The sequence below is a fragment of the Anas platyrhynchos genome, chromosome 11, assembly GCF_047663525.1.
Source record: "Anas platyrhynchos isolate ZD024472 breed Pekin duck chromosome 11, IASCAAS_PekinDuck_T2T, whole genome shotgun sequence".
Taxonomy (NCBI): Eukaryota; Metazoa; Chordata; class Aves; order Anseriformes; family Anatidae; genus Anas; species Anas platyrhynchos.
This window is the reverse complement of record NC_092597.1, coordinates 19,837,645-19,981,823: the sequence shown is the minus strand read 5'-3', so window position 1 is coordinate 19,981,823 and position 144,179 is coordinate 19,837,645. Positions and strand designations below refer to the sequence as shown.

Sequence of the window (144,179 nt, the reverse complement as noted above, 5' to 3'; positions counted from 1 at the left end):
TGGTTCAGAAAGATGGAAATTTACACTCCAGAAAATAGCTGAGCATTAATGACATTCACCCTATATAGAAGCATATATCTTATAGGAAACTGCATTGGTTATGCTTGAGAAATCTTTCTAGGACAGTCATTGCCCTGAGACTTATGCATCTGCATAAAGTCTACTACATTAGAAACTGAACAGAATGGCCCGTCTCTCCCACGGTCTTAAGTTAACACTTTTCCTTTTGTCTGGGGCACCCTTTTCTAAACTTGAAATCCAATTGGCCAACAATTAAAGCCAATTAGCACGTGAGGAAAATAAACCACAGATCCCACTTCTATGTATTTCATGGGCTGTTAGAAAGCCTAGTTAGCTCAAGGCATTAGCATAGTTCAGGATCGGTCGAGGCACACAGCACAGACTAGTTGGCTTAAAGTATTAGAGGACTGCGATAGCGGGCTGGCTGAGCAGCAGTGTTATTCTGGGCTCACAGCTGCCAAACATTCTTGACAGGAGATGAGGCAGATGTCCAAGGACAATCAAAGAGAGAAGAAAGTTTAAGCCAACGTTTGCCTATCTCATATTCTCTACTTGATCCTCTCCTCAAAGACAAGGCACAGCTGTTGCACTTCAAGGTCTATCTGGCTGAACCCAGCAGCTCCTCCTTTTCCCCCTCCTGGCCTGCCTGAGCTTTCTCTGTGTTGGACTTTGGCAACCTACCAGACCTCATTAACTCCTAACAGGACGATTCGTGACGCTAAATGGGTCTTATTTAATCTTTTTGCATGTGTGTGAGTATCTGAGGACAATTCTGCTGCATACTAATTGCATGAAAATGTGGCGGATTATAGTTATGTGAGCATTGCCCACCAGTCTACAAGGGATCACCCCAGGCCACAAGAACAAGCACTGTAACATTAACAAGGTGATTTTTCACAGCTGCGATGGCAAAGGTGATACAAAAACAGCAGACAAAAGTGTTTCACAGACAAAGGCATCAAGAGGCTCGGTCATTTTGCTCTCACTGATGAATAAAAATACAAGAACTGTTGTGATAATGAACACGGTGAATGATGGCAGGTGTATTAGTAAGAACAGAAGTGCCATATCTATAGCTCCCAGCCCTACACAACAATTTATCCCACTCGCAGCCTGCTCTCTGCAGCCCTGTTTTCTGCCTGATGTTTGGATTTGGGTACAGACTGAGCGGTAGGCCAGATTTTGTGATACTCATGTCAACTTCTGCTTTCCTTTTTCTGAGTTCCACAGCAACTCCTCTCACACAACAAGCATGGGGCAAGTGTCTACTATGTGGCCATATGAGATGGGGATGTCTCAAACTTAATCCCATAATAGCCAGGTGATAAAGGAAGGACCAGGCTAAATAGCTTTCAAATGTCTTCTACTTAAAGAAATATATTGCACTCCAGGACCCCCCAAATTGAATGTCACTGACCTACAGGAACAGGCTGGGACACAAGAAACTTGGGCTCTGCCTCTCCTTAGCCTTCAGCAAATCATTTACTTTCTCATGGTTTATCCTGGGCCAGTGCATGGGAATAATAACAGTTAGCTGTGTTTCGAAAGCACTGTGAGACTGTCAGAGGAAAGGAATTGGCTAACTTCAAAGTAGTGCTATTATTAACTGCATACAGAGCTGTGGAAAAGATGTAACTGGCCAGTTTAATTCAAGTAGCCAGCTGAGTTTCCTGGGCCAAAAATATGGGGAGTTTGTTTTAGATTTTCCAAATGAGAAACAAAGCGTGTTTCTCAAAGACAGATACCTTCATGCTTTACGTTTTTTGAATTTTTTACATATGGAGAATTTTTGCACAGGCAGAGTAGCAACCATGTGCAAATAGCAGCTGAGATTTGGGCATGTGTTATTTTGTTCCCCAAAGTACATCTGCAATGAGTCTGAATGAGCAATCCTACAATAACAAATGTTTCTAAGTCTATAATGGAGCAATTCTCCCTGTCCCTCAAATGCAGTAAAGAATCTCAATTCTGGACATCCAGCAGTTTCAGAAAACATGTGTTACTTACCTATTATTCACTGTACTTAGCGTTATTCTGCCCTTTACACATTGATTTGTTTCATTCATCCTTTATAGTCTGTTTTCAGCATTAGGAACCATACCTGCAGGCACGCAGCAGACGCACTGAGGCCACCACATGCTGGAAGCTTAGAAGTGCTGTTGTGATACATCCCAGCAATATAATAACTCCTCGCCATGAGCTGCAGGCACATGGCTGCAATGGTTGAATCATGGTGGCTGGAGGAGCTACCACCCAACAGCTGAGCCACAGCAGCCGTGCGCACTTTCTTAAAGCACCACCTCTTGTGAGCTAACGCGTTTTCTTTGACCATGAAAGCAGTTCCCACGCCTCATCTGGCAGGCAGTAACTGGTTAAACTGTGGTAAATGGATCACTTTCAATTGTGTGACTATATCCATAACATAATCTGGGATTTCAAAGGAGCCTTGGGCAATCAGCATCTCCCACTGCTTTATAGTGGGCTTTGCATGTCTCCGTCCCTTAGGATTTTGGTTATAATTCCTAGAATAAAATAATGTCAAAAACTATTTTGACTGTCCCCTAAATGTAATAAAAATATATCCCTGAAGAGTCATCAGTGCCCGGTCTCTGTGTGCCAAATTTAATTTTCTGTGTTGGGAGGAGGGGAATGAAAACAAACAACCCCTTAAACAATGACATTGGGATCTGAATGTGCTGTGCCTCCCAAGCCATCCAAAATCAAACACAAAAGGATGCAAAGCATTCCCAAATGCCTTCCCTTCACTTCTCTTCTCACAGCAACTCTGATGGACTAAAGCCTTTGGCTGAGAACAAGCTCATGACCGCAGCAGTAATTCAGCCACTCTTTCTCTCTCCAGCAGCCCCTTTCTGTCTGCCTCCAACCTCTATGCTTGCAGCAGTTTGAATTTTTGGTGGCTGGATGTCTTCGAGAGAGCATCTTCTGCCTCTTTAGCATGGAGCTGGTGGGCTATTTTGAGCGCATCATGAATTCAATGGACAAATAGGAGAGCCTGTGTGAAGAAAGCCCCTGTTTGTCACTTTTTGGGTGCCAGGGAGTGCTGCAGTTTGCCGTGATACAGCAGAGAGGATGTTGGATATTAGTGCAACCCACCCAGGAGGCATCTGGTGCTTCTGCATGATCAGAGTCTCAGGAAAAAAAAAAATGCATTGGGAAACATCATGAATCCAGGGCTTGATGGAAGCAATGTGCATGCAACCTTGCCAGACAGGCTGGAGGAATTGGGGTGCAACATTTGTGCTCGACTTTCAGCTGGCCAAGGGAAGGCAAGCTTCACAGTTACTGCCACACTCTGTTCAAGGTGAGGGGGGATTTGGCAGCTGAAGCCCCATCCTCTCACCCTCATTAAAAACCCCATTCATTACATGTGATTTAGTGCTATGAGACACATTAGAAAGCAGGCTCTAACTAGCACTTGAAAAGTTACTTTGGTCTATGCTGAAGATATTTAGGTACCTAAGCTGCTTAGGATAGATTTTTCAAAAATGCCAAGATGATTCATTCCTATTAATTTCAATAAGAGGCAGTTAAATGGTGCATTTATTTGTCAGTGCCTAACTGCTTAAAAATTGGATGGTGCTGATTGCAAAGATTTAGGAGCCCTGGCTCCTCACTGGAGCCAAAATCCTGCAAAGCAACCATCATTTTTTGCTATCCAAAACTCCCTGCATTTTTGGGGTCATTTCCTGTGTCTATCCAGGTCTGTGCTCTCTTACTGCTGTTTCCACTTTAAAGGCGGCTGTATTTCAGTGCCTGGGGAGGGATTGGCTGCACACATATGGCCAGACCACACTTAAGGCCTTTAAAATGTATAAGAAAGGGTGAAGCTGAAGTCACCCTGCAGCTTGACGCCCACCATCCCTGGACACAGCTGTGAATCCCCATTAGTCTTTGCAGTATAAGGGTCATGCGAAGGCGTGCTGGTTTTGGTGACGTGCAGTTTGAAGAAGTAAACATGAAATACTGCCTCTTTTTACACTCTGACTGAGTTTCTGGAGTTACACCAATTGCTATATATTGTTATATATTTCCCGGTGCTTCTGAGGCTGTGATTTCAGGGCACAAGCAGACATCTAGCGTGCAGGGACGGCACTAGAAAGGGCAGAGCTCTGCATGCTTCACGTGGCAAAACGGAAAGGATGGAAAGCAATCTCGGCAGGAAAGCAGAGGTTTTGGGCTACGGCTGTCTCTCTAGAGAGTGTCCCAGGGCTGGCAGCCAGCAGCCGGGTGGCAGGCTGTCTCAGGTGTCTCTCTGCTCTGCAGAGACCACAGGGGAAGGCAGCCAAGGGTGGATCAGACCTGCATTCGGTTGCACGGAGTCGCTCAAGCAGAGCAAAACACAAGGCAAATCTTTCTTCCAGGCCCCAGCTGAGTTTGCCCTGACACTACCCCACCTTGTCAGAGGGAGGGAAGGGTCTGGTTACTACGAGCACTTTTTGTTCATTAAACTTGAGCTGCAAGAACTAATTTGCCTTTTGGGCAAGCTTGCTGAATACAAAGCCGCGCCTTGTCCTGTCGGGCGCAGGCAGCGCTGCCAGCGCTTCGGCATCGGAGGACGCAGTGGCATGGCCTTAGCTGGCAGGCAAAGCTAGGCCTTGCTTTGCGTGACCTGGTGTGGGGGTTTTGCTTTGACACGTGGCAGCACATTTGGATTGCTATCACCTCCCTCACCTGACTGCTGCTGGCAGTCAGGTCGCAACGAAGCACCTCGTGTTTTATTGGGAAAATCCTGCTGCTGCTTTCAAGGGGTAGGCCTCTGGGTGAGCCTTCCTCACAGAGCCCCCTACCATTGCTTTCACTTACCACGAGGGTCCAACCCTAATCCCTTTAGCCAGTGAGGCTGACCTCAGGCAGCTCAGGCCTGTGAAACCCAGATGGTAACAGCTCTGAGGACAAAATATCTCCCTGCCCCGTGGAGAAAGAGCAAAGGGAAGTTTACAAAAGGCCCATATGTGGCTGAGCCATTTTAAGCAGCTCAGGTACAGACACACCTCTTCCTTATCCAGAAACCTCCTCAGGGAAGGAAAAAAAGACATATGTTTGGCCTCTGCAGCAAGCTCTTATCTTGGCAGGAAAAAGCTATTGATGTTCATGTTTCACATTTCTGGCGCCCAAAACAGGTTCTGATGTTTAAAACGAGGCAGCGGTGGAACCTGTTTTAAATATGTAACAGTCTCAGAAAGGAGCAGTCTAATCACTTCATTATCCAACATAGCAGAAAATGGTTTGAAACCCAAACTTGGGAGAGGGGGGCTTGGAGGAACCTTCCACAACAAGACATTGCCAGCATTAACCCTGGTATTTATTGCTCATTTTAACTATGGTGCACAGCAAGCATTTTCTCAGCCTTGCATTGCAAGAATATATAATTCATATGCTTAATATTTAGCCTCAGCTCTCCTTGCATATGTTACAGTGCTGGAGACTGTTTGTGTGTTTGCTATATATCAGTTGACACCTCTGTAAAATCTTTATATTGAATGCCTTTGGCAACTATATGCCAAATAATAGCATTACCATTTGTAATTTTCTTAGCTGCAGCTTTCCTGTAAGCTTTGCTCTATGCATTACAAGTAGGAAGGATTTAAAGAGCTTTATTGGTTCTCAAGTCTTCCTAATGACCTTTCCTTGCTTTTGTAAGTCAAAATAACTTTTTTTTTTTTTTCTTTTCTGTTCTCCTTGTGCATTTTCAAGTAAAACTGCAAGAGCTCCTAAGCAAATAAGTAAGAGAGTCAGATAATCACTGTCTCTGCCCCCACAGAAACTCTTTCTTCCTCCTCCTCCTCTCTCGCTTCCCGCCTAGAGTCCTCTGGTGTCACCCTCAGATTTTGTTGACTCTTGTCTTGCAGATGCTTTTCTTCCCTTGCTCTCATCTTCAGCTCTGCTCATTATACTAGCAATGCTGGCAAAAGAAATAGAAGAGCCCCTGGTGAAAGATCGGGGCCGAGCTGTGCTAAGCGCTGTACAAATAACACAAAGGCTGTCCTTGCTTCGGGACTCGCAGTGTAGGATTTAGACAATATGCCACTGGGGAATAAATCAATAAATGGGAAGGAGAGAGTGTTTAAGAAGGAGATATGTTTATACCTGTTAATGATTATGTGGAGTTTCAATAGCCCCGTTATTTGCTTCTTTTATAAATTCTGAGGGTTTTCACCTAAAACCTCTCAATACTTTCCTGAATCATAGTCTTTTGTTTTGCCTGTCCTGGACGTCATCTTGTCCAGGTTGGGCTCTGAACTTTTCCCAATCAGCACTGCATGTTATTCTTGTTTAGTTAGCACCAGGTACATTTACAGGGTTGTATATTTGCTTAATAAAAATAAATAACCAGCAGAAGTTCCAAGCTCAGAATTACTTCAGACACAGCATTTTCCTTATTGCTTTGTCTTGTGGAAAACAAAGTACATTTTATCCTACGTTTATCATGTAGCTTATGTGGTACTTTTCATTTTGATGTATGGCACACTTTCTAATGTGTCTCCCCTCATGTCTCTTTATTACTAAAGTGTTCCGGTGGAAAAGTATATTACAAACAAATAAATAACTTTCAACTACTGTCACTAGACTAGCAAGTGAGCCACAGGCACAGGCTAGTTGGGTCCATTCATTACAAAGCCTTTTTCAGGACTTTCTATCTTTTTGCTTTGCTTTGTTTTAATGAATAGCTCTCATAGCTTCATCCTAGCAAATTTTACTTTCTGGCTCTTGTTCTCATATATCCGTCCAAAGGGATGTTTGAGCTGGTTCAATATCAGAAGGAAAAGCAAAACTCAGTTTATTTCCCCCTTCCCTCCCCCCAAAAAAAACTCCCCAAAATGAAAAGTTGGAACAGGGAGGGGAAGAGAAAGGAGAAAGAGCAGAGAGGAAGCAGATGGGATCTGAGCTCTTGGGTTAAACCTCTGCTAGTTTTTGGAAGAGGGATGGGGACGGTGACAACTGCTGATGAAATGAGCCACTGCTTTCACCCCATGATAGCTGCCAGCCCAGTCACCAGCATCTCCCTGGGTCACGGCAGCAGCAAGAGTGGCTTCCTAGGGCTCTGAAGGCAAAACAGCCAGCAGTCATGGTTCAGGCTGGTACCTTCACCCAGGCTTGGTCTGTACCTAGCTGCTGCTGCAGAAGCCCAGGCTCAACCTAGGTTTTGAAACCAGATAAGAGATGAGAGTTTGGAAGTAGAGGGAGTAGTGGAGAGTCGTTTGATGGTCATGGGGAGTTGGACTTGCCTGTGTTGGCCATTGATAGCTACTAGTGAGGAGACCAATGAGAATGAGTTTAAATGCATGAAGCTTTCTTTGTCCAGTTAGGAAAGAGTGAAAGGCAAAAGCATAGCTTTCAAATAGCAATGTGGGAAGCACCTGCAAGCCTTCATTAGTCCCACAAACCTGTTGTTAGTAATGTAATAAAGGAGCGTGGGCAGGAGGGTGCAGGCTGCCAGCACTGTAGCAAACACAAGCAAGCTCTGTGTTCAATAAGTGACGGGTCCCTCCCCACCCCCTGCCCTCCTCTATCACCTTGCCTTTCTAAAGCATCAAGTGCGCCCGGGGTTGTTTTACGTGGGCTGGGTTGTACATGCAAAACTTTGCGACAAGCCCATTAAAAGTGTGTTAAATTACAATGCTCCTGTTTAGGCTCTCTCACCGAGACGTGGACACTAATTTATGGCAGCTGCTGGATGATAAACCTAGAGATGGAAGGAAGAACCCACACAAAGGGAAATGGAGAGAATTGCATGGTAATTCCTTCAGGCAGGCCTGAAGCCTGGGAATATTCCTTTGTTTGTTTTGAAGCACTTTCTATGAAAATACAGTTATAAAAGAATTCTTTTAGCTATATCCTTTCTGCTCCCTGCCCCAGCCTGATTGTGTGAAAAAGCAACTTTGCCATAAACAGATTTTACTATATCAGAGTCAAATTTTACTACATCATTATAGGAGTGTTCCACTGGGTAATATGACTGGCCGCCCTATCAGAGGACTAGTGCTAATGCTGCAGTGAAAACATGCCATCACACTTCCCCAATAAAAACTTTTATTGTATCCCAGTGCACATTAAAAACAACACTAACTGCATTAATACATTGTAATTTACTTTTGTGTTATGGAGCAAATGACAAACCTAGTGCTAATGAGGTCATATTTTCCATTACCCCAATGCATACTCTTGGTTAATCCAGTCCTTGGAGATTTCCATTTGGGACTCAGACACTGGTGTGTGCACATGCACTCATGGACACACAGACACACACAGTGTGCGTTTGCTGGTAAAGGATGCTTCCATTGTCACTTTGCCAATTGTGGTGCTTTAATGTGATTTTATTTTAAACTGCCACTTTCGAAACATTTTTTTTTTTTATTGCCGTGACATTTGTGTTTAGTTCACAAAGCCTTCCTTAACCAAAAAAATATACACGCATTCCCATCACCAGTGTCGTCTCTTACTTGTGAAGCCTCTTTCACACTGTGGTGAACAGAAATGCAATTCTTCTGTGCTGCAGAAGATGAGGCTGAAAGGATTCTTTAGGGATTGCTTATATTTCAAGTGCAATTATTTAAGAAGCTGTAAGCTTTCCATTTTATTTTGTCATGAGCTGAATGTTAGAAGAAAACTCATTTCTCAGGAGATATGGATGATTCTTTATTTCTAAACTTCCTGTGGTGTTTTCTTAATGATGCTATTAAATGATTAAGCTTTGCTTTTATAAATTAAATCACCAAAATGAAATCATTAAGGCACTCTCAGTTTTATTAAGCATAGTTATTTGCCATCATGTGTAAATTCACTTAAGTAATCATCTACACTATCTCCTTTAAAATTGTGTTGGCAGCACCACAGGGAGGTCAGTTCAGAGTGGTGGTTGGTGATACCTGTCTCTTCTCATTTCAGCCGGCTTAAAATAGGCTAATGAGAACAAGGGATGTGTTTGTACCAGCCAGGCAAACCAAAGCCTTAGTGCAGGGAAGATCGCACAGCCTAGCCCTGCCATTTAATTCAGGGGCTTTCTGCAGCCAGGGCTGTGCACAGGAGCAGCCTCTTCCAGCCCAGGTGACACAACTGGGAGCTCCGCCGGCTTGCATTAGTTAGCAAATTGCTTTGTCTTTATTTTCCTTCCAGCCCCGTCTCTTTCTCTCCATATCTCTCCTCTGCTCTCTGCTATTTGTTCTTGCCACATTTGAGTCTCCACTCTGCTGATGAATTAGGCTGCTGCTCAGGGAGAAAATTGATCTTCACTCTTACAGAAGTTGCAAGACAAGTTATGCTTAGTTCAGGCAGTGGTATTTTGCTGGTCCTTGCTATGATAAGGAATGGATGGTACTAGGTATATGGATGTGAACTGCAGCTGTGGAACCTAAAGCAGAGCCTCTTGTTGATATTTATGTTTAAAGCCATTCCCTTTAGCTCTTAAAAACATTATACATTTTTATTAATGTCTTATCGAGAATGTTTTCTGTTTTTGAAAGACTACAGTGTGAAAGGGTAGTTTTTTAGTGATTCAGAAACTAGTTTCAGATTAGCGAAAAACAGTATACTTGTGTTATCTCAGATTGTAACCTCTGCGTGTTGTAAAGCTGGAAGTGGTGAGGCAGCCTCGTGTGATAATGCAAGTATCTTACTTCTTGTTTGGATACGTGTCTGAGGTGGGAATTATCCCTAACAAAGCACCTGAGGGAGGTGTGCTTTGCCCTGCTGCAACGGGTTAACTAAGTTGTCCTCTCCGAGCTGCGAAGGGCCAGATTCCTGCCCTGGCTTCACATCGAGCAGGTTTTGCTGATGGCTGTCACTTCTCCTGACACTGGAGACGATGGAGATAACGGGGAGGCTCAGTAATTGAGTTTGGCATGTGGTCAGGAGCTGCACAGTTGCAGGGACAACATGCCTCTGGAGCAATCAAACTCCTCAACCATGGGCAGTCTCCTGTGTCCTCTCTCTCTTAATTTTCTCTTTCTTTCTTTCTTTCTTTCTTTCTTTCTTTCTTTCTTTCTTTCTTTCTTTCTTTCTTTCTTTCTTTCTTTCTTTCTTTCTTTCTTTCTTTCTTTCTTTCTTTCTTTCTTTCTTTCTTTCTTTCTTTCTTTCTTTCTTTCTTTCTTTCTTTCTTTCTTTCTTTCTTTCTTTCTTTCTTTCTTTCTTTCTTTCTTTCTTTCTTTCTTTCTTTCTTTCTTTCTTTCTTTCTTTTCTTTCTTTTTCTTTCCTTCTTTCTTTCTTTCTTTCCTTCTTTCCTTCTTTCCTTCTTTCCTTCTTTTCTTTCCTTCTTTCCTTCTTTCCTTCTTTCCTTCTTTCCTTCTTTCCTTCTTTCCTTCTTCCTTCCTTCCTTCCTTCCTTCTTTCCTTCCTTCCTTCCTTCCTTCCTTCCTTCCTTCCTTCCTTCCTTCCAAACTGAAACTGCAAAGTATAAAAACAGGGAATAATCAATAGTAGCTTATTTTTTCCTCCTGTCACAAGCACTGTTTACTGCTGTTTGGTTTCAAACTTCAGCTAGTAAATATTCCCAAACTCAGCTCTGTCTTGTCACTTTACCAGCTTGCTGGCAAATAAATGAATAAATGAATACTTCCTATTATCAATTTATAATATTTTCAGAAAACTATGAGTAACCGTGATCCCCTGGAATCATTCCTGAGCTGATTGCATCCATTTGCTTAGATTTTGAATGGCAGAAGGCTTAACAAAAAATAATAATAATAATAAAAAGGAATTTCAGAATAAAAATTCATTCTGAAAAAAATGTTTCAAACCTATGGAGTGCAGCTTCTTGTATCCTCAGATTATTTGTTGTGGCTTTCTTCTCCAAGAAAATAGTTTGGCATACAAGATTACTTGGCATTGAGAAACCTGATTATTTTTGTTTAAAATGCTGAATTATTTTATTATTTCTGATAACGAAATTTTGGGTGAAATATAATTGTAATGTGCATCATCAGCCTAAGCATCTTCAGCTGAAGACTCCTGCCTGTTTTTATTCTGAAAAGTGCTTATTTACTTAGACTTCTTTGGAACATAAACATCCAGAAGCAGAGAAATAATTCTCAGATGATGGTAATGTTAATGAAAAACAATTTGCATTATATATACACACATGTATGTATATATATTTATTTGGTACTTATATGCTGTTAACATATATCTGCTACAACTTTAAAATACTCTTGAAATATATGAAGTGCTTTTAAATTTGATCTGGAAGCATATTAAAACAAATGAAAGTCAGCAGTAAATCTGGGACAATATTATTGAAAACCTGATGCAGATATCTATGTTGTTTGCAGAGAGGCCTTTTTGTCAGACTTAGAATAGTTTTGGCTGAATTTTCAATGAAAGAGTTTAAACTGTAGGAACAATAAATTTTTTGACTTGACAGAAAACATTGTTATATAGACAAATAACTGGCATGCCAGTAAATAAATGGAGTGTATTTTCCAAGCATCAATAGATGCCTGGGCAAAAGCCATTTTAACAGGAACAGATTTTTTTGTGTGTACAGTGGCTCCTGTGTAGTGTTTGGAAAATGTACCCATATGTCTACTCACAAATAATGTTCACCTGTAAGGAAATGCACACCAGGTTTATGGATGCTATTGAGTATTCCCAGTCTACCACTATGAATAATGATGCTTACATGCCCTCAAACATGAAAAATGCTCATCTGAATGCACTGAAGTAGCCTGACATACAGATTGTTGACATTATTTTTTAAAGAAGTATTCACAGTTGGAGGCAGCAGCATTATCCTTGCCATGCGCCAGTGGAAAAAGGGTTTGGGAACTTAGCTGAGAACCAGCTATTGATGTTAGCTAATCCGGGGAGTTTGCTCCAAAGTATTCAGTGGAGAGCAGCAAGGCTGAAGATTTGGATTCCCCAGGGTGGGCAATCATTCACTGCTCATGAGCCAGAGACTGCAGGGCCTTAGGCAAATAACTTTGCTGCCTGTTGCCCCTTTTTCCCCATTTGTAATAGCTGACTAGGTATAATTATGTATCTGTTGCTTTAGAAGATAAATTAGTTCATATTTGCAAAGCAGGGGGAAGAAAAAAAAAAAAAAGTGGATTACCTCTGGTCTTTTCATTCTTCTTTTTCCTAACTGCCCACTGAAATTGTTTCCCTTTGCCAAAAGAATAAGAAAAGAAAGCCGATGTTTTTTCCTGCCTTGCAGTGCTCTGCTCCTGAGCATTAAAACGCCATTGACCTTTTCAGCCAGGCTGAGTGGGGCAGGCCAGTGACACAGGAGAGATGGGGGCCAGTTCTGCGATGGCTATAACAGGTAGCGATTTGGCTTGTTGAGCCCGCACCCAAATTTTGTCTGCAAATTTGAGCCCTGAATCACATGTTGCTAGGCGGATACTATTTTCAAACATTTAAGGCAAGCTTTTGAGTGTAATGTGCACTTCTCTCCTTCAACATTTAAAGACTGCAGCAGTGGGAGAGGCATGCGGCATATCTGTAAAAGCCTGAAAGCTGATGAAATCTCAGTTAGATCTGTTATCTCCCAATGCTTTAAAGGTCTTCAGCTGGGAGATTAAAGAACAAGGTTACTGTGACAATTTGTTTACACGCAGGGAGAGATTAAGATCTCGTTGAAAAGGAATAAAAATAACATCATCTTGAGCTGTCACAGCATGAGACCCATTGTAATCAACACTGGTCTGATTTCAGGGATAATTTAAGACCAATTTATTATCTTAATTAAAAAAAAAGAAGAAGAGAGAATTCAGTGTTTCAGATGCCAGTTGGGCTGCTGTATCTACACTTTACACAGAAACTTTAGAGGTGTTCTGAAAGCAAAGCCAAAATCAGATGATACAAACATTTTAGTCTGGCTTAATAAACTTCAGCTTAATTATACAGCTAACCACAGAAAAACAACCCCAAAATTCCCAAACCCACTCAGAAAATGAGCACAGAAAATGTTGTTTCTAAAGTCCATTTTAACCCTATATCTCAAGCAGGTGAAAATGAAATAAATACGTGTGCTTTGATTATATTTCATGCATATAATTAAATTGTTCAGTTGCAATAACAGTAAGATCATGCTGAATATTCCTCATATTTGCTGTTCTTGAAATTTAAACTGCCTGAGCTTCCGGTATTCAAATAAGAGCACAAGCAATTTAGAGTTCAGAGAAGGGCTTCCCGTGTTTCACGGGATGTTTAAAATGGAGTTTAAATATATATATATATATATAAAAAAAGGAATCAATTTGCCTGGCCAGTTTTTGTGGTGCTTTTGCACTTCTTTTTACCAAACATTGAAATGGCTATTTCCATCTTGCGTGCTTGTAAAATGCATTTTAAATGTGTTTCTCATGATCATTCACCCTTGCAAGCTGATGATCCAAGTTGCTGTATGCTCATCCAGCTGGTGGAAGAATATCAGGTGACTCATACGACAGTGCTTTTGGCACAAATACCAAATTTTAAAAGCAACTAGGGGAAAAAAAGGAAATTCACCACAAGTGCATCTTTTAAATAGAATTTGAAACAAATCTGGCAAACTGGAAGAGTGTTTTCAGACATCTCCCTCAGAGAAAAAGGTGGGATGGGGCAGATGAATTACTCACTGCAATTTGCCTAGTTCTCCTGTCTCCTCCTCAGGTCTAATTCACTGGACCACCCTTGGAGATTTTGTGTTCAACTTTGAACCATTCCAAACCTCTGAAACAGAGTCAAACATGGGTTTTGTAAGCTGAATCCACCGGCACCACTGCCAGAAGAAGGGTTAGTCAGTGAACTCTCCCCTATACATAAAATGAGAAGGACTTGACCTGGTTCTGGGTGGGAATCTGCTGGACCCCAGTGCTCCAAGGCAGGCAGACTGACCCGGCTTCTTCCAAATGTTTTATAGCATCCTCATGCAAACTACTTCAGTATTTCACTGCCCATAACTTTAAGAAGTTTCAGCTAGGGAATCATTTGAATGACTAACCACAGGTCTCTACTGTCATTTTAAATGTCTTATTGCATCTTGCCAGGCCTACAGCCCCATCACAAAGATGCAAATCTTGCATAGGTCCCTTATCATATCTGTCAGCCTGTCTTGGATACCCCTAGCACTAACCTTTTAGATATAGGTACCTGAGCTTTTCCCCTGACCTGAATCCTTGGCCTGAAGTAAACTCTCCTTTCTAGTATAGCCAGTATGGCTGAGGAGGGTAGATTATTTTCTTCTTTCATCTTTTGCATTTCTGAAGACCCTCAGTTGAAACAAGTGTGTTCTTTCACAGGGCAGATTCCCTGGAGCTCTGATCTTCCTGCTCGCCCTCCAAACCCAGCCCCAGCCAGCTCTGCATGGGCTGGAGGTCATTCAGGAGTCCTGCAGGCAATACCCCTGCTCACACATGCTAATATGATGTTTGCCTTTTCCACAACATCGTGACAGTGTTCCCTCCTCTTTGACCTGAGATCTGCTCGTCTCTTCATGTCCTTGTTGAAGAATCACTAGCTTGCCCGGCTTTTCCTGTCTTCATGTACCTTGCTCCTGCCCAGATTGGACTCCAAACTTACCCTTTGGGAGTGGTACCTTATTTATTTCCAGACCATTTTTTCCCATTTATCAAGATCTCTTTTGAATTGTTCTCCTTCCTTTCAGTGAGCTGCCGACCCTCCCTGGCTCAGTGTGCTCTGAACATTTAATGCTTATATTCTTTATTTCACTGGCTTTAACAATCTCGTTGAACAGGGCCAGTCCCAGGACAAACCCCAGGGGAGCTCACTCAGCATCGCTTTCCATTTTGACTGCTGATAACTTACCTCAGCAATCCTCACAGTACAGATATACTTTTCTACATGGTCCTTTTATTCGTTTGCCCCACTCAGAGAGATCTCCCCTGGAGGTTTGGGGGGTGGTGTAGAGGCACGGATTTCAAAGCAATATGTCATTTTACCCCAGCAGAGGATCTGACTGTTTATTTCCCCTCGCCCATTGAACTTCTTTGTCCTGTTGCCCCGCATATAAAGGCAATATGAATAACCCTGAGCCATGTGAGGCTGTGGAGGGGGAGGTTACTGTGACTCACACTACCATGCTTTTTTGTTCCCCCTTTGGTGCTGTATTGCCTAGTGCGTGTCCTCACTCCTGGCTCTCACCACAAAAGGCAGCAACAATCAACCAAACCTCCGAATGAGTAATCTGCTCACAAAGAGCCTTTTGAGTGCACAAAGTAGTTGCAGGGAGGAAACGTCCCACTGGGGAACCAGGTGGACAGCAAACATTCGCTTTCCATTACAAATGAGTTCAAGGGAAATGGAGTCACCCCAGCATGGGATGCCAAATCCGTGTCCAAAGCTACTTCCCACCATCCAAGCCAAACATGCTTCCCTTTCTCTCCCTCCCCATCTCCCCTCCTTGTTTACAAACACGTTTACAAGTACTTGATAGGTGACCTTATTTACTTAGTAACCTGTGGATTCATTTATCTTGAAATTAGCAGGTAATGAACTGGAAACCCTCAACAACCCTCCCACTAATTAACATGATAATAAGATTGTTTTGCTACAGAGGTACAATTAGCATGTATGAGCTAGAGGGGGAGAAAGATCAATAAAATGTCTGAAGGGTACTAGGAACCAGTCTCAAGAAGAGAACAAAAGAAGAGAGCTTTATGGGGTTACAACAGCAGCAACAACTTCCAGGCCTGTCCCTTTACAGATAGCAAGAGCAGTGGTCTTCTTTCCACTAAGCTGCCTGCAGGCAGGCTGGGAAGACCTACCTGTGTCATATACTGCTCCTTGCCATTCAGACTAGATTAAGGATACATGAAAAGGATTGTAGACAATATGTTTGAAAATGGGGAAAAAAAAAAAAAAAGTTTTGAAAAAAAGAAACACCAGCAAAACACCAGAACATACATAAGATGTCTCTCCTTAAAAATAGTGCATGTGTTAGGAGGTGAAAGGGGATGGTGTAGAGACCACCATCCCATAATCATGCAAGAACTTCAGCACGCATGTTGAGAACCACCCCCAACCCCTTTGCTGCCTAATTGCAGAATCATGCCTTTACATATGGAGAAGTAACAAGAAAAAGTTGCACGACAGTTTCAAGAGGGGCTCTTTGCTAAGACAAAACGGGTTTGGCGGAAGGGAGCTAGGGAGAACTCCTTTGCGAGAGTGGTGTGCAGATGAAGAGAGCTAGCTCTGCCAGCCAGGTATGGCCCTCTCCTCCAAATCCCTGGTCAGGTGGAGGGAAGCTGCTCCAAAAAGAGAGCATTTCTCCATAGGAAAAAGAACATGAAGGAAAAGGGAGAGTTTTTTTGTTTGTTTGTTGGTTTTGTTTTGTTTTTCCAAACATGACGTTGTATTTAGTGGACTAATGGGGAATGAAGAGTATGGGGCTACAGACCTGTTAGCCTGTCTGTGTCCTTCTGTGGGTAAATGCACAGCTAATTATTAAAAATTAAGTATTATTCTAGCACTGGGTGCACTGTCTGATGCACCAAATTGAAGGGCCAGCAAACTGTAGTACTGCCCTTTTATGCAGATATTGCTGGATAAAAGAACTCTGGCCTTCAGTTTGGAAGAGTTCAGCTTAAATCCCTGTATGTCTCAGTGAAGCTCACTAGGATTCTTTATTTTTCATAAGCCCCTGTAAATATCGGCTCCTCCACACAAAGCCATTTTGCCCTGGATGACTTGGGAAATGAGATCATTCACAGTTGCTTGACGTAAATGGTGGGTGCTGAAGGCTTGAATCTGGCCCCGAGCTCTTTCCCTCACATCTGGCTTAACCCCACATCTGTCCTCCCCATCTGTACTGACGCCTTCTGTCACCTCCGAAACTTTACATTGTGCAGCGCATTTCAGCACAGCCCCTGCCAAGGAATTTGGGATTGCCGTGCCTCTGGAGTGCAGGCTTCAGGTAGCACTGACAACTCCTGTGAGCGTTTCACCACAAGTCTGATTTTCGCATGAATGTTATTCATCAGTCATTTGAGTTCACAGAATATTGTCTCCTGGCATTCTTTGGAGTGCGAAAGAGGAAGGAAAACTATTAATTACTTTTGATTGACGTTTTCCATTTGTGTGTGTGTGTGCAGGGGGGGGTTGTTGTGCATTTTTTTAATAGAACCTCAGGTTTCAATTGGGTAAACTGACACCTTGCAATCTGATCTGACAGCCCTGCTTTGTGTGGGAGTTTGTACGACTCCAAAATTTCAGCTGTGAGACTTTCTGCGTGAGCAGTCGTTTTATTAGAAGTTTTGACACCTCTCCTAGCAGGGATCAGTGCCCGCTGTGTGAACGGAAACACCAAAAAGAGCATTGTGTGATGCAGAGTGGGAAGGAAAGAAAAGAAGTTCTGTAGCAAATAACCGAAATTAGCTCAGACAGAGTTCTTTGGAGACCTTACCTCACAACAATAACAGTGGGACACTGGAGGTCATCCCACTGTAATTACTGTCACGGGTTCACGTTATCGTTTAAAAATCACAGATGCCCACACAGTTTTGTTGCATTTTGTTTCTCCCCCCTGAACCTGCCTGGTTTGTGTTATTTTGGACTTGACTGTTTATGATTTTCTCTCACAAGAGGATGGCAGCAGCTTGAGTTTCTTCCACCTTTTTAGCTTGAAATTTGCCAACAGTTTGTTGGTGCTGGGCTCTGGAGCTGTTGAGGCTGACTGCAGTAAGCAACGTGAGACAGATATTTGACTCCAGAAGGGAAGAAGTGCACTGGGACTACACCTTGTAGGACTGATCCAGTCCTTTCCCTAATGCACAGCCACACCCTGCACACCCCAGTGGATTTTTTTCTGTTTGGCTCCAGTAGCTAAAAGGGTTTTTTGTTGGATGGGAATGGCACGTGAGTAAGTTATTTTTGAAATTTCCTGTCTTTCCACCATGTTTCCATCCAAATCCTTCTAGTAACTGGGGGGGCTTCCTGCACAGATTTTGGTTCAGGGAGTTGGAAAACAAAACCTCATCAATTGTAGAAGCTGGACTAAAGGTTTTGTGGGGATAAAGCATTTTTTTCTGATCCTTCTCACCTGCCCTCAGCTAGGTTGATAAATACCTGTGAAGCATTTGCTAGGAAAGTTCATTGTAATGAGCAATCCTTCTGGCCTAGATTTGTATCTTCCTTGAGAATAGGTGTAATTTTAGATCTGCTTTGCAAGCTTTTTTTTTTTTTTTTTTCCCTTTTCCCCCTTTTCTTTCCAATACTGCTCCGTACAATAGGAATCTTGTCCCATGGTGTGAAGCCCCTGCAGAGTTATAAAATTGTGTCACCTTCCCTGCCTCCCTTATAAGTTACTCTATGTGACACTATTAAAAAGAAAAACCACAGGATCTCCTGGGATCAAAACAATGTCCTGTTGTTATCTTAACACCACTCCATTTGGCTTTTTTGGCTTTTACCTTTCATTTCCTACAGCTCTGTGCAAGCAGAGCTTGCCTTGCATTGTGCTTCATTCCATGCATGCATTTTCTCAGAGAAGATGCTTTTATTTCTGAAGGATATGCTGGGTGGCCAGAGGTTTCAGATTTCTTCAGCAGGGATTCATCTCTTCCAGGAAGGGGGAGGTTGGAGTGAACAGGCCAACTAAGAAACTTTCATCTCTGTGCAAGAAGGGAGGAGAGACTTAGATGCTCATCACTTCCTCAGATGAAGATTTAAGCTCAAGAATTAACTAATAAACTCCCTATCCCGTGGGAGCTGAGACAGTGTGTGTGGGGGAGGGAACAGGCTCAACATGTGCGAGTTTCCCACTTTGAGCAGGAGTTTTGGTGGCCTGGAAAATGTAATGTGTTTTTCCTTCAGACTCTCTGGAGTGTGACTCATAAGCCTCTGCAGCTCAGACAGTTTTGCAGAACAAGCTACCAGCAACCTCTTTGTCCTTCGTGTGGTATTACTGAATAAGCTCACGGTAACTCATGCCTTGGAGCAACTTAGCATCGGAAGTAAGATGTTGCAATTGGTGCTTTCATACTCATTTCACATTTGTTAACAGGAGCAGAAGTTACCTACGTAAGAACAAGTTTATCACCGTGTAAAGGCTCAGGTCTAGAAAACATCGACAGGTAGTGCACCCTTAAATCTATTTGAATATGTGATGTGTCCAGTTGCATTTTCTATGTTACACATTTCTGCAATGTGATTTTATTTCTAACTTGAAGATCCTGCTATTAGATATTATTATAACTTGAGGATAAAACTCTTCATAATGCTACCTTGCAGTTACTGTTTTTGACCCAAAAGCCCACAGAGTGCCTGGCAAATGCTAAATGGTTTTATCAGAGACCCTAGTTGTCATTAATTATAGTTATAGCCAATTTACACATATGCTAAGTGAGGGTTTCAGCAGTTTGTACTAGGTCATGCAGTGTGTACAGTATGTGGAGTAAAACAGAGAGAGACAGAGGCCAGTTTTGTCTGGCAGGATGTCCAGGTGTCCTGGGAACTGATGCCAGCTCTCCTTACAGGCTGAAAGGATTATTGGGCTGGAGAAGAAGCATTGCACCCCTTGAAGGTCTTTTCAGTAACGACAAAAACATCTTAGTATCTGACAGAGGCTGTATAAAGCTAACTGGTCTTAATTGCAATATCACAGCAGCAGTGCATAGCTGTGATGCACTGCCAAACCACTGGTCTGTCCAGGAACTTATGTGGCCCTGTTCACCTCCATATGAGAACACTTTTTTTTGTTTTTTTTTTTTTTTTTTGTTGGTCTTTACTGAACTTTTAAACAGCAAAGGCTGTTTACTCACAGTTGTACAGAAAATGAAGTGGCTAAGGAGAGGAACCTGAGCCAGAACTACAGCATCCCCTTCCAGGACTCTATCCTTTAAATATGTCCCTTGCAGTCTTAACTTTTTTTTTAACAATTAATGTTCAGAAGTCTCTTAATAAATTAATTATGTACTTAATTAGGTAATATGAAAAAGCGACGATTTGAAGAAATAGCATTGCAGGCAATCTCACATCTTCTTCCTAGAGACAGCTTTAGCTTTTCCAGTGTCCACTTCCAGCACAGGGGTACGCTGCAGCCAATGGGCAGCTCCTGGCTCTTGGCTTGCAGACCACTGCATTAGAGGTGAGCAGAGTCTGGGTCTTTGCTTCTACACAAAGACTTCTTGTGATATGCATTTCTGCCATCATCTTTTTTACCTTTGTGTGACATTTCTGATTGTTTTGAGGTTGGTTTTTATTTTTTTGGTTTGTTTGTTTATTTTAATTAAACATGACTAAACAATGATTCTCTGGGTGGGAATCATTCTTCCTAATAACCACAGTGTGCATACTAACTATACTAAAAATAAATCTTGTCTCTGACTAGTTAAAAATTGCAGTGATTTGTTGATGCTTTTTACCTGTCACTAGTAAGATATAAATATAAATAAGTAGAATTACATTTAAAATATCCATCACTTCACATATGGAGAGTGGCAATGAGTGGGCTGTAATAATAAAATATACTTTATAAGTGTCATAATCATTCAGACACCAGGAACTCATAAGCCACAGATCTGACATTCAGATGATGAATTGTGATTTTGTTTTAAAAGCCAGACATGTCAACTCCATGTGCATATTGGGAATTGTAGTTCAAGTGACCTCTGCTAAAACACTGACCTTAACAATAACTTTGTTTTACATTTCCCAGAAACTTTTTAAGTAGGTGTGATACTTTCCAAATGCAGTTGTTGCACTAATAGTAATGTAAAGTCATTTAAAATATTTTGACACCTTTGTTGTGGTCATATATTATATGACACAGAAAATGAGATTCAGTGAATGGCTTAAAATTAATTCTATTTTGGGGTCTTGGTAACATCATAAAGCCCTTGAGATTCACCTGTGTGATATATGATATCACTGGATAAGATAATATTCTTCTAAAACTCTACAGCTCATCCATTCTTGCATGCAATAAATAAATACATTAAATATACATACGGAGGAGTGTTAGTACTGGTATATATGAAAGAGGATTAGATAACACTCAAGGGAGGCTCCATGGACTGTAGGGATCTTAAATCTGATGGAGGAAGGTTGATTCAGTGGACTTCAGAGACCTGGATTCTGCTCCCCTCTCTGCTGCAAGTTCCTCTTGTGTGACCTTGGACATGCTGTTTAAAACCAAATCTAAAAAGTATTTAGGCTCCTGATTCCTGTCAGGATGCCTTGCTCATGCTGATTTTGGTAGAAATTTAAGATTTGAAAAGGAACTGGGCACTAAAATCCCTTGAAAGATCAGGGCTATGTTTCTTTGGGCAGCAGTTCCCTGCTTCCAGGATGGAGATAATATTATTTCACAGGGACATTGCTTGGGTGAGTTCATGAAAGACAGTAAGTGCCTTACTGCACTGTGCATGGTCCTGGGAGCTGTACAGATGTGTGAAGTCCTGTCTCTGATTCCCTAGGAGTAGCTGCGTACACTATATAGATATAATTATAGTCATATCAAATGAAAACACAATTAAGTTCCAGAATTGAAGCTGATTGGCATAACAAAGCTGAGATTTACTGCTTCCTTTACCAGGCCAGCACAGGTTCTAACACAAATCATGCCTCTTAGCCTTCAATTTGATAAACTTTCAGCTATTTTGACATGTAGAGCCAACTGCAGCCTACTCCATCCTGACAAAAAGAGCCTAACAAATGGATTTTCAGTCACCCACTGAACAGAGCTAGATGACAGATCTACATGAAATCCTTTTTGGAGGGAAGGCAGCCTTTTAACTTGATTGATGAAATTATATCTAAATCTGGTAGATTTGGGACTTCAAAGGCATTTTTGCCTACTTAGGGCATCCCAGATGAAGGGAGTATGCTATTTGTACCAAACTCCCATGCTCAAGTGGTTTGCAAATTGACCCCTTTGTAATAGGTTAAAGGTTCCGTGCTAGATAACGGTGGTTCATTTTGATTAATTATGTCAGGGAATTAATGTATGATTACTAACTTTTAGCAGACCCTGCTCTTTCTGACCTCGAGCTGCTTGTTTGTGTGGCTGGTTGTAATTTTCGACCAATGGGTTACGAGAGGTCACTGTGTGGTCAGCATATTTTAAACAAAGAAAAGGGAGGTGGGGAAGGGGGAGCAGAGAAACAGCAATCACAGATCAGAGTGGATGGACTACAGTTTACTGGCCTGACAGGGGAGATTTGTTAAGTGTTTTAACAGTAGATTTTTATACATTTACCATTTCCAATAAAATATTCTTCTGAAGAGCTAAGAGAGTGGCCTGGAAAGATGTTGGGAGGATAATTTAACAGTTGAATGTTAAGCCCATAAATTGCACTTCATACTGGTTTCAATAGCAGAGAACCTTGTTAAAAAATAAATTGGGTAGTGTTCTGTTTAGGACTTGGATTGGCTGAAAGCAAGGATGAAAGCTTCTTATTAAGCCAATGCTTGGGAAATGCTGCTTACAGATTTCTTAACCAATCACCAAATATTTAGCAAATGTTGATAAAACAAGGTTTCTTGGGCTTTTAGTTCCATTTCTTATTTAAAACTCTTGGGTGGTATGTGAAGCCATCCAAGAATTTCTAAAGTCTTGAAAGGGCAATATGTGAGGTCCAATCCTCTAAAAACCTATGCACACTAGATTAATTGTATTTGTTGTGTTCAATATCATAATCAATAGAATTGTTCATGCCAAAAGTGAAGACTGTGCTTAGGTCGTTATGGGACAATAGCTATCCTACAAAAATCAGACTACTGGGTAGGTGAAAGGAGTAGGAACTAGAAGTCCTAAATCCCTCCATCCTTGCACATCCTTGTTGTTTGATTCTGGTAGAGAACTTGAGACAGAGGCTTCTAAGCACATACTTTTAAAGCAGCTAAGGTAGGACCTGAGTTTTAGAGATGTTCCATATTTCCAAAGCCATTAGAACCAAGGACACTTATCTCTTCTGAAAATAAAGTGGTATTTACTATTGGGTCTAAACATACATCGACTTAAGTAACCAACTGCAAATGTACAAAACAAATTGCTATTATCTTTCCTGGGCCTCCCTCTTCCTTTAAAAAATGTGTCTAAAATATCTACCTTGTTTATAGGGGCATTGAGAGGCTTAGTTCATTAATGTTTGCACAGTGCTTTATGGCCCTTAGATGAAAGGCACTACTGATGCTTAAAGAATGATTATTATTATAATACTTATTCTAAGAACAATAGGCACATTTGTTTTATTTTCCACTGAGCCCCTTCAAACTCCAGGGTGTCCAATTAAGCTGTAATCAGAATAAGGGCTAGGACTTTGCTGAAACTTTTCCAGCTTGCTTTAGATACCCTATTTTTGCTTTACTTTTGGTCGTACGTTTTTACCTACCCAATGAACATGGAACTTTTTTCTTTGCATTGGATCCCCTTAATTTGGTTGTTCCTTGCAAAAACATGCTCTTGACAAACTATCTGTTGCATTTGAAGTGTGAATGCTAAGACAGAGATTTGCAAGAGGAGAAACGGGTGCTATCTGAACAAAAATATGTGGTGTTATTAGGGTCAGGAAGGGACACTTGAAGGTAAAATGATCTGAAATTAGCAGAGGGAGAGAAAGAATTGGAAGGGAGAAAGAGATAGGAAAGGAAAATGCATTGAATATGATGAGAAGACTGCATATGGAGACAGAGACGGTGACAGCAGTGGTGCCAAAGAAACAGAGAAGATAAAGGAAAGAAAAGAAGAAGTATTTGGAGTGTGTATATATATATACACACACGTACGTACACTTCTGTTATGGTTTGCTAAAATTGCCTGGCTCTTTTGAAAAGTCACCTCATACAGCAGGAAGATAAGCAAAGAGATTTAAGATTTGTTTAAGCAGCACTGGGGAAAGCAAATCTCAGATAGGACTGAAGGCTGAGCTCTTATAATCAGTTGGCACACTGCTGATCATTGCTGATTGCCCTGCAGCTTTTCTAGGCCAACCCACAATAAGCGTAATTCAAACAAGAGTCTTCTGCCACTTAGTGAAGGAAAGACTTGTGTCAGGCTGACAATTTCTTAGGCCAGCGTCCCACTCACAGAAGGAGCTAGGAACTGATATTTCAGGCAGAAGTAACCTACAGAGCATCCTGACCCCACTCGGCGAGTGACAACCAGAAATTCAGTTTCCTAGTCCCTGCTTTGACTATTAGGCACAATTGCCTCTTAAGCTCTTTATTTAATGGAAAGTCTGACGGCTGCTGTCAGAGCATGAATGTCAGTATTATTTACTTATTTAGTCATTTCACAGTAGTGTTAGGGATCTCATGCAGGTCATTGTACATGCATTTAATAAATGGCAATCCTGCCTCAAATGATTTACAATCAAAGCTGTTGATTCCGGAAAGTACTTGCACATACATGCTCTTCAAGTAATCACAAAAGCACATGCTAACTTGCTTTACATCAGTTGAAAACTTCCTTAATGCTATCTCTTCAGAATTTGGGTCCAAGCTGAAAATGTAACAAGCTGTGGTAAAATGGAGTTGTAGGGGAAGAAAGTATTTTAGGATGTGCTAGCAGTGTTATGATGCTTTCATCTGGATTTTATAATCTGATTGTCTGTCTATCTATCTATTTCTAATAACTTTTAAACTTGATGGACAGTATCGACCACATTTGGCAGAAGGATAAACAGTGCTAGAGTAAAAATAGGCTCATGGGCACAAGCACAAAGTACATGGTTTGAATAATCCCCACAATGCTTCTAGCTCTTGAGTTTGCATGGCATCTAGTGGGCTGAAGTTGTTCATTCTGAAAGTAGTGAGGTAAAACAACACAGACACAACTGTGTTTTTAGCCACATGAGAATCTACCCCACAGAAAACTCAAAAAAGTAGGTTTTAGAAGTTCCACTTCTCAGGGGACCACTGGCTTTTATTTTTCAAGCATAAGAGAGTGGATTTCTGAGCCCTTTGAAGACAAAGTGAATTTGCCATTGCTTCCAGTGGAGCTAGGACCATGGCCCGCTACACAGCCTGTAGGGACAGAAAATATTTGTTTCCTTGTTAGTATGGAAAATGAGAGCAAATTAGGAGCAACAGGCTTTGGGGCTGGTGAAGAGTGCATCAGGCACTGGTTGCTTTTTACATGTCTGTACATCAGAGACTTGCATTTTCATGCTTTTGTGCGTGCCCAGGTTTTGGGTGCTTGCACATGCTCTGATTAAAGAACAACTTTGAATAATGTTATTTAATTTAATGATCTTAATAAGCGCATGGTGGGGAGTGTCTTTACTGTATAGACACAAACAATGATACATGCTTCAACATGAAACACAATTAGGGTGTGCAGTGAAATAAAGGGGTGAGGGGGGAAGGGGACATTTTTTTTTTTTTTTAAATGAGAACAGAGGTGACTTCCAACAAAACTTCAAAACCAGCTTGGCTAACAATGAACATAGCCCCATTCTTTTTAATCATCAACAAAATCTATCACACATGTTCTTTCAAGTAAAGTTTATTAGAAAGAAATTGCTACTAGAGAACCACATGTGAGCTCTGACTTGGCAAGGTCAGGCCAGGGCAATAAACCCTTGAACTTTACAAATATGCAAAGCTGACATAAATAACAAATTAAACCCAGCCAGGTGTAGAGCTGCAGCAAGCTGCTTGCCAGAAAGATTCAAACTCTGGCCAGCGTGACCTCTGTTAGCTTGTGTGGAAAGCGGGGGCTTATCTCCTCGGCTTGTTGTCCTTTAGGGTTCATACCTGTGGGTTCGGGTCACCTTCTTCTCCTCATTAGCTTAGAAAAATTATATCGCTTCATTAGAGGTGTTTGTTCAGCTTCTGAGTGTCCTCAGGCACTTGGATGTGTTGCTGGGTGCGTACTGGTTTTGTGAGGCTGCCGACTGCCCTGGGCACAAGCAGTGTTTCACCCTAGGTCTCTCGGCTCTTTGAAGGATCAGCCCAGGATCAATCAGCAAGGGGAAGGTGGAGATGGCTCTGTTGGAAGATTTGGTGAGACAGGATGGGGGAGAGAGGAGCAGGGTCTTTGCCTGCAGTACAGACTGACATACACCCCAAAGTCTGGAAATCAGTAAACATGAACATGCCCTGAGCTGGCTGTCAGAGCCTGTGAGCTCTCCGAGAGCAGTGCTTGTGTAGCTCACAGAATTGCACATCTCCCGAGTGCTATTTGGGATCGAGCTCCAAGAGGTGCCTTAGGAAAAGGAGCCAATCCTTCCACCAATTTTAGCCATATCTATTGCAAATTCTGTGTGTAATCAGGGCTTCGTTAGAGGTATAATTCTCACTGCAATCAATCACTGTATCATTCTGAGCCTCACTGCCAGATTTCCAGAGGCATTCAGCTGCAGATACACCATCTCAGTGGGATTTTCAAATGTCTCTTAAGCGCATTAAGCACCTAACTTCCACTGAATGCTCAAGGGGTTTTTAAAATCCCACTATGTGTCTCTCTACATCTTGCCCTTAAACAAGTGCTTAATTTTAAGTGCAGGTAGTTTCATTGATGTGTATAGTACTACTTGTGTGGTTAAAGTTAAACATGTGCTTAAATATGCTGTTAAACTATGGCTGTAATGGGTGGGGGAGGATTTGGATGCAAACATTAAGTGCATTAAATATAAACGTTTTACTGGAGCACCTTAATTTTTGGATACTGATTTGAGGCAGCAACAGTAAAAGAGAAATGTGTCTCTCTACTTGAATATTGAGGAAATTTGTTCTGAGAATCCCAAAAACAGAATAAGACAGCACACTGGGACATGGTGTTCTACACAATTCCTTTACAAGTGTAGCCAGACTTTACAATATCTTTGCCATGAGAATTGCTTTGACATTTTTTTTAAATGCAAAGCCAAACTTCTTAGAAAAACACTTACCCTGAGAGGCAATACTCTGTAGTGACTACTGAGCTGTCGTGTCATTTTGAGCAACACGTTTCACCTCTCTGTGCTTCTATTTTCCCTCCCACTGTCTTTACTATTTATATTATAAGAACTCTGGGGCAGGGACAGTCTCTGTGTTTACATAGCTCTCTCTCTAATGGTGGTATCTCTCTGCTGGGACCACTCAGTGCTGTCGTTAGTAAAATCTAGCGACACTCTTGCACAGACTAGGGAAAAACCGTAGAACTAAGCGATGGAAAAAAACCCTCTTTCTTATTTATTTCAAGTTTTAGTTTTGTGCCTGAGTCACAGGTTAAGACTCTTCAACACGTGAGGTTTATGTATACTTGTTAAAGACATCTGTCCTGATAAATGGGTCGGATGCTTTTTATAGAGTTCTCCACTGGGTCCACTCCATCATAATGCAGCTTCAACACAGGCCTCCACAGAGCTTCAAGAGAAAAATCCAGGAAGGAGAAAGTGAAGGGAGATTGGGTGAGTTTACACTATGTGTTAAGTGGAAGAGCTGCAAAGAGGTTGGGAGACTTGTCATGACATGCAATTAAAGGCTCCTCTGGGAGTGTCTGTATAAACTCTACACATAGCAGAAAGAAAACAGACAGCTGACAGTTGTACTGTGAAGTCTTAGAAGAATATACAGTGTTCATTGCTGACACTCAAAGGCAATTTTGCCTAGTTCTGTAAAGTCTAAATGCTTTTATTTAGAACTAGGGACAATTCTTGTCAAAAAAAACCAACAAAAAAAAAACACGTGATTTTCTGTTCTAGCTGTTACAAGTTATCTTCTTGCAACCTCTTTTGAACTGAACCTGACACACACTTTGTTTTAGTTATGTTTTCATTTGATGAAGGCCATTTCTAGTGGCATTCAATTTTTATTTATTTATTTATTTATTTTTACCTTCAGTAGTAATTTTGGCTACAGCGTGTGACACATATCCCATCTTCCCAGGTTCCTATTTGGAGCATATCCTGTGATTCCTCTGTATACGTGTATGTGTGTTTGTGACACGTCCAGAAGTGCAGATAAGAAGGGACAAGTTCAACTGGACTTTGAGCCCCTGGGAGTAAAGGAATGGAAGGACCCAGTCCTTAAATACCTTGAGAACACTGCTGGTGGCTGAGGCTGCTGGTTGGGAAAGGCAGGATTAGAGGAAAACTCTGATCCATTAGCTCCTTCAGCCCTTTTTCCTTCAGACTGTTGAGAAGCCTGAATGAGGATCCGAGTTGGCTTGAGGTTATGTAGATTTGCATACTTAAAGGTGTCAGAGGTCCAAGCCTCTATCAATTGCATTCAAAAGAAAAGATCTAACATCTGATTCTTTTAGTGACCTAGGTGAGGTACCCAAGCAACAGGCTACGGGCTGTGTTGGTTAAAGCCCACATTTACCATGACACTTCAGTGGGTCAGCATTGCAAGGTGGCTTCTGTTTACTCGATGAAGATCTCCGTTCCGTGTCAGGGAGTCTGTTGTTTCTCTTAGCTCTGTAGTTACCAGAACAAAAGGGAGGAATTTGCTAGGTCAAAGAAGTAGAGAGAAAAATCATCCTTTCTTTGACTTGTTTTGTCATTCCATGTGCAGTTTGAAAAAAAAAAAAAAAGAAATAAAAAAAAAAGGAAGCAAGATGTAGAGAACTTGAGCATTTTACATTGTCATAAACATTGCTATAGAATATACTGGCTATTTATTTTTAGGATGGTGTGACTTCACTATACAAAGACCTCCAATGTCCTATAGAAGGAACTCAAATAGATTTTTTTTTTTCTTCTAGATATAGGGGAATAGAAAATGAGAAGAAAACAACTTGGAATCCACTAGAGAATGTAGAGTGCAAATTTAATTTATATGGGAAGAGTGGTGATGGGAAATATAGAAAACTCTAAGTTTTGATGGTTGGACCAGGCTCAGAGCCTAAAGGCATATATCACTGAAGAGTATTAAATATTTAAAAGAAGGTTTATTTAGAGTCCTCAAAACTGACAGGATCTTAAATAGAAGATCATATGGCAAGAAAGCTCAACATCATTCTTGTCAGGGTGAATTAACTATGGAGTATAGCCCTGTATAAATAAGCAGCCATGGAAATTCCCAGCTTCATTTAAAGTCCTGAAAAACAAAGTCAACTCCACTCTGAAGACAAACGAATAAGACCAGGGTGGGAAGACAGGGTAGACTCAAGTTCTCTGAACAATTTTATCAGTACAAATTTCTCAGGTAACTCCTCAATTGCTTACTTTAGCAACAGAATAAAGAAGAATTGTATTTCAAAGGTCTATTGTTTATTGCCCAGTACAACTGGCATTGGCAGAAATGAATGACATTTATAATGCATTTCATGATACAATTTTTCAGTTAAAGCTTTCCCTTTTAGGTGTTTCTTTGGGCTTCTGGGGAAGTGCTCCTCCTCAGGGGAGGAAGTTGCTATTATTATTGTACGGAGATTGAGCTGGGCTTTACCTGAGAGACTCATTGACAGCGTTCATCTGTATCTTTCTCTTTTAATCCTTCTCACCACTGCATCCCCTTCTGCCTCAAAAAAAACAAAAACAAAAACAAAAAACAAAAAAAAAAAAAAACAAAAAAAAAAACAAAAAAAACACAAAACAAAGAAACAAACAAACAAACAAACAAAAACACACAGAAAATGTCTCCCAGTGCTTAGACTGTTGAAATGTGTGACAATCCAGAAACTAGTTTGGCCTAGTATATTATGATGAATATCAGTGTGTTGGTCATGCTCATGTAAAGGGCATGGGAATCCCTCACAGATATGATAGACCCTTTAAATAAGCCTTAGACAAGAGCAACAGCCATGTTCTTGCTGCGCTACAGTGATGTGGGCCTCCTCTTGCCTTACTTGTACATCACCGCTTGTCTTGGGAAGGTTTTAAGGAAATTTCGTTCTGCCAAAAAGTCTCCTTCCTAAGCTATTACGGAGAGCTGCCAACATGGTATTTGTACCACTGTGGAACCCTTTCTCCAGAAGGTCAGTGGGGGAGTGTAATCAGTTTAGAACTGGATGTTGTAACTTACTTGAATGAAAGATTTTTCTAAAGGTGACATTAAGATGAAATATTTAAGATAAACCAGAAGATTTGACTGGAAATTCACAATGTCCCTCTGAAACAGTCCACACTGATTTACTGATCTTCCATTTTCAATTTATGAGCTGAGACCAGAGTATACCACTGGAGGATGAGAATAGAGTAGTCATATTAGAGCCAGCTCATATATCCTACAGACAGACTTTGGAAGAATTAGAAAGTATAATAAAGTGCTTGTCCCTTTAAGACACTGCCTGGCTTCTTGCCAATTTACATCCTGGAGCATTAGATATTTTAAAAGCCCTTAAAACTGTCTCTGTCTTTCTCTCTCTCTTTTTTTCTTTTTCTTTTTTTCCCAACACTGTCTGAGGTTTTCACCTTTTAACAATGAAGAAACAATGGTTGAAGCATCCTTTGCTTTACAGCTTTCTCCCCCTACAGCTTACTGAGGGATGAATTCTGTTCCCTATCACATTATTTTAAATATGAGATAACTCTTGAAGGCAGAGCAACTGGTTTATATGGCAGGTAAAAGAGAGAGGAAAACGTATCCTGTTTTAAAAAGCAAATTCTTGGTTTTATATAAGAGCAGTAACATTGGGATACACAAAGTCACCCAGGTACTTTTCAAGAACAGAAATACTGTCAGGGCATTCCAGTGACCTTTCGTCTCCAATGTTTTCAACTAACGGTCACCATACAGGGCAAAAAGCCAACTCTGCAATCACCATGGGACCTGACTGGAGCTTTGGATGTCCCCATAGAGGGCAGCCACATCTTTGGTGAGCTCAGTGGCCCATGGGTCAAAGGCACAAGCACCAGTGCCAGCCCAACTGCAGTGCCCTGTGTAATGCATGTGATGCAGTTACTCCTTTCAAGGAGAGGCAGAGGGCTTTAAAGATATGACAGTCATTCTAGAAATATTTCTAAAGTGAAATGTGTTCCAAAGCAGCCTCTCTGTGAATGGCTTAAATGCCAGAGTTGGGGTTTTATGTGAAGATATTCCCCCAGAAAATTTTTGAAGGGTTTGATTTTGGCTGAGCTTTGCAAACATAGTTTGCAAGCTGGAAGGAATTTGGGGAAAGAGGAAAGATGGTCAGGGGGGAAAAATAAACAAAAAGAAAAATAATAGGCCATCAACCTGGGGTCATTTTCTGAACAATACAGAGTTGAGAAAGGACTCAGGGATCCTTTTGTATGATAGCAGCCTAATGAAAACTTTCAATTCACTCTGCAGTTTGTCTGCTCTTCCTTCGGACCTGACTTTTTCTCTGGTTGCGAGTCAGGCAGAGATCCCTTCCAGTTTTAGGCAGCAATTTCTTCTCATGCAGTGGGGAGATTAAGCCTGCTGAAAGCTCTCTTTAAGGGAGGATTCTATGTTCCTTTCCTCTCTTCCTGGAGATCATAAGATAATGCATCTGGAACAACATTAGCTCATCCAGGTCTGTGGTTTTATTTTTGATAATCAAATCCCAGCAATCTCATTCTCCATCTGCCTGAGCATATTTTTGGGTAAGGGGTACATATCAACTAGCACACATGGCTGTGGTCAGATATTGTGAGATCTTCTAAACATGAACAGAAAATTTCCGCCCTCTAAGTTATATCTAAACATTCCTTTTTCTCTTGTGCTGTATTTTCTTTCTGCAGCTGAGAGAGTTATGGTAGTTCAGGCCAACAGAACATGTTTATTTCTCCTTTGGTAGTGTTTACTCAGCAGACTCCCAAACTTGGGTTCAGACTACATTTACTTTCAAATGAGAAATATTTTGATGGCTTCAGCCTTATTCGATATAGTGCAGTGTCTATTTGTGTCAAGAGCTAGCATTAAGTCATTGTCTGTCTGGATTAAGTGTTAAGGGTACAAAGAAGAGTCTGTGGACATCTTGTTAGGAGACAGCTGGCCAAAGGAAAGTAGGCTTCCTTCTGAGTCTCAGCAACATCTGCATTCCTAAACAACAAGAGTATTTCTTACAAAACCAAGTGGGTTTTCTGTCAAGTTTAGCCTAGAAGTGAGATAATTATAGGAAAAAAGCTGAAACACATCTTAGGAGCTTTTAGGAGCTTATGACACTTTGTTTGGCCTTTTGTGAAAGCCATTAGTCATTTATCCCCTTTCAGCAGCAGAGCACTGGCGTACAACATCTGTGCTTTGCTTCACCTTAGAGCTTCCTCAGGATCACTGCAGCAGAGATGGAGTAGGTCTTCATGCTACTAACAGTAGCTTCCTATCTGGGGTGTAGGGTAGAGGTCTTGAGACCTTATCTGGCTCACACTGTCTCACGGCATTTTGTATTTGCTTGGGGAGGATGCCATATTTTTAGTGAATTATCCAGAAGTCATTTTCTTATAAAGTTAAGTATATAATGTTAAATCTTTCTCATCTTACAGCATCTCTAATTATTACTCAGATATCTAATAAACAAAGCCATAAAGAACAGTAATTTCAATTATATAAATTAGAAAGTAGAATAAGATTTGTGCTATCTATTTGATCAGTCATGATGCTCCAGTCTTTAACCTGATCTGAAGCTCTTTGTCAATAGGATTTTTTTTTTTTTTTTTTTTTTTTTGTAAAATAGGACATCTTATTCTGAAAACCTTTCAAGGTTGGTCAGTACCACAGAAGATGGTCTCAATACATCTTTCATGCTGTCCAAATGTCTACAATCATATTTATGCTTAAAAGAGCTCTCAGAGAGTATTTATTTCACATGAAACTGAATTTTGTTAATGTTCAAGAATTGCATCAAAAAAACCCAGTGTATTCTTTAGTAACTCAAATGAATTTTGATTTTATATTTTTATCTCTATGAAATATTGTTTCTTTCATTTCAAATTTTGTTCCAAATGAACAGCCTTTAACAAATTCATTTTCAGAAGTTGCCTGGATTCACTGTGTTAAAATATTTTAGATTCTTCTTTTGTTCAACCATTTTTTCTACGTCAGATGAATACATCCATGATGATAAACAGACTGGGGAGGGATCTGAACAAATTGCCCTGCATTTTAGCCCTCAATTATACAAGGTGATCTTATGAAAACAAAAAGTGAAGTCTTGAAGGGTCTCTGAATAGCACCAGGAAATAATTTGTGCCAGATTGTTCTTTGTTAGTACTGAAGAGAGACTCCTAGAAGCTGGTTAATACAGAGAGTTCACCTATATCTCTTACCCTTAAAAAATGAGTTTATTTAGGTTTTCCAAACTAATTAAAACAGTCAGGTGAGATAGGAGCCTAAATTCCAGTGAAAGTTGATGAAGAATAAAACAGTTGAAAATGTTCTGTTGGTGTGCTGAATCCTGACTATGTAGCAACATCAGCCAAGCAAATAAAAGGTCTTCCAAGTCCATTATCATTCAGAGGGTGAACTGAGAGGAAGCGGAGTGGCTCCATGACAATTCATCTGATAGTCTGAATGTCAAAATAACTGCTTCATAAACTACAGGAAGATGTGTGTCAGGGCCTTTGCCATCTCAGATCTGTAGAAGAATGGAAAGATACCATTGTAAGTTATCATAATAATATTTTTCATTCACAAAGATTTTCAGCAAGCAAAATGAAAAATGGAAAGTGGTCAAACCTTTGCAAATAAAGACTAATGATGTAATTAATCCATTTAAAGCCACCCACCCAGCTGAGGTTAGATGTCTGTCAAGTTCTCTCTTCTCTTGGTGAAGGCACCAGGCTTCTGTTGGGGTGGCCATATCAGCTCAGGTACCTGCAAAGCTGAGTTACTGTGCAAACTGTTACATATTACCAAGGAGTAGCAAAAATGGTTAAAAATTGAATCTGTAAATGAAGTGTTTTTTTCTTCATCATTTACTTCTTGCATAAGTCACAGTGCAGGTTATACAAGTTTCATTTGTTTCTGGACTAGCATCATCACCCTGCAGCCCAGCTGGCTCCCACACATGGAGGTAGTGACTGGAATAGTGATCTCTGGATATTCCTTGAGAGAAGCGTTTGCAAACAGTTGTAGGCTGCCACTTGATCATATAGGCTGCTAGCAAATATTTACAGCTAACAAAGAGATTCACAGGATGCAGGACTGATTCACAAACATTTTTTTGGCACATGAAAAAAGAGCCAAATACTAAGTGAGTAATATTTGAAGGGAATAATTGGAACTGAACTGTAGGCAAGCTACATCTAAAAACCACATCTTCTCAATCAGTGTCTTTGGAAGTGTGGAAGGTGCTCAGTATTACCTGCACCAACACAAGTCCTATATAATTTAAAAACAAGTGAAACAAAACTGATGAATAATTTAAATGATTCAAGCAGGTCAGAATATAAGAAAGTGAATTTGATTTTTTTTCAAGATGAGGATTGCACAATATTTCTCCAGAGGTTCTCAAGTAGGACACAAGATCCCAAGGAATGAATTAATGCAGGGGGAGTTGCTCTTTTCCTTTCTCATATGTAAGGATACTCCTCCATCAACATGGTTCCTACTCTGCTACTTCATTCTTGCCTCAGGGGAAGGACATTATTTACTAAATCATGTTTTGGGTTTTAAATAGGAGTTTTACATTGAAATACATATCTAAACCAATCCAGCAGAACTTGTGAGATCTGACAGGAGCAAAGGGGAGGCAGTGGTAGACCAGAATGACTGCCCTCAAAAAACAGGAGATAAATATTACAACTGAAAAGAAACCTCACTTCCTGCATTTGTGGGCTTTGTTAATATATAACATGCACATATTATAACTACTTGGTGACAGCTTCAAACCCCTCTCCGGCTTCAGGATTCTGTTCCCTATTTTTAATCATAATTTAGGTGTGAGGGTTAGGATTAACAGCAGGCAAACATTAACCATAGCCATTGGACCTCAGTGAGCCTACCAAAATTGGAGAGTGGGTTAGCCAAGAGAGTAGTCACTGGGGAAAAATGAAACTCAGATGTATTGAAAATGTAAAGGAAAATTGCAAGCAGCAGAGTGAAGGAATTTGATTGGGCAAAAAAGGGAACCTTTACAGCTTTTGATAGAAAAGGTGAAATTCAGTGAGAAAAAGCAATAGAAAGGAGGAATAGGAGAAAAGCAGAAAATAATGATATGTCAAAAAGAAGTTTACCCTCTGCAAAGAGGGGTCTGAACCCATGCAACAAGGAAAGAATTCACATTACCTCCTTTTGGCTTTGGTGACTTGCACTGTGGCAGTAGAATAACACTCAGGGGTACTTGGGAAAGCTACATTGATATGGTGTGGATAGGTCCAGAAGATGACTAAGTGGGGTGAACAGGAGGAATGTGGGAGAGCTGTGTGTTTTTGTTAAAGAAAAGAAATTATTGCTGCTTTGCCAGGTGGGTTGAGGCAGAAATCTCATACCTCTGAAAGTAATACCAGATCCCAAGGGCTGGCTACATGGAAATCTCCTCTATCCACAGCATTCATTAGGCCATTTGCCTCTATAAAGATCAGACAAATTTATGTTGAGCTAGGTCACATGAGGCCAAAACCTCACCTGCTTCAGGCTTTCAGGACTGTACTTTAATGACAATTTAGGATCTAATGGAAGGCCAGGAAAAGGGTCATTTTATATCTTGAATATACTAGTACCTAACACTGAAATGATGTAATATACCTGATTGCACGTTATGTATAAATCAGGATAGCTCTTAGGAGGACCATATGTTCTCCATGCCAAGGGAGATTTACACAGATTCCGGTGACTACCTGCCTGGGTTAAGGCAGTGCAACTCTTTCTCCCTTCCCGAGGAGCTTGGATGCAGTGCTACAGTCAAGCTGGCCTTAAAAAAACAACCAACAATAACAACAATGACAAAAAAGCCCCAAAGCCAATGAGCCTGTAGCCAGGCATTGCTGCCATAAAGCTTGGCACTGGCATTCTTTAGGAGCGGGGGGAGTTGCTGTGTTCCCCTGGAATGCGGTGAATGGCTTGTAAATTAGAATCCCTAATGAAACCGCACTGGTGTCCAACTGCAGCAATCATCTGGTTAAAATCAGGCAGTAATTCCACTAATTTTACTGCCCTTCTCCCAGCCCTCAACGCCTCATTTAGGAAAAAATGTTTATGTTCCCCTCAAAACACCTGCGTTTTAACTTGGGTCCCCAAAGCAATTATTTTTATTTTATTTTATTTTTAAGACTTTCTGTTGTGAAATGCAGCATCCCTCTCTATTTCTGAACTAAAGCACATGAATGCCCTGGGATTCCCAATCTTCAGACATGTTTAACTAGCCCAGTTTTTCTTGCACACTTCACAAGCTTCACCATCCTATATATTTTCTGCCCACAGCTGCTGTCCAGAAGTGTTTAGGATATATTTTCTTCCCTTCTCAGTAAATGATGAAATAAAACTACGTAGAGCTGTTTACATTGTGACTAAGGAAGTTAAGGTTGATGGAGGTGATAGTGACTGACACTTATCCAATTTCAGGCTTTCCAAAACGTCTGTGGCTCTTATCATGATTTAGTCTCTACCAGACCTTGTAGACATTAAACAGCAAGAATGAGCACTATTCTCACTCGGAAAAAGAAACATTATATAGTGGATGCTGGAACACTACCATGATGTGCTGTGAGATCTTACCATCTGCTATTCCATTAGGGTGAGTTATTCATTTTGTCTCCTTGGTTTCACGTTCATTTAAAGCTTTGATAGATTATGACTAAAGATCTCCTTCAAAAGTTGTAAGCAGATATCCCCAGCCTGCGATGATACCATTTCTTGAAGCAGAGGCATGTGAGACAGGGGAAGTGGGTTTCTCATAAACAGTCAAACATCTTCCTTTCTCTTCAGTTTTCACAATCCCGAAATATTTTGCCTCATAGCTAATTCTGGGAGAAAAAAAAAAAAAGAAAAGGGGAGGGGGGGAAGGGGAACATACCCAATACCCAGCCACCTGAGAATATCTCCATCCAGTGTACTGAATTGCTATGGTATTTTTAAACAGAGCAGATCTCTAGCCAGTCCAAGATGTGCCAATGTAGGGATATAGGTCATCTGTTAAAGGCTCTTTATGATACAATACAGCCATACCCAGTAAGCATAACTGGAGGTAGGATCAAATTCTCACCCTGTTCCACTTTGGATAATAGAGAGAATCAAGACTATGCAAACTATTGTAGCTATCCATATGTTTTTATTTTTATTTTTATTTTTTCCCAGCTATAACTGGGCAGAATGGCAATTTGCCCAACTAAGAAAATTTTAGGGAAGTCACTAATTTGTTGAAGATAGAAATTAAGCTTTCTTTAGCTAGCAATCAAAAAACTGGCCAAAGCAATTTTGAGGAAGGAGCAATTTTTGAGCTCAGGGCAGAGATAAAGCTGTACCTTGAATCATTCCACTCAAAAGTGTGGTAGACGATTTCTCAACTCCTACTTCTTTGCCTTCACACCACTGTGGCATGCTCTCACTGTTAGTAGGCCTGGACTGAAACATGCCTAAAGAAGCATGGAGGTTTACTGAGTCATTTGGGGAATGGCAAAATCTTTGATGTCCTCCCAGTAGAGAACAGGAAGGTATTTAGAAATCTTTGCCGCCCACAAAACCGTAAAACTGCTCTCTTCCTTGTGCTGCAACTGGTTAGGTAATCTAGTTATTCTACATGGAAAAATATTGAAGTGGGAAGACAGTGTTCTGGTTGCATCCATGAGCTGATGGAGACCCAGGAATGCAGCATCCTACAAGTATGCAGAGAAGCTGGGCCACCCCTCAGGGATGGACCTCGCCCTTTTCTTGCTGAGTTGTAGGGTAAGAGCAGAAGCTGGTTCTATACACTGAGGGCTCAAGTCCACAAAGAGATGAGGGAAGGAGAGCAACTCCTTGACACCCCTGGTCACAAAAGGAGATTAAGGAAAAGAGAGAGGCCCATTGCCAACACCAAGAAACACTGTGTTGTGAGGGATGCAGTAATGAGGCAAACCTGATCCATGCTTCCTCTCAAACTTCAAACAAGAAAATTCCTCAGAGATAATAGGTCCCAAATCAAAATATGGTCAGGTATGGAACATGTGGTCACCACAGTATCCCAGAGGGGTGCAAGAGGTGAAAGCTTGCAAAAGCAACTGGGCTTCTTCCTGCTCTTTCTTTCTTTCTTTCTTTCTTTCTTTCTTTCTTTCTTTCTTTCTTTCTTTCTTTCTTTCTTTCTTTCTTTCTTTCTTTCTTTCTTTCTTTCTTTCTTTCTTTCTTTCTTTCTTTCTTTCTTTCTTTCTTTCTTTCTTTCTTTCTTTCTTTCTTTCTTTCTTTCTTTCTTTCTTTCTTTCTTTCTTTCTTTCTTTCTTTCTTTCTTTCTTTCTTTCTTTCTTTCTTTCTTTCTTTCTTTCTTTCTTTCTTTCTTTCTTTCTTTCTTTCTTTCTTTCTTTCTCTCTCTCTCTCTTTCTCTCTTTCTCTCTTTCTCTCTTTCTCTCTTTCTCTCTTTCGCTTGCCAACTTTTTTCTAGCCTTTGTTTTGGCCTCACCGTATCTGAACTCCCTTCAACTTGCTGGTGGAGGCCTACATCTGAGCAGCATATACAAATGTAATCCCAATAATAAACGGGAATGAAGGAAATATCATATTGAACACTGTATCACATTCAGTTTTAATTAAAATTATCACAAGCAGATTTATGTTCAGTATAACTTTTCCTGCTGTTTCCAGGTTGTATTTATCTTCTAATTTGATTGCTTTTCTGTGCTGTTTATGAAAGCTGCCTCCCAACCAGAGATAATGCTGCATTTTAACACTTTAGCTGAGCTTGTACTTTCAATGAATTTTCTGCTTTTTGAATTTTTACTTGATTTGACATCTTTCTGAGAGCTGGCAGAAGCAATGTGTAGCTTGATGGTTTAAAACGAGCAGTTATTGGAAGGAAGTCTTTCTTCAGCTGACTCTTATTATGAACTCACTGCTGGGACTGAGACTCCAAATCAGCAAATAGCATCCCATTAAGGTCAAAGAGTTTGTTGAAGAGTGTGGTGTCTGTATGAGACAAGAGAAGGTAGGGGAGCTTCCCTACCTATTGAAAATACCCTATTTGAAGGCCTAATCTTTGAATTTCTTTGGGGAATATCATACTTTTTCTTTTAATTTGAATGAGCTCAAAGCTTCAAACTCCTGATATTTCTTCCAATGTTTAGCTAAAATATACCAGAAGTGATAATGGCTCCCTTTACCTCTGAGATTCATAGATGATTGAGTCATTAATAATCTCCTAATTTCTATGTTTTCCTTTCTTTCTGTCTTCAGGGATCTCTGGAAGCTAAATAAGAAAAAAAGGGATTTTACTGGGAGCTTTTTTACAATTTGAAAGGTGAGATACAGAGAAAGAAACTCCCTTGCATACGGAATCAACATGGTAAAATTAAAAGTAGGACTTGTCTCCTAACATCTCTGAATTACTAGACAATTTGAAACCCACATTTCACTGCCTGACTTTTTGCTTTGAGAAGTCAACCCAGAACCGCAAACGCTTCCATTCTCAAACCTTGGGAAATTTCACATCCTGATCTGAGTTTTTGCAACGTGCTCCCATTTCTGATTAATGCATACCAATGCTACTTTGTTATAAAGCCAAATCAATGCCAAATGTGGTGGTGATTTTTTGATAGGGAATAAGCAACATCCACCAATATATTTAACACAGGTCAGTAGACAGCCTACAGTCATGACAGTCTTGAACTAGTGACCTAGAAATGAAAGACTCCTTAATCCCTTTACCAAATCCTAAACCACTCAATTCCTGCCCCACCTCAGCAACCAAAGTCTTTTATAGATGTGCTGGAGGGTAATATGTAAGCCTGCAGAGTGTAAATTAAAGAGGAAAAAAAGGCTCTACTTACAATAACATCGTAATTGTGGAATTTGAGAAAATAAGGGACTCAGGAGAGGTCTTCAGTCAGCTTGTCTTAAATTCAGTGCAAATTTATTCTGAGAATATTTTGGCACCTGCAAACAGCCCAAAACTTTTATAAGCATCGTAGCAGGGGAAAAGTGATGCAAGTGAAAGACTGCAGATAGACTCAGAAAAAGGTCTTGATTGTTCATCTGACCTGTTGGCTTCCTCTGTTGCTACATGAGTTTATTTTTATGACTGCCTAACTCCACTGATTACTGCAATGACATTACGATGTCGCACTGGCATACAACTGGAGTGGTTAATCAGATCCCTTATTTTAGCTCTCCAGGGATAAAACTCATGCCTTAGAAAAGAAGAACGGCAGCCACAGCCCATTCATCTCATAAATCCCATTTTGTTCAATCTGGTATTGCTTGAATCTCCATCTTTTTCCCTGGGATTGCTATGTGAAGAGGTTCTCTTCTGTGATTTCTTAGACCTTCTCACAGGACCTGATAAAATGTACCATGAGAAAAGTGTTCATTTCGGAAGCTGTTTCCTATAACATAACGGAACCTTAAAAAAGGAGTGGGTTTGAATTCTAATTGAATTCAAAGATACACAGCACAGAGCAACAACAGCAAATTCTGTGCCTGTACAGTTGGAATTTTGCTGCCAAATGTGGTTAAACAGTTTTTCACTTTTCCCCAAAACATGAACATTGTCTAAGTAGAAAAGTATTTCCATTTGTAGAAGGGACTTTTTTCATTTTGTACATCTGCAGGCATAAAAGGACCATAATAGACCACAAATTAGATCCGGGAACTGAAACAAGCTCAGCTTGTAACTGAGACCACAGGTCTGTAAAAAAACTATAGCATCATTTTTGGGTGAGCTTTTTTTTTTTTTTTTCTTGTTTGTTTGTGGTTTTTTTTTTTTTTTTCTTTTATGGCAAAGCAAATGAAAACTCATTTTATATTCAAATATGACACCATCTGTTCCCTGAGTTAGAAAAACTGGGTGAACTGATCCAATATACATTGAGCTAGAAGGAGGGGAACAAATGCAGAAAATCTCTCTTTCTCTCATCTCTCTCCTGGTTTGTGTCCCACTGTTCCATGACTTGACCACAAAGGACTTGCAGATGGCACGACTGCTTTTTTTTCTTTTCTCTGTTTGATCTGGTCCCTCTATTCTTCTGGACTAGAATTTTCTCTTCTTTAGCATGATCTGTTCTCTGTCTCCTCTTCCCTCCAACACGGTCTCTCCTAATACTTTTCCCTGTGTGTGTGTGTGTGTGTGTGTGTACACACATGGAGACCACATCTTGCAGGACCTTTTACCAGAGCCCTGTGGCACTTAGTCTTAGGGTGGTGACAGTGCTGCTGGGCACAAAGGAGACAAAGCAGAGGTGATTTGTCATAGGTGATTCTTGCCTCAGTGTTGTTTTGGTTTAACGCTTCCACTTCTTCACCTGTTCACTTGTACATCCCCTGTAGTAGAGGAAGCTACCTTATAGTAACAGCCTATAGGCACAGTGGCCAGGTGCTGCATTGACGGCAGCATCTTTAGGAGCTGGTAGCCCTAGAGACAGCTTCTAGATTAGTCCTACGAAAATCCCTTTTATTTTTGACCACAATTATTAGAACCAGAAACAGAATAACATATCCCTTGCAGTCATCTGAAATACTAGGAGATCATTGGACATACAAGTAACAGAAAGAAACTATGTGAAAAGCACAACTAAAAGCCCACCGTGCATAGAACTCTTTGGAAATGTGAAAAAAAAAAATATCTCTTCTAAAACTTTTAAACTCATCAATTTAAAAAGAATGACATAAAGTTCCTGCAACAACAATTACCACCACCCCCCCACCAAAAAAAAAAAACAACCCACAAGAAGAGTCGCAAAGCTAGGCCAAGCCTGACAATAGCTGGTTGTGAGGCATATGTTAAACAGTTTTCAGTTAGCATGGGCAAAGGAAATCAACTATGAAACTGTATTTAGGAAATATGAGAGTACTGTAATCTGCATAAAAATAAATTTGGGTATATTCCCAACACACAATTGCACTGTGGAAATGAAGGAAGTGGGCTAATGGGAGGGAAGCTTTGCTTTCCCTAAAGAAAACCTGCCCAGGATTATTTTTTTACAAAAGTAAAACTATTTTCATATTCTTTATATTGCTGTCCTGTGTTTGGAATTGAGTGAAGAGCTTATATTAAATAATTTCCTCAGTGAAATGAACCTTATATTATTATTATTGCTCAACGACTGTCAATAACATTCTGGGGTTTCCTGCATATGCTTCTTGTTTCTAATGTGCATATTCCTCTAAGGATTGATCTGGGTTTGGGTCAAGTGTTTGAAACCACTGTGTGGTGTTGGAGCCACATCTATTTTTGTGACAGGCTGCTTTGCTTTTCACCTCTTCCATGTCCCAGTCGAGAGGGACATGCTGCTGGGGACCCTAGAAGTTGAGCAAATCCAAAAATAAAGGCTGCTGGGGTGGGCTGTGGAGGAGGCAATACAGAGAGGAGAAGTTTTGGAAGCTCTCTCCTCACCTTAGACCAGCACCAAGGAGGCCCTTTGTCCCCCTCCAGTGTTGTCCCCCGGCTGGAAGGCAGCAGGCTGCTACAACCGACCACAACACAGGCTTTCCAGCGTGCAGGAAACAGGTTTGTTTTTTGTTATCCGTTTGGCTCTCCTCCCACTTGAACAGCAACCAAGATTTTTTAAAACTTGGAGCGAGGCAAGGCCTCTTGCGTTTCCGCCCGGGAAATCCTCAGGCCTAATGGGGTGCACATGGCGGGTGCCACTGCAGCCTGCTGCCGGCACAGCCGCGGCCTGCGGTGGGTTCACCCTGTGGCTCCCTGTCAGGGCCACCCCACGGCCTGGTGGAGCTGAGCTTCAGCCAGGTGGTTTAGAAGCCTCGGCTCACTGGCCACATTTGCCGTTATTTTTCCCTTAACTAAATTCCCAACAGGAAAAAGGGGGCAAGTCCAAAGGGGGCTGAGATGTTCTTTCTGTAGCTTGGCACTTCAGGTGCTGCTAAAAACAAGTTTTTTATTTTTTCAACATTTCCACAGAGCTCCTGTGGCTGTGCCTGTGGTCCCGGCCCACAGGGGCCTAGGCAGGGCTCCTCCCATGGCGTTCCACCTTCAAGGGGAGGAGAATTCACCCCACCAGAGATGTTCCCAGTATGTCTGTGAGAAGCCAGGCATGAGCACGCTGTTGCCCTGTCACATTTCTGTGAGCAGTTATTTCACACAGTGAAGAAAGAGGGAGAGGAGGGAAATAACTGTTTCAGCAAGAAATGTGTCTAATACTTCTAATCAGTGGGTCACCAAGGCTGGGTGTTTGCTGAAGGAAGGCAGCAACAAAATGCAGAGCAGGACAAGGAAGGACAAGACTTGGCTAAAAGCAAATCTGAACGTTTCATGCTGTAAATTTGGAGGAAGGAATGCAGTTCCCTCCCTCCTTCCCTACCACTCACATACACAAAACAACCTGAAGCTTGTAGTTAAGAAAATAAACTGCAGAGAAAGCCCCTGAAGGGCCTTGGCAGCAAGCATTTCTCACTAAATTGGGAATCTGCACACTCATAGTCTGAAATAAATTAAGATGCTGGGGGGTGGGGGGAGAAAGAAAGGAAGGGAGGGGGAGAAGACAGGGGAAAATCAACAGCTCTGGGGTGAAACACAGGTTGATGCTGCCTCATCATTTTTAAACCTAAAATAAAACAAGCAAATTTTCTTTAACTGCAGGTCAAAATAAAAGGGGAAAAAAAATCTTCCCTCATCTGTTCACGGTAATTACTAACAGAAAGCAGCCCCTGCCAGCTGCAGAGTTCATGGATAAATGGAGGGACACATTATTCTCTCTCTCTGGGATCAAAAACCCAAACTTTGTATCTCAATTTGCCTGTGGTATGTCTTTCATATACTCTTGCAAAGTCATTTCACTGAGCTGTTCAGTCGGGACTTTTTCATCAGATGAAAATTGTGATGTTTGCAGGCTTTCAAGTTTATTTTAAGTTTGCTTCTGAATGAGAAACATGACTCCTGCAATTTCCCAAACTTTTACTATGTCATTATAGTGTATTTATTATTGGATCTACCCACTTTCCTTGTTAGCAGCCAGTCACAGAAGAGTGAGTTCTTACTCTAACCTATATCCACTGGCTTCTGTGATGCAATAGGTTGTAGAAGTCCTCTGGAGGTACGAATGTAAAACACATGAATATTTGAAAGTGATGAGATTAGCACAAATTCACTGGAATATCCCGACTGTTTACTCTCTGATGCTAATGTAAAGCAGTTAGTGATTTTTCTCAATATGTCACTTGCAAGATTCCATGGTAGTGCAATCTCAGATTCATGTGCTGTTGTAGAAATGACAATGATAAACCTCCTAGATTTTAGCATAGTTAGATGAAGAGTAAGGAGTGACAGACTATGCCTGGTATTTGTCATCAGCTGATTTTTAAGGGTCTTAGGATCCAAGCACTTTAAAAAAGAGCAGCCCTGAGGTTTGTCTAAGTTATCATGAAAAGTGAACTTGTAACAAAAATTGGGGGAAATAAAGGTAGCTTAAAAGCCCTTGTGATTAAACAAGCTGATTGCACTGAAGAATCCATCATCTCTAAACATCTCAGTATCCCCAAAGATCAAACAATCCTTCTATCACAGATAGTAATAAGCAATTAAGAGCCACAAGTAGTGCATGTTTCTGTGTTTGCATGCTTTGTTTCAGACAATACAGTGATGGGGCCGGTATTTTTGTGGTTTGTGGAGCTAAAAGATAAGCCCTGCTCTTTGTGGATTGTTCAGTAAGACCTAGAAGGCATGTGATTTCATCATGATTTGGTGATCACAGGTAAAACTGATGATTTGCAGTATTTGTTGAACCCCTCTGGCATGTGAACATGGAGACCATTGCCTTTTCTGCTGTAGAAATAGTGGAGAATGATTAATGAGAATTATGAGAGTTTTTGAGAAAGCTATGACACCATTTTTCAGACTAAGAGGCAGGGCATGAGAAGAGAGGAATAAACACAGGAGCAGAAATCAGGAAATCTAACTATTATCTGTCTCATAGTTGCTATGTGACCTTGGTCAGGGCCCTGTGTATCGGTTTCCTAGCCATAAAACAGACAGAGTTATCTTCTTTCACTACCTTTCAGGGCATCAGGAGGTTTAATTCATGCCTCCTTGCAAAACGCTTTGAGATCCTGGGAATGAAATGTAAAGTCTTCTTTTTATGATTCAGGGTTTTATTCATTTTAATGTGGGATTTTGTTTGTGACATGTATTAAAGATACGGCACCGTAGCTGGAAAGTTAACCAGTTGTGTGTGATGCTCTGTCCCAGGAAGTCAGCCTGGTGGACTGCAGTATTTCATTGATGCATTTTAATGTATACCTTTTATACCTTCACCACTCTAGAGTGGAAAACTGACATTATCTGTGCTGATCTCCTGCTTTCTCACTGGCTGATTACACAACAGAAGAGGCTAGGCCTAGGGCAGACCTATTTTCTACACCTATTATGCTGTTGCACAGTTGAAGTTCAGTTGTTAGCTGCTTTTAAAAACGACAAATGTGCTCTAATTTTAGAGCATCATAGCAATCATTGTTTTTATTTCAGTAGAGAGGAAAAGTGGAGGAAAAAAACAGCTTGGGACTTAATAAACACCTTAGCCTGCAGCCTTCGACTTTATTCATGAGGTTTTTTATCTTCTCTTCCACTCTCCATGCACTCACTGCATCTTCTTTACTGCACAGTCTTAAATTACCATTGCAAAGGTTATATGTTTATTTACAAAGAGCTGGCTATGAATGGTGATCCTAAAGGCGAGGAGGGTGTCTCATGGCAATAAACATCTCTTGCTCTCTTAAACACCAAGGCCAAATGAATAAGGTGATGTTTAGTGCCTCAGACATATTATGGTTTATGGCTTCATTAACTACCTGACCTGTATTGTGTGCAAATTTCATCAGTGAGATGCATATTTATTCCCTGAGGTGGGCTGGCTGATAATGTTCTTATTCTTAAAGGAACAGTGCAAGTAATTACTTATAATTAGCGTTGTGAAAGTAAGGGAATTTTGTGAAGCAAGGTAATTTCACGTACCTGAAATTTCACTTAACGGAAAAAAAGACAGTGCAATGAATATTTATGCTTGAGTGAAACTGAAAATACATGAATATGGCTTCTGTTGACCCATTGCAGCATATGGGATAGTTTTAGCCATTAAGGAATTGAAAAAAAAAAGCAACACACCACAACTCTTGGCCAAATTCTTGTCTGGTGCAACATAATTTCCCTCACCAGAGCTGAATCTAGCCTTTTAGACCTAGTCTTTTAGAATGTGAAACATAAAGCATTCATATTTCTCCCTTCCTCCTCTCCTCTTCACATACCTTCCCATTTTCTTTCTCCATGTAGTCCAACTTAGTTATTATTAGGATCCATGCTTGATTTCCAAACAGGGTACTGGGGTTATTGCTATCATTTTGTGCCTTTTTTTTTTTTTTTTTTTAATTATTATTATTATAATTGTGCATACAGGCTCTTATGCCATACTGATGTTATATTGAAAACTTTTGAATTTTTAGTCCAGTGTCTGACTGAGGACCAGCTTTCCTGGAACATCAAGCATGTCATGGGCTGGTTTCATATAGGGATGCTGTGATGAGGATTCCACTGTTGTAAAGGGGGTTTAATACAGATGAAACCACTGCAGCTAATGCAAAATTATTTCCATGGTTTGGAAGTGAGTTCACTGCCTTCTGTGCACACACCTTCCGTTATGAAAGATAATCCATGACCACAGGAGTGTTTATTGTAGGATTCATAAAAAAGGATTCGTCTGTCTTTAACATAATGGACGTGTTTCTTATAGCCTTGAGGGAGGGTTCTGGTGTTTGCAATGATCAGCTTCCAATTTACTAGTAGGGCAAAGGTAGCTTAAGTGTATGTGGCCCTTCCACCCCAGGATCAGTCAAAACAGCATGCACTGTCTGTCCTGTAACATGAGCACAGCTCTCCAGCCCTTACATTTCCATTAGGGCTGAGCCTATTCCTCTGGTTGTTCCAAGTACTTATATTTCTAATTCTATCAGACAAGGAAAAAAAGATGCTGGAAACTAGTATATTTGTATGCTTAAAGGACAAGCTAGTAGCTGACTGTAAGAGAAAGCACTAAGAAGTCGTGTAGAAAGATCTTTCTGAGAGTTGCAATTAGAGTTTAACCATAAGTATATGATGTATTTTGCCATGTGCACTAACTTAACCAGAGAATGTCATGGAGCTAATTCTGAGCAATTGGATGTCTGTGGTCTAACCACTGGCAATAGCTGCAATGCATGATGAATGGCCTATGGTCAAAGAACATATCCTGAACACGGAGAAGCACAGTTTAAGCTGTTGTTCCTCCATGGTAATGTTGTTCTGTGGCACAAGAAAGTTTTCTTATCCTGTGAATGTTTGCTTTTCAGCTACTGTAAAAACAAAACTTTAGCAAATAACTGGAAACAAACAAACAAACAAAAAAAAAGAAAAAAAAAAAAAGAAAGGGAGGGAGGAGAGGGAGGGAAGGAAAAGAGGGGGGGAGGGAGAAAAGCAAGTAATCCTTCTCAAGTGCCACCTTCCAGACCAAGGGGGGACCCACCTCTTCTCCTGCAGGGTCAGAACTAACTTTGTAGCAAAGCCAGGACATTCACTGCTTGTGCTCCAGTGAATAGATGTTCATGTTTGACATTCCTTGACAGTTTTCCAGGGTTCCAAGCTCTGTACTCATGTAGGAGATTTTTTATTTGGTCATTAGATTTGAGCACCATTAGCTCACCATAGTCGTTTGCAACAGCCAAACTGGCTCAGTCCCTTGTAGGAGTCTAAGTATGATTATTGACCAATGAGCAGGTAATCAAGGAAAACAAAATGAAAAAGGGAGGCCCACACATGGAAATCTTACTTGTATTTCTTGGAACCAAAAGCATCTGCAAACATCATTACATCAGTGTCTATCTGTCTTCAACTGCTATTGCTTCATCACTCCTTTCTTTCTAGGCAAAGGACTTTAACAGATAAATATCTCCTTGACGATAGTCCTGGCTCTAGAGAACAAAGAAATACCCCTGATCTTGCTGGTATATGTGGAACCATTTTTTTTTCCTAACTTTTTGATGTCCCTTTGGGAAACATTCTGTACTTTTGCTGGTGTTACCTTAACTTTATCTTTGTTTAGCTTTCATTCAATTGCTTCATGCCATTGAATAATAATAAAAGAAAACCTAACTAGGTCAGCTCTAGGATGTATAATAGTTATAGAAATAATTCAGAACACTACCATATCCTTTATAGTTGGGAATTCTTTTTTTTTTTTTTTTTTTTTTTTTCCATTTTATTAGAAAATAAGAAGACATACAACAACAAAGAGCCATGCAGAGGACAAAATTGCTCCTTGCTTAGAAAGAAAGTGATGGCATTTTCTCACAGTTAACATATACAAAAAGAAGAAATTTTATTTATTTATTTATTTATTTATTTATGTTTTGGAATTGAGTTTAAAACCAACCTAAATGTTGAATATATATATACATATGTATTTCAAGAGCACAATGATCAGAAACACCAGTGTGCTCTGTTTTATTGTAGCATCTCCCAGCCTGGTTGAACTGGGGCACCAATATGCTAGATATTTCATCGTCCCAAATACGTACACTTTTAGCTGTCAGACATATATGGAAAATAAAGGCAAAGAGATTAAAAAATGAAGAAACAACTAAACAAGAAAAGGGATAAGTAATATGCTTAAGTAAAAAGATAAGGTTTTATGAGGACAAGGTGAAAATTACAAACCCAATGAAAGAAAAAATACATGACTGTCAAAAATATAATAGCACTGACCTGGTCACGTAAGCAGGGGACAACTACATGTGAGTAACTGAGAGGTCCCAAACCTAAGCTTTTTCCTTGAAAAAGATGGTAAGCTTTTTCCTTGAAAACTGCAGCTCTTCCAACTTATTCAATCTTTCACCTGTTAGGCTTCTGCCCTCACCCTTACCTCCTACTATTTGTGTAGCGTGGTAGCAACTGAGGTTAAAAATCCAAAACAGGGTAAGTAAAGGTAGATGGGAGAAAACTCTGTAAGTCTGCAGAAACTTGGAAACTAGAAATACAAGCAGGTTTTATTTTCCCACAATTATTTTTTAATCTGTAGAAAAATAATGTTTGTAGTTCCTTACCAGCTTTGTTCAATCTGATTTAATGGTTTGTCAGTTAATAAAAGTGGGCTAGGCATGAGAGATTGGCAAAATAAATAAATCAGATGTCAGGACTGTGATAGAAAAAGACACCAAAGAAAAAAAAAAGAGGCACAAAGTTTGAAATCACATTATGGTAAAAAATAACACCAATGGGAGGAATCTGTTTTCCAAAGACTGATTTGTGATATGGGGAGAATCCACAGGATGTGTACCTCAGCTGGTTTAAATTGTCATCCATAGAAGATCTGATGCACTCAGTCTATTGGCCTGGGGATAATTCTCAAAGATGTGGCTCACACTGCCTTTGTCAAAGGGAGCAAATTTGTAGAAGATCGTTTATCAGGCAGTGTTCACAAATAACGTTTTCCCCACAACTTAGTGTCATGCTGCCTTGTGTGTTTCATATTATTTACCAGGTAGCCTGTCTCTTCAGTTAGTGCGGTGAGACATGGCAGACAGCAGGACTATGCCATGTGGGTATTTGAAGGAAGAGGTACACAGAGGATTGTCTTGCAAGCTCTGGAAAAAGAAAGTGACTTTCCTGAATTTGCTACAGGGAGTCATCTAGGACAAATGTCCCAGTTTTTCATCGAGTTCCCTACTGGTTCATAAGTATACAGAGATGTACACAGTAGAAGGAAAAGTACTTAGATATACTTCTGGATCTAAGTAATGCAATGACAGTGGAGGTGATTGGAAGTTTGTCAGCAAATCCTCTTCTGTTCAACATATCTTTTTCTCTGAGATGCCAAACTATGCAAAGAAAAGGACTGATGAAACTGGTAAACAATTCTACTTCAACACTTTCTCAAAATTCTTCCATTGCTTGGACCAAAATCTGTTGTTTTGTTTGCAATGTAAGTTAAGAGGAACTTCTGTGAAAGAAAATAGAGTTAGAGAAGAAATGCAACTGTTTGGAAAGAAAATGCTTCAAGCAGTCTAATCCTCTTTGGTGCACGTGTAGAATTTTGGTGTCTAAAATATTGGATTTTTTTTTTTTCTTTCTTTTCATCTTAATTTGAGATAGGAACATTTTTTTTTTTTTTTTTTTTTTAAATGTCAAATGTACACATGGGAGGGGAAAAACATTTCCTGTCTTGATCTAAATTGTGAGTTATGTGTACGGAAATGTTGTGGGTACTTCTGTGGATTCTCTCTCCATTATAGCTGTGTGCATGATTTCTACATGACATCACAGGCTGGACACAGCATAGGCTAAGCCAGTCCCAGGAAATAAAGTCCTACTGGATCATCTGAAGATTTTATAATATGCTAAAATACCCCCAGAGGGCTGATGACACTTGGGAAAATTCGTTTCTACTTTGGAACAAAGATTTCAAATTTAAACTACCAGAAAATGAACTGGGGATTGCAGCCATCCAAGTTAGGCTTCTCTCCAGTAACCAGGAGTTTGGATGAAGGGCTTTCAAATAAGGCCTCTCTTCCTTGCCAGTCATAGATTTTGTCTTGACTAAGATCTGAAGGTATTGTTGGAACATGCAAGCTCACACTTTTTGATTAAAAGCTTTGAGGTGAAGCCTTAGTTCCATTTAAAGTTAATGGCAAAATTCTCACTGACTTCTGGAACCAGGATGCAATGTCTTTGTGTGAAGAAAAGCATGCTTCTTACTTGTCCTCGCAAGATAGACTTTTAAATCAAGACTGTGCTTTACTGAATACATCAGCAGCCACTCTAATGTGTATTTTTAAAATTTCAGCTCCATTCAAGGCATGCTGGTCACATCCCTTCTCCAACCTCCTACCCTAATACACAAGTACACAAATAAAAAAATAAAACAGTCAAACCTTCTGCAATGTGACTGAGAAGTCTTGTAAATGATGGTTTATTGCAATCAGGCCCTATATTACCACTGACATCCAGAAAGTCAGTAAAACCAGTACAGAGAGTGGACTAAAAGAGTGCTTCTACCCTGAAGAACAGGAAGCCATGATGGCATCCACGTGAATAAAGACACCAAAACCAAATACAGGTTTCTACCTCAGAAAGTAAAGAAACATCCGAGATGGTATCACATCCATAACTCAGACAGGAGGTAGTCAAAAGCATGGCAGAGAATATTTGAAACTACTTACTGACACATGTAAGCCCTAATTCAGGAAGGAGATCTGGATAATGCTCTATGTGGTATTTCTGTGTAACATTTCTAGAATATTAAAGTGATCACCTTGCACAATAAAGCTTTTAAAAAAGAACAGCTGCAGAGCAAATAATGACATGTATTTAAAATAAAAAGAAATACAAAATGAGGCTGAGCAAAATCTGAAACTAAACTGGGAGCAGTGAGACTCTCCCTTCCCTCCTTCTCTTCTAACTAGGACCTGTATTTGAAGAAGGAAAGCTAACAGTTTAAATCTTTCTGGTGCTAATAGTGGCAGACCAGTGTTATTTTATGTGGTGCTCACTCTCCTGCTTAATCTCACCCAACATAACTGGGTGGGAGTGAGCAGGAGGCCAGCTGAGCAGGCAGCAGCATGGGATGGCCGCTGCCAAGGTGCAGTGGAGGCACAGGGATTTTGGTGCAGCCCGTGGCCACATCTGACCGAGCAACCATGCTAGTCAAGGATAAGTCATCTCCTGCAGATACTGTTTAGCAGTGTCCAGAGAGGGAATGTGAACCGTACCAAAGGCAGGGAAATCCCCACTTCAAAATCAAAGGCTGGTGTGACGCCAAAAATGTCTTTGAGATTTTATAAAGGTGAAGGGAATCAAACAAAAATAAACAATATCTAGGGAGCGTTACGCATCCCCCTGCCTGCGGTCTCCAGATGCCGGAGGGCCTGAGTCACACATGCTGAGGTGGATCCACTGGAAAGCCGAAGCAACGAACGTCTCAGCAGAGCTGGAAGGTGTCTGGGTTTGGTTTTTGTGATTCCTGCAGCTAATTTAGAATGAGACAGTCCCTCCTCGGTAGACGGGGTGACACAGTCCAGAACCGAAACATTTTTCTGCAGATGAACTCTGCAGGTCTGCAGTGCATCATCTGGCAGAAGGAGAGGTAAGATGTTACAGGCAAAAATCAAACACCACATGGGGCTGAGCGGAAGGAGAAGGAGCTGTCTTGCGAGTGCTGAGAAACACTGACAGCTCGCACTGCTGGGCAAAGCTGCCCCATCCGACAGCACCTGGACCTTAGCTGTCTAGTGTGGCTCATCCAAACTTTCCCTGGAAACCCTCTTTTCCTTCCTCTCATTCAACAGGACTGTATTTTGAACTGAGCAAGGCTCACGTTTGCATCTCCAAATAAATAAACAAAGAAAGCAAGGGTGATGCTCTGCTCGGCAACCCTGCACTGCCATTAGGACTGGGCTTTTCCCTGGGCTGGCTGGGGAGCGCCCCTCAGCACCTCCAGCCCTATCCCCTTCACTTTTTGTTGCTGTTCCCAGAGAGAAAAGTGAATTTTGGAGAGTGTCAGAATAGTGTAAATGCTGATATATAGGCCACAGTTGTTTGAGGGCCTTTTGAGAGACAGACTCCTCCCCTCTCCTCTGTTCCCTTCAAGTTGGGAATGATTCATCAGCTGGCCTTTAGCAAGAAAAGAGCCCTGCCCTGGGTCTAGGGCCTTTGACCCGGGTGAAGAGAGGGGTCAGACTGGGAGCAACTGTGCAAGCGCCGCTCGGCAGCTACGGGTCTCGGGGACACAAGGGAGAGGGGACTGAAAGAATGGAGTGGGACGGTGGGAAAAAGTGGGAATTTATAAAAGTTAAGAGTATATTTCTAAGAGTCTCAGCGGATCAGCTGACAACTGGGGTCAGGGGTCGTATTTATGCTTGATTCCCTGGGCATGTTACAGTAACATCTGCTTGTTAAGGGTCTGTGGGGACCAAATGTTCCTGACCTTTGCCTATGGAAAGGGACAAACTGGGAGATTAGGGGTGTTCATATTAACGTTTGTGTTTGACTTGAAGGTTTCCCCTTATCTGAGCCTGGTTTGTCAGTTTTGCTGAAATTCTTTTATGCCCTACCCAAATAAACAGGTCAACCATGCCGACGGTCTGGCCAGGATTTGAGGTCATGAGGTGTTTGACGTCACTTGACTCCTAGCAAGGAGAATGGGAAGGGTGGAAACTGCTGCTCTGGGAGGTGAGGCTCAGTCCACCCCCTGGCTTGAGCCCACCATCAGTCATAAGGATTCCTGGTCCCTGTCTGCATCTATATTTAGTAAAGAAAGAGCTAATGCCAAGATGTAACCAGAAACTTACAAAAAGGGTAGGACCTCACAAACTTCTGTGGTAGATTTTGTGACTACTGGCTATATCAGAAAACTCCACATATGGAAATTCCTTATTCTACACAGTAAGAGTTAATGTCCCCACACAGCTGTATTTGAAATTCATTTTGAGAAGCCATACCTAGAAATGACATCATTTTATGAACTATAATCCCAGAACCTTTCGCTATTCCTACTGGCTAGAAGGAGCTTGGGTAACAGGGCACAGTTTTGCTGAAAGAAGAATGAAGAAACGGTAGTGGATCTTTTTCTGAGTCCCAGAAGCTTTGACAAGATTGAAGGCTTTGTTCTCATGTTGATCTCACTAGACAACAACTCACTGGCTTTTTCAATTAATTAGTAAGTTCCTTTTAATACCTGACTTTAGAACTGATGCTCAGCTGATGACTGAGTATCTATGAACATACAACAAGAAGGTGCTCTTCTGGACCTGGGAAAATAGGACTGCTGATTTGTAGCTTGTTTAAAGACAGTGTTTGTGACACTTGTGGTATTCCACTTCTGTCCATAGTTAGTCACAGATGAAACCCCAGGACCGTGTAAAGTTTTATTTTGGCTAAAAATAGCTTCAATGCTGGAAACTTTTTGTTTTTAGGTGTGTATTTTGGCTATTTTTATACAGCAGCAGCTACAAATTATCTCACATTGTGCTATCACTTGTGTTGCCCTGTCCTTGGGTCCAAAGTCAACAGCAGCTAAATTTGTATTGTGCAATCTAGTTTTTAACTGTATAAAAGACCAAGAATGACTGGAACAAAGGAGAGAACCTGGCTGAGGCCCAGGACCTGGAGAAGAACTGAAGCAAACTGGATCTGGGGATCTTGGGTGGTTTAATGTTGGGGTCTCAGAGTGAGGAGGCTGGTGAAGGAGAGGAATGTACACCATTCAAATCCACCTTTGTGATTATAAATAATAAAAAATTTCATTCGGAAGTGCATTCTACCAAACTTCACAATAAACCTCCTAGCCGGTCATTGAAATTCTCTTAATCAGGGTCAGAACCCACAAGCTGGGGTCTGCCCTGTGAGTTCAGTGGGAAAAATATTCCTCTTTCCAAATAGTTTTTTTTTCCTCTTTCCTTTTCTCTTTCAGTTGGAAGGGACCCCCACATAAACATGCAGAGCAATTTTCCAGTACATTAACCCGGGAGGGGGGAATCCTTACTAGCAACACAACGGGTAGCCAAAAAAAAAAAAAAAAATGGAGCAACCGGGTGAGCTGAAGATGGATGAGCCTGGGATATAAGACAGGGTAGTTTTTCCACTGTCCTGCCCTATACACCTAGGACAAAGGCTTCATTGAGTGAGATGCTTGACATCAGCCTCATAAACTAGTAGTTGGGCACAAAAGGTCTGACACTTGAAAGTACCAGTCCCTGCCCTTTTTGCATTGCAGCTGCACAGAGGGGCTGGGTCTAACAGTTGTGTCCCTTTGTCGTCCTGTAGGACAAGAGGTGAAGATAAATAGTGTTGACTTTAATGCAGTCACACAATTTTGCGTTTTCCCAAAAGACAACATTTCCTCCCAGGCCTTACTTTATTACCTCAGGCAGCTAGAACCATCTTCCTTCTCTTGGGGGTGGGGACGGGCTAGAGGTAGTAGAGGGCAAAGGGAGGAGAGGTGAAACCCAAGCCCTGGTACCTCTTGCCCAGCAATGAGATGGACTGTGGTTTTCTCCAGCTTTGTTATGGTGGCTTTCTTTTCTTTTTCATGGGAAAGCTGGAAATGGCCTGAAAAGCTTGGGAAAAAAAAAAAAAAAAGACTGACAAATTTACAGATTTCTATGATGTATAAAAGCATCAACTATTAAAAAAAATATGCTCCCACAAGGTCTATACCAGGAAGAAATATTGAATTTTCTGTGGCATTCCTCTGCTACTTCTGGGAAGCAGAAAAGCTTCCCAGAATGTGTTGGCATCCAATTCCCTTGCAAAATGGTCACCCAGGAATTCCTTCAATGTCTTTTAACCAGAACAATGGGTATTTCACCAGGAAAAGTTGACAGAATCAAAGTGTTTACTGGACACAGCATGGAAATAGTAGCATCTTTACCAATGCAGACAGTGAGGGAGGAAATTCATCAATGATGAGCTTCCAATCACATCTGAACTTGGTGGGACATAGCCAAGTTCAACTGTATAGAAAATGGTGTGCCTGGCATTGTGCTCACTGGATGAAGAGTGTCTTTTTGGATGCATCCATTTCATCTTGTGTAGGAACTCAGCAGATGATGAGGAGAATACTGCAAGTAATTCGTACTTGTCCAGCTTGACCCTTCTTATTCCTTCTCCGCAGTGGACTTGTGGTAATGACACCACAGAGGATGAATAAGCTAATTAAAAATGTATTAAGGGGAATTCTATAGTTGTAAGAAAAATAATGTTAGACCTGGGACATGAGGGCTGGGGAGAAACAAAATAATCTAGCCTATGATCTATGCTGCTGTGGCTAGATTGCTTCTAGTATTCAACTGAGGCTACTCAAAGCTGGACTAGCTATCTCTTCCACGCACAAGTGTCAAAAGCACAGGAACACCTGTGGCTGCTTTTTTGTACAGAAGTATGCTGGAGGAAGGCTTCATGGAAAAGTTCCTGCCTGACAATGATTGCTTCCATTTCCCAAGTTAACAATATTGCTAGTTTTTCAAGCCTTGTAGTCTAGTCAGGTTTGTTTCTTGGCTTCTCATTGACCTGTGATCTTGGAAAGACTTGAAAGGAAGTCATATGCTTAAATAGTGTAGTTTGTATCTATTTGATAAGTTGTCGGCAAATCTACGAGAATAAAGACAGGCAACTTCTCAGGCTGTTTTCAGTCCTATCAGCCCTTAGGACTTGGCAACTAAACAGAAGATGAAAATTTATGTATCTGAAAAATAAATTCAGTTCTGTGAGATACCAGGGACAGGCAAAAAAAGAAGATTTTTTTCTTCAGCATTGTCTTCTGCAAATGGTATAACTGTCTACCCCATCACTATGTTATGCATTTCAATAGAAAGAAAAAAATTGCCCAGTGGATTTGACAGCTGTCTGGCAGCAAGAAAAGTCCTGGGCAAAACTACTAACTCCAGGGAGTCAATGACAAAGTCCAATTGACTGTGTTGGGACAGAACCTGTCCCCTGGGAACAGTCCTGGCCAATTTGGCCAGGAACTAATTTCTTGCTTTCCCAAGTCACCCCAGCAAACACTGCCCACTTATTTCTATGCCTGCATTTTTAAGTGACCCTCCTCAGCACTGAGTGACCTAATTTCTAGGGCACTGAACATCATCCAAAGTAAAAGGCTGCTGAGAATGCTCCTTGCTCACTTATGCTTCCAGAAATCAACTGATATTTATTTATGTGTCAGCAAAATCAAATCAGGCTACTGAAGTCAAATTTTCAAAGTTGTTTGAAGCCATCTTAAATTAGGTACTAAAGCAGCTTAGCAAACGATTTGTTACCTATCTGCATCTTTATATGAGTAAGTGTCTTTAAAAATCGGACTCCATCTCCTTATACTTAGTATATATATTTTTTTTTCTTTCCAAGGTGCCCATACAACCATGACCTCACTGAAAGGAGAGGCACTAAAATTGTATGGCAGGTCTTAAATGTGCAGAGAGACATCTCAGTGTATGTAAATGCATGCCTCAGCTCTGGAAAGAGATCAAGTCTTTCACTTGGGCCGAGGGCCAAATAGGTGCTGGAATTAGAGCAGTGTAAAGATTATGTTGGTGGGCGGGTAGGTGGGGGGGCACTGAGTTGTTTAAGAGGTGGTGGTGTACACAGAGATGTTACACTTGGTGCAGGGGTACACAGTTCCCCCATACAGACCACGGCAGAGTCAGCCCTTGGAAATGACCACCTCTCAGTATGATGGGATTATCTGATCTGCACAGTAGTGTATACAGAAAGCTGAAGATAGGATCTTCCTTTCATCCTCACCTAACTCATCTCTGCAACCCCTGTGGAGATGTTCTGCCTAATGTGCAGAGAGCTTCTGTGCTCAAAATCATAGCAAGGATAAGAAGGGTTTGCTCTGCTCCACTCCGCTTCTCTCTAGGCTCCCCAAATACTGACTATTGTTTCTTTTTCCCTCTTTTTTTTTTTTTTTTTTTTTTAACAGTTTAAGAAATGTTCAGTAGCAAAATAGAAGAACTTGGGCAGAGGCCTTCTTCAAGGAGGGTAAAATGGTCCCAAGCAGCCAAAACAAGAGTCCTTGCTCACAGAGGTGTCTTTGTGCAGTATAAAACTAGCAGAGCTGGGTCTGTGCCATGTTTTCCTTGCCCTATAAAGAGTGGAAGGCCGAGAGCATGGCTGAAAAAGGCTCAGGACATTCTCACAGTCAGGGCTGGCAGAACTCGTTGGAAGGCTGTTCCAGCTGGCTTGTATCAGAGCATCCCCAGGGGTGTGACAGATTCCCCCAAGAATGAACAAGCAGACTGAGGAACATGAAGATGCGTCTCCTTTCTCCCACCCCCTGCTCTGATCCCAATCCCAGGTCAAAACTAGCTCATTTCAGCCCAAAAAATAGCCCTTTGATTCCCTTTCCAGAGCCAGTCTTTCTCTAGTAGTTATTTAAAATACTGCAAGTTTCTGCCATCAAGATTTTCCTTCTAGGTGCCTGGGGAAAATCATTGATACTGAGCTTAAATAGGCATCCTCCTCTATGTGATTCTTTTCTCTAAACAAATTAGCATATGTTGGAAAACTGTCTTGGAAATGAGACAAACAATGACTCGATCTGAACTGTTTATGTTGGCTGAACATTATGACACTGGGAAAGTCCAACGCTGGTCAATATTCTTTTTCTTGGGAATTGACAGTAATAGCTTACTCAGAAGAAATGCAGCATCTTGCACACTACCGATACCAAGGCTGGAATTGCTGGCAGAGTCTTCTGTTATTTTAAGGATGCTTTACTGTAATTTTTCATTTTGAGGAGTTGCTTGATTGCATTATTTCCAGTATATGCTTTATTCCAAAGAAGCGGCTAGGATTCTTACCAGTACACAGCTGTCTTGGCACTGTGAACTCTTTTCCTGAATTGTTGCCTTGTAAAAACTCCCATTGATTTTGAAGTTCTCTGACTTACATTTAAGTCTTAACTGTCTGAGGTCCAACATACCTAACCAATTTTCTTTTACTTCATATTATATGCTCAGCTATCAAACAGAATTGACTATACTGGTTGTAATACTGTGACATATGGGGAGAATGGTGAAATGCTGTGTGTAGGGTAGTTGAGATTGTCCTGTCCTTCCACTGCAGGCAGATAACCACCACATGTGAGAGCTTTCTTGGAGCTGACATCTGCAGCACACAGACAAGGAACAGAAAATATTTTGGAAAAAAAATGCAAATGACTTCTGATGAGTATTTTGAATGATGAAATGTTTTGACTATCTCATAAAGTGGATGCAAAAGAAAAGACAAAAACAGTTAATAAAAATTTTGTAATTTTATTTTTTCATCTGCCTTACCTATAACAAGGTACTCTTGAAGCTTTCATGTAGGATTATTATTATTATTATTATTTTTAATTTGCAGATTTCAAGATGTTTCAAAGAAATGTGATAACATTTGTATCTCCATTTTACAGATGGTTTGACTGAGGCACAGGGGAAGTGAGATAAAAATACTCCTTGCATCCGTCTTATACAAACTCTGTAGTCTAACAAAATCTGACACCAGTAAGACCAGCACTGACTGGTCTTAAGTCTGCCTCGTAACACCCAAGACATATAAGCTGTTAGGTTCCTCTTCTTTTAGTTCATTCTCCACAGCACTGAAAGTAAGTTAGATTAATCTCCTGGAGTGGTGGACTGTTGTTTTCTGAAACATTTTCATTCAGGTAACAGATCTTGTAAATATTGGACTTTACATTTGTTTCTCTCACAGGAAAAAAAGGAGCAGAAAAAATGTTTATATTCTTCAACCAGTGAGCTGAGATGATAATGTGTATTGACTTGAATGGTCTTGAATGATTTCAGGAAAACTAATCTGTGCTTAGATGCATATTTAAATACATAGCTAAATCAAGATACTATTAAGTTCCTGTGTCAAGAAAAAGAGCATCTCCAACTTAAAGTATATTTTCAACAGAACTACACAGACAATAAAGTTTTGTTAAAGCTACCTTTCCTGTTGAAGCTAGAAAGAAAAAATATCATAATTTTATAGGCTTGTGAAAAAAAAAAAAAATCTTTATTTGAAACCTGATTTTTTTCTAAGTAGATAAAAAATAACGGTCATCTTTAAGGAAAACTTATTGGATCAAAAAGAGTAAAAAAAAAAAAAAGAAAGAAAGAATAAAATGTCTGGAGCCATATTGATCCTTAAGAAAAAGTTGGATTGGACCGTAGCTCAATTTAAAAGCTGCCAGCACCTGAAGAAAATACATTTTCATCCTGAAAGCTTGTGTGTATTATTTCTAACCGATTTGTTAGTCCAATAAAAGGTTGCACTTTAACTATCTTGACTCACTTGAGAATAATTGGCATTTCTTTCATTTTATGGCATCATTTAAGTTTTAAAATGGATTATTTGCTTGCATATTCCTGCCTTTTGCTGCTGCTGATAGATGAGTTCCCACTCAGCGGGAACTCTCCAATTTCTCTTTTTGAGCTATATACTGTGCAGCTACTGTGAAATCTTCTATTAGGCTGAAATCCAGCCTGGTGCAATGGGCTGGATGAAGTGTCTTGCCATGACTCCTGCCCTGTAGCAAGGTGTTCAAGAGAGCTGAAACGCTGGGTTACAGGTCAAAGACAAGGTTGTGTTCCCCAGGGAATTAAAACAAACCAAAGTAGGAAGGATGCACAATGATGCAGGGAGAAGTATGTTGCTGCAGCACCAAAGGTAAAAAAAAAAATAAAAATGTTCTCTCTATGTGTGTGTATTCTGACCCACTGACCACTGATATCAATGGATTAACCCTTCTGGGACTTCAATATCCTCTGGATTAGCCTTGTGGAGCATCAGTGACTGCTATTGCTGTCTGTACTCCAGGGGAATAGCTGTGAACAGGCTGTCTCATGGCCTTGTGAATCCGTGGCTAAGGGATATAAATTCCATCTTCCTCTTACTGAGTGTGGAGTTGTTTTTTATGTGAAAAAGTGGGGATTTTGCCCTCGGTGAATTCTTGCTTGCTGCACACAAAATGTCCTGTATGAGGGAATTCACTCTATCAAAAGAGAGCCATTTTCATCCTGATTTGTGTCTGAAACATGAAAACAACATAACAGCTGCATGCTGCATTGAATAAAGAACATACACATGCATTTAAATCACTTATATCTTACTTTTTTATGATGCAATTGTGAATTATGTTCTTTTTGCATCTGTAATTAGAGGGCAGAACAGATGGTGAAGGCTTCGTTTAAAGTGATGTGTCCATTAAAATAACCTATGCTGCCAAATGATTGTTCACTATAACAGAGTATTCATTCACTGGAGCAGGCATTTTGCTCTGTTGAAATACATTCAGAAGGTCTCTGGACTTTACAAAATCCTTGTTAATTTTAGAGCTTCCCTATAAAAAGACTGACTGTACAGGCTTAGCACTAAACCCCCAAAGCATATGTTTTACTGTATCTTTATAATTTTAAGATGACCTTGTTTATAATGAAAGAATGTCTCTAAATAAAGGAAAAGGAAAAGAAAAAATAGAAAAAGAAAGAAAAGGGCCATGCATTAATTTACCTTAAAAGCAATTATTTTGTGGTTTTTAATTAATTTCCAGGGTCTTTGAGCCATTCTACCCAATCTGGAGGAGAGAGTGGCATGTTCTTAGGGAAGGGTCTGTTCTGGTGCTCAGTGTAGCAGCGATGAAAGTCTATGGCTCTAGAAATGTTTACACTAATTAGAGAATTCACACACAATGGTTACATGAAAACTGGTATTTCTGAGTCTGATGAAGTGGGAAAACCCTGAATATGTCCCTTTCTCTTCCTATCCCACTTCTTGGGATATCACTGTCAAGACAATTATCCCACATTAAGAGAGCGGAAAAACAAAGAAATTGCTTTTGTTCTGTTTTCTTCTGGGTGAGGAAACAGATAGAGAAATGTGGCTCTCACTTTTAAAAAATTTGCCTTAAGGAATAAAACCTTTGAATATTGAGGTGAAGCCAACTTTGGCCAGTTGCAATTGGAGTGTATTGCCAAAGTCAGCTGGGAAACCTATGAAAACTCAGTCATCAGTCTTAATTCAAGTTCTTAGTCCAGATGTATTTTAATAATATAATTTGGTTTTATGTGTGCATGTGTGTGTTCTCAACAGGGAGGTCAATGACTAAGTGGAAAATGAGAAGTATTTTAATAGATATTCCTCCAATACAGCATAACACTATAATGAGACAATAGCAATGGCAAGGTATGTGGAGTGTTGCTAATTTCAGCTGTGGTATGGAGAATGTTCATCAGGATTGTCCCACAGCCCACTGGAACATGCCCATGGTGTGTGGATGCAACATAAACTCAAAAGTCCAGATTAAGCTTGTTTAGCTTAATTTATTGTGGAGATAAAAAGTCAACATCCTTGGTGCGTCAAATGAATAAAAAAAATCCGTGAAATAAAGAAGGCTATTTCCATTCAAAATGCAAAGACAGCTGAATTATTTGCATGTTGACATGTGATTTTCATTTATGGACAACAGGCAAATGGTTCGCACATTAAACCATCCCATGGCATTGTGTGACAGCAAGACTTCCTTGGGCGCATAAGCTAGAATTTATAAAATTGTGTGGTTTAGGTAAGTCAGAAGAAGCACAACTCTGCAATACATTCATTACTGGCATGAAGCATATGTCCCTAATGTAGTGAGCAACTAACAGATGAACAGATTACATCACAGGCTGAGAAGAAAATAAAATGTGGTGGCTAAACACGACCTTTTTAATTGACGTTTGCACTGTATTCTATCTAAATATATTTTTGAGGGGAGGGGACTCTGTCAGCACTTGAGTAGATTCACATGCTGCCTATTTGTGCTCTCTAGGCTGCAAACCAGCTCTTCAGTGATCAAGCAGATTTCAGGGTGGATCTATTATTCAGAGCAGGATTTGGATATACTCTTTTTTTCAACATGCCTATGACTATTGTCTGTCCATACCTGCTATTGATCATCATTTCCCAATTATTGCAACATGAGAAGCACACATGGTTTCCAGACTGCACTTCTGATCTCTTCCAGTCCACAGCTGTTTGCTTAATGAAGGCTTGTGGTTTGTTTCCATTTCCCTGGAATTATAAAAAAAAAAAAAAAAAAAAAAAAGAGAGAGAAGAGGAAAAGGGGGAGGGAGGCCACAGATCAGAAAAGAATTTGCTAATTTAAATTTTGATTATGGCACTGTTTAAAGCCCAAGTAGTCTCCAAGATTGTGCCCGTGCATATGAGTTTCATTCTCTTAAGGTCAAAAGAAGCTTTATGAGGCTGGTCACCCCAGAACTTGTAAGAGTGTGTATATGGGAGATGAGACCTTCAGCACTGTTAAATAAGCCTGTATGAGGAGGTGGTGAGTGACATGCTTTTACGAAGGATGGTTTTCAGGTCTAGAAGAAACCTTTCTGGAATAAACATGTCCCAGTTAATGGTATTAAAACAGGGCAAAAGCAACATCAGTGCAAAAATGCCAGCAGACTGAGACATTCTGCTGGGGCAGCAAACAAACAATGGGTGCCAACTGTCTAAGGCACTGTGTTAAGACAACACTAACCCTTAATGGTAACTGTGAAATGATGCATGATGTTTGCCAACAGAAAGGAAAATGCAAATTGACTCTTTTTGCTTACATTTAAGTGCCTATCGAAGTCTGTAGGTAGATCTACAGGTATGCTCATCTGTCAGACTAGAGGAATTAATTTTATTCTCATAAATGTAAAAGGTTATATATATATATCGTGTGTGTGCGTGTATGTTTGTGCTTTATTTTTCTCCCCCTCTATCCCCCCTCCCAGCTTTGTCTTCTCCCCCCTCCCCTTCATTCCTTGTATTGTTCTGTAGCACAGACAGAGTTTTTAAGTCAGGTCTCTTCATATTCCCTTGTCGACACACCTCTGAGCCAGGCTGAGGGACAAAACACGTCTCTGAGCTGAAGCCTTTCAGAAATGATATACAGGAATTAGTGTTGATATGTGCTGATGTGGAGCTCTACTTTTGTTTCTTGAATGGCTGGGGAAACTGATCCAGGCCAAACTTTGGAAATCTTTTACAGCAATCTGATGCAAAGTGATTTCTAGCTTTCTATCACCTTTGACACAAGAACACTGGCATAATTTTTGTACTACTGTGGTCCTTGCCAGGGGCAGTTCATCAGATATCAGGGATTAGGGACAAGTGAGCTAGTTCAGCTGGAATTCCTGCCCAGCTCCCCTTTCACCCCTGTGGCCTATTCTGTGATACGTACTAAATCTGAACCATATACATTACTTTCTACTATCACCATCCTGTGTAACTCCTCTTTAATCTCTTGCTGCCATTGAATGGTGTGGAGCCAGTACTTCTAAATTTCATGACGCCATTGAATTCCATGGGGGCAATTTGGGCTCTATTGAAGCTAACAGCAAAACTCTCATGGGTGGTCAGGTTTTTACCCAGTGCCTTAACTTCCAATATTCTCAATAGGAGAAAGCCTGATTTCAAACTAGTTAGAATTTTTGTCAAAGTAATTCTGGGGAGTAAAAATGCAACTTGAAAAAGAAAATAAATCACTATTTTAGAGCAGAATATCAATTTGAATGACGTTGGATTTTGTAATACAATGAAATGAAGTAATTCAGTAATGTTGAAATATCATATGTCTATACAGAAGGATAGATTAAGTTTTCATGTCAAGTGGCTTTTATGGAAGAAAAGCCAGTATTTATTGTGCATTTTTTTCAAGTATAAAAGGTCACTGTGTGAATAACTACTCTGATGTTACACAGATGAAATGTTTTATTTTGACTCATAATAAGCTTATTTTGAAATTTCAGTTTATGTTAAATTTGCTTTGAAATAGGAAAAAGACCATTAACAAAAAATAGTAGCACTTCCTTTGTATGAGAAATCTTCCTGCTCAAATCCACATACCTTTTAGAATTTTTTGGAACAGCTTGGGTTACATGTTCAAGTGGGCATCCTCATTAGCTTGGGAACTCCATGGGAAAATAGCAACTGTTATGGAAAAGATTATTTCTTGGCAGGTTTAACTCAGATCATAATGGTGGGGAAATATTTCCAATATTATAACTCTGCATATTTTCTTATTTCTACCACCACTGTTTCTGTGTACTGCCTTTCAATGAGATATGTCTTAAAGAAGTGATTCATGTACCTGCTGACAGTGAGGAAGATAACCGATAAGCATTGTTTCATAAGCTGTTATGCAGATGCAAAATGTTCACTCCACTGACATAAAAAATCAGATAAAAGGGACTCAAACAAAGTACATCAAACAAAATACATAAATTACCTTTTGTAAAATCCTCTACTCATTTGCAGAATTGAGGAATACAAATTGTTGCTTGTAACAGGAAATAGGTATCTTTAATCAAAAGTTCATTGATCTGCATATCACATTTTTCTTAGATTTTTCTGCTCCAGCTCTAACTTTAGACAATGATGTATCAATTTTTCAATACGTCTTACTATTTCTTGGAAGAGAACATCGAGGCCAGATCCTCATCAGAGATTCATCGGTTTAAATTTGAAGTAACTCCATTAACTTCAAGAGGGAATTTAGCCTGTTGCATCTGGCTCACATCTTTCCCTTTCATTCAATTAGTGTTTGGCACAAACATACAGCTACTTAAAAGCTTTCGATCTGGTTGAGAAAAATCCTTATGGCAAAAGACAACAGAAAGAGCAATCCAGTGACCTGCAAGCTTAGGTGACTGAAGCCAGATGTGTTCAGCTGCTTAGCAGTCTTAAAGCCACTTGTTAGGCAAGGCAGCGGCAGAACAGCTTCTAACATTGCAGAAACCTTTTATGTTTCTTTGATGGCAACACTTCAATATGAATCTTAAAACTAAACTTTTTCTAATGTCCCCAGGAGAAATGACCTGGGACAGTCAGTCAATTATGGTACAGCATTTGTTATATGTGTTAGAAAATTGATACAGAAGAGAAGGTTCTTATGAATGCTACTGTTTTAAATTGCAGGATTTTAAGCAAAAGTTTGTTTGGCTTTGGGATACAAAATTAAGCAAGTAAAACGAGTACTTGCACTGGGATAAATTTGAGGAAAATTCAAAATTCTGGTAACCATCAGTGCAATAGGTTAATAACGCCTTGGTGGGAAGCGGAGTGGGAATTGAATTAGAAAAAGAATGGAAAAATAAGACAACAACAACAAAAACCACACTAGAATTATGGTCATTTCTACTATTCCAGACGGACATTCTTAGATAATGAACAGAACAAGACAGGTTCTGTAGAGCACATCCAACACGTTTGCCAATGTGCCTTAACCCTGACCTGGAAAGACCATTTTTATGAGGTAGAGGTTGGCTTGGGTTTCAAGACTGTTATGCAGTCCTTGGTCTTTTTGCTGAGTTTGCCAGATAATGGTATTTTTAGAAGTGGTTCCTCATTGTGTGTGTACTTACAAAATTACAGACACTATTTTGCCTAAGCTTACTGTTGTTATAGACTGGATTCAGATCAGTGACCAAGTGTTAAGGAGCTTTTAGGTCTGTATGCAGTTTTGCAAGTCATCCAGCTCCACCAGAACAGGCTGCAGTCTTGAGGGAAATTGTGACTTTAACATTAAAACTGGCTGGGATGAGGAAGAGTGATGCAATCTATAATGGGCCCTCTTTTCACAACACATGCACCAAACAAAAACAAAAATACAAAACTCAGCACGTTATAAATGACATAGGAAATGAAAACTCCCAACCACTGTTCAAGGGAAATAGAGAAAAGACAGAGATAAGCAATCATTATAGTGCAGTCTTTTTCTGCTTAATAATATTCAGTGCGGGCAAAAGTAGAAGGGTCCACATCTTCAGACAAGGAAAAATGTTTTTCATTCTCTTTAAATTCAATCTTTCATCCCTTTCTTCTTACTTATTTGACTTGTGAGATGCTATGTTCATTCAGGAGCTAAGCTCCCATGGGGCTTGATTGGAATTAGCTTGGGATGTAGGAAGCTGGAAATTCTGAGCAAGGCAAACCTTTGCATCAACCCCTCTGAAACTAAATTAAGTAGTTAGCTCATCTCTGCTCACAGTGTCTTACCCTGCAATAGAACAAAGGGCCAAATTTAACCCTGCTGTAAGAGGTCAAAACAGTTAAGAATTAAACCAATAGGAAATTTTCTCTTTATTTGACTAACAAGAGAAAGCCTTCTGTATAAACATGCATCCTCCTCCTCTTCCTAATCTCTTAAACATCCGGCCAGGATTAGGGTCCTGTTGCACTAACTGCAATATAAACTCAGAGGACAGGGCAGTTCTTCTGCAAAGGCTCTTTATTTTAAATGGACACAAGGAAAAGGACGGAGAGAAAGAGATACCCTACTCAAAGAGAATTAAGTTTTTGAGAAATCCACTCAGATCCTGACGTCAGAGAAACAGCTGTAATAAGAACATTTTCAGGCAAAGTATCACACTCACAGCCAAAATCACTAACCCTAACCACCGTTTATGTAAGAGAGAGAAATAAATGAATGTAAAAGCCACCTTTGCTTCACAGCTCCACTTTCCGTTACAGGTCAAGCTTTATCAAAACAGATGACTGCTAATCCTTGCCTGGAAAGATGTGGATGCAATTGTTTTATTAGGAGATTGTTTCACAGCATTAATCTGATCGCCAAATTTGAGAGTGGGAAAGACTTTTGGAGGTTTATCATTCTTGTGCCTTTTGACGTATGGATAGTATATTAGGGTCCCCTGTTATCAATTTCTTGTGGCTTCAGGATACCAGCCAACACAGACCTCTGAGCTTCCTATCTTTTATCTTGTGTCTGCGGTGACTTTTCTCCTGCAGTAAGGCATTAGATCAACTCTGTCGTCAGCTTAGGGGAAATCCATCAGTTAGCATCAGCAGAGGAATGAAGAAGAATGACCTGGCAAGAGGCAGAGTAACCTCAAACTTGAGCCAAGGGATTGTCAGAAAGCATAACTGCATCGCCTAGTTTTCTCTGGGTGATGAGAGAAAAACTACGGAGGGTGACCGCCACAGTGAGCAGGATCCACACCCTCTCTGCAAACAAACACCAGCTTCAATAAGTGCCTTTTTAATGTGCATTGAGTCTTTGTGTAGGAAAAGGATGTGCAGTTGGCAAGTACAGAGCTGTAAGGGGATAGTTTGAACATGCTGATAAAACGTCTAACTTTACTCCAGAGTTGACTTTATCATTTACCCAGGGATATTGTTAGTAGAAGATGATAGCCATGCTCCGACAAGAGACAGACAGTGAAATGTATATGAACAAAACAGCCATTGTGGTGAATTCTATCCTGTTTGTGTGGTGACTTCTCTATCCATAATCACACAACTTTACAGGCAGAGATAAAACACAAAGCAGACGGGCACAGAGGTGGGGGGTCAAGAAAGTGAAAAGAGAGCACACCAAGATCGAGGGGCTCTTCTGAGGAAGACAGGGGCTACCCCTCTACCCCTCTCAAAGCCTCAATGCTGAGAAAGGGAAGGAAGAGAAAAGAGAAAGAAATCCTGGTGTCCTCCGGCAGAGGAACGGCGACAGGGTGAGGTGTGCACTTTGGAAAATGAGGTTAGCCAGTTCACTTGTGCCAGATGGTCTGCAGGAGCTGCCTGAATATGGTGGCAGCAAAAAGTCAACGCCATGAATGGAAAGAATGGCTTTCCTGCCCTCAGCAGGACCTTAGGAGACTACGGAAACTAGAGCTGGCCTAACACTGCAAACATTTTCCCCTGAGCGTTCACTTGCAGTGAAAGGAAAACAAATTTGCGCCCATGTGTTCGTGCCTCTATTGTATTTGCCTTCCATGGGTCTCTCTACCCCCTGAGTTTTACTAGTCTAACAAAAACTTGAGGCCTGAGAATTTTTAGCTCCCATGTCTGATAATTCCTGTCTGAAGTGGTATATTTCATTGTATTTATTATTTCTGTTGATTTAAATCAATATAATAAATTCCTATTCAAGAAGCCTCAGCAAGGCTTTAATTGCAAATGATGGGCACCCTGTGAATGAAAATAATCCTAAGGAAGTAATGTAGATCAAACTGGCACTGCCTTCCACAGAGTGGGGCCACCAAGACCATGCACTGAGCTGGGGAAGAATCTTACCACCACCTTTGCAGATAGGACCTAAGCCACACCAGTGGCTAAAGGCTTCACAAGATTCCCTTCCTAGGAAAGCATTTTTAGTAGGTAGCATAGAGTCAGGCTTACCCCAGACCCTGCCAGAGAGGCAGCGATGAAGATTAAACAATAACCTGACTGCAGGATTTTCCTCCGAGACCAAGGTTTACATACAAACAGCCACATTGTGACAAAAGTCCCTTGAAATGACTTAGCCCCGGTCTGACAGTGTGTATTTTACCCTGAATGAATGAGGACGAAATGTGCTGTACTTTCAAACACTCAGCTCGTGGAGGCAGCTTCCTCTGTGCAATATGTTCTGCCTTGAACTTTGCCTCTCTGCTTGGGAGTTCACAGCCTGAAGGCGCTGACTCACAAACTCCGGTGGTCTCAGCTGCCGGAGGTTACTGCTTTTCTGCCAGAGGTTACTGCAGGGGTGGCAGAAGGTACGTCCGCAGCCACTTTGCAGTCACACACATTAGTTCAGACTAGTGGAGAGAGGAAGGGGAATGATGGAGTTCACCACTGCTAAATCCACCAGAGCCCTATGACTCAGAGCTCCAGAAGTGAACAGGTCCATGCAATTACTTTGAATATGTGTGGGAAGCAAAAAGTCTTTTAAATTCTCTTGATATAGAAAATAAGGGCAGTGAGGTTTTTCTTCTTCTTTGAAGCAGATGCCACTAGGAATAAGGAGTTCATCTCCACAGTTCAGTATTGCTGCTTATCTCCTGCTCCACCCTGAAAGAGAGCCAAAACCTAACAGCATCTCTTGGTGTCCCGTCCCCCCCCCCCGGTTTTGGGTGTACTTCTGAGCCTCACTGAAGGCAAAGGATGTGCTTCCACAGGCTTATCTGGTCAGGATGCAAAGCCAATCCTTCCTTTATCAGATGAAAAAACAAACAAACAAAAACCAGCACAATTAAGATTGGTTATAATTCATTAACAGTATATTGTTAAAGATAGTCTAAGTATTTTTAGTTAGTTACCATAATGTGTTTGGAAGACATTTTTATTGGGAGCTTGTACCAGGCCTTCAGACATATTTTGAATGAATGACTTGCTGCACTGTAATCAAGAGTTGGGTTCAGTTTTCAGGGCCATCGGTGCGAAGTTGGTAGTATGCTTTGAACATCTATCCATCTGGAAGAGTCACAGCTCATTCCACAGAGACCATCAAAGAGCCAAGAGATAATAACACATTTGTTTTCAACTGATAAAGGCCAAACTGGAACCATAAATTCAGTAGTAATAGTTTGTTACCAGTTGTTTGATAGATTTACCACTCTGTGCCATTGTATGCTGAGCTATAAGTTCATACTTTATTTTCATGATTTTTTTTTTTTTGTGTGTGTGTGGCTCTGTTATCCCTGCTTAGACCTACTAATATGAAAATGTCTGAACAGTGAGGTGTGTGTGGAGTCATGTCTCCAAGGAACAGTGTAACCTTGTCTTTTTAAAACCGGACTGCCCAAAATGTGCTGCAGGGAAAAAAACATACTGCATTAGCAGGGAAATGGACTACTCTAAGTGACCTAATAGGTGTTCTCCTATGCTAACTTTTATAGTTCCCTAATAAGAAAATATTGATTTAATGAGCCAAAAGAAAGCAGAAACTTCTTGGGGAAGAGATGAATTACGTGATGATTCATTCTTTCTTTCTTTCCTCTATTTTTTTTTTTTGTATCATGAAAAAGAGTGTTTCTAACCCACATCTTGCAGGCAAACCCAGAAGCTATCATTTGTCAGCAAATAATAATGCACGGGGTGCATCCTTTTTCTTTATGAAAACAGCATAAATCTGAAATTCTTCCCCGCTGGAAAGAAATTTAATATTTAAAGGTAATTTGACCTGTACATGTGTGTGCCATGAATCTTTTATGTGACCTACAGCAAATGTATTTATATAGTATTATTCTGAGGATAGTTATCTCTTATTCATTTTCTGGGATATTATTTTTCTTTCTTTGACTAATGTACATTTGGCCTTCTCATTTCCCCACTCAGCCAGAACTGCTTTAACCTTCCTATTTGTGCCTTTTTTCCCAGGTTTCAAGGTCTGGTAGCTAACACTAGACTATATGTGGCTAATATTATGATAGGACTGTTCTTTTTGCTAACATAAATTAAAACATACGTCCAGCTTATTTTTTTTCATACCCACTATTTCTATTGTTGTTGCTGTTCCCATTACATAATTGAGTCAACAGTGATGTGTCCGGTGAAGAGGAAAACAATGAGAGGGTAGAAAAGAGTGAGTTTTTTTTTTTTTTTTTTAACCATTTCACTTTAATTTCCATTCATTTGTAGAATAAATTTGTGGGAGGTTCAGATGGTTTTGGGTAACACATTATCTCTGACCAGATCTCTCTGTAGAGGACAGACCTTTTGGACTGAAATTCTACACAGCGGTCAGTGCAACAAATACATCCTCCTTACAACCCACTTAGCTGTATTTTGAAGTAAGTCTGCATGAACTCAGAGAGCTTGTCATATCTCTCGACAACAGTGAATTTCGTACGCTGAAATCCTGATATGTAGGTCTGTTGTGAAGGATTTGATTGACAAGATGGCTTCACTTGGGACATCAGATGAGGCTACTGCCTCCAGCCCTGCCTCTGCTTCACAGATATCTATACTACTTGTCAGTCAGCCCCTGACACACTGCCATTTACAGCATAGCATTTTATGGTAAATCGTCACCAATTTCATCTGGCTTTCAAAGAGTGCGTGGTAAATTGCAGTGGTTCAGGAGCTGATTGACTCCATGGCTCACCCGATTGTGGAAGGGGTGGTAGGAGGGGCAGTTGGGACACCAAACTCATCAGATGTTCCGAATGAAGCTTGTCCCTCCTCATCAGTCAAAACTTTCCATTGCAACTTTGAGTTCAATAGATCTGACCTTTAATTGATTTTAATCCTGTGTGTTGAACTCCTTTCGTTACGCTGGACCAAAACCTAAATGAGGCACTTTCTCTCCTATTTGTTCCCAGCAGTCAGATGAGCAGGCCACTTATCATCTTCACTGTGGCAGCATATGGCAGCATTTACTGCATTCTCATAATAGGGCTGACGCTTCCAAAAAGTATTGGTTTAACTGCACACAGTGCTCTTTATAAGCTTAGCATCTCCTGTTGCTTATAACTGGTTTGCACAAACGCTAGATCTAGGAATGAGTATATCCCTTACTCCGGAGTGTACAGTTGCTCCTCAAAGCAGCTTGCATTCTGGTCTCTCTTTGGGTAACCTTTTTCAAGTGTCCTTGCTTCATGAGGGCCATAGATGTCCACTGGTCATAAAACAAAGGAAGGCTCAAGGGACACCTACAGAGATGATTAATGCTGTTGTCTGTAGCTCACCCATCCTCTGGGTGCTCTTCAACTGTCCTTAGAAAACAGGTCAGAGAGGAAGGGGTCACAGGCTTGGTGCATGGTCCCAGAGAAGGGCAGGGAAGAGCTGCAGATGGGCCTTTTCCTTCTGGTTGTCTTTCTGTCACAGTTGTGGTTCTGTTTCTGTGTTTCAGGATATGTTAAAATTTGAGCTTGGGAAAGAGGAATTTTTCTATAGGTTATTATTACATTTTTCTGATGTCATGAAATTATAAACAGTTCTTATTAAATCCTGTTATTTAATACAAAACACAAGGTTTGGGACTGAACTCTTTGGCAGGATTCTTCAAATATCACACTGGCAGAAACACAGAGAAGAAATTCATATCTATGAATTGTCTGTATTACTTGACACATTTTTGTTGGGAAAGCCAGTTTGGTTCAGACATAGTGTAATCATACCAGACCGTTTACCCTTTCCCGAGTCTCCCATTGACCTTCATACTCCAGTGAATCTTAATTTTTAAGCTTAGGGAAAGATAGCCTGTTGCTTCAGGATGTTGCTTCAAGCCTCTAGCGGCATGAAATGTATTGTTTAAAATCTCCTAACACTGTAAATCAAATTGAGCCTCTCACACACTTGAAACTGAAGCATTTAGTGGGCTGAAGAGAAAAGAAAGCAAGTGAGGGGAAATGGTAATTAAGCATAAAAAAATCTGAAACAAAAGACTGAAGTACAGAATACAGAAGTGTATGCCTGTGTATAGACACGTGTGCATAGATGAGTGTTCATGTGTGCATGCACTCTCACATACACAGAGTAACTTTACCCAAGGTCTGATAGCAATTGGAGAGCAAAGAGACTCAAATGCAAGTATTCATATTTCTTTCTTGCTTTTTTTTAATCCTGTCACAAAGATTTGCAGCCTCGGATTTACAACTGTTACATTATTTGTCTGAATGAAGGATGTTGGCATTATGTCTGGCTACGTGTATGTAACTAGGTGTTTATATGTATGCGCATAGTTTTGTTTCATCCGTGAGTTTATTTTTCTTGTTTCCACATGTGAAGATCAGAGTATGAATGTAAAAAGATGCAGTTGTGATAAGCTGGTAGTCATTCAAATTATGAAGCTTATCTGAGGGTTGTCTCAATGAAGGCACTAAATGATGCAAAAATGTTTCGGAACTTCGTAGGGACCAGACAACATCTCTTGCAATGTTTCAAATGGACTCATTGGCTTGGACTGAGAAATTTGAGGTGCTCGAGACGATATATATATATATATATATATATATATATATATAAAAGCAAAACTATTTGAACTTCCAAAAGAATTTCAGATCGACCAGTCATATAAGACTTTCACTGAAGTCATAGGGTCCTTGCTTTCAAGCTGACATTTATGTTAGAGAACTGTTTTGTACAGAAGGTCCCCAGGAATTTCAGTCTGTGGCCTTGTAATTTGGCTTCCTGTGCTGGACAGAAGAAAAAGGCACTTTGATCTTACCTTTAGCAGTGGACATATGGGAAATTCTTAAATTTGTCCACATGGCATGAGAAAAAAAAAAAAAAAAAAAAAAAAAAAAGAGTTCTCACCATATCAGAAACTACACTTCTTTTGTGTGGTAGAGATTATACTGCCAAATATAAACTGTCCACAAACCCTAGATAAGAAGCAACCTAGATCTTTGCTGGCCCAGATATATATTATTCCTCCAGGTAAGACACAATGTAAATACACATAGAAGTAACATAATAAAAAAAATCTGTTTGCAGTGTTTCTTTAGCGTGCTTTATCTGAAGAGGACAGCAGAGCAGCTCATAGCCTTATAGTCCAGGATTTATTCTAGATTTTTTAATACTTCTACAGTATTGTGTTTCTTGTGTGTTTTTTTTTCAGTTCAACGTGTTTTGCAACCACCTGTTGCTTCCTGAAAAAAGGAAATTCTCAGCCTAAGAGACTGATGAACACTCCAATGTCCTTGAGGCACACAGCATAGGACACCTCCCTGAAGTAAATTTTCCCACATGTGCAAAACATGAAACTTCCAATTTATGGAGGAGGGATTTTTGGAGTTAAGAGTAGGCAGTGGTAATTAGTCCTGTGGAGATTTTGTTATGTAGGGACAGACAGCCCCGTTTTGTCTCCACTGTAGGATACAAGATGTCTCAGAAACTGATTAAGTCAGCAGCTAATGTGGGTCTAGCTCTCTCCAGTCTTGTGTTGCTTTATGAATCCTGGAAAGAACAGTGGTTCACTGCACTGACCAAGGGCATCTGGTGGTGTTTCTGCATCCCAGAAGTCCATGATTTTGTAAAATATCATGTCAGGGAATATAAATACTTCAGGCCCTCAGACTTGACAAAATCAGCATCGTCGTAATACTTGCAGATCAGTTAGGGGCAGGTCAGTTAAATTGCCCAAACCACCTCATTTTGGCCAGAGAATGATTCACTAGGCTGAATGATTCACCAGGTGAGCCTTTAGAAAACACGGTTTCAAGAGGTACCTGTTATTATTCCCTTTGTTAGCTGAAACTGAGAAATATATATAGAGAACAAATGTGCCTAGCAGAGCCATGACACCCCTTGCTTGGATGACTCACAGAAAATTGTCTCCTGTGTGGACCTACAACTGTGGAACCTTGGGGAGATCTGAATCTGTTTTCATTGCGTGCTCACTCAGATACCAAAAATCACATAGACTTTCCTCTGAGGGCAGCTGAATGATGTGCAAGCAATATAAACCTTTCAAGAGGCATGACATGGCAGCTTGTTCTTTCATCCGCTACCCCACAACAAAATATTCCAATGGATTTTATGAGATCCTGTCAGGTGGGGAAAAGGGAAAGATGGTCAAATATCCAAGTACTTTTTTTTTTTTTTTTTCTCCTATTTTATTATTTTCTCTTTTTTATTTCTTATTTTCCAGTCAACCTGACTTCAAAACAGAGCAAGCAGACTTGATCTCACCATGCCTTGGCTGTCCTGGGGATCGAAATTGCACTGAGCCCAGAATAAATGTGCATGGAAATTGCACATTTTAAACTGATGGCTGCACAAGATCAGAAACCGTGGCAATGCTGACACTTTTGGCCTGGAACTTGGCAGGGCTGTGAAAGAATGTGGAGCTGTTGTTGCAAACAGCTCATTTTGTGACTTGAAAGGGAAGGGCTTGTAGTTTCAGACGTACCACTTCTGCAGATCAGTGACAAGGAGGAGACTTTGGTATCAGTCCACTAGCATATCTCTTGCAAGCTGAGAGAAGTGAATATAAAGCACTGTAATCGTTTTCACAGCCTCCAGGATTCATAAGACACCATAAGAAGAAGTTTCTCAAGCTTAAAGTGTTCTATAAGATACTAAATCTTACGTCTCCTGGAGGCCACTGGGGAAATGAAAAGGTATAGTTGTCACATTTTGCCAAAGTATAACATCTAGATAATAAGCCAGTTAGCTCTCCTTTTTCAGACCCAGCCCAGCTTGATGTACTATGTCCATGCTCATTGTTTTATTGATGGTATTTTTTGTTTGTTTTTAATCAAAGTAAAATAAAGGTAAGTTTGTGCCAGATTCTCATATGCTTTAAATTGGTGTTGCTCCACTTAGGCTGATGGGACACATTTATTTCAGCTGGGGAGCTGACTCTTGAATTATTTCTCATTCTCTGTTCTGTTCTATCTCTTTAGTGTGTCATCTTTAGTTTCTGCATCTTTGTTTTGCTTAACTATAGCAAAAGACATCAAAAATGTTTGCCTTTATCCTCAAGTCTGATCATATGAAACTCAGTTATAAATTAGACGAGCAAATGGGTAATTGATGGAAATTTGTTTTCTCTGCAGGCTTTGGTTTCTATGAAGAAGAAAGAGACTATCTAAGATAGGACCTCTGAAGAAGGAGCAAAACCCAGGGAGGACATGCTAATGCTAAACAAAGGTAAATCAGGTTTAACAAGAGATCAGCAGAAGAAATTAACAAATAGATTAAACGTGGAGAGGAGACAGGTTTTTGTAGTGATTTCCAGGTCACTCTATGTAGAGCTATGAAGAGAATGAATCTTGAGGTGATATAGCAAATATGAAACATTGAGAAGTAGGAGAGGGTAAAAAATGGCATGATAGAGCAGGAAATAAAGCTCCAAAGAGGAATGGACACTTACACAGTAACTTACTCATTAGCCCTTGGTTTATATTCCCTGCCTCAGGAATTGGTGCTTCTAATTATCTTTTCACCTTTAGTTATTAACTGCAATCACAGAAAAGTAATGATCACCAACCTTGCTTCAAAATATTCACTGGGTAATGCCTAAGATCATAATAGTTATCTTAATTTGACCATATAAATGGGAATAACTAAGAACTTAAATAAAAGAAAAATAGTCATGAGCCTGAGTCAAATGTCTTTCAACTATTTAAGTTTCTATAGTAAGAACAAGGTTAACTGCTGGATTCCTTGACAGTCACACATGCCTGATATGTTTAGTATCTTAGATGCAATTTTCCTTTCCCCTCTCTCCCTATTTCTTTTTTATCCTGTGGAAGCTAAAACTTTATTATAAAATTGAAGATAAGTATATCAGTTTGTTGGATGCTGGCAGAGCAGAACACAAGCAATGAGAAGATAAGGGAATTTGGTCAAATACAAAAAATACCATGGAACCTAAACCAAATGACATCAGATAAGACCTCCACTGACTTTCTATTAAAAATGTAATAAATAAGGATCACAGAAAAATTCCTTTTTTTTTCCGTAGCTTTTTTTTTTTCTTTTTTGTTATTGTCTCTAGTGTTTCAGAAGTGTACTTGTATTCATGCTGTTTTTCCATTCCCATTAGAACCAATAAATGCAGGTCAGCTTATATCGAAGTTCTGGCCGGTCCAGATTAATGATGAGACTTTTTCAATATATGTGCTTTTAATTTATAGACTTAATTGTACTCTTGCGGGACAGCTTTACAGGCTCGCTTATGGACTTAGCAGTAGTATTAGCAAAAGTCACTGAATTCTGAAATCTTGAGCAGTGAGTCTGAGACGATGATGAAGGTTGGTAGCTGGTGAATTGAATGGAAATTGACTGAAAATAAGTATAAATATTACTATGATCAATATCATTGATATTTGGGTTTGGGTGAGTATTCAGTTTTCCAGATGTTCAGTGTGAGGCTTTCAGCCGATGGTAATAGTGCGGCGTATTGAATTAGTTTGTGGAACATAGTGCAGCTCTCTTGAAATGGTTCAGCTACATAGACTGTAGCTGTTATTCTTGGCTGTTGGGGAAGTCTGCTTCTTAGGCTGATACTTCACCAAAAGGGAAGAGAGGAATTGCTTAAAAAAAAAGAAAAAAAGGAGAGAGAGAAAGAGCAGAATTCTCTCTTGAGATCTGTTATTCATTCTAAAATCTCTTCCATTCACCACAGACTTCTAAAAATATAGTTTGCCTAAGTCTGTAGGATGTCACCAATGATGAGAGACAGCTGCAGATAGCTTTACTATTGTGCTTTCTTCACCCATCTTAGATGCTTTCCTGTGCTGATGCAATTATCCCTAACTGGCAATTTAGGTGGAACAAAGTCAATTTAGTGGTATAGTGGCAGAGAATTGGGCCATGAATTTCAAACAATACATTTAATTGCCAGCTTGTCCAGGATTTGACTGCATCTAGATCCCGGCATCACCTTGCAAGGGACTTGGGTAAGTGTTACATCATTGTGTAGGACTATAAAAATAATAAAATATATCCTGATTCATGGCATAGCCTGTTGGAGAGAGATAGGGGAATTGAGACTGCTCTTAACAGCAACCCTCTCCTCATTTCATTTCCTATGATACCTACAAACAGAAAACGGTCACAGTTTCAGTCCAGGCAGCATTAGAAATAAGGCAAAGAATGGATAATTTTGGTCTTGAAATCATCACAGACTTGTTTTATTTCTGAAGAAATTTCTGTAGGTTGTTTTCATCCTGGAATATTTTAACTTTTCCTGATGAGTGTTCTCATCTACCTGTATGGCTCAAGCCTGAGTATTTCTTGGGCTTTTTGGCAGGGCTGAACTTTGAGTGACAGGGAAAATATATATTTTTGAGGCTGGAAAAAGGAGCGTGTTTTTGACGGGAGAGCAATCCCCTTTGGGCTTGATGCTTGCCTGTGGCTGTAGGTGAGGTTTGCTTAGCAGTGTCTGCTCTGTCTCCAGTGGACAATAGTCTGTGCCATAAAAGGACTCCGTGCATAATATGGCATATTTGTTGGCCTCAGCCTTGAAGAAAACCAGATGAGAGCTGTTTATATCCATCTAGGGACAATCTCCAGTAGGAAGATAGTACTCTTTGGCTGGCAGATATCTATGCCATTTCATTTTATTTCACCTTTCAGTCTTATGGATCTTTTTCCTCCGCTTCCCCCGCTCTTTTTCCCCTCCTTTACATTTTTTACGTTTAACTGAGATGTGGGGAGTTTAAGTATGTATAACTTCATTGAAAACAAAAAGGAGTGAAAATGATCAATGTTCATCATACACTTCAATTAAATTTAATTAAAGGATGTTAAGCACAATATATATGAGTGGGTCCAGATAAACCATGTTGGTATAATTCTTTCTCCTCCACTCTTTAAACTCTCAGTTCTTAGGCAAAATCAGGTCCATAAAAAGTTAAGAGTCAACAGTAAAAATCAAATCTTGGAGAAAATGTACTGGGAAAAGAAAACAAACAACCCCCCCCAACATACACATTCATGCTGTCTGCCTGACAATAGTAATCTTTTTCCCTTACAATACCACATGCTGTAGGCTTACAACAAGGTATTTCACCACTGCTAGGCTCAATTTAGGGTACAGAAATGCACACACATACGTGTGCATCCCCTAGCAGACATGAGAGAGTCAGTAAGAGCGAGAAAGTGTGTCACACCCTCTAAATTCAGGTGGCCTCAAGCAGTGCCATATAATCCCAGCCTCAATTAAACTTTCCAAGGTCAGTGGTGTTCTACCAGGTCAGACATAAATAAGTCAGGTGAGAGTCCTAGGGCACTGAAAAGCCATATTTATTCTTTATCCACAGTTCATAGCTATCAAATGAAGCCTAACAGAGAGCGGGAGTGTGAGTGTGTGTGCGTGCGGCTCTCAAAGCTGCTCCTGTTGTAAGTACAATATTTTTAAAAAGAAAAAACGTAATTCCATCCCACCCCACCTTAAAATTGCAGAAAGCTAGTCTGTTACTGTGGAAGGCTCAGGAAGAGAAAGAAATAGATTTAATGATTTAATTCAGCAACATTATGTTTAATGACTAATTTATTTGAGTGAAAGTATCCTATTCACTCCAATGATTTTTTTTTTTTTTTTTTCTTAAGAGGGAGCTCTTATCTCTTTAAAATTAAGTTTTGTCTATAGCTGTATCTTTACCGCATGGAGTCTGAGACCAGATGCCAACACAAACCCCTCTTGAATTCAGACATACAGATCTCATGACCTGATTCAGCCAGTAATGGAAATGGGCCAATATTGCACAGTCTAGTGGGCTAGTAAACAGCATATTTAATTTTCTCTTGATCTGGAGAGGCAGAAGAAAGAATGGGGAGAATAATGATGTCTATATCTCAGACCAGAAGTATTAAAGACAATGGACTTATATTGGCTTCAGACCCACTGTGAAGAGATCATATTCAGAGAAAGTAATTAAGGACAGTTGAGGTCCACTGACTTCTGTACTGTCTGAAGAATTAAGTGAATTTTCCAAGCCACTATGACTAATAACAAAATTAATATATATATATTTTTAATAAACCGACATACCACAAGCCTTAATGGAGACTGTCTTGCTGTGCTGCATAATATTTTAAAGGAAGAATTTTGACATGTAGAGTTAGACCTTCCTTATATTGTTTAATAAGGGGGGAAAATTAGATGATGACTATTTTAGGCATTTTTTTTTTAAAGGAGAAAAAACAAACAAAAGCTTTAAAAGCCTTGTCTAAAATTCTCTCTCTTTCCCTATTTCTATATATAAAAAAAAAAAAAAAAGTACACTAATGTTGTGAGTAAGTAAAATGTCTAAGCATTATTTTTCTAAGAAAGTCTCAGATCTCTGAAACTGGTTTTGTTCTGTTGACCTAATGTGATTTGTGCCAATTTACACAGGTGATAAATTGATACGTTAATATTGCCAGGAAAGTTGTCTCATACCTTTTGTTTGCTTTTCCTTATTTATTTTTTTTTCTTTTTCTTTTTTTTTTTTCTATTTTTTTTTTACGATTAAAATATGGCAATTTATTAAGTATGATAAGTCATATATATATTTGTTTTCTAATGACATTCACTCTTCTGTTGAGAAATATTTTTTTTAAAATCCGTTGAGTAATAACAAAAATAAATTTTTGGATATCTTTGTGCCAGCTTTTAGTTCATGTACATGAGGAAATCACATCATCAATTGTTGTGAATAATCAGATAGTAGATGCTTATAGATATGTTTTTGAATCATTGAATATATACAGTTATTGTTAAGAGTAACTTTTAATCTGAGAAATATTCAAAGATGTGCATAATCATATATTTATCTTCCTTGAAATAGCTTAAAGACTTCCAATCAGAGAATGGAAAAAATACTGTGTGATTAGCATGTCCCAGCACATAATGGCAAGCGTTGAGTAGTTAAAGTGAACACTTTCTAAACAAAGAAAACTATCTGTTGAAGCTGTTACACGATTTTGGATAGATTTGCTATATTCATCAAGTGGCTGCATCAGTGATTCCAATTCTGAAAAATTGATGATAAAGATAATATTAAAAAGCACAGTCTTTAGGGAGACCTTATGAGGGAAAAGGTGTCATAGAAAGTTTACAGAAATATCAGTTTTATTTTATAGGCATTCACATTAGAAGTCATGTTAGCACTTGTCATCCATTAACATAGATGTTAGAGCTCTCTGCTTTTGTGCCTCTGGTTTTAACATCTGTAAGTATAAGGGAAAACCTTGACAAATGTTTCTGAAGGTTTTATGTGCTCTTTATCCCCATGCTAGATTGCAATCCACGTTATGCCCAGCACAATAACAGGAGAATTGGGATCAGATGACCGGTACTGCAGATTAGATGTGAAAAAAGGGTGTTACAACAACATAGCAGCTTCCGCTCAGGTTTTAACCACTTCTGTGAAAGAACAAGAGGGAGGGGGAAGGAAAACTTATATTTTCCTTTTATTTCTTTCTACCATGTTTTCACTGTATCTTAGTAGTGAATATGTTATATGATTCGTTTTTGAAGGAAGATATTAAAACAAATTTCAAACAACCATAAGAAACATAAGAAATTTCATTAAAAGCTGGAAAAAGAGGTGATTAAATGAAACTAAATCCAAGAACACTTTTTTTTTCCTTACTTTTTTTTTTTTTTTTTTTTTTTCCCTTAGAGGAAAAGATAGAATGTCCCTTCAAGGCTAAGTTGATATAAATGTATATAGAACTTTTAAATATAATTCCCACCTCACCAAAGCACTCACTTTTAAATATTGTCATGTAGGAAGACCATGGAAACTCCTTCAGATAGAGGGTCCCATTCCTCATTTGACAGACTTTTTGATAATTTACACTCTTCTCCACCATCCTAGAGACACCAGTTAAGAGATATGAGCTGAGTGCTTTTTCCAGGTCCAAATTAGATTAGTTACAACACAAGTTATTAATTAACTTGGAAAGAAAAGGGGAGGATGGTAAAGAGAACACTATATAGCTCAACATTTTGGAGAGCAATCAGAATTTTGATTTTTCTGGTTTGCCATTTCTTTGGAATAAGCATTTAAAGTCAGTGGCTGAAAAGAAAGTAAGTGATGAAGAAGTTGTCTAGGTTGATTCTTATCCCAGGGAAATGACAACATAGCAGACAAACTAACCATCTCTTTATTTTTTTTATCATGGGTATGAGTAAAGTCACTTCGGAGGGAGTAATAGGGAAATATATAGTTTTAACTGTCTGGAAACATGGAAATGTAGTAAGGATACATTTGTAGTCATCAGGAAAAGGTTCCCTTAGATCTCAGTGCCTCATTTTCTCCATCTCCCAAATATGACTAATGATTTATTCTTAGTGTAGCTTAGTGTGAGGATGAAATTGGTACTGAATCGCCTTTTCCCATTCTACAGAGTGTTGTAGCCTGAAAAGTCCCAGATGTTGCTCTAGGTTCACCCTGCCACAGAAGTCCCCACGGAGATTGCTCTATTGGGCAAAATCTTTGCTCTAGCTCTCTAGCTTCCTCTTTTCCTGAGAAGAGCAAAGATTTTTTTTTTTTCTTTCTTTTTTTTTTCTCCTGTGATCGTGAGCAGGATCACATAGTATGCACTGTGGAAATTGTTCAATGCATCAGCAGCCAGGCTGCAGTGCAACTTTTTGGCTACTTTGATTACGCAGTCAATATGAAACAGTGCTGTAGTCAAATGGCTCTGAAAACATAAGCCACTGTCTCTAATATTCTTTGAGATGCCCTCAGACAAGGTTCTAACAGACAAAGAGTAAAAATAGTTTGTTATTGTTATTTCTATAGATTTTTACACATTGAGAACTCACAGTGGGGGATAAAGTTATCAACCTTTTAACTTTCATGAATATTATTGATAAAAGCCAGTGATGATGTTAATGTTATATAAACGTTTCGTAGGCCTATAATGATTCATGACTTTCTGTACAGTAGCAATGTTCCTGATGTTGTTGCACTGTCTGGAGCTAATGTCCTGATTAATGCATGTTTTCCTTCCTGAATTAAGAAATAGCTTATGGCTAAAAATCCTTGGATGTTCTTTGATTTATTACATCTTTTTTTTTTTTTTTTTTTTTTTTTTTTTTTTTTTTTTTATTCTGCCACTTGCTTTCCAGCTTTTTATAAATGTATGTATGTATAGTATAAATATAAGTATCTGTAAACGTTAGCCTTAGTGATATCCTCCTATTCTTATGAATTGTCTAAAGACTGATATTCTTGTTGAAAAATAATTTTGTTAGACTATGCCTGCAAATTTATCATCTTATTGGGATGCTAAAGTCAGTGTTTGATTTTGTTAAAACTATGCCAAATGAATGTGGTCACATCATTTATTGCCTTGTGGGGTGCTGAGAGGAGGCTGCTTTGACCTAAAGAGCAGGGTGAAGAGCCAGGGTGACCTATCACAGTTATGATCTAGAAGCATCACACAGGGCACTTGCACCTCAGCTTGTGTCCCAGGCCCAGGGGGATGTGTTTGGGAAAGCAAGGGTGTGATGGGCTGCACCTTGTGCTAACCAGCTCAGTGGTCTCCACAGAGCAACTCGGAGAAGTATTACTTAGCTCAGTCCTGTGGTCCAGGCAATGCTGAGGTCTGAGCAGCAGAGGGTTGGTGTAGGGTACTGCAGTATTTCATAGAGCTGATTAGGGTAAAGGACAGGCTTGTAAAATGTTGTCCAAAAACAGAAGCAGTTTCATGGTTTGTGGCCTCTCCTTGGGTGACAGAGTCAATAGAAAGTACTATGCTTCTACAGAGCAGTCAGAGCGTTTTTTTTTTTTTTTTTCCCTTTGCATTTTCTCATGCACTGAAATCCAAGTGTTCATAGCATTATCTATATTGAGTTCTTTAGTCCTAACTCAGAAAGCATTGAAGTCAAGAAGAGTCTTCTCAAAACATTTTTGCCCGCAGAGGTTTTTGCTAAGGACAAGACAAACATATTTTCTCTGCTGCAGGAACTACCCACAGATTCAATATATTATTATTTTTTTTTTAGGTCTATTTACTAGAAGCCAACTGTTTGCCAGTTAGCCCCCTGGTCCTTTAGCCTAAACTTGCTGGAGGAATGATGTGCAAAAGAAAGTAACCACTTTGTTTTTATCCACCACGCTGTAAACCACCTACTTGTGTCCTTTTGTGTCTTTTGTGGAGCCTGTTAAAAGCTGTTACCACTAATTGCTGGGCTTAGCTTGCTGTGTTCCTCTATGGGCAGGAGCAGGGAGATCAAAGGGCGGCATACTCCATAAAGTCCTGCAGTGTTCATTCCGCAGCTAATTTACCTGTGCGTGGCTGTGGTACTACACTGAGGGATGGCACAGAGCATCTGAAAACAGATGGAGAGAGAAAAATAGGTTTTATTTCACTCAGACTTTTGGACTGCTTCAGCTGTAGGCTCAAAATGAACTATTTTGCACTGTTTCAAGGCAGGACAGTGACTTTTAAGGCCATCCCAAGGCCTCTTTAGATCTGAAGCAGTCTATTAGGATGATGCATTTTTCTTCTTAAAAAAGTTGCATAGAAACATAGAGCACAAGCTCATGAGTCATGAAGTTTCAGTCCTTCAGCATATGTTTAAGATCCGTGACACATTTGTTCTATCTCCTCAAGACAAAACTAAGATCTTTATTGTAAGGGACCTAAAAACTTAAAACTGTACGTTGTGCCACAAAATAAGAGCTGAAGGATCAAGAGCCTTCTCAGCATCCAGAGTATCTGAAATTACAAGTGCCTTGGAGGTGAAAATGCTCACCTAGGTCTACAGAGGCCTAGACTAGGTTTATACTATGATGTTATAGTGGAAACTGGCTTCCTAGAAACTGGTGAAATGCTTACCTAGGCCTACAGAGGCCTACATTAGGCCTATATTCTGATGTTACAGTGGAAACTGGCTTCATCTACCTCCCCTTGACTTAGAAGCGGGGGCCCTGATTGGCATTATAAAATTTTCAAAAGGTTGCAGCCATTCTCAAACACAAAAAGATCTCCTTGAGGTTTCAGACTTGGTCTTGGATTCTGACATGAGACACACCGATATTACTAAGTTGTGTTGTCTACCTGCAGTCCTTTGAAGGAGAAATGATTGCAAAGGCAGTATTTTTTAGCTGGAGATGCCCGGGGCATCATCAATGGTTTGGGTAGGTACTAACTTGGAATCCACCTCCCTGTGGAGCAGAGAATGTATTTTGTCATTTGGTCCTTCAGTGATTTCAGATAGATAATATCAATCATGCCACCAGTTTAGGCACAACTATAGACTCCACTGGGATTGAAATGACATTTGCTCAGTCTCACCAATTCTTGTAAGAAAGAGCTAATTTTATGTTCTTGAACAAAATGCATTAAGAATCTAAGTTTGGTATCTTCCACGGGTCTGTCTTACTTTATATTATCCACCAGACCCCTGGCATATTATCATGGGTTCCCTGCTTGTGTAAACTGTAGATTTTTCTCTGCTCCAATGGATTGTTGATATAAAGTTACCAGCTGATGTTTATCCACAGTCATAGAAATAACAGTATTATTAACTATTCCTATATATTTTGTGTCATTATGACTGTAAGGACTTGTCTGAATAATAAAGATTCCCTTGAGTGGGAATCACTAGGGGAAATGACTGTTTAATAAAGACAGATAATGTAGATGAATCATTTTGACTACTTAGAGGAGCAATTGTGCTAAAACTCCTGAACTTACACCAAGTCCTTCTGAACACATTAGGAGGTCAGATCCTGCCCCTTGAAATCACTGTTATATTGCTGCTGATTGGAAAAGAGCTGAGGTCTTTGGGATCAGAGACAAACTTTTTACAGATTTAATTCATTTACATGGGTGAAGCTTAGATATTATCTATATTTTTTAAACTCTAAGACTGTAAGTAGTGTAAAAACATGCTCACAAAAATGTCTATATTACATCTTCATATGTTGAAAAATGTGTTTAAAACAGATTTCTGCTAAATTATATGGCTTAGTTTTCTCTTTTCCTTATGATGTGATACTTCATACTACACTGAAAGAATAAGAATATGAGTTTATTAAGTTTACTCAGAAAACTATTCAGTCATCTGTATGAGCTCTTGGAGCTATGTCAACATTTTCTTGAAAGATATCTGAGATTATTTGATGTTTACTTTTTTAAGTACAGTATTTGTGAGTAAAAGTGCACAAGAACATTTTATTACATTTTAAATGTAATTCCTGATCCCAAGGTGCTGTCTATATAAATCTGAACAAACCTACGAAATCACTATCTATATTAGATCAGCAAATCCTCTCAGTCCCAGAACTGGCCACTGTGTTAAGAATAAGAGGCAAAAGTGAAATTCCTTGGTAATAAAACTTCTGAGCCTTGACAACTGTGAGGTAATGCCATTTCTTGCAGCATTGCCTAGACCTTTCAAAGTACACTACTCTTTATTATATGCCTTTCCTCTGCCCCTAAACCTTCACTTCTAAAATGCACATCTCACAGGTAACTACTATATAATGTACTTTTCAATCAACCTCCTAATTCACTCAATGCAGCATGAGTTTTAGATAAACCAGGAAGATGTGAAATGCAGAAAAAAAGGCTTAGGTTGTACAATATGACTCACCTGTTTTAAATCTTTTGCTATCTATGGAAAAAAATACCAACAGAGCTCTTCTCCAGGCTAATTCATGATGGCCCAGCTCTTCTCCCAGGTAGTAAGGACACTGCCTCGCTGCATCCCCACAAGCTCCTGCCCCAATCTTTTTGGAGGATTTACATCTCCTTTCAGCTCATTTTCACCGAGTCTTTTGTCAGGCCATGTGCAAGCAACAGAATGATGATTCACTTAGATCCACCAGCTCTGCAGGAGGAATTTTGCCCAGTAAGCCCCAGTGCTTATGCTGGTATTTTCACTCTAATATGCTTCTCTTTTTCAGCCAACAGTGGGACTGGACAGCACTGGAAGGACTTAAATGTTTTTGCTTTTTTGCTGTCTTTGGTTTCAAGAAAAAAAATAAATCCTAAAGGTGAAACAAAGGGTGAATCAGATTTCATCTGGAAAGCAGAATGAGAAGACTCGTAAGGGCCTGTCTCCTAATTACCAGATTTCCCATAACGTATGTGTAAATCCCCTAAACTGAAGAACCTAAATGCAGCATTAAAATTTGTGTTGTGGTTTGTAAGCAGATCCAAGCTTTTGCAGAGTAATTGCTGGCTGCTGCTGTTATTATTTACACTTGCACATGCAGACCATGGTGGGCTTGTCCCTGCTGGCAGTGTGGGTAGGTTTAAATTTACTCTGATCAAGTCAAAATACCCTGCTGAGAGGCTCAGGTTCAGTATCATGCTAATAAAGTGTGTGACTCTTGGACAAGAGCTGCTCTCCATCTGGCAAGCACAGAGCATGAGCTTGTGTAGGATTTCAGTTGTGTGCAGTAATCCCTACAGATGTACACAAAAGGTTTTTTTCAGGACCTAATACCTGAGAAATACATGCAAAAATACAGCCCCATTTCAAAAATATACACTCCAGAGATAACAAACATAGGGTTCATAGAAGTACTTATAGATAAATGTAAGGGGCAGCTACTAATTATATTCAAAGATTTTATCTATTTTTTTTTCCTGCTTTCGTCAAGCTAATCTTTACTGTACAAGGTAGAGCATGGCCAATATGGAAACATCTGTTTTATGCAAAGTCTCCTAAACTGGTTAGGTTCAGGAGAACCTTTAGGTATCAGGTAACTGAATATAGTTTGGAGCTGCTCCATGTAAAGAGAATCAGCATTTTCCAGCAAGTCAGTTTAGCAAAAATCTGTGTGGTTACTTTTGATGCATACACAGATGTGAGCTTCTATGTTGCCTGCTTTTAGCTGAAGCTAGTAGTAGTTTAAACATTGAAAAAAAAAAAAAAAGCTACCGAGAAAACTAAAAGACAGATTAAATTCATGTTTAGATTTCCAAACCAAATTTCCAGCTGTCTTGGTTGTGGTAGGCTTTTTCTCACATCTTGAATGTTATTTAAGAAACACCCCATCTCTCTCCCATAGTCCCATACCACTTCCCTTGATATCCATAGTGAGGCACTGAGTGGGCCCTGGACCTGCTAGATCCTCTCCATGGAGAGGAATAAGGCTGGAGCTGCTATCCAGGGTAAGAGAGCGTCCTTGCTGCATGATGAGTCAGTGAAACTAATTGCAGGGTAAGATGCCAGCTCTTAGACAAAAGAAACCACCAAGTTGATCTGGCAGCAGTAGGTGAAGATGAAGCTTTCTGACAACATTGGGTACGCCAGGACCTGACTTTGTGGTTCTAGCTCCTAAAACACCAACTCTGCTGTGCTGGGGACAACAGATGCAAAGGTCTTTAAAATGAATCCTGCCAAGGCAAATAGTTTTCAAAAAGTTGGGCTGCTTCACTGCTGGAAGGGCTTGCTGCTATCTGGCACTGAAGCTCAGGGGATTAACATTTCATACCCATAGCATTGAAATAAATAGGAAATGATTTCAGAAATTAAATAAATAGTAGCCTAATGATTGTCTGTGTAAATGTAAGCTTGGCCTGGTACATTCATACTGGTCAGAGATAAGTGACTCTTCCCTGAAAAATATTTTATATCACATTAATTGTAAACATGCTGAAATGGTCTCTGCTGCTCCTGCCACTGATTCACTGGTGACCTGTATAAGGAGGCAACACATGCTTACTGTTAAAAAAAGAACAGAAGGATCATCTATTGCTCAGATGAAAGACAGAGACAAAATAACCAATCTGTAATGCAGATTTATTAATAGTCATTCACTGGTTTTCACTGAAATACTCTTCACGTAACCTTGACTTTATTAAGTAGTCCTTAAGGTGCATTTTGAAGACAGATAATGAGTTTGGGGAATAGTCTTATCTACATCAAGCTAATCTTTAACAGCTTGGAAAGGAACTCACAGAAACTTTTCTACTTTAAGTGACATAGCCATGTTCAAATCAAGCCTTTTAAAATGTCATTTTAATAGGAAGAGTTTACAGGCTTTTTTAATAGCTACACTTCATAGAGAAATTTGATTTAAACAAAGGTGATAGAAACATTTATTGAGTTTTTAATAGTATTAATGGGGCTGGAGGGAAGCGGCACTGGCGGAGCGGGAACACAACTGCCTGGGGTTGAGTGGCACTCTGTGTCGCGATTAATTGACAGGGCCGCTCTTCCTTGGAAAAACAGCTTCTTTCACAGTGGCGGTTTCTTTAAAAGGGAGGACTGGTGGGAAGGCAGGGGTTTTGAATGGTATTTGGCTGCTGAGCATGCACATGCCGCATTGTCCTGCTTCCACAGGGAGAAGTTTGCAAGAATCTCCTGACCCCGCACCGACGCACTGACCGCTTGGGTGTGTGTGCATGGGGGAGAGACGGGTGGGGAGGGAAGGACAAAAAGGAACGCAAAGGAAAACAAACCAAGGGTCACTATTTTAATGAGACAGCTCTGAGATATCCCATCTGCACTTTCTTCTCAGTTTGCAGGATGTCCTTGAGAATAATTTCACTTTTCCCATATGATGTGTAGAAATGCAGATGTGGATGTGCACCCATAGCCGCACAGCAGCCTTTCCCTCTAGTTGCTTGCACTTCTGGCTGAATCTTAACCCTTTTGAACAGCCAGAAACCTCTTCAGCTGATTCCAGTTGGCTTAGCTCATGTTGTTTTGCTTTCTCTATTGTTTGGGCATCATATGTCCCAGCTCTCCCGAGTGCACACACATTTGGTTTCTGACTAATGCGAGGCCTCCGTCAGAGGGACAGCGTTTGTCATTTAACATCCAGAGTCTCTTGGAGTCAGGTCATGACTCAGACACCACAAACTGTATACAGAACAGACCACAAATTCCTCCAGTAGGATTGAACAAGGCTTTCCGAGAAGCCACTTCCCCCACTAGTTATATCCTAACCCTGGCTGACAGGTAGCAAATAACCATGGCTTTTGTGGCGTTTTTTTGTGAATATCTTTTCTTACATTTTTTTGATTGTTGTATTCCTGGCTGTTTAAAATCCTGCCTTTTTGTGTGCATACAGAACATGCTTTTAGCTAAAAAGACCTTATGAAAATATCAGCACTGGTCAACATTAAAGTTCAAGGCTGGGGGTTTTGAATGGGCATCAAACACTGGGGCGAAACTCAGCTTGCTTGCTTAAGGTTTCCTAGAGCTGCTCTTGTATGCTTTGTGCATGAGACCCATAAATCGGCCAGGATCTGCTTGAATGGCTCCTGAACTTTGGCAAAACCTTTCAATGAACCTGCTGGGGGCGGGGAGGAGTGATGTTTAAGAGGAAACCTGACTCCAGGTGAGCTGCACAGGCTCGGGACTAACACACATTTCCAAATTGAAGGCAGAATCAGAGTTAACAAATCTGCTAACAAGACTTGCACACTTGCTGACCAGCAGTAAATCCTGTCTCGATTTATTACCAAATGCAGCGCTTTGGCATGAGTCCTCCGTGTCATTTTGTAAGTGGATGGGGAGCAAGTCACAATCTTAAATCCTTGCTGGAAAACCTGGTCGTGAGAACCAGCTGGGGTACAGCCCTTTGATTTAACTTCTCTCTCTCTCTTTTTTTAAAAAACAAACCAAGAGAATTCATCTGCCAACGCACTATTCTGTGCTCTTTTGTCAATAGAAAAGTTGTTTTGCTAATGGTTATCTGTCTGCAAGTCCTTGACCTGCTTGTAAACACATTTCTGCAGGAAAACCCCAGGCCATGGCCTCGAGCCTTTACGTCAACAAGAAGAGATAAAGTGACCAAAACTTAACCTGATCTGGCCTGGAGTGCCCTCTACTGCCCCTTGACCAAATACTTCCCTAATCTGCGTCCTTCTGAAAGGAACAGATTGTTGTGTAAAGAAGTATTACCTGGAATTAAATCAATTTTCGGAGCCCAACTTCCTCCTCCCTTCCCCCTGCCTGTAGCTCAAGCCAACTGAGTCGCTGGAGGTTAAGAAACGAGGTCTGCGTAGGTTTGGGTGGAAGGGCAGGAATTTTCCCCCAAAACACACCTCTGCCCCTGCTCCAGGCGTCTGCCATGGCCAGCAACCCGCAGGCAGTCTGTCACGCTGCGTTGTACGCACCACCTTCCAAGCCGTGGAACAAATGCGGGACAAAACCAAACTTGCCGATCAAGTTGCTTTTGAAAGCGGTTCTCTGATCCCCCAGGATTTGTTCTGGATTTGTTCCTCAATACATCCAGGATGTGGGGAGCTGCTAACACCCTGACAAGGCCCAAATTGTGGTGGGGGGCTCTAAGCTTTGTTCATAAGAGGCTGGACTAGGAAAGTCAAGGCGCTCTGTAACAGGGAAATGTACCCTGTGGAAAGTCTGATGTTCAACACAAGAACGAGAAAGGAGGAAACACAGGGCAGCTCTAGAGATAAGGTGACAAACTCCAATTGCAGTTCACAACGGGAGCATTCATTGTGTTGTGCCTCTGTTTTCACCCTGCTTAAACCACTCATGAAGCTGCTGCATGGGGAAGTTGGACACGAAATGGGAAGCTGGTGGGTCACGTTTCCCCATGGCAGTGGCTTCAGCCACAGCTTGCAGCTCAGTGCCGCAACTCTGGGCTCATTCCTTTGGCCAAGGGTAGTGGTGGGGATGGGTCAGACAGGGCTTCTCCAGAACTTTGTGGTTTAACAGCAGAATGCAGAAAAATATATGCAAAATCTTTGCTACCCCAAGCCAAAGTTTTTTGGCTTCCCTCCAAAAAACTCTACCCTTCCCTCCAGCACCCTGCAGTAGATAGACATATCTTCACAACCTGTGTGCCTGAATAAGGTAGTGTTTTGGGCTGAGTATTGCACCCCTTACTTTTATAGGTAGGATTAATTCATTTTATGGTATTTCACAGGAAGCATTTCACTCTCTATAGCCCTCAGATGGCATTTTTAGGAGACAAAGCAAAGACTTGTAGAAAAATTATACAGTTTTTGCTTAACAACAACAACAACAAAAATCATAAAACATGTTTGCTATTTTTTGTTTGTTTGTTATGACAAAAAAACTTTCAAAACTTTGATTTGGGTGTTTCACGACAACACCTTTTTTCATAAAACATAACAAAGTCAAATGATCTGCAAAGGGATAATGAGATACTGCAACCACTGTGATTTACAGCTTCTCAATGCCATTCTCCAGTTGCTCAGATTGAGCTGGGCTGTGACTAAGTCTTGAATTAGCCAGACCTGATATGGGTAGATGATCACTGGATGTGAAACTGCACATGACAGTCCAGAAAACCCCTCAGGGTATAAATTTTAAGGGGAAAAAAAAGAAAACCAAACCTGAAGGAAAAAGCATCTGCTGAACTGAAAATATTTTCCTGCATACTGGTACTGGGGGCCCTTAAACCCTGCGATATTTTCAGGTTCTACCAGACACAGTAGACAAGGTTGTTAACCCCAGGGTAAGATTCAGGCATGAAGCTGAAATCTATGCCCCAAAATATCTCCCACTTTTCTGAGAGATAGCTTTTTGTTTCTTTCTCCTGTTCATTGGTAGTTACATTCTCCTACATGTAGGTATCCTCCAGGCTTCTACCAAGTGTCAGGAGGAGACTGTGAGATCTTTCAGGTTTGATTCCAGCTGGGTTATTTCCTTAGGAGACAGCTGTTTCACAGTATTCTTCTGTGCTTTTAACCTTGTTTATCCATATAAGGCAGTTATAGTTCCAGCTTTGCATGGGGGGATTAATTTGCAGGCTTTAATCTAAACTGGACAAAAACTTTCAAGGTTGGCTTACAGGAGGTATCACTTCAGCTTCCTTGACAGAAAATCAAACTTTGTGGAACAAAACTTTTTTCTTTTTTTTTTTTTTTTCTATAGAAAGGCTCTATTTAAGGAAAAGGGTTTTTTTTTTTTTTTTTTTTTTTCAACAGAAAATTATTCTAAGGGAAAATTTTCATCTCCCAAATTGGAAATGTATATTTTGACCTTGCTCAATAATTCAAAATTATTATTATTATTATTATTTTTTTCCTTTCAGCATTTCTCTGTCTGTGTCCAAAATTTAGCAGCAATTTGAAGATGAATGCTATATCTAGTGAGCACCTTTTCAGACTGAAAAGATTAGTGCCATGGTGAAGAAAACTACCTTTTTTTTTTTTTTTTTTTTTTTTTTACTAAGGTACAGAGCTGTTTAATCAAAGAAGGACTGGCTGAATCTATTCAGTATTCTCAGCTACTTTCCAAACTGAACTTCTGAATACATGTTAGTTATTCTGATTAAGTCATACTCCTGAACTCCCTCCAGGTTCTGTACTGGAGATGATATTTATACAGCACTAATGGAGAAAACTTGGTGTGTTTCAAAAAATAATTCCCAAGAAAACCAAACTTGTATTAGCAGATGTAACAAGGAAATGTGCAAGGAACTCTGACTCTCCTTCCTTTCTTGGATTTTCAATTTAATTCTCAGCCCCCAGTATCGCTGAGGAGGAAACATTAAAAGTTCCATTTGTTAAAGTTTTGGAAACATTAAATGATCCATTTCAACATTATTTGTGCTTGTAATCAAAATACGCACTGTCATATTGTTCCATAAACTGCCAAATTTAATTGACACTGAAGTTCTAAACTCACTTTTGGTAACAGAACAAACCTTCTTCTCAGTTTGGGACTAAGGCTTTCTGTAATTTCAGGCTATTTATTGGATGAGACACCTTAGGGTATTGTGATTCTAGTGACTATCAACACAGAGTGTTGGCTGTGGCTTAGGGCAAGATGACCTTTAGTAGCAGTGCCTTGAATCTTCAGCTGAGATCAAGATAGTTTATAACGTGAAATGTACTATATACATAGGCATTGGATGAAAAAAAGGACACAATTTTATTTGTGTTTATGCATTTCTTAAGCCAACCCTTCTGGCTGTTTATAAGTAAACTTTCCAAACGCTGTGATTTGGTGAGCCACAAGCGATAGTAACAAGAAACTATATGTGTGACATTTTCATACAGAATCACACACTCATATATATCTGTGTGTCAATATATAGTGGCTGACATAAGAAATATCTTTGTTTTTAGAAAAAGAGGATTTTCCTTGGGGAATTTAAATAGATTCAGAGGATATTCCAAGGTATCAAACTGTATTTCACTGTGATATTCATATTGTCAATAGTGGGACCTTTCTGTGGAAAATGGGGCTTTTCCTGTAAACATAATAATATTTCTGGATGGTGAAATATACAGTAAATGTTAAACAAGAAAAGAACTAAATTGCAGACTATTCCCTGGTCAGCAAAACCTGCCCATTATTTTTCAGTTTGCTGAATCTGTAGTTTTTACCATTTTTTTAAAACTGTGACTTTTCAGATTCATGAGGGTAGCATAGGTAATCTTCATATTTATAAGGACACACTGTCAACTTGCTTTTCATAATTTATAAACTCTTTTTTTTTATTATTATTATTATTCCTTTTCCCTGTTGGAAGCCTGAAATTGGCATGTTTTCTTAATAGAACTGGGAAAAAAACTCTGCAATTTTGCTGGAGATGATTTTTCAGGAAAAAAAAAAAAAAAAAAAAAAAAAAAAAAAAAAAAAAAAGCTATTTGTGCCTCATGCAAAGGAGCAGCATCCTAGTTGGCTTAGCAGTGCTGGAATTAGTGCTGTAGGGTCTATTTTGCAAGTGTTTGCATGTGCTAGCTTTTCAAGTTGCAACTTGTATTTCAGTTTGGTGAGGGATTTGTCAATATGTTACAAGGCTTATGTGTCTTTTTTGACATGAGTTGGATGAAAGTTCACTGCTTTGTTTGGCTGGACTTACCTTTTAATCCATCCCAACCTACTTCTTCTCCCCACTGCCTTCTTCACACAGCCTCTCATATTCTCATCTCCTACTGTTGGCTCCTAGCATGTTGAGAAGAGATATTTTTCTTCTGCTACTGCCTCGAGAGACTGGCAAGGACAGGCACCCCTTTTTCAAAGATGAAATGGAAGTAGTTTGATAGCCATTTCCTCTTCCCCTTTGCAATTTTACCAAATTACTTTTCAATGGGGTTTATAAAAGTAAATATTTCCAGGCATTCAGATTAACCTTGCTGCTTGGCTGATGTGAGCAGACAGAAACATTTCTATGTTTTCAGAATTGGTCCCAGAATTTGCAAGAGGCCAACTTTGCTTTCAGAAGTAATTCACGTTGTTGATACTGATTTATAAACCACTATGAAATTAAGTGACTGGGTACTTTAAAAAACATCTCTCCTTTGGGCACACTAGTCACTATTATGGCAGATAGAATCTGTTTGGAATTACTTTTAATGGTTGTTTGAATTTAAAAAGCTGGTAAGGATTGATTCAAATTGAAGGTCATGAACTCCTTTACCCATTTCCCCTCATTGGCTCAACAAGGGTCCTATTTCATGATCTTTTGACCATGATGCAACTCATCTGTTTAGTTGAGAAGGTGCTGATATGAGTAATTAAGCTAAAATGGCATCAGGGAAGAATCTGTTAATATTTAGTAACATATAGTTGACTCTGTCCATCCATCTGTCAGTATATCCCCCATAAGTTTTGAACTTGCTGGTTAGTTTCATTAAAATTTGGCACAAAATTAGAGGTATTCATTAGCATTATGCTACTAAAAGCTTTTGGAGAACTGGCAGCTGGTGGAGGGAAAAGTTTTCCTGGTGCAAGAAAAAGACAGTTGAGGCAGTGCAGCCATACATGTCAGTCCATTTACAGGTCAGTCTGAAATAGTGTATTTGACCCTTCACTGAGCCAAAAAGGCAGGTGATGTGAGGACGGTCCAGGGAGGGATATTCAGGAGAGAAAGGCAGCATGGAGTATTGTGCCATGTCGGTTTCGGCAGTGTGGAGCACAAGCTTGAAGAAACTGGGTGTCATTGGTTCTGCTCAGAGAGTGACTTTTTTATCTTGTGAAACTGAAGAGGACCTGCCCTACTTACATGCCACTTAAATCCTTTTACAGGGTTGTATTTCCTTTGTCAAAATCCCAAGGAAATGTTCTGTCTGCGGAATTTACTACTTTTGATATTACTTTAGGATGCCCTGCCCTGGGAGTAACTAGGAAACCTAGGGGCAAATCACTTCAGAAAAAAAAGATGTGTGAGATGTAATCTAAACGTTTTTTTGGCTCGATATGCTTGGACTCTATCTTGAACTCTCCTGCAGGATTACAGCAGATCCTGACCCCACTGACCTAGTATCAACCCTTTTCTGTAAGCTGTGCACGGTAGAGCAGGATAGATACTGCAAATGGCTTAGAGGCTTAGATGCAGAAGGCTCTGAGTATCAGCACCAGTTCAAAGGATCAAAGGGGTCTGTGACTCTCTAGCCATGCTAATTAATGGAAGAAGTGGTATTTGGTCTTCATTATGGACTTTAAAAAAGGGAAGTCAAGTGTTTTGTCCTGTGGTAAAGCACTGAACAAGGTTGGTGAAAGTAACCGAGCCGACTCCATTAGGCTTTCAGCAGTGTTTCAAGAGCATGGAGCCTCTTATGATGTCATGCTCAGGCAGTGCTTTCTTAAAAGCTAAATGTTTGATAAATGCTGATACTGCCTGATCTGAATCCCTAATACGTTTCCAGATAGAGCAGCCCCTTTCAAAGGTCTCCAGCGCTCATGCCATGGAAGCACACTTTAAGCAAAGGGCTCCTTAGGTTTCTCCTGTACTCTCTGCTTCGGACCCTCAGCTCAGGACCATCAGGGCTGATTCTGCCTCTCACCAGATCAGGCATTGCTCCATGGCATGCCTTTCGTTTAAATATCCATGGGTTGCTACAGAGGTTAATAGGAGGTCAATGGTCAAGACTCAGAACGGCAGCACTAGCAGCAACCTGGGAACCAAAGCGCTGATGGGCAGAGCAAGAAGTAAGGGTGTTTTAGGAACATTCCTGCATTGTATGTTTTATTAGCTCTCAAGAAGGGGAATGTAAAGCACTCTCCTGAATCCTGAACAATCCCTTCTAATCTGTGACCCTTTCTTTGACTCATTCAGATACTGCTTAAATTTGAAGGAAAATCAGTGGTTACAGAAAGTTTGCACTTGCACAAAGGGACGCAGTAGGATAATGCATGCAGGTACTTATTGCCCATGTCTTTACACCTGTCTACATGTCATATAGGTAGGCATAGATATACATATATATATGAATACATGTCAGTCCTATAAAGATGGTAAGGCAGCAATTCAAGTTCTGATTTGTAAAAACACATACATACTGGACATATGTGTCACTCTGCAGTAATTAGTGTAAATATGAATTTATACACACCTGAGCATGATCAGGTTTTAACTAAACAAACAATCAGAATTGTGAGAAACATTCTTTCCATGAAAATATCCAGTTTTATGTGAAAGTGAAAATTGAGGGTTTCTTTTTGTTGTTGCTGGTTTTGTTTGCAATTGGGTTTTCCACAGAACTGTTTTTGTTGTTGTTGTTGTTGTTGTTGTTGTTGTTTGTTTGTTTTTCGAAAGGGAAAGTGAGAGGTGTCTGAAAGAGAAAAATCTGGTGCTGACTCTAATTTATGAATATTTTTCCTATAAGTATCCAATGAATATGATTTCACGCATGCATGTTTATGGCATGACTCCATATTTGTGCACGTAGTGCTTGATGGGCTTATTTTGGTGTGGATATGTTCATTTTAAACTACTTTATTGGCATATACTGAAATTATGGTATGATCTTTATCATGGCTTCATTGTAGAACACGACAGCATGTATGATCATTGGGTATTCAAACTGAAATGTGTAAAGCTATTTTTCTATAATTGGTCCCAGGGCAAGGGGTAGATCTCATGTATAAAAGGCTCCAGATAAGCTCACAGTACAGTTTCTAATTAGGGAACCAGGAAAGAACTGAACTTTGGAAACTGTGATGAGTCTGTGCCTTTTAAAAAAAAAAAAAAAAAAAAAAGGAAATAATCACTTTGACCTTGAACTCCAAAAGGCCCTGAAATCAACTGATTTTACTCTTTAAGCTCCTTAACAAGCATGGGGATTAGAGGCGAGCTGTGTAGAACGGTTCATATTAGATATAAACGATAATGGACAATAGAAATTCATCTATGAGCTCACACAGGCATCCTGTGCAAATTCCATTTCCCCAAGATATGGCGATACCATGTTACAGTGTTATATATACCACCGATAACAATGTGACTTCATTGGTTGGGAAGAGACAGAAGAAAACTCAATTGCAGCAGGGCAAATGCAACTTTCAGAGATGTCCAATCCTGTCCTAATCCGAGTCCGTTTAAATAACCACAACCGCGTGCATCAAAAAAGGTCAAATATAATCACCCTTCTACCTCATGTAATGAATGAATAATCTGTTTAGTTATTTATTTCAAGTATGATTAAATCACCTCTCCTGACAAAGAAATAAAACTTATGAAAGGAATAAACTGACTGCAAACTGAGGCTGCACATTTCAGTGGCCTTCCATCTGTCCACAGCTAAACAAGGAAGGATGCTGCTGTCACATTAGAAAATCTTTTATTATTTTTTTTTGGCAATTTCATGTTCTCATTTTTTTCCCCTTTTCTTTTCTCTCTCTTCTCTCAAGAAGAGCTAAAACAAACAAACAAACAAAAAACAACAACAACAAAAAAACCACCCACCTTGTCCCCTTGAAAAAGGAGGAATCTTGTCATGTCTTGAAATAGAAAAGTGCATCACATGTTCAGGAGGAAAGGAAAGAATTGAGGAAAATACCTGTATGAAGATAGGAGCTTACATGACCAAAATAATTGGGGTTGGGTTTGATAAACATTACCCATTAGACAACTAGTGTTGCCCTTAGAGAATATACCCAATTCTTATGCAGATCTTTTTTTTTTTTCCCCTTCTGAAAATCACACCTGGTGAAAAAATCATTGTGTCTTTTAAAAGCCACCTCTTGTTAACCTTTTTGTTGATCTAGAGGGGTGAATGACGTGGTTAGACAGGTTACTGCCTGCCGTGAAAACTAGTGGGAAATGATGTTGCACAATCCTTTCCCTTCTCTGTTTCTCAAAAATGCTTATTTTATTTCACTTTTCCCCATTTCAATCTGTGTGGCCTGGCAGACCTGCTGGAAAGAAGCCTAGAATAATATTGTCTCAGTTAGCTGATAGGTGTGAGGGCACCTGCAGGCAGATAAAATGTGTTTGTGTCTGTATCAGAATTTGGTACGCAAAACTCAAAATTGTCATGATTTTGGGACAATCTCCAATTTTCCCTGAAAATCTTGGAAAGCGGCAAGCAAAATTAAAAAGAAAATCAACTCCTTGCTTTTTTATTAGTTCTGGCAGCTTCCCCTAGAAATACACCCATGCTCAGCAGTATCATTCTTTATTTAGCTCTGAACAGACTGAAGGACCTCAGTGAATTCTTTCTCCCTCCTCCTTTTCAGATAATAGCGATGATGCTGCCACATATTTTGCAAAGTGCTCTTTTCTGGAGCTGAAGATTGAGTTACATCCAATGTGATAGACCCCACTGGCAGCCACGTGTTCTTAGTAGAGACATTCCTTTACCATGCCAAGTTAATTTTAATTCTATCTGGATTTTTTTTTTTTTTTAAACCAGCACATAAAAGAAAGCTATCGAGTTGCTCAATCAATGTTAGTTTATTATTGCTTACCCAAGTGTTTAATAAACCTATCCCAACCCTGGACATAGCTTTAAATATTTCATGGACTGTAACAAAGCAGATTTTTCCTATCAGACCAAAGTGGCTCTATAAACTATAATTAAGCACTAATTATGAGCTCTACTGGTCAGATAACAGAAGGCAAGGTCCATTGTGTGACTGGCAGAACTGGCAATTAAAGGAGATTATTGTTGTCAAAAATGGAATAAAACAAACAAAGAAGAAATTTGGGAGGAGGGGAAGATTTGCAAGTGACCTGGGTAAACTTTGCTGTGTTCATGGGTTTTGGAGATTGTGACATCATGAACACAAAACCTTAACATATGATGATGTAGAACAGATGTGATAAGTTGTTCTGGGAAATTCATATACTTATTGGATAAAAGGTTGTATAATAAGATTTTGCTTGGCTTTACTCTTCTACATTGAAAGAAAATACCTTAAAAACCCAAAGAGAAGATGTATGTTTAGAAATAAAATATTTTAAATGAAAATGCTTTGTGTTGGTATTATTTTACTCATTGTTGCAAAGCATTCAAAGCCAGAGAAGGCCACGTTGCTCGTTGGCTTAAGAACTACAAAATGAAATTGAAATAGAATGAAGAATAGATCAACTCCCTAGAAAGGGGGAAAAAAGGCCCTCCACAACAGGTGAAAAGGAAGTGCAGTTTTATAAATTCGTTCCATTTTAACATGACTGGCTTCTCCTCTCACTTACGCCATTTTTACACTGGCTTAACTTGATTGGCTCCAGTGGAGTTTTCAATTATGCCAGATACCACTAAAGTGTTATTAGCAGCCTGCTTGGAATTTCTCTTGAAAGTCTGAAACTGTTTCTGAGCTAACAACATACTCTTTTTTTTTTTTTTTTTTCTTTTTCCCCCTGGTTTGGAATAAAATGTTCAGTCTGCAGGAAACCTTGATGCCCTGTTGAAGCAGAATGCTCAAACACCAAAATGATTTGACTTTTCACATACAAATTTTAAATTTCCATGGGAAATAGAGTTTCCAATTACCACTACTGATTGCTATGCTAGTCACAGTTCATATATTCCTAGACCTGATACAGACATTCAAGGGAGCCAGAAGTCCCTTACACACACATGAGCACATTACAGCTTCCTGGAACACTGTTTAGGCTTTCAGGTGATGGCTGGGAATTTGTCCAATATCAGAAGGTAAAGGGCAAACAAAGCCATGGAAATGGGAATGACAATATTTCCTAGTAGCCGCAGGTGCCTCTGTCCCCGACTTGTGATTGTGCCTAAAAGTAACAGTATTGCTCTCTCCTCTATCTCTCTCCTTTAAAAGCAATTTGCGTCTTTTGGAAAAAAAAAAAAAAAAAAAAAAGGATTAATAAATTTTAAATGTTTCTGGTGCTTCTGTGCCAACTGGCACTGGAGGGGGCCTGTAACCTTGCCCAACTGCACTATATATAATTATTAATTAGAAAGCAACCTGGGAAGCAATGATCCTCTCCCCCAACATAAACCAGACTGAATTCCATTGAACTCCATTGAATTCGTGGCACATGAGAAAATTGGTTTTCCTGGGTTGCACTTGGGAACAAACTTTATTTTACTTTGACTCGTGGATCACTATCCAGAATGGAATTATGGGAACTAATTGGAAAAACTTGGGTGCTCATTTTATAAATCAGCTGGCAGATCTGCTGCCATAATTAATGGGTCTGACTGGCAATTCTCCACAAATACACACCCATTTCCCAGTGATTTCCACTGTGCATACATGCATTTTGCAGGAGCTCAACTTGCAAAGGGACGTATTTAAGAGTTTATAACTGTCCCAATGACAGCAAGTTCTAATTTAAAACTCCTGTGTAATACTTGTTAGGAAGTTTTAATATCAAAAGGGCAGCCAAGGTCTTCCATGAGAAATTTCTAGACAGTGAAAGAAACTAATCCTTTTTAGTGATGTTTGGCTTCTCCTCTGCAGTAGCTGATCTCTGATTTCATATTTTATATCCATGGTTTGTTAATGAAATTTTCTCCTTTAAAGAGTAACCAGGCGGATAGAAAAAATTAGCTGATACTTTGCAGTAAACGTTTGAAGTGAAATTCAAGTAGCAGCCTGAGGCTCACAGTATGTAAAACCAACTACCAAAGTTTTAGGGGGGGTTTAATCTATTTTTCCTTCTCAGGGGACCTCTGCTGTATTAAATTCTTTGGTTGAAGAGAAGCAGCCAAGTTGGCATTAGAACTGACTTAGCAATTTGCATCTTTTGAAAAGGGATTAGCAGATTTCAAATGTTCTTGGTGCCCCTATGCCAGTTGGCACTGATAGGGGTCTGTAACCTCACCCATCTGCACCACCGCCTGCCATGGGTCTACCTGAGAGGTGTTGTGGGGCTTGCTATGCTTCCTTCAGAGAGAAAGAGAAAAACGAATTAGGAAGCAGGAGAATTTTATGTCCACACATATTGGCATCACTGCCGTTTATGGGGCACCCAGGTTTGCTTCAGGCTCATCCCTGGGTATATTGTTCAGGCTTTTCTTACCTGGCACTCAGGTTCATGAATTTTTAATAGCACTTTAAAATACCTTGCTATATGCGAGGCAGTGTCCAGGGCCTCACAGCACCTCTAGAATGGAAGCGTAAGATGGATTTCATTGGAGACCATATCACGAAGGTGGGTTTCACCTCTGAATTTCATCCTGATCTAATTAGTAAGGTCAGTCATCAGGAGTTTTTGGGGACCATGGAGGAGTAAGCCTTTTGACAGGACAACTAATTACAGCTATCTTAGGATAAAATACCTGCATTTTTCCAGTGACCAGCGGACAACATTGACTGTTGTCAGTGGAGAAATGCGGAGAAGGAGGAGCTGTATTTTCAGAGGGCCTAAATGGTCTAGAGAGGGAACCCAAACAACTTGCTGAGGCTGGATGTCTATGTAGGTGGCCAACTTGAAGCCCACTGGGGTACAGCTTCAGATCCAATGCCCTGATTTATTTTTTTTATATCCTTTAACTATTTTCTTCTGAAGAATGTAAAATCAACTGGTAAGAAACATTAGGAATACAGACGTGGGTAGAATTTTGATTTTCAAATGTGGCCCCAAAGGCTTCCAGGAGAGCACAGCAATGACTTTTTTAACAAAATATTCAACATTTCTTCAGTTTGTCCCCTGGTGAATTTTTGGGGACCACATTACATTTTTATGTATGTTTTTATAACACTCAAGAAACTCCCATGAAGTTGTCTGATTTTCAGTTGTCATCAAAATCCGATCGTCTGTTTTGTGGGACTTATCTTCCATTTCTCGTAGGTATATAAAAGGCTTACAGGAGGAGGAAAAAGGTTTGTGAGAAATTCCCCCAAATGACAGAAGAACAGGCACCTTCTTAACTCTATTCTGAAGGCAAATTAGCCTGTGTTTAGTATCACCCAATAAAGCTGTCTTGTTAATGAAGGTGCCCAGTTCTTTAGACCTGAAATAAAATCAAGAAGGTGTGGCAGTGCCACCATTGCAGTCACACAGAGGGAAGACATCAGACTATTAAAGAGCTATATCCAAAATCAGGTTCAGCACCTTCCACTGTGCCCAGAAAGGTGGGAAGCTCAAGACAGAAAAAGCCATTCTCAGGACTCCATTGGGAAATAATGGTCCAACTTTGTGCAATAGGTATGAGGGTGGAAGCTTATGTTATAAATGAAAATTTGATGAGTGTTTGCTTGCTGCCTCCCCATGCACTTTTTTTTTATATTTCCTATGTACATTGTCTGATATTATGTGCCTATAAAACTTCAGCATGTTTTTCAATAGAAGACCACCTGTTTGCTTTCCTTTTAATGCTTCTGCAATATTTGAAGTCCTATAAAACACGGTGGGTAATTCTGTAGAAATAAGTAAAATAGGCCAAATCCAGTGCATATTGCTCACACCACATTTCTTATATGAGCTGGGACTGTGATAATGTGTGCAGAGTAATTGAGGATGGGATTCCAAATAACTGTAGCAGATTTCTTTCCCCCCCTGCAAAGCTTTTTGTGTTTGGTCTGCCTGGCTGCCTGCTGGCTGGGGTGCATGTGGGTAGGAGCAGAGGTAAGGGAAATGCCTTCTGCGAGTCAGTATCAAGAAAGCTTTTCGTCTTCCTTTCTGAAATAAAAAAAAAATTGTGCTGAGAACCTCATTCAACCACTCATTTGGATAAAACTAGACACCCTGGTGTCAAGTGAATAGGAAGCAATGGGAGGTCAACATGTCTCAGTGCCACAGGAGAAGGGGGTGGCCAGAACTTCACAGCAATCAGACTGCATATATATATACATATAGACTGCCTACATCAATCACTAGCTAGAACATGCATATGACACGCATGCATGTGTGCAAGGCTGCTGATGCACAGAGGAGAAAGTAGCACCTTCCTTTCCTCTGCATACACACCAATTCCTCTGAACTGAGGAAGAAGAAAGAAAAGATTCAAATTAACCCCCCTCCAAAATTACTTGAAACTACCCTGAATTATTAGGAAGGCAAAGCAACAGCCCAGCAGGGAGTGGAAAATGTGATAACGACAAGTTTTGTGCCTAAAGGGAAGGCAGGAATGAAATCAGAAAGATCCGATGGGGCCAGGTGAGTAAAGAGCCAGCCAAGCAAGGGAGCGCAAGATGCCCGGAGGCAGTGCAATGTGCTGGCAAGGAGCCACGCTGCCAGGAGAGAGCAGAGGAGTGTGAGATAGAGAGAAGGGGAGGGAAGGAGGCAGCACACCTTTGTGGGCATCGGAGAAGCCCCCTGACAGCTCCCTTCCTTGGTGCTGGCTGCAGATGTAGGAGGAACCTGCATACACACAGCCCCGGGAGGCAGGAGTCTGCAGGAGCCTGCTGCAGTGCTGCAGAGCCCAAAGGTTTCCTGGTGGAAAGCCAAGGTGAGCTCCAGCAGGGTGGCCAGGCAGCTGGTGCAGAAAACAACAGTGGGGATGTTGTTGCCATTCGCCCATGAAAGGCAACTTCAGAAGCAAGGTTTATATTTGCCCTCAGCCTTTAAAAGGGGGTTAGTTAAAGGGAACACACTGCCATTAATACGTTAGATGGATGTGGCTACAGGGACAAAGGCTTAATATGATGTGCTTGAAAATGACATTTGCCTGTCGCCAAGCAGATGTGGCCTGCTGGGACCTGTTGCTTTGGCACAAGGGTGGTGGGCACTGTGAGGAGAGTGAACAGAGAAGGACCTGATCAGACCTCCATCACAGCCACCAAACTGCAACTCAGACCCAGGCAATCCCTTACTCAAACGTGGGGAGATAAGTTTTTTTCAAGGAATGCTGTCAGAAGACAGATCAACATTTCTGGGTTTCCAGGGATGAATGCACAACTCTGCAAAGTCTCCTGACTTTTCTTGGCAGCATATGTGGAGTCACAGACACTAGGGCCATAAAAACTTGATGGCGTTCCCATTCCAGCACTGTCAGGTTATTCCCTGCTCTCTGACGTTTCCCTCACTTTTCCAATGTCAGCTTTCAAGAACCCCAGCTTTACAAGGTGTTGCTGTGGCTGTACTAGTCTGTCCCCCAGTGGGCTAGGAGACACAAAGGCATTGGGTGCACTCTTCAGCCCCTTTCCAAAGCCCTGCCTTGTGAGAAAGGGCTGGACCTTGCTATGGGGCAAGTGATTTTTCTTTCTACTAGGCAGCAGAAATGCTGTTGGAGAAGAAAGAGCCAGGGATGTCCAAGTGGAGCAAGTGACCTGCAAGAGGCAGCTCAGAGCCATCAATCAGGCTGGACCTGCTTGAAAAGAGGGCAGCAGAGCAAGGTTGGGGGGGGGGGGAGGGGGGGAGGGAGGAATTAACTGGTTTTTGAGATGGTGTGACTGCCTAGGATGACTTTGTAGGCACAGCCACTTCTTGGCCTTGATGGCATCTGGTGCCTCTGATCACAGCTAGCTCAGGGATCTGCAGAGCAGGTTGATTGAAGGCCTTAGGACATGTCAAGGGGAACAAGAACAGGACAGAGTGCCAGCTCGCTGGGCAAATGGCAGGAAGCCTGGCTTTATCAGGATGCTGCAGGCAGGAAATGATTTGAAGTACACAGCCTTTTCTTGTAGAGTGATTGAGGGAAGGGAGGAAAGCAAGAACAGGAGCAGCTGCAGCTGTATTTCAAAGTTGGTTTCTCTCTAGCATTACTGCTCTTTCTTTCAAAAACCAACAACAACAAAAAAAAACTCCAAATAATTTTTAATTGCAGTGCTTCTGTTTCTTCCCCCTCCCTTTCTTATTTTAAGGTTATTGCCCAAGATTAGAAATATCCCAGGTAACCTGGAGAGTTCATTTTGTTTTGAAGCCAATATCACCTCTGTCTCTGGTACTTATGGACAGCCAGGCTTTCCTCCCTCCACATTGCTCCGAAATCAGGAGGAACAGCCATACAGTCCATAGCTGCTAAATGCAGCTGCTTTGGGGAGCATGGGAAACCTGTGCACAAGCAGAGATTTGGTGCCTACAGTTGCAAATCTGTGCTGTTGGTACCCAGGCTGGCCAGCAGAAAAGTTGACTTGGCTGGTTAAAATGGAGGCACACGCTTTGCACAAGAGGTGATAAACCCTCAGTGTTTTTCATTTTAGTCTTCCAGCCTCTCTTCTGCCTGCCTTCCTTCTGCAGTAATGGGAGAGGTTTTTCTTGGCTGTCCTCTCCCCCCTTGGAGATCAAATACAGGCTCTGGCACTGAGTTCCTGAATTTATAACAAGTGCCAGCTTCTTCTAGCCTCAGTTTCCATTAAAAGCTAACTTGCAGGATCAGCACTAGGACCACTTGTTTTGTCTTTTGGCACCAGCTCTTTTATGAATGAGAAACATATCAAAGGGCAAATAATCAGAAAACTAGGGAGGTAAAAGTACAAGTGTTTCACTGCTCTCTACCTGATGGGAAAGTCTTTGTAGCCCTTAGGTCTGACATTAAAACTTACAAACTCCTACACTTGTAACTGTTGTATAAAAAGCTGTTATTGCCCTTAAAACTAGTCATTGGAGTTGAAAGATAAATATTATTCTGTATCTTATTGAATAAAATATATTATATCACAGGTGATGGAGACAGATTGTCTCAATAAATTCTGATACTGTATTCGGAGGAAAAGTGGCAATAAAAATGCTGATGACTTGACACAGAGAGAATATTGAATGTCATTAACATGTTATTTCCTCTGTTCTGATATCACTGTCATGTTCTTCCTACTGCTATAATCTCTATCAGTTGTGGGTTCTGATTTTATTTTATTTTTCATTTTGCTTGTTTGAATGAGAAAAATGTCATTTTTTTTCAGTCCTTTAAATTACCCACTACTTGGGAAATGATTACAGATATGAGGTCACATCTTCAAATGTAGAAATTAAAACAAGGTTTGATATTTAACAGTATTCTATGCATGGGCTCAAGAGGAACCCTTAAGACTGTCACTATCATCTGATAGGTGATTACGACAAAGTCATAGCCATCTGCATGGTAATAACAGCAATATCTTGCTGTTATAAAATGCTCTGAAAGCACTTAATGAAGGTAGTTGTCACTATTCTTTTACTAATGGGAAAACAGAGGGCCAGAAGGTAAAGTGAGTCACCCAAGGTCATTTGGTAGTCCAGTGGCAGAGCCAGATTCCTGCAACATGTCCTAGCTCTATCAAGTAAAGATGTATTGCCCTACAATTTCTGTGAAACTTGCACACTGCAGCTGCTTTTCCCAGCCTCTGTTAACCTGTACTTGCTAGAGCCACTACCCAGCAAGTTTTCAGTTTTTCTTACTGGGTGATACGTCTGGTTTTATTTCCTACTACTGTCTAGATAGGGACTCTCTCTCTAAGTTTGTATACTTCATGATGAGGTTTGCATAGCTGGGAGCATATCTATGTACAGTTATGAAATGAGCCCTCAAATAAAACAACAAAAAGCCTTGTCTTCATCCCTTTTCCCCAAACTAGAATAAAACCACTGCTTTTCAAAAAGCCTGAATCTGTCACTCTGTGCCAGAAAGCCTGTTGTGATAGCCCTACGGGTAACTCAGATCAGCTTGTACCAAAGAACGTTTGGATCACGTGGATTGTTTGGCATCCTCATGAGAGAATATGCTGCTGGCCTTGAATGATAGCAATTAAAGGTGCAAAGAAGTCATCTGTCTATTTGCTAGGACCAGTATCTAGGCTGGTTTCCTACTGTAATCTTGTGCTTTATCCACAACTAATTCAAAATAACTCCAGGAATAGCCACCACTTCCATTACAGGACCATTTCATGCACTGTTATAGTTTATTGTCAGATAGTTTTCAGCAATTAAATTCCAAATTGATTTCACAGTTGCACATGCTGCTTCTGTTATTTATTTTGGTCCTCACCTGTCCGAGGGAATGGTGTGCCTCTGTCTCTTCACAAATAAATGCTGCTGCTTAGCTGAACGGAATATTTTAAGTGCCTGAAAAATACCCTTTTACTTAGAAATAGTGCATGAGACAGGTATAACAGAGTTTAATTTTCACAAAGCCTCAGAAATAATACTGATGGATTTTGAAAAGGGAAAAATATCATAGATATTTTGCTAAGTGTCACAGTACCTACATTTTCCTATTTGTTCCGGTGTCCTGTAGGAAAAAGTGTTATTTCTCAACATAGAACAGAAGATGGAATTAACTCCCTGGTATAGCTGTGTTACTACTCTGCTATTCACTTCTTGACTTCAGCTAAAGTGCCTACAGGTCCTATCCTGCTAAGTTAATGGGAACCTTTCTGATAAGGTAGATATGGGGCCAGTAAACCATAAAAGCTTTATGCCTCAATTTACCCAGGTGTAAAATGGGAATAAAATTCTTCACATTTTGTAAGGACTACTGAAAAGGCAAGAGGAGCTAGCTGCCATGTAAAGCTACAGAGTAAAATGCTATTAATCCCTTAACCGTCATGTCTCACCTCTTTAGAACAGGCACTGGGTACAAAGCAGACCTCTAATAAAGTTCTCCTGTGCGCAGTTTCTCCCCCTTTACCTAGGGTCCTAGGGTGCATGATGAAGTATACGTGTAGTATACTTCATGTAGTATAGCTGCCTTTTCTTCTCTCTCTCTCTCTCTTTTTTTTTTTTTTAACCTATGCTGGGGCTTTTTGGAAATCATTCTGTTTTGAGGTGATAGTTTACTTTTTTATTTTATTTTATTTTTATTATTATTATTTCTTTTTCTTGCAGGAAGTGTACTCCAGGCCAAGATAGGCTTCAGGGCAGTTAATTTAGTGACAGGGAAAAAAGAGATATTCATACCATCTTGGCACCACGTCATTATTAACATGCAAGCAGTTCCCCTTTTTTTCTTAACATATAAAGAGAACAATTGAATTTTGCAAGGCAGGACTCTTAATCTCCAGGATCAGATTCTTCACGGCAAGGAGGGGGTGTAAAAGTTTCTCTCTTGCTCTGTCTCTTCATGGCGCATGGTCCCAGCTGTATGACTCCGTTCATGAATATGCATGAAATCAGATATGACATTGCCCTGCTCCCATTAATAATCTTGTCATCTGACTTGTGCAGCATTAAGCTTCAGCCCGTGGCTCCTCATAGCAAATGCAGCCTGAAGGAGAGGGAGGGAGGGGAGGAAAAAAAAAGGCCATGCCTTTTTTTATTGGGATTAAGTGCTTGAAAATTTTGGCAGGGGGTTGCCAGGAGAGTAAGGGGAGGGAGAGAAAGAGAGAGAGACACACATAGGGACAGAGAGACGAGAAATCCTCTATGAATGCGTTGGCTTGTTAGAAGCCCAAAGCGGTGGGTGTAATGGTATGCGAGCTGACCTTGAATATAGCCACTGTGGGTTGCCCCAGCTTTTTTGTAAAAGAAGCATTTGCAGCAGAGGTTTGGATTTCAGGCTTTGCAGTCATCAATCATCTCAGCCTATTCTCCTCTTTGACAGCTCTGTACAAGGCCTGACATTTGACACCCAAGACCCCAGGACTTGCACAGAGGCACAAGCTGAGGCCCTAGGGAGGAGGTAGGGAACTGGGGGAGAAAAAAAAAAAATCCAGGAGAGATTTTTTTTTTTTTTTTTTAAAGAAACCACAAAAGAAGCTGCAAAACAAATTGTAACTGTAATAGAAATTGATTTAACAGAAGAAGATCGCATTGAGTTCTGTTCCCTGCATTGTGCAGGCCATGCTGATAAGGCTGATCTGGAGAGGTGGGAGAAGAAAGGCAGGCAGAATGGGGTTCAGGGGAGCACAATGGGGCTCACAGCCTCATTTCTGCATACCCTGGGGTTACCCACCTGCCAAAGTTGTACTCAATTTTCATGTGGTTAACCTGCACTCGAGAACTTCTAGGTGGAACTGAGCAGACTGCCCAGCTCCCTGAGCCACAGACCTGTTGGAGGACACAGGCCTGAGGACTGTGGTGAGGTGAGGCCTGGCTGGGCCTCGGCCAGGTTACCCAGACTAAATTTCAGCAAACCTAGCTATGAAATCAAGTGACTGGGTTGCATTTCTGGGGGCACTAAGGGACATGAACCAAAACGAGATATGACTTGTTAAAACAGATATGTGTTTTGAGGTAAACCTTTTTTTTCAAGTTCTTACTCTGGCTGACGCGTTTTGACAGTTGCAATTTTTCAGTGTTTTTTTTTTTTTTTTTTTTTTTCTTCTCTCTTTTATAATACAAATGTAACAACATTATTCTGACCCCAGAGGCTTTCCTAGTCCAGCGGTTGCTTTTGCATTAAGCAAAAAGGATGTCTAGCCCAGATTAAACCTTTTTTTTCTGTTTGCATGTTCTCCCATCCCTCACACCAACTTCTAATTGATAACAAGAAAGACAGCTCCTATATAGAAACTTTATGTGCTGTTTAACTATAGTCCACCTATTTCTACTGAAGTACATCTGTGGCTTGTTGCTACTTCACTAGTAATGAAAAGGGTGTTTGCAGGATGATTTTGTTGAGTATGAGTATTGGCACAAGGAAATTTTTTGTGATCAGGGGCAATCAACGATGTGAGTGCAAGTGGGCAGGAAATGGCATAGCAAAATATTTTTCCTCAAAATTTAGCTCTCCAGTGGCACGTGACATTTAAATTGATCTAGAGACAGGTGACTAACAATCTCCTCTTTCTGCTAAATGTGGATTCAGCCCAGAAGTGTGTGTCCAGCTGCTGAATTTTGCTGACACAGGAGGTTAGGCTGAATAGTCTGAATGATTATCCAGAAATGTCAGCTGACCCTTTAGGAGAGCTTTTGTCACAGAACACTTCATTTGAAAAAAAGTTGCACATCCCTTCAGGAATTTCTCATACATTGGTGTTGATCTACTGTGCATTTCTTTTGCCTTTACTTTGAATATTTACTGTTTGTAAGCCATGATTTCACTGCCTGTGTCAATGTGTGTATTATATGGCACCATTTCTCTTTCCTGTGTGGATAACTGAGAGGCGTAGAAATAAATGAAAAGTTTGAGTACGTCATTTCTGTAACAAACGTTCAGAGAAGCACTTCCAGAGTATTTAGCAAACTTTTGCTTTCCATAAACAAGACTGCATGCTCAAATGAACCTTCCTGGAAAAGGGTCACAAATGATGTCAAAGTGAATTAACAGCTTTTTATGTGAATGAATGTTTGCAAACATTGTTCTGCTGTCCTGCTTCAAACTAGTAATTATAGTTGCAGCTCTACATTAGGAAAATCCAAGCTCACTCTATAGGACACACATTTACTGCCTGCAGGGGTTAGGACGAACATTTTTCCCTCCCCCATCTACAGACTGAGCTAAGTGCTCTGTGGATTTTGAGGGTTGCCTTCCTCTGAAGTCTCAGGGTTTAGCCACTGCTGGAGGCATGATACCAAACTTGATGGACCAATAGTCTGATTCAATATGGCAATTCCTCTGCTCCTTGTATTTTTCAAACTGGCTTCTGTGTGCACATGCCCAAGTGGATGATTTATCGCCTACTCTGAGACACGCTTTTTGCATAGAAAAGGGCAGGATCAAACACATTTTCTGTGTTTGTGTGTGTGTGTGTGTGTGCATATGTGTCTAGAGAGAGACAGATATGAAGCAGCCGATCAGTACTGTTTTCCTTCTCCACTCTGAATTTAACCCAGAGTGTAACTCTCCTCCTTTAACAGGTTGATTTTATTTTTCCAACTTTTCATTCAATGCTACATATATTTCCAGGCTTTCTACTTTTCCAGTTGGTGTTCAAAGTAAAGGAAAGAGTTAGAGGATAAGTATCCTTGCTTTGTATGTTTATTTCCTTCACTGCTTTTCAGGCTCAAGGAAAATCCCACCAATGCCTTTCCAGACTCCAAGCCTGCAAGCCTGACACTTGAGTTGATTTTTCCCCTTAGTTCTGCACTCAAAATGAGTGCAGTTTTTTTGCAATATTAAAAATGAAAAGTCTTAATCTACTGGGAAATCCTTTGATCCATAAAATAAGTTTTCTTTTTTTTGGTCCTTTTTTTTTTTTTTTTTTTTTTTTTTTTTCTTTTCCTTATCTGTAAGCTTTTGAAAAAGATTTAGTTTAGCTTAGCTGAAAAGGCCCGATGACAGAAGTTTGAAAATGTCACCCTCTGGAATTGATTATTTTTAAAGAAATGAGTGAGGTGTCATTACAACACATTGCCATCAATTTGTTTTTGTGACAAAACTTCAGACTCCATTCTCCTACAGGAAACTTAAGGCAAAAGCAAGTGCACACCCATTGGAAACATAAGGATTATTCTCTAGGCTCATCCATCCCTGCTTCAATTACAAAAAGGCACAGTGGATTATCCTTCCATATCTATCCATCTTCTAGATTTGTTTACATAGTCCTCAGCTGTGTACTTTTTAAAATTTGGAGTTCTGGTAATAGGATCAGTAGAGGAGATTCCTATCAAATCCCTAACTATCCATTGGAAGGTCACAGAGACTACCATTCACTATTATGAGCCTAGAGGAACTAGATGAGCTTTCTTTCTTTCTTTTTCTCTTTCTTTTTTTTTTTTTTTTTTTTTTTTTTTAATAAAAACTCCAGTTACATATGCACAAAGAGTCAGGAAAAAGAATGGAAGCAAGCAAACTGCATCTAGCATCAGAGGTACCACCTACAAAGAAAAGTTGAGAATAATAGAGTGCAAATAAAATAAGGGGAAGTGAGGAAGGGCATTAGAGTCTGGAGTTATTCCGTAAAGATGTAACAACAACTTTGTGTGCCTGATTCTTAAGAGACTACTTAAAAATATTAATAAAAAGTGATAAGAATTGTCTAGCATTTAAATTCTTTATCTGAGACACAAAAGCACAGGCAAAACACAAATCAAAGTATAACTTCTTGCCTTCGACACAATACAATGAGAACCAGTATGTTGTTATGTAGTACATCATAAATATCTAGGGATAAACACAAGAGACCAAAAGAAGAAAGGATGGATCATTTTTATTTTACTTTTTTTTTGTTGCTTTTATTTTTTTCTTTACCATTTTGGTTATGTTTTGCTCTATAAAAACAATTATTATTCTTCTCATGCAACCACTATTGATGTGAAATTATTGCGTAAGTGAAGATTAAGGGATCCATTTCAGCAGAGAGGCAGCCCTGTTTGTACTAGGTGCTATAGAGACTGGTGAATGAGGATTTCTCACACTGGTGCTGAGTGTGGAAACAAATATATGTGAAAGCAAACAGAAAATTTAACTGCAAAGAGACCAATGTGACTTTCCCTCTCATGCCCCCAAAATGCAATAACCAACTGTGCTCAGCTTCATTGAAAACATTGCATCCTTTTTCCTCGCGCATGGGTGGGCACTTCATGATGCTAAATAGGACATTTTGACTGCTCATATCTGCACCTTGAGGCCTACCAGATCTGAGGGCAAAGTAGTGCCTGCTCATTTGACTTGCACAGCTGCAAAGCTTCCAGCACAAATGCTACCTTAATGCTCCTGCACAGGGGCTGGATGTGATGGCACATTGCTCAGTTGAAGAGGAAAAATAAAGAGACAACGAACTCCCAAGCCTTAGTAAAGTGAGCCACCCTCCCCAAGCCTATGAGATTAAAGCAATGGATTTTCAAGTAGTTCTTCAGAGTGACTAATTTATATGGATATCAAGGATTCAGTTGGAGAATTAAAAAAAAGTAGCTAGGGGAAAATATGATGCTCTCTAAGTCCCAGTGGTATGCCACATTCATTTTACTAGAGAGTTTATTCTTTAGTACTTTCATGGATTGACATGAGGGAGGAATTCGCATGTCAGGACAGATAAAATCTCCCTCCTGCCAAAGGAGTCTATTCAGACATGCATGTTAGTAGGTTGATAACTTATTCTGTATTGCAGAGGACTCAAAGATAGACATTTCTCCTTTTATCTCCATCTCTGCGCTCCCTGCATACTAAAGATACGGGGAAACAGCAAGATACATCTTAACTAGCCCTCTCAGAGAGGAGAGACTTTTCCTAGTCCATGCGAAGAGATGCAAACTTAAAGGAATAAGGTGTCATACAGACTAATAGCAAATACATTAGCAATGTTTATGCGCATAATTAGAGCCCAGTGTGAATATCTCTTTTAAAACAATACAAACCCTGGACTTTGTGGTTATTTATTTATATTCCTCCCCCCTTCCCTCCCCCCCCCCCCCGAGATAAATACTCAATATTTCAGTGCAACTGTTTCCTATGACTCTGCTCTAGAGATGGGGAGATGGGGAATAGGTTGAGAAAATGGGGGACTAGACTAAGTGAAATGTGTTGAAGAACCCATCTTTGATATGCTTTCCAACTTCTAATGAAACCTTAGTGTTTATCTGGGAGATAGACCCATTCTCCTTCTAAAGACAAGGAAACTGAGGCAAACTTATTCCTTGACCAGTACCACAGAATTATGTCTCCTCTACCAAATGGAGTTAAAATGCAGGAGTGGTTACTCTGATGCTTGAGCTGATCATCTCCACTGGATATGCTTTTTATATTCTTGGAAGGTAAAGATGGTGTGATTTTAGGGAAATTAATTATTTGGGCAGATTAAATTATGTGAGTGTCATTCCCAGGATCCTGTTTAGAACATGGAAGATGGATATCCTCCAGAACATAGCTCAGAGCACCTCTGAAAGGCCCCTTGGCAGGACTTTTTTCTCTGCCCTTCTTCTTCTTCAAGAGGACACTGAGTGAGGAGCCTCCTTCTCTGGATACTGTGGGGTACTTGTGGATATGAAACAAATCAGATGGACTAGGAGCTTCTCTGCACTTTCTTACATCCTTACAGCTCAGTTCCCCATAGCAGATTCCTCTTATTTTTAGACAGCTCCTATAAGTACATTGAGATTAAAGTGGTTTAGAAAGCATTATATATAGATGTGTATACATACCTCAAATATTTGCCTAGATGTATCTTATCTAAACTTCTGCATGCATCTGAATTTCCCAGGCTTGAACTATGGTTTGTGTAAATTGATGTTGTTTCACTGTCTTTGAGTAAGCTTATTTACGTCAGCTCTGGAATTAGTCCCTAGTACTCCAGCCAGCACTTAGCTGCAAGAGTCAAAATAACATGGAGACATACTGTTTTCCTGTTATCTCTAAACTCACTAAAAACAGAAGCTATTAGAAATATTGTGAGAAAACTATATTCTTGCAAGAGTTGCTGCCCACTTAAGAATTTTAGATTGGTATCTGTAAGAATGTGCAGTTGTACCAATCCCCAAACTTTAGCGTAGTTTTCTTTCACTTAGTTGTAACTCATTTTGACTTGCCTATCCTAGCTTTGAGAGTTTTTAGATCAAGTCATTTCAGACATCTTCAATTTTTTTTTCATCATGCTTCATTATTTGCATGTATATTCAAGATTCTTGAATGAAGAAATGTAGCATAAGAAAAATCTTGATGAAAATTCCATTTCCTTCCCCCCTCCTTTTTTTTTTTTTTTTTTTTTTTTAATGCAGTCTATACTGTGGTCCTTTCTAGATGATGTTTTAATTCTACCTAAGGTCCTACCCAACATGATTCCTTTTGGAGCAATAAGACTTTCCCAGAAAAGACTTAGGTAATGATTCAGAGACATAGACAGACAAATAGACTATTTGTTTCAACTTAATTATTAATGTAGTGTTATCACTAATGATAACACAAAATGACATACCTTCCAATGAATTCTGCTCTATTTGTGTACCACTTAATATAAGAGTAATTTTTTTTATAAACCATAGAAGATGACATCTCAGTATAGATAATTGCACAGAAAGGGTAAAGAAAAGGGGTGCAAGGAAAGGTAACATAATTGATTGATGTAAATTCAGTCATACATCATAAAAATTCCACAGTTGCTTCTGTCTTTCTTTATTGAATAATTTTTTCCTGTTATTACTGATCAACTAATACATCCTTTAATGATAAAGAATAATGTAGAGAAAGACATTTCAGCAAGGTGAGCTCAAAACTGCGATTTCAGCTTTGAATTGTTCTTTTCTATTGATCTTCCTGTAATTTATAACCATTTCCCATCAGAAAGTTCTCTCCTGCTTTACATCAAGCAAATTTGGGGCACAGTTTCATCCTTACGGAGAGCACCTGCTTTTTGTCCCATGTGAAAGGAGATTAGTCTCCAGCTATGTGAATTTGCTGCCCGTTGGCTGTGTTCACCATAAAACCAACCAAAACATTCTGCATGTTTTTAGGTGGAATTGCTCAGAGATTTGTAAAATGATTTTGATCTTGGATCTGAGCCTTCCATTAAAGTGCTTGACTTACCTTGACCACTGTAATTTTAGAAAGCTGACCCTTCTCTCTTGCAATTTACACAGTGTTTTTAGCCTAATGCAGAATTTCCCTCTTCTGCAGCTGGGAGGAGAATATCCATCATTTCCAGATGTGGACATATGATCCAGGAGGCAATTGAAGGTATTTTGAAATCATATGGTTTGGTTTATGAATTTGGATTGGTCAAGAGAGATTTGCTTGAAATCCTTGAGAGAGTATGGCACCTCGCTGACTTGAGAGGCATTTTAAAATAAAACCTGAAGTTAAATGCATTTTATAGAGAGGCTTAAAACTTCTAAAATATAAATCTAAAATATTTATACATGGGCTGCAATGGAACAGAAGTTACGACCTCATATGTGAATGTCTAGGATTTGTTTTTTCCTTCCACCAGCCCACCTGGAATGACTTTAGCTTTCAGCTTTACCTCAGGCTGTACCCAGGTTAGCTTCTAGTGACTTATGACTCCATCAATCTGCACAGATATGTGCTGTGCTCCTTCAAGGGAAGCTGTTCATCTTCTATATGACTGCATCTCCACCTCTTCCAAAGTTCAAAGAACCCAGGACAATTGCTTATTCGGACGGGCTTCCAGTAAGTATAAGAGATGCTCTCCCTGCCTTCCCCTGTGAATCAGGACTTTCTGGTGAACTTTGATAGAGACAAAAACTTTCAGAGTAATCCATCCCCTGTTGAACTAGAAAGACGTGATGATGGTGATGAAACATCAGGTGAGATTGCTCAGTATGTTTTAAGGAGCTTTGAACTGGAAATGGATCAATTTAGAGCTCTTTTCTAAAGTCAAAGGAGCACATTTTTTACGATCCATTTCCCATGAACTAACAACTGTTCCCTATCCAGCAGACAGTTTACTTGTAGCTATTTTGACTTGCATTATTCCACTTAATGAAGATAAACATAAGTCAGACACAGGAAAGCCACAGAATGACTACGAATGGGAAGCGTTCCAAGTATTCAGCATTTACTAGACAAAATTGGCCAGTAATTCTTTTTGCTTTTCACTGAGGATAAAAATCCCTGAAAGATAATAATCATCATTGTTTGAACTAATATAGCACTTTTATCCAGTGATCTGAGAACACTTCCCAAACATACTGTACTGAGAACAGCCATGTGATTAGATTCATATTATTTAAAATACCTGTTTTACAGACAGACAAACTCATGGGTCACCCAGAGGTACCATGACTCCCCATGGGTCACAGAGTCAAAAGAGTACAGAAGATTTCTGACTGCCATTTCTATGATTTCAGTGACATTGCAAAGAATGCCTAATATTGCTTACTCGAGTTGCTTAAATTATTCATATTACAGAGACTTTGGGGATGAATACATTTTCTGCTTACATCCAGCTTTTTAAAAAATTGATTCTTTTTCAGTGATTATTTGCATGGTTGTACACTGGGATATTTTGTTGTGTAAACTTTTCATCTTCATGATGCTCAGGATTTTTAATTGGTGGATGATTAGTAATGTAGATCAAATGTTATTCTTTCTATTTTTCTTACTCTTGATTAGATTAGTATATTTTTTTTTATTTTTTTTTTTAAGCCAGAAAAGAAGAAATGTCAAATATTTAATACATGCAAGACTACCTTTGTGAGAAAATAGCCACTTTCCTGGTAGGAATATTCATCCCCTAAATCTTTATCTAAACAAAACCTACTTGCCTGTATGTTTACAAATAGTAAGGCATGGGTGAAACAAATGTTCTGAATTAAGATGGGTGTTAACAAATGCTATAGTTTACTCAGTTTCAGTGACTGTACAATTAATAAGCGATGGTGAATGGACTTGAATAATACAATCTCTGCCACTGGAGACGAATCAATGAAACCATGACTCTTCACACTCTTTCCGTCTTCAGTCATCAAATGACTTATTAAAATTATTTAATATCTTTAATTTTAGGTCTGTGGTTTAAGAAGTTACCTAGTCTTCTCCTGCTCATGCTCCACTAATGATAGTAAGTTGACTGTGATGTTAACACTGAAATCATTTGCACAGACAGGCTAAATAGATCATGCCCTTCCTGAGCCTTGAGTCTATATTTTACAAACAGCACCATATGGTTAATATTTATGCCAACCAGTCAAGTGTTTATTAAAGCAGAGTCTGGGGAGATGAGGAGGAGAACTGCTGTCTTCAAAAGTCATTGTTCTGGTGGACTTCAACTCTTTTGTACTACAACCCTTTGTAATGTGACAGGAACAAATCCATGAAATCAAGCTCTGAATAATCAGACAAGTTTTAAGCTGGGGAAATAAAAAGATGGAGGTACAGTTAGGCATCCACTTGTGGACCAAAGGCATCTAAAATGTTATTTAGGTTACATGCTGAGATGACTGTTGATTTATAGAAGCAGTGGGTAGAGTGCTGACCTGGGATTTAGGGTATCCAGGTTTTACTCTTGATCTTGAAATTTTTTGCTCTCTGACCTTGAACACTTCACTTTCTCCTTCTACTTTATCCTCATATCCTCAATTTGATTGCAGAGAATAATTCCATTCAGGGCTTGTCCTTCCAAAAATACATTTCCAATGTCTACTTCAACAATTTGAATAAACCTTGACCTGAATTGGGACAAGCAGGTTCTTTGAATTATAGCAGCATACAAGTCGGCATAAAACTGGAGTCATTTAATGGGGAAGGTCTCAGTGTTTTAATTAGAAAGCTTAAAACTACTTCTTTATTCTTTCACATAAAGTTAGATTTGAAGCAGATGATCAAAATTTATTTATGCATGCATTCAAACAAGACAACATTGTGAGAAAGCTTAAAGTTTTGTGTTTAAAAAAAAAACACACCAACAACACTATTTGGGAAATGAAGTCATCTGCAGAAAAAATACTGAGACAACAAAGCAGTCTTCCAATTCCTGTGTTTTTGGGTTATAGCATGCCATCTTTAGTATTTATTTCCCTAAGAGCTTTTTTTTTTTTTTTTCCTTTTAACAGATGTATACTCCTTTCATTGGTGTTTATTTAAAAGCCTGCCAATATATCTGAAATCAGCACATACTGAATGTTGATGCACCACCTTGCCTAATTGACTTAGCTGGAAAATAAACAGTGAAAGGCTATTTTAGTAGCAAACTACTTGATACAGCTACTCATTCCCTACCTTTATCTAAGTACCACACAGGCAGACAAGTACTAGCACCAGATAGCATGGACGCAAGGTTGCTACATGTGCTTTCTGCTGTCTTTGCCATTTTAGGGACAAACTTGGTATTGCTGTCACTGTTATTCATTGAGTCAAAAGAATAATATTTTTATCTCTGCTGCCCTAAAACCTTGATAGTATTGATAAAATGTCATTAGAATCCTCAGAGCTTATTAAAAGTTATTATTTTAAAAACAATAGGTTCCTGAATATTCACAGTAAATAAGGATTATAAGGCTATTCACGCAACGTGAATAATTTGCTGCTAATAATATTGACACTCAATCTGTCTGCAAAATGTCTCTGTTAGCAGGAAACAATCACGCTGGGAGGTGTTAGGATTTGCAGTGGAGTGGCAGAGTGAAGTAATTAAAAAATGATTGGAAAATGTATTTGAAGTTCAAAAAACATTTTTTCTGCCTCTTTAATATGGAATATTAAAAGCTAAACCAACATATTATTAGAAAGAGAAAAAAGAGTTTTCTGCTAGTTTTTTTTTTTTTTTTTTTTTTTTTTTTAACAACCACAAAACAATATGGGTTGTTTGCTGAAAGAGACCCAAGTTGCAACATACTGGCTAAGAAGGTGGAGAAATAAAGATCTTCATCTGCTCCCACCAAAAAAATTGTAAATCTTTGACCATGTAGTGGTACTGATCACTGGGCTGGGACACAGGGAAGCTGGGTGCAGTTTTTCAGGCAGAAAAAAGAGGAAGGTCTGTACCAGAATGAGATAAAGAAGACTTAATGAAATTGATATTTCAGTTTCAGGTAGTGTGCTCTTTCCACACAAATCTTAATTCTGACATGATCTTTTGTTCAACTTTTCACTAAATGTAATGATTATTCCTGTGAAAATATTTTGCAGATGAAAATGACCATTTGCATTTGAGTTGGGTTAAGAACTGATACATCTTTTTGAATGAATACTTTGGGGGTTTTACATTAAAGATTTTCTATCACATATTTCAGAAGTTAATATTAATTTTTGTTAATTTAGCACAAGGGTTACTCCCCTGAAGCTATTTTTGAGCTCTTATCCATCTTATTAGGGTATTAAATGACTACAGATTTTTGCCATTGATATAAAAGTGTCTTAGCATATTTATGCTACAGGTGTCCTTCATTAGAATATGATTTTTATACCATATCACTAAAAAGAATATAAGAATAGTACAATGACAAAATATAGATTTTTCATATGTCTTTGGTCATGGGGATTATTCTAAGATAAAAATAGTAAATCAAAAATAGTAGTAAAGAAGAGTCATTGTATTACATTTGATGTAAAAAACTTGATAGAACCTTTAGTGTATTTGAACAAAAAATATATTTCTATGTGTTATTGTTTATAGCTCAGAATCTTATTACAAAAATTTTATTTTACATTCTTTTATTTTGCCCTGATAAATCTTTTAATTTTTGAACTAGCTATTAAGTGTACAGACAAATTATTTATTTATTGTAATTCTCCTTTTTAGCTTATTCTGTATTTGCTTACTTGCTCACTTGCTCACAAATACTGCTGTACTCTTACTACAGTAAATTAGTAGATTTATAATATTTGACTCTGAGAGAACATGGGTTATCAGACAAAAGAAAATCCATGTCCAAGAAGGTAATTTCTAAGTCATGCTGGTATTATTTACCCAAACAGCTAGACTTCTTTTGTGTGTTACATACATAATATATATGAAGGGAAGAAGCACAGGAAAAGGAAGAATTTTGTACTTTTAATATTAATTTTCTAGAGAAATGAGACAGAACAGTTCAGGTTCAAGAAGTTTGCCTATTTGTAACCTGAAAAGCAGAAAACTCTTGGTTTGAGCCAACAAGAGGAATAGAAAGCTTTGCTGAACAGAATGGCACTCTAAAATAGCTCAGATTTGCAATTCTCATGCAAGTAAATCTCCCATTGATTTTCATGTGAGTTCTACCTCCTCCGAGCTGAATGGTGGCTCTGAAGATATACCTGTGTTCAAAACTTGCTTTGAACACACAGGCATGTTGCAGCCAGATAGGAGAAAATTGGATCTCATCAGGAAATGACCAGTGCAAGAGGAGGTTACGAGTTTATTAACCTGATGAATAAAAAAAGTAAATATTTGGTGTAAAACCTGTCAGAGATTACACTTGTAAAACTTCTAATTCAGCTATTTCCTCTTATAGCTGTCAAAATATGTCTGGGATAAGTTAATACAACATTACACATTTTAGAAGCTTTTGCTTGAACTTGAAGTTCAATCATTTTTTTTTTTTCTAGCAAGTTTTTTCCTTTCTCATCAACTTGTCTTATCAACAGCCTACATTTTTTGTCTGTAGGCTGGCTTCTCAGCTGTTTATTTCCATATCTATAATCTTTGCTCTGTGTTTTCAGAAAGCTTTCAGAGTGCCTAAAACCAATTTTTAAAACAATGGCAACTTGATGGGCTGAATGCCACATGGGTAATTACTGATGGACTTAAGGAATGAGTTCTGCTAGGGCACTGAAGTCTCACTGGCGTCTCTACAGCCAGTCTCTGCTCCTTAATAGCTTGTCTGGAGAAGGCTAGAGAGGGAGTTGCGTCCATGATACAATTTTCAACTGAAGGAGACGATAGGTGGAAAAGGAGAAGGCAGCAGGTAGAAAAGGGGAGCAAAGGAACATCAGGGAAGGGCTCCTCCTCCCTCCGCCATCCCTCCCCCACTAACCCCACATGAGTCAAATGACAGTATTTTCCTAAGAAAATTGAAACTATTGCACAAGGTTTGCCCACCAAATTTTCAGTGCTAAGGAAGAAAAAAAATGTATCTGAAGAAGATTTCGTTAACTTAAAACCAAACACAGCATATTAAATGTTTCTGTAGTCTCTCCTTTCTATCACTAACTCTTTGCCCTCTAGACGAAGAAGGATTTATCTCATACATTTCAAAAAAAAGTCACCTCTCTGTAACCTACAGTTCATTCAGTCGAGGCTTAGCGTAAATAATCAGTATGGAAAACACCAATCGGCTTTGAAGAGCTCCTGGATTTAGGAGGAATACACTGCTTATGTCTGTGGAACTCCTCTGGGAAGCAAAGGAAGGAGAATGTGTCTTGATTTACACTGCCCTATTTCTCAGATCTGCCAGCCTCTCTGCTCTGTCCACTTCACTACCGTCAGATGCTGTGAGACAAGCATATGGTGTTTACTTCTCTGACTGACATCTCTCTGGTTTTCCTCACTCCTCGAGAGAATCCTCTCTTGCCAAGTCAATTTGCAAGGGCTTGGATGTAGCCATGGCCCTCTGGTCCAGATCCAAACTATTCCTCATTTTCCCTTGGCAAATATCAGTAGAGGACAATCTCCCTCCTCTCTATAAAACCAGTGTTTCACTGAGGGAAATTCCAAACCAAGGGTCAACCTGACCCCATGTGTCTTTCACTACCTCATTGATCTGGGGCCACATGAAGATGCCACCCAAGGACCGTGGCAGCTCCCAGTGCTGCCCCTCTGAGTGCTGAGCTCGGGGGCTGGAGGGCAGAAGAGCAGCCTGGGTCCCAGGTGAGGGACTGCTAGGAAAGCCTTGCCAAAGGGCTGTGGACAGTTACTGGCATCGCTGCTGCAGCTGATGTAGGCTGAAATGAAGAGGAGGTGCCAAGCAGGGGATTTGCATTTGCATTTGTAGTTTGTGAAGCTTAAATGGAGCTTGGCTTGGGAATGGTTTTAATATCCCAGGGAGTCCCTCTCCCCACTTAGAGACTCAAGCTGGGCACATTTTAGGATGAAGGTAAAAAATAAAATATCCAGCCTGCTTTAAGATCGACTTTTTATGCTTTATTCCTTTGCTTTTCCTCCTTCTATCACCTCCCTCCAACACTTTGATCTGGTGGCAATGGCATCTTTATCACTCTTATCAGGTCCCACGTTCTTGGCTGTTCTTTTGAAGTGTGATTTCCTGTGTCTAGTGGTCAAGAAAGGATACTGGGTACTGCAGATTTCCTGCTGCTTTTCCTCTGTATCTGCAAGTTTGCTTTCCTTCCTGTTTTTCTGCTTCATTTGTTTGTGCTTCCCTTTGCTGTCCAAACCTGCCTCTCCCCTCCACACAGGTTCTCCCCCACCCCTAGATCATTATCACTCATCTATTTTTCTTCACCAGCATCTCAGAATGATCTTTCCCTTTTCTCTGTTGTGCTTTATGCTTTCCATCTCTCCTTCCTTCTTCTTTTATCTGCTTCCTAAGCTTTTTTCAACTCTTTTTGACTCATGTTTTCTTGTCTTTCTGAGATGTTCTTTGGATGTCTTAGGCCATTGACTGAAGTGGAGAAAAGCCTGAAAATGAACCAGATGATCCTTTGGGATTTTGTCCAAAGCACGCTGGAGGCAGAAGCGACACTAATTGACTAATCAATGGGATTTAGGACAAATTCCTCATTCTTGCACCTCCTGAACATTTACTAGTCTTTCCAGCTCTCTTCTGATGGCAGTTTGCAATCTTTGACACGTTATTAGTTTGAAAGAAGATTTGCACTGAGAGATTTCTTTTTACTATTATTATTAAGAAAAATAAGGCTCTAAAGAGATATTTAGCTTTCACAACTAGTAAATGCGATTCCACATTTCACTACAAGCTCCAATTCTGTGTTGGGATTTTCCAAACCTGCGATGTATGAAATAATTCAGATGGTAAAACATTATTCAGGGGCCTCCCAATTATTCCCACAATACATATTTGGAAGACTGAATGGCATTGGGGCTGTTTTCCCTGCTTTTAAGCAAGTTTTTGCTCTCCACGCCAAGGTGGTGGTTCACTTGAAAAACAAACAGCAATGAGTTCAAGCTTTCTCATGCACCAGCGCTATCTGAGTGCATCCAGGCACAGGAGGAGTTAGGAAAACTTAATTTCAGCCACAATGTTGATATTTGGCAAATGAGTGGTTTTACGGTGCTTCATGCAGCTCTGTTATTTATTTATTTATTCTTACAGCTCCAGCACAGTGCCTTAATGGGTGAGCTGGGCTATCGCATTATCTTCTCTATCCAGCTGGGCACAGATTTGCATCCTGCTGCCACTGGGCAGGGTAGAATCTGAGCTTGCTTGCTGGGTACAGTGTAGCTTGCATACCCAGCTGAGCTGTAGCTTACCAGGGGATACTTCCCCTCTTGGAGGTACAAATGGCAGCTGCTTTAGGCGATAGGAGATGGCCTTGGCATATCCCTGCTCTGTCAGGGAACATACTGTACTTCACTCTCACCAGATGCTCATGGTGTATTATCATCCCATTTTCACTCTAGGAATCATTGGCTGAAAAAACACTAGGAAGGCTGGGGTGAAATGAATTCATATTTTATAACACAAGTTTATTGCAGCCTTTAAAATCTGATCTGAATCAATATCTTCCCATCCCAAGAAGACTTTCTTCTGAACTTTTCTGTTATTTCAGTCCATTAACTGACATGCTTAATACCCTGAATATATAAAGTCTTTGTTTCTCTTTTATTTTCAGAAGAAAAAAAATTTTTTTTGATTGTTATTAACCTATAGGTAAACAAATACAAGAACAAGAAGGAAAAGATAAAAAAAGGAAATCAGAAGAAAAAGAACAAATAAAATGAAATCAAAACTTCTGATTTCAGCTTAAATTTCTTCCCTCCTTTGACAGTTAGCAAAGCCCACAAGGAGTTATTCTGCAAGATAATACAGTCCGGGTGGAGGAAAAGTGAACGACTCTCTTTTTAATAGGAAGGTGGATTGCTGCCTGCTAAGGGTGTTTTCAAGCAGGGATTCTTTTCTGTTGTTGTAGCTGGGTAGCAGCACAAGACAAAAGGGGACATTGCAGCTTGCGAGCTTTCAGGACTGGGGGCTGAGGAGGAAAGGAGAGAAGAGCATGATTGATGGAGTTCTGGTTGGCTTATAAAGGGCAGCCGGGAGTGCAGGGAAATAATCAGGGAAAAGGGCGTCCCGTACTGGCTCTCTCAGAGGGGAGAAATGAATCCTGCACCTCTGCATTATTAAGTTGTCAGGCGGGCTGATGATGAAAATCTGAAGGTCAGGCATAACAAGAAGCACCTTATGGGGGGATCATGACCTTTCTGGAAGTGCTACACTCATGTTTATCTGCACCTAACCCTTATCCACAATTCTTCATTTGATAAGAACATTGGGAGAAGGGATGGGGAAGGGGAGGGGGGGAGGGGGGAGGAGTAGGGAAGTCCTCATCATATGTATAAGCAGTGTGTGAAATTAGGCTTCCTGTGAAACTGATTGTGGATGCTCAATTCACAGTGAAAGATAATAAACCAAAAGGACACACGAGGGATGCCGACAGAAATTGTTCACTACAGTGGAACTCAATAAAGGGAACAAGAGCTTTCCTAAATGACAAATTTGGTACAGTGGTGCTAAAATCAGGATTCTCCCTGGCACCACTGCAGCAATTTGCTCTCAGCTCTACCACTTTTTATTTACTTTGGAAGTCCTAATAATGTTAGAGAGTGGCTTTTTCATCTATTTATTTATTTATTTCTCTCCAGCAATGTTTATTCTTTAACTGCTTACTTTAAACCAAAGAGTCAAGGTGAAGGACAATGAAATGTTAGATTCCAATTGATTTTTCCTCTTTAGTTTCCATATCAGAAATGAGTATAAATATAAATATATTCCAGGGTTAGATGCCTGTCCTATGCATGCCTTATTGACTGCTTTAATAAATGTCATGACCCCTTCTGCACACACATGCACACACAAACTCACACATGCTCACAATCAAATAGAGGCATTGCTCAGATATAAATGCAGTAATAATGGCAATCACATGGAAAATATTCCAAACCTAAATCTGCTCTTAAAATGTGCTAATAAGATTTTTATTTCACCCCGATTTACAGCATCTTGACTTTGCTTTTCAAATCCACAGTGTACTTAAAGCATGACAAAGTACATTTGTGGAAAAGTGAAGTCAAACAAGACTTCATAATTATTGCAATATATTCACTTTTCATGCATAATCCTTTAAATTAGCAATACAATATATCACCTCTACTGCCACTAGAGGCTAATGCACCTCTATTGAAAGCTATGTTAAGGAAAGTTATGTCCTATCTTGAAAAAAGCACATAACCTTCCAAAATATTAAATGACAGTAGGTTCCAATCCTGTAATTCTTGCATACTCAAGTAGCCTCATTAGCCTTGATTTTCTTACATCAATGGACAATAACCTATTAACTTTAATGGATTTACTAATATGTACTGATGTGAGATCACAATCAGTACCTTTGGGACATCATATTTAAGGATTACCAGACCAGCAGGAAAAAGAATATGATGTATAAACTAATGAATACTTTTATTAGTTGAATAGAATAATACTAGAACCCATCAACTGCTTTTGAAGTGACTCTTTAATGAAGACGTGACACTGAAAAATACTACGTTGTCGATATAGCACATAAAGAATCTCCTGTATCAAGTTAAAATGAAAGAAAGTTTTTCTATTTCTATTGTTTAAGTGATCCAATTTATCTACTTTTTTTTTTTTCTTTTGGCCTCCCATATGCTTCCTGTTGCTGTGGTCTACTATTGTCTACAACCTTTGGTAGCCTATTAATAAGCAACAACAACCCGTGTATTCTATAGTGACTTTCATCTGCAAATCTGGTACTGATCAACAGGGGAGGTCAATACAACTTATTGCTGAGGAAACTGAGGTATAGGAAAAGAAGTGACTTGTCCATAGTCTATGAGCATACTAGTGATAGACCCTAGGTCATCTGGAATAAAATTTGGTGGCCTCCTCATTTTTAACTTTTTTCTTTAGGCTCCACTCTTTCTAGAGCTGAGCTATGATTTGAATTTGAATTAGATATTGGGATGAATTTGGGGGAGCAGAGCCATATGCGCTTGTAGAAGACAGTAGAAATCTTTGCGGAGTACAGTAATTTAGGGTGAACAGTAGCTGGAAAAGGCAGGTTGCATCTTAGCTCCATTGGAATTCCATTTTAATTAGCAATATTTGCAGCAGGTTTGGAATGTGGAAGTCCATAAGAATGTAGAAAAATACTTTCAAGTTCATTGTGTGGAGAGATTTTCCTCTTTGGGCTATGAACTGCTCCAGTTTTTCTACACAGTTTCAGTGAGTCTCACAGCCTTTCAAGGAAAATGGGAACTGCTAGGTGGCTGGCCCATTCAGATTACATGACCATTCTCAAAACCTTGGCTTCATAACTAAGTCTCCACATCTACTGTGATGTGATAATCATGGAAAAATAAATTTATCTTGGCTTACGTGTATTCACTCAGCAGTGTACTTATTTTATCTGTATAATGTGAGCCTCCCACAATATCACTTGGAAGCAAAAGCAAAATACAAGTAACTATGTAAAGTTTTTTCCTCCTCCTCCTGTCATCAGAATTGAAACTGGCTGATAGATGAGACAGAGACATGATCTCATAACATGGTTTGTTAGAAACTGAAGCTAACTGATAATCTATGTTAAAACTTTTGGTCAAATCAGGTTTTCTTACAGATTTCAGAATGTGCATTGTTTTATACATTTATATAAAATATTCTCATTATTGTTTACTCTAAAATCTCATGCTTACTTTAAAATCTCATGCTATATATTAACAAACATATATATATTTTCTTTTATTTTCCTTTCAGGTTACCAGAAAACGTTGTAATGTTGATACTACTTGGGAAGGCTTTGACTGTCCAGCATCCGTACTGACAGCATTAATTAAAGAAATTCTGAGCCAGTAAAACAGGGTAAGACACCAATGTGAGAAAAACCTACAGCCAACACATCCCCAAACCCAGAGTTAGGTTTTGTTTAATGTAGAAGACAAAAGTCATGGAAAGAAGGTTATTCAACTGCTGGTAGCCAAATGTCCAGTGGTAGGTCTTAAACCTAGTGATTCAGAGCTTAACAGTGAAGAAGTCTTTTTCTTTACACTATCCAGAAGGATGAATGATGGTTTCCAATTGAATACTTCTAAAATTAGATCTGACTAGTACTTGGTGGGAAAGTTCACCTCACCTAATGGATCATTTTTAGGCCAAACGCAGCTTTCATTGAAGGCAATGAAAATGCTTTCATTGACTTCAACAGATTTTGATTTGGGTCTCTATCAAGTAAGCTACATGTACGTTCTGGAGAATCAAGGAAAAAAACATTTATATGGTAATTTGTAGTGGTTTTGAAGTTCTTTTAGGGATTACAAAAATAAGCTAAATTTTTTGTTCAAACCTGAGATTTTATACCCTATTAGTCAATAACATGGACTGAAACTTTTCATACTGTCCAAAAAATACTAGATACATTTAAAAATAGCTCCTGAGGAAGGAGAGCCACCTACCATTTCCACTGTTTTTCAGCTGCACAAAGTGTTACTATACTGCTTTAGTGATGACTATTTTTACTCTTTCTTTACAAAGCCTGCATTGGAAGGTGCAATAATCCCCTAACCTCAATGCAAATCTCAGAGGGTTGAAGGCTGGCATGGAGGATGCCAATCCAGGTGTGGTGCTTTCTGCAGAGCACGGTAGAAGTTATGGATGAGTTATAGGGTGGCAGAAGCACACACATTGCATGGCCAACTTGCAGCTAAAAATGGCTTAATATCAAAACACAGCATTTTACAAGCAGGCAGTTAATCCTTCATAGGGGCCAGGTGCCTGTTTTGAATACGGAGGGACAAATCTGATGGGGGAGACTTTTATTTTCCTACCCATTTCTTCCACAAAATAAATAGAGAAAAAAAAAATCAGTTCCTTGTTTCCTCTTAGCACTTCTTAAATCTCTGCATCTCCAGTCATCCTATTTCTCTTGCCAGTCTATTTCTTTTCTCTCATAATGTCTCCTCTTGTTGGTGGTGTTTCCACCCATGTGGTTGCAGCAAGTTTAACCTTTCATGGAGTCAGCAGTTGGTGTTTGTGTTATGCTGCTCATTACAGAGGGTCCTTATACATTGTGGTCTCACTCTTGAAAACCCATGGTCTTGATTTTCTTTTTGGCTGTTTTTACTTAGTCAACAAAACTGTATAAATCCATTCAAACTGAAAATGCTATTGCTATTTGTACATAGGATGAAATTCTATACGTTTGCCAAGAATGTGAACATCAAAAAGGTCAAGAATATTTAAGCAAAAAATACTGAAGGCTGTCTTGTTGTTGTCTTATGGTTTTCCATGATACGTAATCTCTACTATGCTGGTCTGTATAGATGAAGCTTTCTGTCATGAAATTTTATTCTCTGTTACTTAGAGATAAATTTAGACAGCTTCACATTGCTGAGCAAATCTAAAAGAATTCTAATAAAACAGATTAATGTTACATCCCTGATGGTGAGTTGGTGAGCCTTTGCCTGGATTTCCTAGACCTTTTGTCTGTGGGACAGAGAAATCCTGTTTCTATTTTCTAAATAACTGTTACTTCTATCATTTATTTTTTTCCAACTGGAGTACAATGTTAACTGAGTCATTCTCCACATGCCATTTCCTAGATGAGGACTTGCTCATGGCCACAGACCTAGTTAGTGCTGAGATAAAAATTTGGTGTCCGTGTCATACAGGGATTTATATTAATACCAAAGAGAACGAATCTGAATTAGATATAAGAAAACATGCATAGAGACTGTAGGATAAACTATTGAAAAATCACTGAAACCTGTCTGGCTTTTGCTTCTGTGGTGGAAGTCTGGAATTTCTACAATGTTTTCTCATGGAAGATTACTTGCTGGTCATCCTTAGAGGACTGGAATACTTTAAACAGCAGTTTCGTTATAGTGATTTTACTGGGCATTATTTTTACTATGGAAAGTCCTTTAAAATTAATGGGAATTGATTTCAGTGGCCTTTGACATATTACTGAAAATAATACGGCAAAATACAACCTTTTCCCTCTTACTGCTACGTAAAGGCTTTAACTGAGAAAGCAGTTTACAATGGTGCCCCCATGTAAGGCTTTATTCAAAAGATTTTACGCTTGATAACATCTGAGCCATGGGAGCTGTATGTGGGGTTTAGCATCTTAGCAGCTGCAATTCTTAATCCTGATTCCGTTGCCTCCATATTAAAAGCTCCATGGTCACAGGACACCAGCTTTGGCTGTACTACATTGTCATTCATTCCTCCCCACCACACGCGTGCCTGACCATATAGGAAAATGAGTTTACAACTGACTACGCCTATGGGACTCCCGGAGGGATACAATGTGAGAGCCTTTACTAGTGGAGGATAGTTCTCAAAAGGTCTGAAAGTTTGGTAAGTACATCCTTAACCAAACTCTTTTGACCTTTATTCAGATTTGTTTTTGGAGAAGGGCAAAGGGTTGGGCCAATTCTTGTTTAACCCAACTGGCTTGTCCATCTGCAGGCTGTAATTAATCACTAAATCTCTGCCATACTTTGCTTTGGAGGCTAGGTCCCAATACAGCAGGGCACTAAACTTTAAGCACGTGAGTAATTCTTTAAAGTCAAAGGGATTACTCTTCTGCTTAAAGTGCATATACTCATGTGCATATTTAATTGCTTTGCTTGATCAGACCTTGAGGAGTTAGGGAGCACGTGTCCTTGTACAGCAGTGCCAAGTTGTTCACTTTGCCTTTGCATTGCTTTTCTTGTTGCCTGGGAATTTTCTATACAACAGCAGTGCAGAGAGAGACAACAGGGTACAGTCTGGGGCGGAACTTTATCTGCTCCCAAAATGGGGGAGTGAGAACTCAGTTTTTGGTTATGCGGACTTTTACAAAAAGCAGCAGTTTCAGAGTTTGACCAGTCCCAAAACTGGAAGGGGGAAAGAAAGTTTCCTATTCTTATTTACTTTCATTTCATCTGGACACAGTGCATGAGTAGCTTGTTTTAAGTCATGCATTTATGTCTTACACATTTCAGACTTTTGCAGTAATTGACCATGTTTCTTCAAGCCTGATTCCGAGCTTGCACAAACAGGTAGTGATAGCAGTTTTACACCATTTGAAGATTTGTCTCCTTAGGAACAAACAAGCCTTGTAAACATGCTTTTTGTTTTGCGAAATGCAGAGAGCAAGCAGCTGAACTACATCACACGGGCTGAAACCTCACCAGAAAAAACTGTAATACTAATTTTAAAAAATACTTTTTTTTTTTTTTTTTTTTTTTTAATGAAACTAACCTTGCTGAGTGTACATCAAGGGTTTTATTACTGGCTCTACATATTAAAGTAATTGTGTAATTAGTAATACATTTGTAACTCCTTTACCGAGGAAAAAGTAAAACATGCACTGCTTTTGTGTAAATCTTGACAGTGGTGATTTTTTTCCTGAGAATTATACCATTATATCATAAAAGTGTCAAGGCATGAGTTTACTGTTCCTACTAATATTCTAAAATATTCTCTTAGGCTGACATCTCTGTCAATTAAAATTAAACAAAATTGCATTCTGCCATATACACTTCAAATAGGAAGCTTTCAAGTTTATGGCTGTTCTTTGAATTGATTTTTAAGATGGCATCTGTAAAACTTGGCTAGTACAAGATGAGGTAGGATGTAGTTAAGGTTCAGTCAATTTTAAAAATGTTTTAAAGATCGTAAATTGACAACTGAAATAGACTGAGCATCCTTGGGATTTTGGGCTGTCAAATATAAATCCTTTTTTTTTTTTTTTTCTAAACTGAGCTCTTGCAAAGTGAAAATTTTATGAAAACATGTTCTTCCCCCCCTTTGATATTTTTGCAATAAGTTACACAAACAAGAGGGCTTCTGGTGTTGTTTCCAGTTGCTTGGTCTCGCGGGATTTGGAATTCTTCTTCTCCTGGTGTTTCCCACAGAAATAGAGTGAGAACGTGCTTTCTCACGGGACTGTATTTCTCATGGAAAATAATAGGGTTGCCGGCAGCAAACGTTTTCTGCAGTGATACCCTGCCAATAAAGTCTTCAGGGAAATTATTGCCCTCAATAAGATGAAGACTAGTAAATTGGAACCCCCCATCCCTACTCCACAAAGATATGTCTTTAGGAAGCTTTCTCCTTCTATTATTCCCTGGAAACCCTGACCCCAAGAAAATGCTGTAGACAGTAATGCTTGGTTTACACTTAATTTTGTTCCCCAGAATAAAGATGTCATTTATGTGTGTAAAAAAATAAAAAAATAAAGAACAATCCCCCCAACATACACCCCAACCAATATATTTATGCCAGTAAAAGCCCTCGTGTAGACAGTTATGCTGAGAAAAGTTATTTTACAGCTTAGCTTTATTTTGTTCAGGGAACTGGTTCAAACTATAACAAACAAAGCTCCTTTTTGCTGTTCAAAACTGCATCCACTAAGAAGGAGATTTTTGATGCATCAAACCCTTGGAGGTGTAAACTTGTCAAAGATGTGTTGAATGCATTCTAATATCTGGAAGCCAAGAGAAATTTGCCACATTAGGTTTTATTATTATTCTGAGAGGCAGAAAAACCTGGTTTTGCTAGGTCTCCAATTCCATCACAACCCATAATATTGCATATTAAAAATAGACTTTGTTCTTTTAAAACACACATTTTTGGTAGATGATCTCCTGGCCTGAGGGAATTCAAAGTCAAGCAATGTGCTTTCCACTGTTGGAAGTGCAACAGGTCTCTGTGTGTGGAGTGTCTAGGAAAATCTGATCATTCTTAGAGAAATATTTTCTGGGGAGGAGAAAAAAAAAAAAGAAAAAAAAAAAGAAGTAAAAAGCAGAACTTTCCCCATGGAAATGTGCACTGAAAGAAATGCAGGTGTTAGTCATGCAGGAGTTCATGTCAAGAGAAATATTTCCCCAGGGTCCCATGAGAGGAAAGGGGAAAGGGGGGTTATGGGGTGCCTGACCCAAGGAGTAGGGGAAAAAAAGCAGAGGCTGGTGACAGAAAGACCTTAATTCATGCACCATGCGCTTGAGTGATATGTTTACTTTCAACCTTCAAGTCAAATTCAAGCAGCAGCCAAAAACCACAGATCAACACATTTTTAGTACAAAGTGAAATTAGGGTCATTGGCACCCTCAGTGCTCCACCAATTTCTGAAACAACATTAAGTCCATATTAATACTTGCTTTTATTTAACCATGTCAGAGGAGATGGTAATTATGGGTAAGTAGGAAGGTTGGGATGAAACCAAATAATTGCTGCTGAAGGAGGTAACATAAGCACAATTAGTTGAGAGGGTTATTTTTCGTCTTGAAGGAGAATTTAAAACCAGTTCTGTTCTGGTTTAAATCACTTACTAGCTTGGAACGTAATGGAAAAATAACAGTGAATAATCATAATCCATCTAAATCCATCTTCATGCTAATAGACAGATTTTTTTATTCTATTATTTATTTATTTATTTATTTATTTTTAGGCTACCATTATCATAATTTAAAATAATCAATATCATTATCATAATGGGTTTGGGGTCCTTAAGGCTTCTCATGTTTTCTTTAGACAGGTGGCAGCGATACAAACGGGATGTCATCCAGTAGCAGCTTGTGCGGACCAAATCATGGACCCCTCCCAGAGGCTTGGGGCAAGAAGAGGCTTTCAAACCTTCTCCATGGATCTGAAAGGCCTGCTTAGTAGCAGCCTGAATGAAACCCCTTCTTCAAGCAGCCAGTGTTAGCTGCAGAGGAGTGGAACTGCGCTCTTGGCCCATTCAGGGGCAGACTGTGATTTTATTCAGTCAATAACCCCACAAAATTAAAGGGTAATGTTTATGCCACGTCCTGATTACTGATACCATTCATATCAAGTATTATTTTAACTTCATTAAATTAAAAAACATAAAGTAATTTTATTCTAAAAGTGATCTGAAAAATAAATACATTTTTCTCAGTAACTCCAGTGTAGCCAAAATGGACTAATACTTAAGGAAAACAGCTATGCAAAGGTTTTTTTTTTTTTTTTTGTGTCATCTTTTCACATTTGTGTGAAGGTCTTAGTTTTAGTTTTATTTCTGTTGGGTCAGCCATCTGTGCATTTTATTGCCTGTTCTGTGGAACTTTGCAATGTCTTAGTGAAGAGCAGTAGGTAAGCACTGAGGACAAAAATGAGTAGATATAAATGCCAGAGAAGAGAAGAGAAGAGAAGAGAAGAGAAGAGAAGAGAAGAGAAGAGAAGAGAAGAGAAGAGAAGAGAAGAGAAGAGAAGAGAAGAGAAGAGAAGAGAAGAGAAGAGAAGAGAAGAGAAGAGAAGAGAAGAGAAGAGAAGAGAAGAGACACAAGAAGTAATTTCTCCATTTCTTTTTCCTGATACTGAGCTGAACTGAGGAAATTGCTTTAAGTACATAAGGTGATACAATTACTACAGTTGGGTCTTTGTTTAATTTTCAAATAGACAGTTTAGTACACTGAATTCAGAGGTGATTAGTTATGGACTTTCCAGCCCTCCTCCTCGAGGTCATTAAGTTCAATATTATCCCAGGTTGGATTTCTGAATATCCATTGTGAACAATTTATCTAATAAATTCATACCTTCTAATAAATTCATACTTTTTTTTTTTTTCTCCTTGTGACTTACCTATTGACAAATTGAAATTTTTACAAATATGATCACCATTCAAAAGTACTTGGCATGTGTTTTGTGTGGTCTGACTTCAGCTTGTGGACTAATGACAGACTATCCACCATGACTGTTGCTTTAAGTATTTCCTATTCATGATGCCTGATTAAGATGCATAGCTACATTTCTGTCTTTATTGGATGACACCCATATTGCAAAGAGCTTTCAACTGACCTCCTAAACCTTTTGGTGAAAATATATATGCATGAGCATCCACAAGACTCTACTGCAGCTTTTTTTTTTTTTTTTTTTTTTTTTTTGTGGGCAAAGTTTCATGCAGACAAGTGTTAATAGAAAGTGCCTGATCAAGAACAGAAATAATATCAAAGAGGAAATTTATTCACACTGATGTTCTTAAATGCTATTTTTGAACTGTTTCCCTAGTTATTGAAGTGAGCAAAAACCATTGTGTGAAAACTTCCCATGTGAAATAAATGTGTAGTTTCACTCCTGTTCTTAGTGAATATAAGAAATGCAATCACAGTATCCATGAGTAACTGAATAACTTTGAAGCAGTCTCCACAGCAAAGTCACAGGATACTTGGCATTCAGTGGCATTCACCCAGGCCATATTACTCCTGGGTGTAGTACAGGCATAACTATGTAGCAATATATTAAGGCTCCTACACTGTCATTTCAGGTGGAGTACTTTTAGTAAGGATGTCAATCTCTACATCTATTAACCTTTAACCAATTAATTTCACTTTAATTATTTTTTTTAATTAAAAAAAAAAAGAGAGAGAGACAAACCCCAAATCACTTCCGCCCAGAGATAAGAAATGACCAAACATCATCATGTAGTTCTAATGCCAAAGAGAGAACAAGAATGCAGTCAAGGGCCAAAATTTGGCTCATTTAATTACACCTGCACAGTATTCCAATAGTATGCCTTGGTGATAGGTGATTTTAAGTCTAAAGTGCTTTGAAATAAAGCTATTAAATGCATACGGAGACATTGATTGATACACTTGAGTTATGGGGTGGGGGGGAGAGTGGGGAGAGAGATGAAAAAGCAAAGGACTTTTTCTTCTCTGTAAGAGTGGATTTGGAATCTTCAAGGGCATAGGGATGGTAAACGATTGCTAAAAGTCCAAATTAAGAGGTATTAGCCCATTGTGCAGCAGTCAGTCACATCATATTCGCATTGCTGTTTTCTTGTCGGAGGTTTTGCCTTGATCTATCCTGGACCACATTGACAAGTCACAATTGAAGCATTCTAAATAATCCACAGTGAAATAAGGCATAGGGTGTCACTCTCTAGGCTACAGAAAGCCTGAGCGCAGTGAAGTTAGAAAGGGTAGCAAAGCCCTTTTCAGTCATGTTTCTCAGCCGATTAAACTCATTCAGGGCCAGGCTGCTGGAACGAAAACAGAAAGATCACCTCCTGTTCTCCAGTGTTTTGTTGGCAACAGCAGACAGATGTAGAAAAGTAGAAACATTTTTACTATAGCAACAAAAGGGAAAGGGGTGGGAGGCAAATGCAGGAAAAAATAAATAAATAAATAAATAAAAGGGGGGAATTTGCAGGCTTGTTAATGTCCCAGATACTTTGGGGTAGTACTCTAGGTTAAGAGTGGTTGTCAGTGCAGACTGAAGTTCAAAAGATTCATATGAAATGTGTGTTCAGTGCAAATCTGTGTCCTCTTTTCTCCCCCAAATCCTCAACTGGTACAGTAATTAACCGTAAGAACAGATTGACACATGGTGATGCAGTTCATTAACATTTTTTTTTGTTGTTTGTTTGGCTTTTCAGCAAAACCCATTTAAGAGTGATGCCTTCTTTAAGAGTATCCCATCCACCCATGCAGCCACAGTGATGTGACATATTGTGACACAAAATGCCACAGAAAATTAAGCTGAGCCCTCCAACTGAAGACTTGATTTAGCCATACATTCTCCACAAGTCACCATTTAAATTAACTGTTGTAGTTTCAAGACAGAAAAATGATAATTCATCTAGTGTAAGTAGTTGTGTAGAAACAGTTTGCTGCTACTGGAAAAAATCTGCATAGTATGTTCTTAAAATATAGTATGTTTTCTTTCCTATGGATAAAGACAAATAAATATAGTTGCAAGAAATGCAGCACATTTTTAAGAGGTTGGTACAATGATTTGTCTCTTCTGCATGTTATGCATTTATGCATACTCAACATACAGTCTCTGCAAATGCATATTTACATGTATAAATATGAATGCATATATACATCCAAATATATTTAATTAAAAGGTTTTTCTAACTTTCAGTATAGAAATGCCCATACACATATGGCCTGTGAATAACTAAAAATAAATTCATTTCTGTGCAGGTAAAAAAAAAAAAAAAAAAAAAAAAAACACATCTAAAGGAAATATGGGAATGATTCCAAGCGATTAGGGCAGTAAAATGGGGGACCCATGTCCCAGCTCCTTCTCTAATAAAAATGTTCTGTTTAAAATAATAGTTACAATGGCAATACTGAAAAAGAACTTTTCCTTACAAAGACCTGTGGTTCAGGCAGTCTTCAGATGTGGTTGACTTAGATTTCACTTCTGAAAAAAAAAAAAAAAAAAAAAAGGATTTATACTGAAGTTTTCCTGTCTCCCAAATAAATTCTCTGGTGATGAACATATTCAATCTAAACATTAGCCCTCACAAAGCTGAACATTGCCCCAGCCTTGGAGTAGTTAGCTCCTTAGAGAATTTGGCCATTAACCTTGGTGTTTACATTAGTGTTGAGCCCTTTTGAAGATTAGGTCTTTGGAGGTGATAGTATAGTTAAATGTTTCTGGAAAATTTTACTTTAAATTCCTAGGTCTCTTAAAGATCTTGGATCTAAGATCTACTTCTTTTGACTTAGGTGCTTTTGGGTTAAAAAAAAAAAAAAAAAGAAACAAAACAAAACAGAAAGAGAAACAACTGCTCTCAGCCTCAAAGCAAGCAGTAAGTGCCACGCAGGAATCAGCTGCTGGAATGGGCAGGGGATGCAAGGAGTTTCTGCACCAACCTCTCACTGTTGTTAGGATAACAAGTTCTGACCCCTCGGAAATCAGAGGAGGTTTCCCCGAGGGCACATAAAATGATGTCAAGCACTTTTGCAGGTAGTCTAGCCTACATCTGAAGCACTTGAGTGTTTATGGGCAATGACTAGTCTAGAGATTTTTAGCGAGCTCCTGTCTTTCTGGGCTTAGATCTTAAGTTTGATCTAATGGCTAGCAGCCCCTAACATTATACACCTTTTTATTTTTTTTTATTATTATTATTATTTTCAATCCTCATTTCCCCAAACCTTAGAGACTTGCAGAAGCTGTGCTGCTGTGCATTTGCAAGAACTGGTCTAAAATAATGTGATCATTTATCACTGGGTTGTGTTTTTTTTGCCATGCTTTAAAAATTTGTGTAATATATATCAGGTGTCTATGGATTTTGGCATGGTGTTGGGTCATCTAAGCGATTTGGCATTGTTTAGACTGCAAAATAACACGCAGGGTCAAGAGCAGTCAATACTGGTCCTATAAATTATTGTCTAGACTCTCATAAATTGTCCTCTAATTTGTGGCTTGAAAAAGAAGAGATATCAGAAGCAAAATCTCTTTGCTTCTGCAACTGCACCTGTATTTTTAATACAAAGGACTGTCCTTTCCAGCAGTCTTCTGAGGGATTTGCTTCTAATGTTCATGTTAGGCCGAAGTCCTAGGGCCCAGGGTGACTTCTGATGTGCTCCTACAGGGAAATGTAAAACCAAATCCCCAGGCAGAATTTCAGACAGACACTCATTTTATTTACTCATATTCATCTCCTCTGGAAAAAAAAAAAAAAAAAAAAAAAAAAAAAGAGAGAGAGAGAGAGAGAAAATAGCTTTCTTAATCCCAGTACTAACACAATATTGATTCACATTCATGTTCAGTATTTATTGACGTGCATTGCATACAATGGAGGCTATCAATTAGGCTACTCTTTTCGAGGGAAGGGGCAATCGCATTAGAAAACAGATGAAGCTCATAGTTTATATAGTCCTAATTTTATGTAATGTAAACCTTTCAAACCCTGAGCACATGATAGTGAAAATGCATGTCCTGAGGAAAAAAAAAAAAAAAAGGCAAAAACCAAATGGATTTACTCTCCAGCTAATTACTATGGGTGACTATCTATCCATAGAGTCATACCATTATTTCTTGAAATTCTCTAATGAAATAAAACTTCTCTTACGACAAGCTGAATTTCTATGTATTTTATTAACTAACGTAAATACATTTGTATAATAGCTTAGCACAATATTTTGTTTTGTGAGTGGACCAGATATATGAAATTTTATAAGTGGTGTGTAATCTTGCCCTGTTCATTGTGTACATTTAAGCAAGGGTTCAGTACATTGAGCCCCTATTAAAGATCAATGTCAAGGAGAGCATAACGGCATATGGGCAGTATTCAGGAGGCCAAGTTGTTGCATGCAAAAATCAAATATAAAACACTCTTTTTTTTTTTTTTGCCCATTGGAGGTTTTATTGCATGGTCGCAGCTGGATTTACACTGTATTTAATAAAACATTAGTAGCCACCAGGGATTTAAATATGTAACGTAATTCTTTTTCAGTAAAATAATTCCATAAATCCAAATATGAAGTTTTTTTTTTTTTTTTTTTTTCCAAGTGCTGTATGACCATAATCACAGTAAAACCTATGTATGGCTTTTTTTTTTTTTTTCCCTTTTTTATTTTTTTCACTGTGAGACTTAATGGAAGCAAAATCCATCTGAAAAGTTGATTTTGGATACATATTCACATTTTTTGGAGGTGATGTAGGTCTGGTGGCTAATAAGTTTTGGGGAGAAACAGGGGTGCTGACTCTCCAACCTGGCGTACCTACTTTTAATACAGACCTGTGGCAAAATGAAGGCCAGTATTACAGGGGCAGGTGAAGACAGTACACACGGAAAAAAGTGCAGAATAGGTGTAATTTCTCTCTAACTCTGTGGTTCCAGCTGGCATCTGAGAATGAATACACTGCAGCCATACAGCCCCGGCCAGGTAGCCTTTACCTAGAATGGTAAACAAGGTGACCTAGTCAAATTATCATTGTATATTAGGTTTTCGTCCCTCAGAAGTTTTCTTAGTAAGAAGTTTTCATAGTAAGATAGCTGTGAAAAAAAAAAATCTATACTTTATTTAGCAAATTTAATATATTTTGAGGCATCCTGAATATTTATGGTGAAAGACGAAAAGACATGGTTGGACACATCTTCAGTTGGGTGAAACAAGTGCACTGAGGTTTGCATTAGCTACGGATGATTTCCTTGTAGGCATAGTGCTAATCACCATGAGGAAACACGCGAAGAGAAAACAAACAGAAAGACTGTGTGGGGAAATAAAATAAAGGTATTATACAATGAAGCTTGATGAGATATCTTGAGAGCTCTCACTGCAGTTTTCAAAAACAAAAAGTTTGAGTAGGGACAAACAGCTATTTTCTTACATTTCAATGAAAATAAAGATAAGGAAAGAAGAGTGAATGTGTCCCAGAGATACATATTCTTGGCTTTGACGACAGGGAGCCATTTTCCAAGTCGAACAAAGTTTGTTTTGTGATACTTAGTAACTGTGGCTAACTGTGCTAGGAATTGAAGATGACTCCAACTGGAATTTGACTAAATCTGTAAAGTTTCCACTCTTATACATCTATGTGAAACACGATCTTTAAAATTACAAGTCAACAGTGTCTGAACTTATAACTTTTCCATAGACAACAACTATGGCAGTGAAATACCCATGCTGGAAGATCTTACAGGAAATCTGCGTCATTCTATGAAAATCCTGAGATTTTTTTTCAAATTGTTTAGTTAGAGATCCAGTGGAACCAATTTAGTGATCCTGTCTGACATACATAACTGAATTTGCATGGACTATTTTTTTTGCATTTGCATGCTGTTACTACAGCATGAAGGAGAATGGGTGAAGGCAGCTGTAGCTTTTAAGCTTTGTAGTATTGGTAGCGAAACAAGAACATCTGACGTGTGAATTCTTAATTCACACTTAATACAAATTCTTTAGCTTTCCTACACGCTAACAGCTACAATAAAAAGGGTGACCATCTCCCATCTTAACTAAGCTATCTCTGACTAAGGCAATGGCAAATTTTTTTTTTCCCCCTTCAGGTCTTTCAGATCAGATGCCTCTTACATTGAATAACTGCACCTCAGTGAAATTGGAGATCAGGAAACAATGGTAATATTTCATGGAAAGCTTTAACTCAGGTTTTTGGTTTCTTGAAAAAATGTAGGTGAATGCTGTAATTTTATTTTACAGTGTTTAAAAACAAAATAAAATCCTTAACACTTGCAGCTTTGTATTTTATAAACAAAACCAATATTTACACTTTTTTGAACTCTTGCTTCACTATATTCTATTTACCCCCTTAATTCTTTCAGTTCATTTTATTTGTCCCATTGTCTCTGAAACTAAAGTCAAAAGAAAGAGGTTGGAGTTGTTTAAAGGTGCAGTTGTTAGTTGCTCCACTTTTCACTGTTAGAATTTTTCATCAAACAATTGCAATACTTTTGGAATATCATTTTGAGAAATTTGTGAAATTTGCTTTCACCAAAAGTGTTGACCAGATTCCCTTTTATTTTAATCTTGAATGGATTCAATACCTTATGCTGGATCTTGTGGGAGATCTATTTGTATCTGTTTTTCTATCACATGTATTTGAAGACTGGAAAAGCTCATCTGAGATGTTCAGAACACCAGTTCAGAAAGATGAACTTTTAAACACTGGGATATGAATCAAGCTTTCATTCAGATAGTGAATTCTCATTGCCATCCACGTGGACTGGAAGGCATTTGCCACAAATATCTTCAAAGAGGGTCAGACACAGATTTCACTGTTGCTGAGTGTTGATTTATTATTTTGTTTTCCTTTGTCCTGGCAACTCTGAAATAAGAGTTGCTAAAAAGTCACTATTTTCTCCTAGCTGCTGGTAAATACTTATCAAATCTTTCTTTGGGGTCAGTGATTTTTCATATGTCTTAGTACACAATGGAATTATTTAATTACTTTTGCTAGCAAGTTTACAGACAAGTATATCCCTATCATACTGCATATCCTCAAATAAGATTATTTACAATCCAATCTAAGGAGTGCTGACTGGTGTCATTGGAAGCTAAAGCTGCATCAGCATTTAAATTTCTACTTTTCTGGGCAAAAACCCAACTGGCTGATTCAATTAAACTCTTTATGTTATATATTATCCAGAAGTTCACAATCTGAAGTGATTCTCAGAGTCTGAAGCCATGCCTTTATGATTGCAATTTGGTAGCAAGACAATTTCCGAGGACAATTTTACTTGAACTGCAATGAAAATGTCAGGACATAACACACTTTCTGATGTGGGTTTTATGAAAGGCACTCCAAAATCAACCATTATTTCAAGCACAAGCAATAAATAACCTTCATTATTCATTAGAGTGTATATATGCATTTGTGTTTGCAAATATGGTGGTTTCCTGAGCAAAGAACCCTGTAATCAAAAGACCCTTCACTCATTTAAGGAGGTAACAAATGGGTAGGCACAAGGCACAGAAAAAGACAGCCTCTTTAATCGGTAATGGAGATAATCTATAGAGTTCCTGCAATACAAGTAGTCCATCTTCCAGGCATAAACTTTAGATAAGATACAAGATGTGGAAAGATTCATGCAATATTGTGAAGCTACTTTTCATAATAGTCATTTGGAAGAATTTTGTTTATGGTTTATATTGAACAAAGAGAATAGACCTTTCCCTTGGCACGTAAATCACAGCACTCCTGAAGGATGTCTGGAGTGGTGCTCTGCTATTACTATTCACAAGAACATTAACACCGGTGAAATAGGCTCTGTGAATTTACTGCTATTTACCTGTTAAGATTAGGAGCTAACGTACCTCTGCAGTCGACATGATGTGCCAGACCTGCAGCAGCCCCTTCCATCCTCAAACACTACACAGGAGTGCTAGAAAGCAGCTGCTACACACTGATGCCATTTGTGTGAAGGATTTTTATTTTAATTAGGCTTTGAAGAAAGATCATATTCAGGCACAGGTACCAATTTTGATGAGATTCAGATAGGTCAATCAGAACTGAAGAGTTAAAAACAGAGCTTGGCCAAAATATACTGATTTATTGGAGCTGTTTCCATTTTTGAAATTGAAAATAAATTTGTTGAGAATGAAAATGACAAATTTGAACATTTTTCTGGCGATTTAAAAGCATAAATTATGCTTGCTAAAACTGCTTTGTTTTGACAAATTCTAACCAATTTTCAATTTCAATTTTTTTTTTTTTTTTTTTGGTTAAAAATTAAATTGGAGGAGATTTGGGAGAAAATAGTTTAAAAAAAATAAATAATAATAATAATAAAAAAAAAAACAAGCCAAACATTTACTTTAAACATAGACTGAGATATGCTTTCTTGTCATTTTTTATGATTTTATGAAGAAGGGCATTTATATGACAAAATCTGCATTTCTGGGAGAGAGAAGTGAAATCAGGAATAAAACTGTGCTCAATAGCATTATTTAAGAAAAGGAGAAAAAGAGGCACCAAACTGTAATGAGCAACAATATCAAATGAAGGCTTTGGGACGATACTGGGGTACCAGAGCAAACCAATTAAAGCTCTGGGGAAGGACGGTGGCTCCCCAGCCACTAGATAACAGCTAGAAAATGAGAGGAGAGAAGGGGAGGGAAGGGGGGGGAAAGGAGGAGGAGGAGACTCTCTCTTTCTCTCTCCTGCCTCTTTCTTTTTCCCGCTCCTGTTTTTCATAGTGGGGGCACTAATGAACTTTTCTAGTCCTATGAAGACAACCCTTGTGTTCTGATTAGTTGCCTTACTTTTAATGAATTGTTTTAATCAAGTTTCAAAGCAGGCACTCTATGCTTCATTGCAGCAGCCCAATGACAATGAGCCGAATGTTACCAAGACAGTGCATCTGATGGACTTTAATGGATTTTATGTGACAGTGTCTAGTGGCCTCATATTAGACATAGCTTTACAACAGAGAACCCATGGGGTTGCACTATGCATTTAATCTATACAAACTGTAAGGACAAGGGAGAGGGAAGCTGGGAAGGGGGAGAGACTTTGAACCCTGAAGACCTTCAAAAGACATGCATTTCATACTAATAAGAAACACTCTTTGGTCATTTTCTTTTTTTTTTTTTTTTTTTTTTTTTTTTCTCTCAATAGCAGAGTCCCATTGTGTTTTCTTTCTTTTCTCCAGGGCTTTTTGCAATAACATTCTTGAAACACAAAGTTATCTGGAAAAATTAAGCTCTCAAGGAAATCTTGGCAGTGCTGCAACATTTCCTGGATTTCAGGTAGCGATTCTGAGTTGTGATCTCTTAAGTCTGTAACAATTTGCTATTTCTAATTTATTGCTTCATTTGTGACTGCTGCTACAGCAAGGTAAATTTATTCTGATTTGCACAACCTAAGTCTTAGCTCTGACAGTGACTAATTATTACCTGAGTTAAAATAATGAAAGTGTCGGAAAGTGTCCGAATGCAATTTGTTAGGAAAACATGTGGCATGCTGTGTTACCCAAGCCCAGAAAAACCTAAGTGATCAGAAACCATGGAGAATTAAGAATTTTTCCCCCAAAGGTTACAAATCAATGTGGAAAATTTTCAGGGAATTGGAGTGCTGAGGGATTCA

General features: G+C 39.5%; 2 long non-coding RNA genes across 3 annotated transcripts; both read left to right on the top strand.

The window, feature by feature from the left end:
- The first annotated feature begins 18,617 nt into the window (after positions 1-18,617).
- Positions 18,618-37,860, top strand: LOC140003433 (uncharacterized). The gene is made up of 3 exons (XR_011812023.1): positions 18,618-18,894; positions 18,979-19,048; positions 36,291-37,860. It is a non-coding gene; the product is annotated as an uncharacterized lncRNA (long non-coding RNA).
- A 36,828-nt stretch (positions 37,861-74,688) lies between these two features.
- Positions 74,689-134,705, top strand: LOC101797280 (uncharacterized). Of its 2 annotated transcripts, XR_002398380.4 has the most exons (5): positions 74,689-75,182; positions 75,621-75,714; positions 115,912-115,971; positions 127,641-127,745; positions 133,404-134,705. It is a non-coding gene; the product is annotated as an uncharacterized lncRNA (long non-coding RNA). The 2 variants fall into 2 exon arrangements; XR_002398379.4 differs by lacking the exon at positions 115,912-115,971 and having other exon boundaries at positions 74,694-75,182.
- The last annotated feature ends 9,474 nt before the right edge of the window (positions 134,706-144,179 follow it).